The 143,804-nt window shown below is 44.4% G+C and overlaps 2 protein-coding genes and 1 long non-coding RNA gene across 11 annotated transcripts in view; 2 read left to right on the top strand and 1 right to left on the bottom strand.

Moving 5' to 3' along the window:
• Window positions 1-31,964: 31,964 nt before the first annotated feature.
• LKAAEAR1 (LKAAEAR motif containing 1) lies at window positions 31,965-50,824 on the top strand. Of its 6 annotated transcripts, XM_039348332.1 has the most exons (6): window positions 32,783-33,039; window positions 35,782-35,908; window positions 40,068-40,388; window positions 43,496-43,618; window positions 45,366-45,402; window positions 50,002-50,824. In XM_039348332.1, exons 3-6 carry the CDS (start codon window positions 40,101-40,103, stop codon window positions 50,013-50,015), a joined length of 462 nt encoding a protein of 153 aa, XP_039204266.1. In that variant the 5' UTR covers window positions 32,783-33,039; window positions 35,782-35,908; window positions 40,068-40,100; the 3' UTR covers window positions 50,016-50,824. The 6 variants fall into 6 exon arrangements, with proteins under 6 accessions (XP_039203928.1, XP_039204266.1, XP_039204011.1 ...); XM_039347994.1 differs by lacking the exons at window positions 32,783-33,039; window positions 50,002-50,824 and adding an exon at window positions 31,965-32,330 and having other exon boundaries at window positions 45,366-45,628; XM_039348077.1 differs by lacking the exon at window positions 50,002-50,824 and having other exon boundaries at window positions 40,071-40,388; window positions 45,366-45,628.
• An 18,873-nt stretch (window positions 50,825-69,697) lies between these two features.
• RGS19 (regulator of G protein signaling 19) lies at window positions 69,698-133,471 on the top strand. Of its 4 annotated transcripts, none has more exons than XM_039347685.1 (6): window positions 69,698-69,795; window positions 118,482-118,630; window positions 120,718-120,857; window positions 128,381-128,455; window positions 130,857-131,091; window positions 132,755-133,471. In XM_039347685.1, exons 2-6 carry the CDS (start codon window positions 118,601-118,603, stop codon window positions 132,941-132,943), a joined length of 669 nt encoding a protein of 222 aa, XP_039203619.1. In that variant the 5' UTR covers window positions 69,698-69,795; window positions 118,482-118,600; the 3' UTR covers window positions 132,944-133,471. The 4 variants fall into 4 exon arrangements, with proteins under 4 accessions (XP_039203619.1, XP_039203531.1, XP_039203705.1 ...); XM_039347597.1 differs by lacking the exon at window positions 69,698-69,795 and adding an exon at window positions 69,887-70,019; XM_039347771.1 differs by lacking the exon at window positions 69,698-69,795 and adding an exon at window positions 82,257-82,279.
• Window positions 133,472-142,740: 9,269 nt separating this feature from the next.
• The window catches only part of LOC120309805, a 2,835-nt gene continuing 1,771 nt past the window's right edge, over window positions 142,741-143,804 (bottom strand). The window contains exon 2 of the long non-coding RNA XR_005557197.1: window positions 142,741-143,087. This is a non-coding gene — a long non-coding RNA (uncharacterized LOC120309805). The remainder of the gene's footprint in view (window positions 143,088-143,804) is intronic.

Genomic DNA, 143,804 nt, shown 5'->3' with positions numbered 1-143,804 from the left:
CAACAACTTTCAAATTACTAACTGGTGTGGTAGCTGATGCAGTACAACAGCATCTAGTTGAAAACAATCTCTTTCCACCTGAGCAGAAAGGAAACCGCCCCAATAGCAGAGGAACAAAAGATCAACTCCTAATAGACAAAATGATCTTGGAAAACTGCAAGAGAAGGAAGACCAACCTGAATGTGGCATGGATTGACTACAAAAAGGCATTTGACTCTCTGCCACATGATTGGATAATCAAGTGCCTAGAAATAACAGGAGTAAGTAGAAACATCAGAAAATTTGTGCAAAGATCGATGGCACAATGGAAGACACAGTTGCAGATCAATGGTGAGAAGCTGGGAGAGGTTAATATCAAGAGAGGAATATTTCAAGGAGATTCATTATCACCATTACTATTTGTTATTGCACTGTTTCCTCTGTCAACAATACTGAATAACTCAGGACATGGCTATCAAACATCAAAAACATCTGCCAGACTATCCCACCTCCTTTACATGGATGATCTGAAGCTGTATGGAAAAACATCATCTGAAATAGAATCGCTGCTCAACACTGTCCGTATATATAGCCAAGATATTGTAATGGAGTTTGGCTTGGACAAATGTGCCACACTTACTATCAAACAAGGAAAAATAGTGAAAACTGAAGGAATCAAGATGCCCCACGAAAATAACATTAAGAGTCTGGATGAGGAAGAGTACTACAAATACTTGGGTATCCTTCAAGCTGACAACATCAAGCACACTGAAGTCAAGAAAAAGATTAGAGGTGAATACATCAAGAGAGTGAAGAAGATCTTAAAATCCAAACTCAATGGAGGAAATACCATAAAGGCAATCAACACCTGGGCAATCCCAGTCATTAGGTACACAGCTGGAATAGTGGACTGGACTCAAGCAGAACTAAAAGCAATGGATAGGCAGACCAGAAAAATAATGACAATGAATCATGCCCTTCATCCACGCAGTGACATTGATAGACTTTATCTACCAAGGCAAATAGGTGGGCGTGGAATGCTACAAGTACATCAGATGGTTGAAGAAGAAAAAATGGCTTTGGAAGAATATCTGAAGAACAATGATGAAGATGCACTGAAATTAGTATATCAGGAAGGCTTACTAACTACTGGAGAGACCAAACTGGCCTACAAGAAAGACCAAATGAAGAACAGAATAGAGGCATGGGAAGACAAAGCACTACATGGCCAATACATTAAAAAAATAGCTGGGAAAGCAGATAATAATAAAACCTGGCAATGGCTAAGAGCAGGAAAATTGAAGAAAGAGACCGAGGGATTAATTCTGGCTGCACAAGACCAAGCCTTAAGGACAAATGCATACAAAGTCAAAATTGAGAAGACAGCAACAGACAGTAAGTGCCGCCTATGCAAAGAAGCTGAAGAAACAGTGGACCACTTGGTAAGCTGTTGCAAGAAGATTGCACAGACTGATTACAAGCAGCGGCATGACAAAGTAGCAACAATGGTGCATTGGAAGATCTGCAAAAAATATCATTTGCCTGTAAGCAAAAACTGGTGGGATCATAAAATAGAGAAAGTCATAGAAAATGATAAAATTAAACTGCTCTGGGACTTCAGAATTCAAACAGACAAGCACCTGCAACATAACACCCCAGACTTAACAATTGTCGATAAGAAAGACAAAAAAGTCTGGATAGTGGACGTGGCAGTGCCTGGAGACAGCAGAATAGAAGAGAAAGAACTGGAGAAGATAACAAAATACAAAGACCTACAAATAGAAATAGAAAGACTGTGGCAAAAGCAAGCAAGGGTAGTACCAATAGTCATAGGCTCCTTGGGTGCAATCCCAAAACAACTGGAGCACCACTTGAACACCATTGGCATTGACAAATTGCTATTAGTCAATTGCAAAAGGCGGCCTTATTAGGAACTGCTTCCATCCTGCGACGATACCTATAATACCATCAAACATCTACTTCTGCCTATCCCAGGTCCTGGGTAAGGACTCGATAGGTAGACAAAATGCCAAATCCAGTCTGAACATCTGGCTGACTGTGCGATGATTGATATAATAATAATAATAACACAACAACAACAACAACCCCCAGTGAGGCACTACCTTGACGTGGTTGTGGGGCTTGTGTATTCTCAGGAAGATGAGAGCTATGCCAGAGGTTCAACCATACTGGACAGGTCTCATCAGAGGAGTCAGACAAAGAGTGTCTCTCCCATAAAAAATATGGTGAGACGTAAATTTCAGAATGCCATACCGGCTCGGATGTCACCCGGGTTAACAAGGTCCACGCTAGATATCGGAGTTCCTGGATATCTGGTGAAAAATGGGTTACAGGACTCAGGACTGTTGGCTGAGCAACCAGGGCCAGCAGCTGCAGAACTACTGGAAGAAAAGGTGTCTACCCGTTGCAGATACACAGTGATTGTCTTCTCTCCCCCCCTTTCTGCCTACTACGTCCTTCGTTAGGGGGGTGCCGTTCTCTCCTAATCTCACCATACGCCTCATCCTTACTGCGATCGGATCTCTTCACCCTTTGTGATCATAACTGGGGTACTCTGCCCCCTTCCCTACAGTCCGCACTCCCATCTTCCTCCACGGGTACCACCCCCATCTGATTGACATCCAACTCAACAGCCCTAACGAAGGACGTAGTAGGCAGAAAGAGGGGGGGGGGGAGAAGACAATTACCTTCTGAAGCAAAAAGAACCCCACTTAGCCCCAGGGTCAACGAGGAAAATACTTACAGTAGAGTAGGGAAAAGGGATGGGAAAGAACCACACATTGACGTAAATGGTGTATCTAAGATACGGCACGATCCGCTGTGCCCGATGACACGTTCTAGAAGCCGGATGCAGGCAGCTAACACCTTATATAAGGCTTCTCCCCGGTGACTACTTTTAAACCCTGACGATGTCGGGTGTCCCCGACGAAAGCTTGGTTCATTAAACTTTTTTTGCTATTTATTCTCTTGGTAATCAGTATTTATTGTATCTTACCATATTATATTTATATATATATATATGTTTTCTGAGGTTTTCGCGGGTATTTGTATGTAGGTCTTTGGTTGTTCGGGTTTTCTCCCGCGTAAAATTGGAAGTGTCTTGGCAACGTTTCGACGAAGTCTCATTCGTCATCTTCAGGCTGGTGTTTTCAGCTTCGTGCTTTGAGCAGCAATGTGTGGTCTTAGCTGTTTCTTCCTTTTAACTGCCAGTGGGGGTATGAACTGATTGGGTGGGAGCTTGGCTGTGTTCTGATTGGGTGGAGGTGTGTTCTGAATGGTTAGGGGCTTGGCTGTGCTCTGATTGGCTGGGGGAGTGTTCTGTTTGGTTGTGCTCAGGTTAGTCTGAGTTGCAGAAGGGTTTAAGATTTTGGGCTGCCTTGCTATTTTTTGGCTTCGCGTTCGTGGTCGTGCCTCATCTTCATGGAGGGTGTCAGTTTGCTTCATGTATGGATTGGAGGGGTTTAAAGTGGCTAATGATGCAGCTGTGGTCTGGCTTCTGGTTTGTGGTCGTGCCTCATCATCGGTGTGGCTTTGGGTTTGTTTTTTGCGTGGATGTGTGGTGGTGACATCCTGTGTGGTTTTTGTGAGTGTGGGTCTGGTATCATTTTTTGTGTTAGGGAGTCGTTTGTCAATAAGGGCGGGTTTCCAAATGGCTGGTAGGCGGGAGGTTCATGTTCACGCGAAGCAAAAAAATAGCAAGGCAGCCCAAAATCTCAAACCCCTCTGCAACTCAGACTAACCTGAGCACAACCAAACAGAACACTCCCCCAGCCAATCAGAGCACAGCCAAGCCCCTAACCATTCAGAACACACCTCCACCCAATCAGAACACAGCCAAGCTCCCACCCAATCAGTTCATACCCCCACTGGCAGTTAAAAGGAAGAAACAGCTAAGACCCACACATTGCTGCTCAAAGCACGAAGCTGAAAACACCAGCCTGAAGATGAACCCGAACAACAAAGACCTACATATATATATATATTATATATATATATATATATATATATATATATATATTATATATATATATGTAGTCTTTGGTTGTTCGGGTTTTCTCCCGCGTAAAATTGGAAGTGTCTTGGCGACGTTTCGACGAAGTCCCATTCGTCATCTTCAGGCTGGTGTTTTCAGCTTCGTGCTTCGAGCTGCTCGAAGCACGAAGCTGAAAACACCAGCCTGAAGATGACGAATGGGACTTCGTCGAAACGTCGCCAAGACACTTCCAATTTTACGCGGGAGAAAACCCGAACACCCAAAGACCTACATACAAATACCCGCGAAAACCTCAGAAAACATATATATATATATATATATATATATATATATATATATATATATATATATGTGTGTGTGTGTGTGTGTGTGTGTGTGTGTGTGTGTGTGTGTGTGTATGTATATATGTATTTATATATTTACAGCAAATTAGCTAGACAGGTCCATCATACATCATGAGGTAAATTGTCAGGTAAATCACAGAACAGCATACAGAGCACACAGAAGGAAAAAAAAGGCGGGAAAAAGGGAAACGCCCCCTCCACACCCACAGCAACCAATCACGGTGCAGATTGCCTCACGCAGGAGCCAGCCCTCTCCAATCAATCAACTACAACTGTGTGTTCTGGATCATTGTACAACCCCAATGTTCCAGCTACTAAATTTAAATATCTTAACACTTCGTAAGCAAAGAAATGGGAAGACAATGCAACAATTGCTCCGGACTGGACATTCGAAGAAGATTTGTATATTTTTGCCAGACAAAATTATTCTAGGGTCCTGCTTATCATCTCATGAAGAAGGACCATGGAGTTCTAGTGGATGATCACTTAAATATAAGCCAGCAGTGTGCAGCAGCAGGCAAAAAAAGCTAATATAATCCTTGGTTATATAACAAGAGGCAAAGAATCAAAATCCTGTGAAGTATTAATACTGCTTTATAAATCCTTAGTAAGGCCACACCTGGAATAATGTATCCACTTTTGGTCACCACATGACAAAAAAGATGTTGAGATGTTAGGAAAAGTGCAAAGAAGAGCAACTAAGATGATTAAAGGCCGGGAGACAAAAATATATGATGAATGGTTGCAGGAATTGGGTGTTGTTGTTAATTGCGAAGTCGTGTCCGACCCGTCGTGACCCCATGGACAATGTTCCTCCAGGTCTTCCTGTCCTCTACCATCTTCTGGAGTCCATTTAAATTCACACCTACTGCTTCAGTGACTCCATCCAGCCATCTCATTCTCTGTCGTCCCCTTCTTCTATTGCCCTCAATCTTTCCCAACAGTAGGCTCTTCTCCAGTGAATCCTTCCTTCTCATTAGGTGGCCAAAGTACTTGAGTTTCAACTTCAGGATCTGGCCTTCTAAAGAGCAGTCGGGGTTGATCTCTTCTAGGACTGACCAGTTTGAACTCCTTGCAGTCCAAGGGACTCGCAGGAGTCTTCTCCAGCACCATAGTTCAAAGGCCTCAATTCTTTTGCGCTCAGCCTTTCTTATGGTCCAACTTTCACAGCCATACATTGCAACTGGGAAAACCATGGCCTGGACTATACGCACTTTTGTTGGCAGGGTGATGTCTCTGCTTTTTAGAATGCTGTTTAGATTTGCCATAGCTTTCCTCCCCAGGAGCAAGCGTCTTTTAATTTCTTGACTGCAGTCCCCATCTGAGGTGATCTTGGAGCCCAGAAAAATAAAATCTGTCACTACCTCCCATTTCTTCCCCATCTATTTGCCAGGAATTGAGAGGGCCGGATGCCATGATTTTGGTTTTCTTAATGTTGAGTTTCAAGCCAACTTTTGCACTCTCCTTCTTCACCCTCATCAAGAGGCTCTTTAGTTCCTCTTCACTTTCTGCCATTAGAGTGGTATCATCTGCATATCTTAGGTTGTTGATATTTCTCCCGGCAATCTTAATTCCAACTTTTGATTCATCTAGCCCTGCCTTTCTCATGATGTGCTCTGCATATAAGTTAAATAGGCAGGGCGACAGTATACAGCCTTGCCGGACTCCTTTCCAATTTTGAACCAATCAGTGGTTCCGTGTCGGTTCTCACTGTTGCTTCTTGACCTGCATATAGGTTTCTCAAGAGACAAATAAGATGGTCTGGTACTCCCATCTCTTTAAGAACTTGCCACAATTTGTTGTGATCCACACAATCAAAGGCTTTTGCATAGTCAATGAAGCAGAAGTAGATGTTTTTCTGGAACTCCCTAGCTTTCTCCATGATCCAGCGTATGTTGGCAATTTGATCTCTAGTTCCTCTGCCTCTTCGAAATCCTGCCTGTACTTCTGGTAGTTCTCGATCCACATACTGCTGGAGTCTAGCTTGTAGGATTTTAAGCATAACTTTACTAGCATGTGAAATGAGTGCAATGGTGCGATAGTTTGAACATTCTTTGGCATTGCCTTTCTTTGGAATTGGAATGTAAACTGACCTTTTCCAATCCTGTGGCCACTGTTGAGTTTTCCAAATTTGCTGGCAAATTGAGTGTAGCACTTTTACTGCATCGTCTTTTAAGATTTTGAATAGCTCAGCTGGAATACTGTCACCTCCACTAGCTTTGTTGTTGCTCAGATTTTCTAAGGCCCATTTCACTTCACATTCTAGGATGTCTGGTTCGAGGTCAGTGACCATCTCATTGTGGTTATCTGGGATGTTAAGCTCATTCTTGTATAGTTCTTCTGTGTAGTTTTGCCATCTCTTCTTAATCTCTTCTGCCTCTGTTAGGTCTCTGCCATTTTGGTCCTTTATCATGCCCATCTTTGCATGAAACGTTCCCTTCATATCTCCAATTTTCTTGAAGAGATCTCTGGTCCTCCCTATTCTGTTGTTTTCTTCTATTTCTTTGCACTGTTCATTTAAGAAGGTATTCTTATCTCTTCTAGCTATTCTCTGGAATTCTGCATTCAATTGGGTGTATCTTTCTCTTTCTCCTTTGCCTTTCGCTTCCCTTCTTTCCTCAGCTATTTGCAAAGCTTCCTCAGACAGCCATTTTGCTTTCTTGCATTTCTTTTTCTTTGGGATGGTTTTAGTTGCTACCTCTTGTACAATGTTGCGAACTTCCATCCATAGTTCTTCAGGCACTCTGTCTATCAGATCCAGTTCCTTAAATCTATTTGTCACCTCTACTGTATATTCATCAGGAATATGATTTAGTTCATACCTGAGTGGCCTAGTGCTTTTCCCTACTTTTTTCAATTTAAGCCTAAATTTTGCAACGAGAAGCTCATGATCTGAGCCACAGTCAGCTCCTGGTCTTGTTTTTACTGACTGTATAGAGCTTCTCCATCTTTGGCTGCAGAGCACATAGTCAATCTGATTTCTATGTTGACCGTCTGGTGATGTCCATGTGTAGAGCCGTCTCTTGGGTTGTTGGAAAAGAGTGTTTGTTATGACCATCGTATTCTCTTGACAAAATTCTATTAGCCTGTGCCCTGCTTCATTTTGTACTCCAAGGCCAAACTTGCCTGTTATTCCGGTTATCTTTTGGCTTCCTACCTTAGCATTCCAATCCCCCATGATGATAAGGACATCATTTTTTGGTGTTAATTCTATAAGGTGCTGTAGGGCTTCATAGAACCGGTCAATTTCATCCTCTTCAGCACCAGTGGTTGGGGCATAGATTTGGACTACTGTGATATTGAATGGTTTGCCTTGGATTCGAATTGAGATCATTCTGTCATTAGGAATTGGGTATGGCAAGTCTAAAGAAAAGAAGGACTAGGGGTGACGTGATAGCAATTTTTTTTTTTGAGGGGCTGCTCCAAAGTGGAGAGGTCAACATATTTTCCAAAGCACCAAAAGCAAGATAAGAAACAATGGATGGAAACCAGTCAAGGAGAGAAGCAACCAGGAATTAAGGAGAAACAGCGAGGACAATTAACCAGTGGAACAACTTGCCTCCAGAAGTTGTGGGTGTTTCATCACAAGAGGTTTTCAAAAAGAGACCAGACAGCCACCTGCTAGAGAAGGGGGTTGGACTAGAAGACCTCCAAGGCCCCTTCCAGCTCTATTCTGATTGAACTTCCTTTTTCCTATGCATATTGCATTGATGCTTGACCCTGGGGTTTTATCTTTACTGAAGGCTACACTAGGTCATCTATGAAGCCTAGTTTAATTAATTTCACCTGCTGTTTTTCTGCCATCCTCCTAACTGCATTAATCCTCCTGTCAATTGATGTATTAACGGAATTTTAAAAAAAATGGATGAAAAGAAAATTGAAATATTTTATACACATTGTCCTCAACTTATGACCACCAGCCCTAAACTTCTGTTGCTAAGCAAAACATTTAACTGCATTTCGCTGCCTTTTATGACCCTTCTTGCCACTGTTGTTAAGTCAATCACTGCAGCTGTAAAGTTAGTAACAACGGTTGTTAAGCGAATCTGGCTTCTCCACATTGGCTTTGCTTGTCAGAAGGTCGTAAAAAGGGATCACGTGACTGCTGGACACTGCAATCGCCATAAACATGAGTCAGTTGCCAAGGGTCCGAATTTTGATCACATGACTGCTGTGTGAAAAATGGTCCCTTTTTTCAGTGCCATTGTAACTTTGAACGGTCACTAAACAGAACTGTTGTAAGTCAAGGACTACCTGTACAAGTGACATTGGCCATTACATTGACTTTGCTTTTCAGAAGGTCGCAAAAAGGAATCACGTAACTCCGGGACACTGCAATTGTCAGAAATATGAATCAGTTGCCAAGCATCCAAATTTTATTCACCTGACCATGGGGAGGCTGCAGTGGTCATAAGTGTGAAAAACAGTCATAAGCAGTGGTGGGATTCAAGCAGTTCGCACCGGTTAGGCAGAACCGGTAGCTAAATTTTGCTGAGTTCGGAGAACCGGCTGAATGCACACTGCTTCCGGAAGTCCAGTCTAGGCCTTGGAGGTCTGGAGAAGGCCTCCCAGGCCTAGAACGGCCCACCAGAAGCACATGGATGCCACTTCCGGAAGTCCGTTCTAGACCTCGGAGGCCCAAGCCTGCATCCAATAGGGGAACTGGTCATTCAGGTATTTGAATTCCACCACTGGTCATAAGCCACTGTTTTCAGTGCCATTGTAACTTTGAAAACGGTCACTAAATGAACTGTTGTAAGTTGAGGACTACCTATAACTACAACCTGCTGCAGAACATCAAAAAAAGATAATACAACAGTTGTTGGATTAGTCGATAACTCCTTTAAATCAAGCCTATCCAAAAATGATACAAGAATTCTAAATTTGTGGTATTCTCTGAGCTTGGTGGTGTTCAAGGATGCTGCAGCGCATTTGTGCTTGTCTGAAATATGTTCTTACACAATTCCTTCTGTAGGTAGTTGGGTTGTTACTTTGATAGGGGAGCACTTGGTTGGCATTGATTGTTTTTTGGTAGACTTGCATTCCTAATTTGCCGTCATTTCCTCTGAGGAGCTCCTGAATTTAAGTTTTACATGAAGCCAAATGAGACATTTTGAGATTGCTATTTTCCTAAGTGTGTTACACAGCTTGACATAATCAACACAATCAAAGGCCTTTATATAATCAGCGAAGCACATAATAATTTCCTTTGGTATTTGTTCCCTGGCTTTCTCTAGTGTCGATCATCTAACACTCTCTGCAGTTCCTACAGTTCATTTAGGAACTGTTTTAAGTTATAACAGCACTGGAAAAAGTGACTTACGACCATTTTTCACACTTATGACCTTGGTAGCATCCCTACGTTCATGAGATCAGAATTCAGATGCTTGGCAACTGGTTCATACTTATGACCGTTGCTGGGTCCCAGGATCACGTGATCCCCTTTTGCAACCTTTTGACTAGCAAAATCAATGGGGAAGTCAGATTCACTTAACAACCGGATTACTAATATAGCAACTTTTCAGGGCTGTTTGTAAGTTCAGACGGTCACTAAACGAATGAGAGTAAGTCAAAAGTTGTTGGCCAATGTCGCTTGTACAGATAGTTCTTAACCTATAACAGTTCATTTAGTGACCATTCAAAGTTACAATGGCACTGAAAAAAGTTACTTATAACCATTTTTCACACAGCAGCCCCACAGTCACATGATCAAAATTCGGACACTTGGCAACTGACTCACGTTTATGATGGTGGCAGTGTCCTGGGGTCAGATTCACTTAACAACAATATTACCAACTGAACAATTGCAAATATTCACTTAACAACTGTGGCAAGAAAGGTCATAAAATGGAGCCAAACTCACCAAACAAATGTCTTACTTAATAACAGAAATTTGGAGCTCAGTTGTGCTCCTACGTTGAGGACTGCCTGTACATATGCTCGGAAACACACCCTGTAACTGAGCATATGCTGCTAAATTTCAGTTGCAAACTGTCAGCATCATATCGCTTCCTTTACACACACACATGCACAATTAAGATTTGAAACAGGAGAATATGTTGAAATGTTCATCTCTCACATACAAACACCAATATACTTCTGGTCTTCACGAATAAAAAATTTGGATGAGCAGGAAAATTGTTATAATATATAAAATTAATTCCGTACATTAGTTGGGAAGGCTGAAGAAAGTCTAGGCCAGGGATAGGCAACCTTGGCCCTTTCATGACTTGTGGACTTCAACTCCCAGAATTCCTCAGCCAGCCATGCTGAGGGGAAAGGGAGAGATTTCCAAGCTGAGCCATGCTGGCTCAAGAATTCTGGGAGTTGAAGTCCACGAGTCATGAGGGGGCCATAGTTCCCCCATGCTGGCTCAGGAATTCTGGGAGTTGAAGTCCACGAATCATGAGGGGGCCATAGTTCCCCCATGCTGGCTCAGGAATTCTGGGAGTTGAAGTCCACGAGTCATAAAAGAGCCAAGGTTGCCTACCCGTGGTCTAGGCCTTAACATGGGATCATTGCCAACAAAATACAGGTAGTCTTCCACTTACAACAACAATAGCCCAACATTTCTGTTGCTAAGCGAGACAGTGGTTAAGTGAAGTTTTCCCCATCTTATGACCTTTCTTGCCACAGTTCTTAAGCAAATTATTGCATTCGTTCAGTTAGTAACACACGGTTGTTAAGTGAATCTGGCTTCCCCATTGATTTTGCTTGTTAGAAGTTCTCAAAAGGGGATCACATGACCCCGGGACACAGCAACTGTTGTAAGTACATGACAGTTGCCAAGCGCCCGAATTTCGATCATGTGACCATGGGGATGCTGCAATGGTTATAAGTGCAAAAACGGTCATAAGTCACTTTTTTCAGTGCCTTTGTATCTCTGAACGGTCACTAAACCAACTGTTGTAAGTGGTAGACTCCCTCTAAAACAGGGGTGTCGAACTTGCAATGTCACGTGACGTGTCGCAACATATCGTGACTTTTTTTACATTGCCGGCAATGGGGTGGGCACAGTTTTGGCATGACGGGCATTCGGCCAGCGGGCCGGCATTTTGACACCCCTGCTCTAAAATAATTTGTGCTGTATAAAAAAAAAAAAAATGATAAAAATCACAAACTACATTTCACCAACAGGGGGCAGAGCGTGTACAATGAAGGATTCTTTTATACCAGCAAAGATAGGAAACAACTCTCAAAACCATTTTTCGAGAGAAAATAAAAATGTATAATTAAAAATAATAATAATAACTGAAAGTGGGAAATAAACGAGGCAAATAATCTGTGTGCTGTTTCTAAGAGAACAACAAAAAAATAACGTGAGGAGAATGTCCAACATACTTTCTTAATATTCTAATCCGTAACAAAGGACATATGACTATCCGTCTGCATACAAGTGGTCCTCTACTTACCACAATTCATTCAGCAACTGTTCAGAGTTACGACGGCGCTAAAATAAATAAATAAATAAATAAATAATTTAAGACCCGGTCCTTGCACTTATGAGCTTTGCAGCATCACAAGGGTCCACAGGATCAAAATTCAGTTGCTTGGCAACCAGCATGTATCAAGGATGGTTCCAGCATCCTGGGGTCAGGTGATCCCCATTGGCGACCTTCTGACTAGCAAAGTTGACAGTGGAAGCTGGATTTGCTTAACGACCCCATGATTCACTTAACAGCAGTGATTCGCTTAACATTTATGGCCAAAAAAAAAAAGCTTATAAAATTGGTCCAATTATTGTCATGAGTCAAGAAATACCTGTTTAGGACTTTCAAACAGCTTCAGGAGAAAAGCCTGAAATAATGATACTGATAGATTCTAAGCTTCTAGAAATCAGTGATCACTTGATTCTACTTTAATTATGTGCCCATTTCTGACTTTTAGCAAACATATAGATAGGGAACTGAGTCCATCCACCCAGCTGTTGGTCACCTTTTTGTTTACTTTCCTTCCACCATGCCCAGCATTAATGTCCTCCCCAGAGATCTGTGTCTTCCAATAATGTATCCGAAGTCTAATAATTTGATCCTCAGTGCCTCAACTGTGAACTCTGGCTGTTTAATGATCCATTGGTTTGTATGTAAAGAAGGACTAGGGATAAGATGATAACAGTCTTCCAGTATCCATCCCAAAGAAGAGGGAGTCAAGTTATCCTCCAAAGCACCTGAAGGCAGGACAAGGAATAATGGATGGAAACTAATCAAGGAGAGAAGCAACATAGAACTAAAGAAAAACAGTGAGAACAATCAATCAGTGGAACGGTTTCCCTTCAGAAGTTGTGGGTGGTTTATAAGAAGAGACTGGACAGCCACTTGTCTGCAATGTTACAGGGTTTCCTGATTGAACAGGGGGTGGACTAGAGGACCTCCAAGGTCCCTTCCAGCCCTATGATTCTATCTTCTAACCAGATGGAAGATCATTAAAAAAGAGAGATCCTAGAATTAAGGAGGAATTTCCTGACACTGAGAACAATCAATCAGTGGAACGGCTTGCCTCCAAAAGTCGTGGATGCTCCATCACTGAAGGCTTTTAAGATGAGATTGGATGAGCATTGGTCTGAAATGACACAGGGCTTCTTGCTTGAGCAGGGTGTTGGACTAGAAGACCTCCAAGGTCCCCCTTCCAACTCTGTTATTCCGTCATTCCGTATTCTTTGTTGTCCGTGGTGTTCCCAGGTCCAAAACATCAAGAGTCTTTTCTGCTTCTTCAAGACTCACTTTCATAGAGCATCACAAGGAATACAATGGCTTGCAGAGTTCTGATCTGTATAGCTATAGACATAACACAAGATCTGAACATCTTTTTTCAAGACCTTGTTTAGGAAAAAATGACCACTAACAGCGAGAGGTTGCCCATCTATTGTCCACTGGTATTTTGCAATTGCCAGCAGAAAATAAACCATCTGTGCTGGCGGGCTGGACTGTTTTTTGCCATCAAGCAAGAATGAAGCAGTCCTTTTGTAACTTCGACTGGAGGCTAAAACATACAAGGAATGGTTGCTGGAATTGGGTAAGTCTAGTTTAACAAAGAGAAGGACTAGGGGAGACATGATAGCAGTCTTCCAATATCTCAGGGGCTGCCCCAAAGAAGAGGGAGTCAAGCTATTCTCCAAAGCACCTGAAGGGAGGACAAGAAGCAATGGATGGAAATTAATCAAGGAGAGAGGCAACCTAGAACTAAGGAGAAATTTCCTGACAGTTAGAATAATTAACCAGTGGAACAACCTGCCTCCAGAAGCTCTGAATGCTCCAACACTGGAAGTTTTTAAGAAGAGACTGGACAGCCATTTGTCTGAAATGGTATAGGATTTCCTGCCTGAGTAGAGGATTGGACTAGATGACCTCCAAGGTCCCTTCCAACTTTATTATTATTATTATCGATCATCGCACAGTCAGCCAGATGTTCAGACTGGATTTGGCATTTTGTCTACCTATCGAGTCCTTACCCAGGACCTGGGATAGGCAGATGTGGATGTTTGATGGTATTACAGATATCGTCGCAGGGTGGAAGCAGTTCCTAATAAGGCCGCCTTTTGCAATTGACTAATAGCAAATTTGTCAATTCCAATGGTGTTCAAGTGGTGCTCCAGTTGTTTTGGGATTGCGCCCAAGGAGCCTATGACTATTGGTACTACCCTTGCTTGCTTTTGCCACAGTCTTTCTATTTCTATTTGTAGGTCTTTGTATTTTGTTATCTTCTCCAGTTCTTTCTCTTCTATTTGCTATCTCCAGGCACTGCCACATCCACTATCCAGACTTTTTTGTCTTTCTTATCGACAATTGTTAAGTCTGGGGTGTTATGTTGCAGGTGCTTGTCTGTTTGAATTCTGAAGTCCCAGAGCAGTTTAATTTTATCATTTTCTATGACTTTCTCTATTTTATGATCCCACCAGTTTTTGCTTACAGGCAAATGATATTTTTTGCAGATCTTCCAATGCACCATTGTTGCTACTTTGTCATGCCGCTGCTTGTAATCAGTTTGTGCAATCTTCTTGCAACAGCTTACCAAGTGGTCCACTGTTTCTTCAGCTTCTTTGCATAGGCGGCACTTACTGTCTGTTGCTGTCTTCTCAATTTTGACTTTGTATGCATTTGTCCTTAAGGCTTGGTCTTGTGCAGCCAGAATTAGTCCCTCGGTCTCTTTCTTCAATTTTCCTGCTCTTAGCCATTGCCAGGTTTTATTATTATCTGCTTTCCCAGCTATTTTTTTCATGTATTGGCCATGTAGTGCTTTGTCTTCCCATGCCTCTATTCTGTTCTTCATTTGGTCTTTCTTGAAGGCCAGTTTGGTCTCTCCAGTAGTTAGTAAGCCTTCCTGATATACTAATTTCAGTGCATCTTCATCATTCTTCTTCAGATATTCTTCCAAAGCCATTTTTTCTTCTTCAACCATCTGATGTACTTGTAGCATTCCACGCCCACCTATTTGCCTTGGTAGATAAAGTCTATCAATGTCACTGCGTGGATGAAGGGCGTGATTCATTGTCATTATTTTTCTGGTCTGCCTATCCATTGCTTTTAGTTCTGCTTGAGTCCAGTCCACTATTCCAGCTGTGTACCTAATGACTGGGATTGCCCAGGTGTTGATTGCCTTTATGGTATTTCCTCCATTGAGTTTGGATTTTAAGATCTTCTTCACTCTCTTGATGTATTCACCTCTAATCTTTTTCTTGACTTCAGTGTGCTTGATGTTGTCAGCTTGAAGGATACCCAAGTATTTGTAGTACTCTTCCTCATCCAGACTCTTAATGTTATTTTCGTGGGGCATCTTGATTCCTTCAGTTTTCACTATTTTTCCTTGTTTGATAGTAAGTGTGGCACATTTGTCCAAGCCAAACTCCATTACAATATCTTGGCTATATATACGGACAGTGTTGAGCAGCGATTCTATTTCAGATGATGTTTTTCCATACAGCTTCAGATCATCCATATAAAGGAGGTGGGATAGTCTGGCAGATGTTTTTGATGTTTGATAGCCATGTCCTGAGTTATTCAGTATTGTTGACAGAGGAAACAGTGCAATAACAAATAGTAATGGTGATAATGAATCTCCTTGAAATATTCCTCTCTTGATATTAACCTCTCCCAGTCTCTCACCATTGATCTGCAACTGTGTCTTCCATTGTGCCATCGATCTTTGCACAAATTTTCTGATGTTTCTACTGACTCCTGTTATTTCTAGGCACTTTATTATCCAATCATGTGGCAGAGAGTCAAATGCCTTTTTGTAGTCAATCCATGCCACATTCAGGTTGGTCTTCCTTCTCTTGCAGTTTTCCAAGATCATTTTGTCTATTAGGAGTTGATCTTTTGTTCCTCTGCTGTTGGGGCGGTTTCCTTTCTGCTCAGGTGGAAAGAGATTGTTTTCAACTAGACACTGCATCAGCTACTACACCAGTTAGTAATTTGAAAGTTGTTGGTAAGCAGGTAATTGGCCTGTAGTTACCTGGTGTTGCCCCTTTTGCTGGATTTTTCATTATTAGGTAGGTTTTCCCAGTTGTTAGCCACTTTTCAATTTCTCCTCCTTGTAGTATATTGTTGAACTGCTTGGCAATGAGTGGGTGTATAACAGTTAGATGTTTCAACCAAAACCCATGCAGTTCATCTTCACCTGGTGCTGACCAATTTTTGATTTTCTTTGCTCTTTTTTCTACCATTTTTGTTGTTATTACTAGTTCTTTCATTTCAACTTCTGTTTTATTTGCATCCACCTCTTTTAACCAAGCCGCATCCTTGTTGTATTTCTTTGGGTTATCCCATATCTGCTTCCAGAACTGCACTGTTTCTTCCTTGTCAGGTACTGACTGATTCTTTGCAGTTTCTCCATTGATGGATTGGTAGAAACGTTTCTGATTGGATTGAAATTGGAGGTTCTGCCTATAGTTTGCAATTCGAGCTTCATAGCTACTGATTTTCCTGGCTATAGCTGTTATTTGTTGCTTTATTATTTCCAGTGCTTCCTTGATTTCCTTGTTTCTAAGTGGTATTTCTTGATTAGGTATTCTTTGGTCTTCTTGTTCTTCAGCTTCTTTTCTTTCATCTGTTCTAGCTTGCTTGCATGTGATCTTAACTTGCTGATCTTATTTTCTAGTCTAACCTTCCATTTTTCTGGTGCACTGTTTGTTTGTTTTTCTTCTTTGTTGATTTTGCATCCCAGGTATTCTGTTATAACTGCAGCTGTGCTGTACATTAGTTGGTTTGTTTCTTGCAATGAATTGGTGCTTATACTTGATATTGCAATATTTGCATCTTTTAATGCTTGTGCTAGCTGTTTCTTTGGAACAAGCTTCAATGCAGGTAGCCTTATTCTGTTGTTTTTGTGCTGTTCTAGATGCTCAGTTATTCTTTGTTTCAATTCTTTTATTTCTTTAGTTAGAGGGTTTTGTTCTTCCTGAGGTAGAGGTGCCTGGTTTCCAAATGAGAACAGTTGTATATCTCTGCTAGATTCCTTCACTGCCAACTCCCCCTGGTTTGCCTCTACATTCTGAATTACTTTGGTAAGGCTTTGATTTCTTTGCCCTGGGTAAACCTTTGCAGTTCGTCCAATTCTGTTTCTGTGAAATACTTTATTTCGTGTTATAAATCGGCGTTGATCTGCTAGTCTCTGTTCTGTTATTTCTGATTCTGGATGTTGTTCTTTCCAGAACTGGTGCATTCGTTTTAGATATCCTCTTCTTGTTGGACTTGATCTGTAGTAACAGATCATTATTTCTTTGTTTTCCATCACTGTGTATCTGCGACGGGTAAACACCTTTTCTTCCAGTAGTTCTGCAGCTGCTGGCCCTGGTTGCTCAGCCAACAGTCCTGAGTCCTGTAACCCATTTTTCACCAGATATCCAGGAACTCCAATATCTAGTGCGGACCTTGTTAACCCGGGCGGCCCCGGGCCGGTATGGCATTCTGAAATTTACGTCTCACCATATTTTTTATGGGAGAGACACTCTTTGTCTGACTCCTCTGATGAGACCTGTCCAGTATGGTTGAACCTCTGGCATAGCTCTCATCTTCCTCAGAGTACACAAGCCCCACAACCACGTCAAGGTAATGTCTCACTGGGGGTGGTTATTATTATTATTATTATTATTATTATTATTATTATTATTATTATTGATCATCACACAGTCAGCCAAATGTTCAGACTGGATTTGGCATTTTCTCTACCTATCAAGTCCTTACTCAGGACCTGGGATAGGCAGATGTGGATGTTTGATGGTATTACAGATATCATCGCAGGATGGAAGCAGTTCCTAGTAAGGCCACCATTTGCAATTGACTAATAGCGAATTTGTCAATGCCAATGGTGTTCAAGTGGTGCTCCAGTTGTTTTGGGATTGCACCCAAGGAGCCTATTACTACTTGGTTGCTTGCTTTTGCCACAGTCTTTCTATTTCTATTTGTAGGTCTTTGTATTTTGTTATCTTCTCCAGTTCTTTCTCGTCTATTCTGCTGTCTCCAGGCACTGCCACGTCCACTATCCAGACTTTTTTGTCTTTCTTATCGACAATTGTTAAGTCTGGGGTGTTATGTTGCAGGTGCTTGTCTGTTTGAATTCTGAAGTCCCAGAGCAGTTTAATTTTATCATTTTCTGTGACTTTCTCTGTTTTATGATCCCACCAGTTTTTGCTTACAGGCAAATGATATTGTTTGCAGATCTTCCAATGCACCATTGTTGCTACTTTGTCATGCCGCTGCTTGTAGTCAGTCTGTGCAATCTTCTTCCAACAGCTTACCAGGTGGTCCACTGTTTCTTCAGCTTCTTTGCATAGGCGGCACTTACTGTCTGTTGCTATCTTCTCAATTTTGACTTTATATGCATTTGTCCTTAAGGCTTGGTCTTGTGCAGCCAGAATTATTATTACTACTATTATTATTATTACTATTATTATTATTAAATATTATTATTATTATTACTATTATTACTATTATTATTACTTCTGAGGATGCACAGTCAGGATGTCAGTTCAAAAACTTTGCCCTGCAGTTGTGTAACAGAAGGGCCCACCAGGACTTCAGTCCGAGATGGGACTTGCCATATCCTACCTTGCTTCACTGATGCCTGCATGTACATGCTATCATTCCTCTAAACTCTGTTCTAGGAACGTCCATAAGTCAAGCAGCAGAAAGAGCTTTTTTTCAGTCAAGTACATATGTCTGATCCAGAGAAATGATAACATGCATTTAAAATGAGAGCCAGTTTAGTCTAGTGCAGTGGTTCTCAACTTTTTTAATGCCGTGACCCCCAACCGGTCGTAAGTCGAGGACTACTCAACCGGTCATAAGTCGAGGACTACTCAACTGGTGCAGCACCGTTTGCAGAATGGGACTTTTGGCGGGCTCAGCAGGGCAGAGACAGCCTGGACAATTCCTATTGGCTTTTGCAAGCCAATAGAATTAGATTCTATTCAAGAGAGTCTATTCTATTGGCTTTCAAAAGCCAATAGAATAAAAGGGAGTAGCACAGCTAAGGAAAAGGGGGAAAAATGGCAGACTGCATTGTTTGGCAACCCCCGTGAAATGGTCGTTCGACCCCAAATGGGGTCCCAACCCACAGGTTGAGAACCACTGGTCTAGTGGTTAAGGCACCAGGCTAAAAACCAGGAGACCATGAGTTCCAGTCCCGCCTCAGGCATGAAAAACTGACTGATGATTTTGGGCCAATCACCAGGAGACAGTGAGTTCTAGTCCCGCCTTAGGTATGAAAGACGGCTGTGTGATTTAGGGCCAATCACTAGGAGACTGGGAGTTCTACTCCCGCCTTAGGCATGAAAAACAGCTGGGTGACTTAGGCCAGTCCCTCTTTCTCTCAGCCCAACCCACCTCACCGGGTTGTTGTTGTGAGGAAAATAGGAAGAATTCACTGCCTTGAGTTATATGTCAAAATAATAAAGGCGAGGTACAAATAAATAAATCACCCCAAAAGGCTCCCCACAGGATTGTTTGCAAAAAAAATTGCTATTGGTCCGGCAGCAATTCTCTAAAATTGTTCAAAAGTTTGACTCTTTGCAGACGTTTTTGCCCCAGTCTCAAAGCACACATTAAAACATAGGGCTGTGTGTGTGTGTGTGTGTGTGTGTGTGTGTGTGTGTGTGTGTGTGTTTGCCTCTTTGGAACTGTTGACTCAAAAGTGTGCAGCAAAGCCTTCAATTGCTTCTAATTGGAGGGTCTATCCTCACTAAATTGCAGCTTTGGTGCCAGCCATAGGCAGAGTTGATAGTTGCTGAATTGCATTTCAGTTCCTCCAGGCTCAGTTCTTTCTATTTTATTTTACTTCATTTTGCCTTCTTCTTTTCCCCTTTATTTGACGTTCTTATAGCCCACCCGTATTCCAAGGGGCTCAAACAGTATCAAACAGAGAAAAAGAAAACAAAGCAAAATCCAGAATAATCAATAGCTAAACCCAGAACAATGTCAAAAAACAAAAAATAACCACAGAAAGCAAAGATAAAATCCAATATGAATTTCAGAATGCTCCGTCATCTGGGACCCAAAGCAATAAATAAAATATTTTTAAAAAGAATTATCTTTCCAGAAGTGTGACAAGATATGGATGACAGGTAACAGAGTCACAGAGTTGAAAGGGAGGAGGTAGTGGTAATAATAATAATAATAATAATAATAATAATAATAATAATAATAATAATAATAACAACAACCATGATAATAATGATAATAATGATAATAAAGTTGGAAGGGATCTTGGAGGTCGTCTAGTCCAGCCCCCTGCTCAAACAAGAGACTCTGTACATTTCCGACAAATGACTGTCCAGTCTCTTCTTGAAAACCTCCGTTGATGGAGCACTCACAACTTCCGGAGGCAATTCATTCCATTGATTAATTGTTCTGTCAGGAAATTTCTCCTTAGTTCTAGGTTGCTTCTCTCCTCAATTAATTTCCATCCATGTCTTCTTGTTTTGGCTTCTGGTGCTTTGGAGAACTGAATAACTAAATAACCAAATAACTGAATAGCAGAATAAACAGATCAGAAGGGATCTTGAAGGTTTTCTAGTCCAACCCGCTGCTCAAGCCGGAAACCCTATACCATTTCCGTCAGATGGTTGTTCAATCTCTTATTAAAAGCCTCCAATGATGGAACACCCACAACTTCTGGAGGCCAGCTGGTCCACTGGTTAATTGTTCTAACTGTCAGGAAGTTTCTCCTTAGTTCTAGGTTGCTTCTCTCCTTGACTACTTTCCATCCGTTGCTTCTTGCCCTGTCTTCAGGTGCTTTGGTAGTTAATGTCCAGGTTCTTCTAATGGTGCAGTTCACACAACATAGTTAACAACATCTTGGGAAGGTCCTAAGGTCTTGGGAACAGCCTAATCCAGAAATTAAGCAGATATTTATCTCAGAACGATTAGAATTAGCCCACAACAATGTTGGCTGTTGCTAAACAGAGTTCTTGGGCATCCAAAAACTTATAAAGGAATTAGCTGCCTTTTTCAGAGGTCCCCAGAAATGAAATATTTCTAAGGATGTCCAAAAGATTCTCAAATAAAGACTATACAGATAATCCTCGACTTACTGCTGTTTATTCAGTGACTGTTCAAAGATACAACAGCACTGAAAAAAGTGACTGATAACCATGTTTTGCAGTTACGACCATTGCAGCATCCCCACTGTGAGCCTGTGATCAAAATTTGGACCCTGGGGCAACTGATTACGATCACAACATTTCTGTTGCTAAGCGAGCCATTTGCTAATTGAATTTTGCCCCGTTTTACGATCTTTCTGGCCACAGTTATTAAGTGAATCACTGCAGTTGTTAAGTTAGGAATACGGTTGTGAAGTGAATCCGGCTTCCCCATTGACTTTGCTTGTCGGAAGGTCACAAAAGTGAATCTCGTGACCCCGGGGACAGTGCAACCGTCATAAATATGAGTCAGGCATCTGGAGTTTGATCATGTGACCAATGCAGCAACAGTTGTGTGAAAAATGGTCATAAGTCACTTTTTAATAATAATAATAATAAAGTTGGAAGGGACCTTGGAGGTCATCTAGTCTAACCCCCTGCTCAGGCAGGTAACTCTATACCATTTTGGACAAATGGCTGTCCAGTCTCTTCTTTAAAACTTCCAGTGTTGAAAAACTTCCAGTTTTTCCATGTTGTAACTTCCTATGGTCACTAAATGAACTGTTATAAGTTGAGGACTACCTGTATTTATGACGGTCTCAATGTCCCGGGCTCGTGTGATCCCCTTTTGTGACCTTCTAATGAGTAAAGTCAGTGGGGACGCCAGATTCACTTAACAACCCTGTTACTGAGTTAACAACTGCAGTGATTCACTTAGCCACAGTGGCAAACAAGGTCATAAAATGGGGCAACACCCACTTAACAACTCTCTCGCTTAGCAACAGAGACGATGGGTTCAACTGTGGTCGTAAGTCAAGGACTGCTCACTTTTTTCCTGCAAGATGTCGTTCCGTGGTGCAAAAACTAAGATCTGCAGTTGGGGAGCTTCCTCAACTGTCTGAAGGATAAAATCTATTTGCTTCAGACACTGGTGAATCCCATCCCTAAAGCACGTCTTCAAAGCTCATCTGTAGCAAAGTGGGTTAAAACAGGGAAAGGCCTGGAACACACTCTTGTGTGAGCCCCTCTCTTGTGGGTCTCCATTATGAAGCTGTGGGACAAGGCGGCTTTGCATAGGGAAATCACCGCACATGTTCGGATGCTGAAAAAGCACATTTTGCCCCTTGCTTGTCGGTAATGGTTGATTGCTGGCTAAGCAAAGACTAGCTGCAGCCGGGTGTTTCGTCAGCAAGGCGTAACTAAGTTATCTGTCTTTCCAGGTCTGTCTGTGTGTCTGTCTGCTGCCTTCTGCTTGGATTTGGACAATTGGTTGGGGTTTCATTTTGTTTAAACATTTTATTTTTAATAAAATAAATACAATTTTAAATAAAATAAAATAAATTTCTTGGAGCCAGTTTGGACTCATGATGAAGGTACCAGGCTAGAAACTAAGAGACAGTGAGTTCTAGACCTGCTTTAGGCATGAAAGCCAGCTGGGTGACTTTGGGCCAATCAGCTGGAGACAGTGAATTCTAGTCCTGCCTTAGACATGAAAGCCAGCTGGGTGACTTTGGGGCAATCCCTAGGAGACTGTGAGTTCTAGTCCTGCCTTAGACATGAAAGCCAGCTGGGTGACTTTGGGGCAATCACCTGGAGACAGTGAGTTCTAGTCCTGCCTTAAACATGAAAGCTAGCTGGGTGACTTTGGTCCAATCACCTGGAGACAGTGAGTTCTAGTCCCGCCTTAGACATGAAAACCGGCTGGGTGACTTAGAGCCAATCACCTGGAGACAGTGAGTTCTAGTCCCGCCTTAGACATAAAAACCGGCTAAGTTGACTTAGAACCAGTCATTCTCTCTCAGCCCAACCCACCTCACATAATTAAAGGCTGTAAAAAAAAAAAAAGTTAGGACAACTGATCCGCTGACTTTCTTAGAGGCGCTCTGCATAAGCCCCTAATTCACTCTGGTGCCTCTTTATTAACAATGCCAGCGATGGAAAAATGGAATTTGAAACTCCAGTTTAATTTGGTGCGAAGGATGGTGCGAAGGTTGTGCTAATGGCTTCATTAAAGCTAACGGTGTGTGAAACCATGAATGCAGAGAGAGCAGCGATGATTCATCCAATGTAAAACCTCAAGTTTCACGTCTGTCTGTATAGTCTGCACAGTCCCCCATATTTAGACATTCCTCCGAGAATTGCTAATCAGCGCAATCATCTGTCTTGAATTCTACCGCTGCTAAAAACAGTTAATTAACCAAGCCCATCAGTGTCAATATTTGGGATAAATCATCTTGACTTGTTTTGCTGACTTTCACGGCTAAATAACAAAGCCCTGTGCAGAAATCCGAAAGGAACACTGTATAAAGCAGTGGTTCTCCACCTGTGGGTCGGGACCCCATTTGGGGTCGAACGACATTTCACGGGGGTCGCCAAACAACGCAGTCTGCCATTTTTTCCCCTTTTCCTTAGCTGTGCTCCTCCCTTTTACTCTATTGGCTTTTGAAAGCCAATAGAATAGACTCTCTTGAATAGAGTCTAATTCTATTGGCTTTCAAAAGCCAATAGGAATTGTCCAGGCTGTCTCTGCCCTGCTGAGCCCGCCAAAAGTCCCATTCTGCAAACGGTGCTGCACCAGTTGAGTAGTCCTTGACTTACGACCGGTTGGGGGTCGCAGCATTAAAAAGGTTGAGAACCACTGGTATAAAGGGACATCGTATAAGAGGCATAGAATCAAAATCGCTTGAAGGGTTAGTACCGTTTTACAAAATCTTATAAATTCAGTTTTGGTCACAAGTAAGTAGAAAGATGGAGGAGAGAGGGAGGAGAGGAGGAGAGTGAGGAAGAAGAAGGAAGGGGGAAGTGAAGAGATGAGAGGGGGATGCGGTCTGGGGGGAAATGGGTGAGCAATGTCGGAATCTGTGTGTTGTATTTTAACTTCTTATGTATCTGAATTTTTTTTCTTGTGATTGTAATGAAAATAAAATAATAAAAATTGAAAAAAAAAAAAGAAAGAAAGATGTTGAGGTTTTGGGAAAAGTGCAAAGAGCAACTAAGATGATGAAAGGCCTGGAGACAAAAACACATGAAGAACAGTTGCAGGATTTGGGTTTGGCTAGTCTAGAGAAAAGAAAGACTAAGAGTGACATGATAGCAGTATTCCAGTATTTGAAGGGCTGCCGCAAAGAAGAGAGGGGGGTCAACTTATTTTCCAAAGCACCAGAAAGCAAGACAAGAAATAATGGATGGAAACTAATCAAGGAGAGAGGCAATCTGGAATTAAGGAGGAATTTCCTGAGAACAATTAGCCAATGGAACAGCTTGCCTCCAGAAGTTGTGGGTGCATCATCATTGGAGGTTTTCAAGAAGAGACTGGACCACCACCTGTCTGAAACCATATAGAGTCTCCTGCTTGAACAGAAGGTTGGTCTAGAAGACCTCCAAGGTCCCTTCTAGTTCTATTTTGACTGGTTGAGTAGGCTTAATTCATCATATTGAACTCATGACAGTAAATCTCAGCTTCCAAAAGTTTTAACTACACTGGGATGAATTATTTTTTTAAAAAAAAAAATCCCCTGGTATGAATTAAAAAAAAATTTAAATCCCTTTTGAAGATCAAAGAAAAACAGTTCCACCAATTGCTCACCTGATGCTTCTGTCTTCTGAAAATCAACAAACAGGGCAACCTTCGAAGTTATGATCTCCTATTCTATGAATTGCACTATTTAAACGTACGACCACAAGCGAGCCCAAATTTCCATTGCTAAGCGAGATCGGTTGTTAGGTGAGTTTTGCCCACTTTTTCCACCTTGCTTGCCACAATTGTTAAGTGAATCACTTCGGTTGTTAAGTTAGTAACACAGTTGTTAAGTGGATCTGGCTTCCCCATTGACTTTGCTTGTCAGAAGATCGTAAAAGGAGATCACGTGACCCCGGGGGACACTGCAACCGTCATAAATACCTGCCAGTTGCCAGACACCCAAATTTTGATCATGTGACCATAGAGATGCTGCGGCGGTCATAAGTGTGAAAACAGTCATACGCCACTTTTTTCAGTGCTATTGTAACTTTGAATAGTCACTAAACAAATGGCTGTAATTTGAGAACTCCTTCTAATGTCAACAATGATGTCATAATTCTCTCACGCATAGCAGAATGCTTAGCAAACGCTAATCTTCCCATTCAGAATGTTTTCCTTGCAGACATAGAATAGAATAGAATAGAACAGAACAGAACAGAACAGAACAGAACAGAACAGAACAGAATAGAATAGAATAGAATAGAATAGAATAGAAAGATTGTAGAATAGGAGTAGAATAGAATAGAATAGAATAGAATAGAATAGAATAGAATAGAATAGAGTAGAGTAGAGTAGAGTAGAGTAGAGTAGAGTAGAGTAGAGTAGAGTAGAGTAGAGTAGAATAGAATACAATACAATACAATACAATACAATACAATACAATACAATACAATACAGCTGGAAGGGACCTTGGAGGTCTTCTAGTCCAGCCCATTGGCTTTGCTACAGATGCACTCTGGGAAATCACTGTATATAGAACAGAACAGAACAGAATAGTTGGACGGGACCTTGGAGGTCATTTAGTCCAACCCCCTGCTTGGGCAGGAAACCGTATATAACATTTCAGACAAATGGCTATCCAGTCTCTTCTTTAAAACTTCCAGTGTTGGAGCATTCACAGTTTCTGGAGGCAGGTTGTTCCACTGGTTAATTGTTCTAACTGTCAGGAAATTCCTCCTTAGTATGTTGGTATGTTGGGCTATAGTTTCTTTTTGTGTGAAGATTGATGAGAAGTATGAGTTAAGCAGTTCTGCTTTCTCCCTGTTGCCTGTTATTTCCTTGCCATCTTCTCTCTTTAGTAGACCTACAGTTTTCTTTACTTTTTTCTTGTTGTTAATGTGTTGGAAGAAACTTTTTATTTTATTATCCTTGATTTCTTGCAAGTCTTTGTTCGTTCTGAGCATTTGTTTTCCTGACTTCTTTGCGTGTTCTGGCTGTCTGCTGATAATCAGCTTTAGTTATGTGCCTCTCTTTCCATTTTTTGTATTTGTCCTTTTTATCTTTCAGTTTGTCAGAGAGATCTTTGTGCAGCCATGCTGGTTTCTTCCTGAATTTCTTGTTTTTCTTTTTAGTGGTATTTTACTGGTCTGGATTTTTATGATTACATTTTTCAGAGTTTCCCACCCTTCTTGGGTTGTTTTCCCCTTTAGGATTTTCATCCATGGGATCTTTCCTAGGTTCTCTCTGAGTTTGTTAAGTTTAAGACACTGGTGGGATTGTTTTCTATTACTAGTTTTTGCATTATATTAAATTCCAATATGACATGGTCACTTTCACCCAAGATTCCGGCAATTTCAATCCCCTCTATTACTTTTTCTCTATTAATAAGAATTAAGTCCAGTATAGTTTTATGTCTAGTTCCCTCTTCCACCTTTTGGGTGACAAAGTGGTCAGGTTGGTTAAGAATCTGTCTGATCTCCCACTCACTGCAGAGTTTGTCTCCCAGTTGATATCTGGATAGTTGAAGTCTCCCATTACTATTGTGGTATGCTTCCTACATACATTTGTTAACTGGTTGGCAAAGAGTTCATCTATTTCTTCTGATTGGTTGGGTGGCCTGTAATATACACCTATGGCAATGTCACTTTTTTCTCTTTTATATTGACCCATACGCATTCTGGAGAGATGTTATTTTTATCATGTGCATTTCTGTAGATATGTAGTGTTCTCTTACATATTGTGCAACTCCCCTTCCTCTTTTTGTAGACCTGTTTCTTTTAAACAATTTGTATCCACCCATCAGTCCATTCCATTCATGGATTTCGTCCCACCAGGTTTCTGTAATGCCAACTATGTAATAATAATAATAATAATAATAATAATAACAATAACAACAACAAAAACAACAACAACAACAACAATGTTGGAAGGGACCTTGGAGGTTATCTAGTCCAACCCCCTGCTCAGCCAGGAAACTTTATACCATTTCAAACAAATGGCTGTCCAGTCTCTTCTTAAAAATTTCCAGTGTTGGAGCAGTCGCCATTTCTGGAGGCAGGTTGTTCCACTGATTAATTCTTTTTATTATTATTATTAAAAGTGTTTACAATTTTACAATAAAATCCCCCTCCCACTACCTCCCTACCCTCCCAAAAACCCTCCCCCCTTCTTCCCAGAGCTGAATACAGGGTTAACTAGAACTAAGAATACAAAACATTTAAACTTAAATAAACCTCAAACAAAAGTTACATAAAAAAAATCCAATATATATATATAATAAAAAAGTCCAATATATATATACAATAAAAATACTTATTATCTTAAACTTTAAACTTTAAACATAAATTATTCAAAAGCTAAATAGTATCTTTTAATATCATACTTATACTGTATAAAGTTTATCCATCTTTTCCACACCAAGAGATATTTCTCTTGCGATTGATCTTTCAAATAAGCCAAAATTTTTGCCATTTCAGATAAATAAGAAACTTTAAAAAACCATTCCTCCAAAGTAGGCAAAAATTCCTTCTTCCAATATTGTCCTATCAACAACCTTGCCGCTGTAATTAAATTTAACATTAAAATAATTTCTTTATCATCACAATCAACAATAATACCTAACAAAAACAATTGTGGAGTGAATTTTATCCTTCTCTTAAAAATTTTTTGAATATTCCACCATATCTTTATCCAAAAAGCTTTTATGCTTTTACATGACCACCAAATATGATAATACGTTGCATCCAAACAACCACATCTCCAACATTTAGGTTGCAAATTTGAATACATACAAGACATCTTTTGTGGATCAAGGTGCCATCTATAAAACATTTTATAAAAATTTTCCCATAAATTTTGAGCTTGCGTGAATTTAACATTCCTCACCCAAATTATCTCCCATGTTTCTAATAAAACCGGCTCATCAAAATTTTGAGCCCATTCAACCATGCAATCATTAACTAATTCTGTTTCTGAATCCAATTCCACTAATACATCATAAATTCTTTTTATGTGAGATCGACTTTGATCTTTAATTTGTTTCAACAAATTTTCATCCTCTCTAATCAAACCCACTTTATAATCTATCTTCCACCTTTCCAATAATTGTCTATACTGAAACCACGAATAAATAATATTTTCTTGTGCTAATTCATCTATATGTTTTAATTGCCAATTCTTCCCATCCCAATTAAGTAATTGTTTATAAGAAATACTGTCCATCTTCACTCCTTTCCTTATTCCTTCTATTGCATGCCCCGGAATGGCCCATAATGGAATTCTTGAATCTATCCTGTAATATTTCTTCCAAATTCGAAGTAAAGAAATTCTTAAAATATGCTCAGGCAGGAAACCCTATTTCATTTCAGACAAATGGCTGTCCAGTCTCTTCTTAAACTTCCAGTGTTGGAGCATTCACAACTTCTGGAGGCAGGTTGTTCCACTGGTTAATTCTTCTCACTGTCAGGAAGTTTCTCCTTAGTTTTAGGTTGCTTCTCTCCTTGATTAGTTTCCATCTGCTGCTTCTTGTCCTGCCTTCAGGCACTTTTGAGAATAGCTTGACTCCCTCTTCTTCATGGCAGCCCCTGAGATATTGGAAGACTGCTATCATGTCCCCCCTCATCCTTCTCTTCATTAAACTAGACATACCCAATTCCAGCAACCGTTCCTTATATGCTTTAGCCTGCAGTCCCCTAATCATCTTTGTTGCTCTTCTCTGTACTCTTTCTAGAGTCTCAACATCTTTTTTACGTCGTAGTGACCAAAACTGGATGCAGTATTCCAAGTGTGGCCTTACCAAGGCCTTGTAAAGTGGTATTAACACTTCACATGATCTTGATTCTATCCCTCTGTTAATGCACCCTAGCACTATGTTGGCCTTTTTGGCAGCTGCAGCACACAGCTGGCTCATATTTAAGTTACTACTATTGAGCAAGATACTCCCTATACTATACCTATACCGTCGTGCACTATTGCTTCTAATTCGCCCTGTTTGTTTCCCAAGCTTTGAGCATTCGTGTATAACCATTTAAGACTTGCATGCCTGTCCGTGTGTATGTTTCCTGCATGTCCTGATCGTTGTTTGAGTTTTTCTTTTTTTTCTCATCACTGCCTACCTCATTGTTTGATTTGTTTTCTTGGCATTTGTGATTGGTTTTGGGTTCTAGAGATTCTAGAGATTGGTCACCCTTCCCCCTTGATTTTAGTTTAAAGCCTTCCTGATGAGTTGGGCCAGTCTTTTTCCCAGTACATTTTCCCCTGTTTTCAGGAAGTTCAGTCCATTCCTTGCCAAGAGTCTTTCGCGTAGGAAATGCATAATCCAAAATCCAGGAAACCAAAGTTTTCTTGGGGACACCAACTCTTTAGCCAAAGGTTTATTTCTAAAATTCTTTTTTCCCCTCAGTGGGTGTTAGCCTTTCGTTGGGAGTACTGATGAGAACACTACTTGTGCTCCTAGCTTCTTGACTTTATTGCCTAGTTGTTTGTAATCTCCCACTATTGTACTCAGGTTCTTTGTTGTGCCGTCGGTCCCAATGTGGAGGAGGAGGACGGGGTAGTAATCTGTGGGCCTAATTATTTTGGTTAGGTTCTCCGCCACATCTTTGATTTTTGCTCCAGGGAGACAACATACCTCCCTGGATTGTATATCCAGGTCTGCAGATGGATGATTCTGTTCCTTTGAGGATAGACCAGTGGTTCTCAATCTTTTTAATGCCGCAACCCTCAACCGGTCGTAAGTCAAGGACTACTCAACTGGTCGTAAGTCAAGGACTACTCAACTGGTGCAGCACCGTTTGCAGAATGGGACTTTTGGCGGGCTCAGCAGGGCAGAGACAGCCTGGACAATTCCTATTGGCTTTTGAAAGCCAATAGAATTAGACTCTATTCAAGAGAGTCTTTTATTCTATTGGCTTTTGAAAGCCAATAGAATTAGACTCTATTCAAGAGAGTCTATTCTATTGGCTTTCAAAAGCCAATAGAATAAAAAGGAGTAGCACAGCTAAGGAAAAGGGGAAAAAATGGCAGACTGTGTTGTTTGGCGACCCCCGTGAAATGGTCATTCGACCCCAAATGGGGTCCCGACCCACAGGTTGAGAGCCACTGGGATAGAGTCTCTTATTACCAACGCTCTCTTTTCTTTTGGGGGGCCTGCAGTCTGGGGTGCTTTTCTGTTTTATCTCAGGTGTGTTTATTGATGTGGCATTTTTAGGCATATTTGAATTGACATTTTTAGGGATATCTGAAGCTGTCTTTTTGCTAAGTGTCTGCATGTCTTCTTTGAGGGGGAGTTGTGGGTCTGTGTGTTTCTGTCTAAGGGGAGAAATCGATTGGTCAGTTGGGTAGGATTGGGCAGAAGGGATTGGTTGTTGTATGCTGTTTCTTTCTTTGGGTATCTTCTATGTGTGGCATTCCTCCATTTGTCTTCCTCCAACGGTTCATCAGTAGGGACAAGTCATCTGGGAGTTATTTGTTCGTTGTTTGGTTCAGTTTGGGTGGAGCTTCCTTTTGTATGTTGGCGTTTGGCTAGAGTTGCTTCTAAGTTCCTAACCTTTTCCTGTAATAGTTCACATAAGTTGCATCTGCTTCTGGTTGTGTTGGACTGGGCAGAAGGGGTTTGTTAGTTGCATACTGCTTATTTCTCTGAGTATTGTGTTTGAGTGCATGACCATAATTCAGTTTTGATTTTTTTAAATGTTTCTAACTCTGCATTGTTTTTATTACATATTCTGCACTGGTATTAGTTTTCACTTCTATTATTTGCTTTTAACATTCAAACATTTACAACTGTCCTCCCAGTGTTAATGCTTTGATTTGATGTCGTTCCATAGTTCAATTCCATCTGAGTATTCTATTTTTTTTTTCATTTTTTATTGAGAGTTCAGTACTTTTATTCAATTCCAATTCCATCCTGATGGCATCACTAAAAATTCAAACCTGATGCTTGATTGAATTTCTCTAGAAAACTTTGCATATAATTTCAAGCCAACCACCCATCCATCCATCCAATCACGGAAATGTGAGACTTTAATCCCTTGCTTGTCTAATTCGTAGCCTGATGATGTTTTCCTTAAAATTGGCACCGATGGAATCGGTACCAAATAAAAAGCAAGTTTTGTTATTCTACCTTATTATTATAAAGAGCATTCCTCAAATCCCTGCTACAGTAAGCGTTTTTCTTGACCTGGTCTAACTCAAAGGGCTGGCCTGAGTTGTCAAAGCCTCTACACATATTCCTGCTTCATTTCGCAATCTTTTTCCTTCCTCTTCTGCAAATGGTTTTCTTGGGGGGGGGGGGTTGCCTTTACATGTTTTTTACTGAAAGGCAAATTAAGGGAAGGAAGGAAGGAAGGGAGGGAGGGAGGGAGGGAGGAAGGAAGGAAGGAAGGAAGGAAGGAAGGAAGGAAGGAAGGAAGGAAGGCAGGAAGGAGAGAGAGGAAGGAAGAAGGAAGGAAGGAAGGAAGGAAGGAAGGAAAGAAAGAAAGATGGAAGGAAGGAAAAAAGGAAGGAAATGAGGGAGGAAATGAAGAAAGGAAGGAGAAGGAAGGGAGGGAGGGAGGGAGGAAGGAAGGAAATGAGGGAGGGAGAAAATAAAGAAGGAAGGAGAGGGAGGAAAGAAAGGAAGGGAAGGAAGGGAGGGAGGAAATGAGGGAGGAAATGAGGGAGGAAAGAAGAGAAGGAAGAGAGAGGAGAAGGAAGGGAGGAAATGAGGGAGGGAGGAGAGGAATGGAAAAGGAAGGAAAGGAGCAAGGGAGGGAGGGAAGAAAGAAAAAGAAAGGAAGGAAGGAAGAAGGAAGAAAGGAAGGAAGGAGGGAAAAAAGGAAGGAAATGAGGGAGGGAGGAAATAAAGAAGAAAGGAAGGAGAGAAGGAAGGGAGGGACGGAGGGAGGGAGGAAATGAGGGAGGGAAGAAATAAAGAAGGAAGGAAGGAGCAAAGGGAGGGAGGCACGGAGGGAGGGAGGGAGGAAATGAGGGAGGAAAGAAGAGAAGGAGAGAAAGGAAGAGAGAGGAGAAGGGAGGAAATGAGGGAGGGGAGGAATGGAAAAAGAAGAAAAGGAGCAAGGGAGGGAGGGAAGGAGAGGGAGAGAGGGAGGGAGGAAGGAGTCAGTTTCCTATCTCCTTTGCATCAAATAGAAGCGCAGTTACACAATCGTCTCTCGTGGCAAGTGGCTTTTTGCACAGAATTACACACAGGCTGTTTTGCCAACAGGCTCTGGCTTGCCCCGGCCTTCTGCTTCTCCCTGCCTCGATTTCCTCCCCCGCAATCCATCCAGGCAGCCTCTCCTGAAATGTCATCCTGGCTGTGTGTGCAAGCAACAGGAGACAATAATGCCTGCAAACAGTTCCAAGCCGCAGAACCCCATGGAAACAGTTGCTGGCACATTTTGAAAAGCCAGCTCGGGAAGCCAATTGTTTTATCCCGGCCTCTCCACCATGGGCTTTTCATTGCAGCTGAAGGGAAGGGTGAGTTTTGTTTCAATGCGGCGCGTGAAACCTGAATTATAATGTTCAGGGACTTGGGGCGATCGTCCCCTTGGAAGGCTGAAGGACATTCAGCTAGTAAAGACGTATCAAATTGGGGGTGCTGGCCTCTCCGTTTCCCTAAAGCAGTGGTGGGAACCTATGGCACGGGTGCCAGAGGCGGCACTCAGAGCCCTCTCTGTGGGCACGCGCGCCATCGCCCGAGTCCTAGGCCTTCAGCTGGGTTTTATAAAAGCTTTTCGCTTTAGGCCTCTGCCGCCGTGTGCAAAAGAAAAAAGAAAAAGGTTCAATCAGTCAGTTTCAACTTCTCGTGGGAAAAAAAAAGATCTTGCAAAGTTGGAATGGATTGATTGAACTTTTTAGTCCCGCCCAGTCTGCCGTTACCACTGCAGCCACACCCACCCAATGGGCCACACCCACCCAGCACTCGACGATGCATAAGTGGGTTTTGGGTTGCAGTTTGGGCACTCGGTCTCTAAAAGGTTCGCCATCACTGCCCTAAAGGCTGCCAGCTCAGCGGTCAGTGGGTGGGCTGGCAGCTGAGGAAAGAGGGGAGGGCTATTTCCCCATTGTCTGGGTTGCTTGGCAACTGCGTTCCCATGGAGATATTTGTACACTCAAAACCTGGGGACCAAGGGACAGGAGAGCTGACCCTTCAGAAGAGCAGAAAGGGATGTTGGGCTGGAAACAGGTGAGACTCAGCCCCGGGATGGGAGGGACACGAGTGGGGAGGTGGGTGGAAAGAATGGGGGGGGGAGCCGAGGCTCTCGCTCTGGCCCAGGAAAAACACCTGGAGCCTTCCAGATGTTGCAGAACTGCAGTTCCCAGAATTCCCCGGCCTGTGTGGGGCTGCTGGAAACTGTATTTCACAATATCAGATATTGATTTGGGATCCAAGCCGTCTCACGCAACTGATCTTTGCCCCAATGATCTCTTTGGACCATCTTTCCCCAAACCATGGGTGAAAAAAAATTCTAAATGGTAAAATGTTCTACTTGATAAATGGGGGAGAGCTAGCTTGGTCTCCGCTCCCCTTTGTACCCTCCCTATCCTTCCTCCCTTCCTCCCTTCCTTCCTTCCTTCCTTCCTTCCTTCCTTCCTTCCTTCCTTCTATTCTTCCTCCTCCTCCTCCCTCTTTCCCCCTACTTCCTTATCTATCTAACTTTTTCTCCCACCATCTCTCCCTTCCTTCCTTCTTCCCTCCCACCCTTCTACCTCATCTTCTTCCTCCTCCTCTTCCTCCTGTTTCCCTCCTTCACTTCCTTATCTACCTAACTTTTCCTCCCTCTCTCCCTCCTTTCCTTCCTTCCTTTCTTTCTTGTTTCCTTCCTTCCTCCCTCCCTTTTTATCCTTCCTTCCTCTTTCCCTTTTTTATTCTTCCTTCCCTTCTTCCTTCCCTCCCTTTTTATCCTTCCTTCTTCTTTCCTTCCTCCTTCCCTCCATCCCTTTTTATTCCTCCTTCCTTCCTCTTTCCCTCCCTTCCTTTTATCACCCCTTCTTACCTTTCTTCTTCCCTCCCATTCTTTCTTTCTTTTCTTTCTTTCTTTCTTTTTCTTTCTTTTTCTCATCATTGCTGGCTGTCAGACTGCATCTTGATAAAATTGACACAGACATTGCATTTTACCTGGTTACTGAGTCTCCCCCCCCCCAGGGGAAGGACTCGTATGTAAACTATAAACTAATCAAAACATCTGGTTCATCCCACAAGCTGAGGCACCTACAAAATTATCTCTACTAGCCAAAGGTTAATATTAACCAAGCTTAATGTTTTGCATGATTACCACATCTTATAATAATTTGCTTAAGCATGCTGGGTGAACATATTCATAAACTGAACTATGTTTTCTGGGCTGTAAGTACAGCACAATCTAGAAGGGCATAAACTTCTGAAATTTAGTGAAATATGTTGATTGAGCAATTCTACAAATGGCAGTTGATTTAAAAAAGAATAAACCCCATGAATGAAGCCATAAGGTGGCAGCCTCCGCAATTCCTTTAGTTATACTTGAGGAAAATTAGTTTTTAAAAAAAAATTGGGGGGAAATTTTTAAGGGGTAAGTGCTTGTTAAGGCTTTGCTTCCTGTTTCTTAATTCATTCTTCCCAAAGGATTTCAATTTTAAAAAAAGTTAATTGTGTGGTTGGTTGGTTTGTCAGTCAGATGGATAGATGGATGATGGATGGATGGATGGATGGATGGGGAGATGGATAGATGGATGATGGATGGAGAGAGAGAGAGAGAGAGAGAGAGAGAGAGAGAGGTGGATGGATAGACACACAGACATGGTTGTTTGGTCAGTCAATTAGCTAAATGGATGGATGGATGGATGATGGATGGATGGATGGATGGATGGATGGAGAGATGGAGAGATGGATGATGGATTGAGGGATGGATTGATGGAGAGATGATAGATAGATGGATGATGGATGGATAGAGATAGAGATAGAGAGAGGTGAGAGAGAGAGGGAGGGAGGGAGAGAGAGAGAGATATGAGAGAGAGAGGTGGATGGACGGACACACAGACATGGTTGTTTTGTCAGTCATTAGATAAATGAATGGATGATGGATGGATAGATGGATGGATGGATGGATGGATGGATGGAGAGATGGATGATGGATTGAGAGATGGATTGATGGAGAGATGATAGATAGATGGATGATAGATGGAGAGAGATGAGAGAGAGAGACAGGTGGATGGACGGACACACAGACATGATTGTTTGGTCAGTCAATTAGATAAATGGATGGATGGATAGAGAAATAGATAGATGGATGATGGATTGAGAGATGGATTGATGGAGAGATGATAGATAGATGGATGATAGATGGAGAGAGATGAGAGAGAGAGGTGGATGGACGGACACACAGACATGATTGTTTGGTCAGTCAATTAGATAAATGGATGGATGGATGGATGGATAGAGAAATAGATAGATAGATGGATGATGGATTGAGAGATGGATTGATGGAGAGATGATAGATAGATGGATGATGGATGGATTGAGATAGAGAGATGGGTGGAGAGGGGGGGGGGTTGCTTGGTCGGTTGATTGACTTTTGAGCTACCTAGACCAGGGCATAAGCACATAAACAATGACCACCATTTCCCACCTGTCAATCCAACTAATCCAACTGGCTCAAACTGAGCAAGTCACAAAAGGATTAGCATCTTAGAATCAGAATGGAGCAGAAGAGAAGGAATGTTTACTCTGCTCAAACATGGCTTGGCCGCCACAATTCACCCATGTCCACCAACACAAACATTACAGTCTCCTAGAAAATAAAAGAAAAGGGCTTCTAGCCCAACCATTGTGAATAATAACACAGCACTGTGCACTGAGCATTCTGTGTTAGGTATTCATTGTTGCATATGTAATGAATGAATTCAGGTTTGAGATGCCGCAAAATTCTTGTATTATCTTTGCCTCCCAAAGTTGATTGACAGCTTGTGCCTTTCTGACAACGTGATACTTATGAACTTTCCTTGGATTCCAACAAGCAGCTAAAGGAGACTGAGGCTTTCGTAGACAGCAGCAAAAACGTCACTGGATTTCCCCAAAGGTAGCGGCTGTTTCAAAAATATACGAGCATTTATAATGGCAAAAGCTTTGAATATGTCCATTTGTTCATCCCTGGATTTCACAGAGTCTAGCAAGCGTCATCTAGCTTTGACCTGGTGACCTTATATGATTTTTTTTTCTGCTGAAAGAAGGGGGGGAAACCCCAAATGGACAATTTCAGGATTTGGGGATTAAAAAGAGATGAAGAGGTTGAGGAAAGGTTTAAGAGGATAATTACTCAATAGATAGAAGGTCAGGAGGCACAACTGTATGCCTTTTTGCCTTTTTTCTTTAATTCCTTTCCAGTTTCTCTATCTTAATACATTGAAAAAAAATCACACACAGAGATGCATATGTAAGATAGATAGATAGATAGATAGATAGATAGATAGATAGATAGATAGATAGATAGATAGAGACGGGGTGAAAGAGACAGAGAGAGGGATGAATGGAGAGAGAGGGATGTGTTTGTGTGTGTGAAAGAGAGAGAGAGATAGGGGTGAATGGATAGATAGATAGATAGATAGATAGATAGATAGATAGATGTATGTGTGTGTGAAAGAGAGATAGGGATGAATGGATAGAGAGAGAGAGATGTGTGTGTATGTGTGTGTGAGATAGGGATGAATGGATAGAGAGATAGATAGATAGATAGATAGATAGATAGATAGATAGATAGATAGATAGATGATAATTTGTGTGTGTGTGAGAGAGAGAGAGAGAGAGAGAGAAAGAGAGAGAGAGATAGGGATGGATGGATGGATAGATGGATAGATAGAAATAGAGATAGATAGATTGATAGATGAGAGAGAGAGAAAGAAAGAGAAAGAGAGAGATGCAGATAGTCCTTGACTTACAAGCACAACTGAGCCCCACATTTCTGTTGCTAAGTAAGACATTTAGGTGAATTTTGCCCCATTTTATGACCTTATGAGACTGCAACCATCATAAATATGAGCCAGTTGCCAGGCATTTGAATTTTGATCACGTGACCATAGGGGGATGCTGTAACAGCCGGAAGTGCGAAAAATGGTCATAAGGCCCTTTTTTCAGTGCCATTGTAACTTCAAACGGTCACTAAAGGAACAGTTGTAAGTTGAGGACCACCTGTACATTGCACACGCTGATGTTGGAGCCGGTTGGAGGAGATTTTCCGCCAGTCGCTTCGACCAGTCAAGCATCTCTGCAAGAATTTAACACACTTCCAGGTACACTTCTGTAGAACTGTATCAATAGCTCCTGGGGTAGCCAGAAGTTCCTAAGTTGAAAACAATTCTTTGTTGTGCCTTTTTAAGGACGGTTCTAATGTTAAGTGTCCATTTCAAGTTAGTTTCAGGAAAGCGTATTTATTTCTGTGCTGTAATTCTATTAGCCTGATCAACAGCTTTGTCTGGACGACTCAGAAACAAACCCCCCAAAACACTGGAATGCAATTAAAATAGAGTATAAAGATGCAATTACAGGGCCATTATCACACTTGCCATTAAACCACTTGCCATCTCAGTGATTTCCTGCAGAGCAAAAAAATAAAAAATAAAACCAACGACCAAATGATTTCACAATAATTAAGCAGTTTGCAGAGAATCCCTTTGAACTAAATGATGGGAGAATTTCAGTCTTTTTCATTTTTAACCCATTGTGAAATGTTAGGAGAAGTCATGAAAACAGCAGCTCGCTTTCCTCTGTTGCATTTGGGTTTACATGCCCGCTTAAACATTCCTAGTCAAAGGAGCAGATTGTCGGGGGCAACAATATCTGGGTTGCAGAAATCTGGCCTCCCAGTTAATGGCTTCAGTGTATTGATTTTTGCAGTCCAGTTTTAGGATCAGAAGAGTTAAAAATTGTCATTTTATTGGGTTAGGGCAGGGGTGTCAAACTCAATTTCATTGAGGGCCGCATCAGCATTGTGGTTGCCCTCAGGGGGGCGGGTGGGTGCGGCCTACTGGGTGGGTGTGAATGGAGTGGGTGTGGCCTACTGGGTGGGTGTGGCCAGCTCTACACCATTTGCGTCAAGGGTACCTGTGGGGGCCTGGGCAGGAGTGGGATAGATCTGAGGGTCTCTGGCAGAAGGGGGTGAGACCAGGACAAATGCCAAGGCATGGTCCACTGGAGGAGCCTCACTGTTCCTCTCAGGCCAAGCGGGGGGGGGGGGAGAGCTTATGGAGCTAAGACTGAATGCGTTTCAGCATAGATGGCCACCACAAAATTGTACATTGGCTCCCGGCCATCCTGGGTCAGGGCCAAGGCAGCGGGGGCCATTCCCTCACTGTTTCCAGGATGGCTTCGCGGGCCACATGAAACCACTTCGCGGGCCGCATCCGGGCCCCGGGCCTTGTGTTTGACATGTCTGGAACAGATTGTCGGGGCAACAATATCTGGGTTGCAGAAATCTGGTCTCCCAGTTAATAGCTTCATTGTTTTGATTTTTGCAGTCCAGATTTAGGATCAGAAGAGTTGAAAATTGTCATTTTATTGGGTTAGGGATATATTTTTTTATGATTTTAATGTTTTGGTGATGTAATAGTAATAGTAGTAAAGTTGAAAGGGACCTTGGAGGTCATCTAGTCCAACCCCCTGTAAGCCACCCACAGTCATTTTGAAATGAGATGGGCAGCAAATACATTTAAGAGAGAGAGAGAGAGAGAGAAAGAGGGAGGGAGGGAGGGAGGGAGGGAGAGGGAGGGAGGGAGGGAGAGAGAGAGAGAGAAATGGATGGATGGATGGATGGATGGATGGATGGATGGATGAAGTTGAGTTTTTCCTTGGTCGAGTAGAAATACAAGCAATCCTCGGCTTATGACCACAATTGAGCCCACAATTTCTGTCCTTCAGTGAGACATTTGTTAAGTGAGCTTTGTCTCATTTTACAACATTTCTTGTCTCAGCGGTTAAGTGAATCACTGCAGTTGATAAGTTAGTAACTTGCTTGCTAAGTGGCTTCCCCCATTGACTTTAATAATAATAATTATAGTAAAGTTGGAAGGGACCTTGGAGGTCATATAGTTCAACCCCCTGCTCAGGCAGGAAACCCTACACCATTTCGGACAAATGGCTGTCCAGTCTCTTCTTAAACACCTCCAGTGGTGGAGCATTCACCACTTCTGGAGGCAGGTTGTTCCACTGGTTAATTAATTGTTAATTGTTCTAACTGTCAGGAAGTTTCTCCTTAGTTCTAGGTTGCTTCTCTCCTTGCTTAGTTTCCATCCGTTGCTTCTTGTCCTGCCTTCAGGCGTCTTGGAAAATAGCTTGACTCCTTCTTCTTTGTGGCAGCCCCTGAGATATTGGAACTTTGCTTGTCAGACGGTTATAAAAGGTGATCACATGATCTTAGGACACAGCAACGGTCATAACTATGAATGGGTTGACAAGCATCTGAATTTTGGTCACACGATGATGGGGATGCTGCAAAGATTGTCACTGTGACAAATGGTCAAAAGTCCCTTTTTTCGGTGCCGTTGTAACTTTGAATGGTCATGGGGAAAGTCAGCCCCCCAGAGAAGAAAATATTAAAAGGGCAAAATATTATATTTCCTCAAAGGATCTTAAAGAGGCAGAAAAGCATGCCCAGTTTTTCTTAATGATCCCAAGTCTCCCTCCCCCAAGCAGAAACCAGCTCTGTAGAAATGCAGATGTAAATAATCCATTCAGGAAGGTTGGAGGCCCCCAGCTAGAAGATTAGGAAGACAAAAACACCTAGAATCTACATACCCCACCCAAACTCTTAAGACAGGACATAATAGGATTAACCTACAGATGCCAAAAGGCGCACTCAGACACAGGTCAAAGTTTATGCCACAGGAACAACTCCAAACAAAAGGCTCCAGAGGATATAAAAACCCACTCCCTACATGTGCTTGGTCTCTCTTTTCTTCCAGAGCCATCTGTCTGTCTGGCTCTCCTTTTCAATAAACTGCAACGTTCTTTCTAAAGCAGTCGCCGTGTTGTTTATTCCCAGCTTGGACTGAACCATGATGAAGACTTTTCCTTCAACAGTTACTGTTGTTGTAGTCGAGGACTACCTGTATCCATAAGCTGAAGCCCCCAGAACGTCAGGGCACCCTCACAGTTTTCTCATGCATGGGATTTCCAGTGATAATGACTCACAGATCCCAAAGGTTTCCACTCCATGGCTTAAACCCCCTTGAATGTTTTTCCCTCAGCAGCTTCCAAACCTGGCTGAGAAGTGAGCCAACATGGCCGACGCTAAAACTCTTCTGAGGAACAAGCCTGCCCCACGATTTCGGAAATCTTCCTGTGATGCGAGCAAGATGACGCCCGAGCAAAAAGCACGCTATTTGGCCTTTGCCGATCCAACCAAGCCGGATGTGAAAACGATGCTGGCCGCAGCTCTTATGAAAGAGAGGAAAGCCCTGGACAATCGGCAAAAGGAACTGGAAGATAAAAACCTGATTGGGGTCCTCAAGGCTTCTGAAGCACGGAACCGCCTTCGAAACACAAGGCTCCAGTACCAGAATTTGCGAGTGAGTGGGCTTGGCTTTTCGGCTTAGAGCAGGGGTCTTCAAACCTGGCCCTTTTATAACTTGTGGACCTCAACTCCCAGAATTCCTCAGCCACCGTGGCATGCTGGCTGAGGAATTCTGGGAGTTGAAGTCCACAAGTCATAAAAGGGCCAGGTTTGAAGACCCCCAGCTTAGAATAACAGAACAAGAGAATTGGAAGGGACCTTGGAGGTCTTCTAGTCTTCGAGTCCAGAGGTCCCACTACTGAGTCATGAGCCGTTCAGAACCGGGCTGCGGAAGTGACAGGCATGTGCATCCCCACTTGCGTGAGCAGTGAACCAGCAAGTGTGCATGCCTGCCGCTCGCGCAAATGGAGCATTTGCTGGCCACTTGTGCGAAACCATCCCCTCTCCCCCCCACCCCCGCAGGTCCACAAAGCTGGAAAAGTTGGGGAACTCTGTTCTAGTCCAACCCCTGCCCAATCTGGACATCCTATACAATTTCAGACAAATGGCTATCCAAACTGACTAATGACACCTAGAACAATTAATCAGTGGAACAACTTGCCTCCAGAAGTTAGGAATGCTCTAACACTGGACGTTTTTAAGTAGAGGCTGGGCAAGCATTTGTCTGAAATGGTATAGGGTTTCCTGCCTGAGCAGGGGGTTGGACTAGATGACCTCCAAGGTCCCTTCCAACTATTCTATTCTATTCTATTTTATTCTATTCTATTCTGTATTCTGTATTATATTCTATTCATTCCATTCTGTATTCTATTCTATTCTATTCTATTTCTATTTCTAAAATCTCTTCATTGGTTGCCGGTCTGCTTGGCCCGTACCATTCCTGCCGGCATTTTCAAACTTTAGATTAAGACTTTCTTTCAGTTATGAATATCACACCAATAAAAATCCATCCTAATTCCAACTGACTCATTAGGTTTAAGTCCCTCCTTCCAGCTTTTCCTCATGGAATAAAATATTTTTCTTGTCTGGACTGTTTGTCAAATAGTTATAAGCTTCTCTTTTTCTCATGGATTTTTCAACCTTATTAATGTCCAGGAAGAAAAAAGTCCCAAACCTGTCCTTTTAAAAGTTGCAGATTTTCCTGGAGCTCTTATTTCAATTATGTTGGCAGGTTTCTATTTAAACCATCATAATAAAGATTGGTATCAGGTTTATATTCCTAAATTACACTTAACTCCTCTGCATTGTCAGCTACTTGTAAAAATGCCTCAGTGGTTTGGTAACTCTCTACACATATTTGCAGTAGTTTGAGAAGTTGTAAGGGTGAGGATTACTTGTAAATCACATTTCAGGGCTGTTTGTAAGTTCAAGCAGTCACTAAACGAATGGGAATAAGTCAAGAGTTGCTGTAATGGCCAGTGTCACTTCTACAGGTAGTCCTCGACTTACAACAGTTCGTTTAGTGACCGTTCAGTGGCACTGAAAAAAGTGACTTATGACCCTTTTCACACAGCTGCCTCACGGTCACATGATCAACATTTGGATGCTTGGCAACTGACTCACGTTTATTTTATTTTTATTTTTTTAAACAAATTTTATTTTCCAATTTTACAAAGCTCCACGTATTAAGGAAGAAACATGGTGGTTGGGTAATCCATAGTCCAATAACAAGCTCTTTCATACATATGTCAGGTTACATCATCAAAAATCTCCTCTCTGTTTCTCTTGGTTATTATATCACATTCAAATTAATACATTGCTAGTTATAACTCAATCAATTGAAACATCTATCAATATCTTTTGACTTATACGCCTCCATATCCTGTTTTTAACTTTTATCTGATTTCAGTTACAGTATTCCAGTTGGCTTAATGTCCATAGTATTTAGATTTCGGATAGCCCACAGTTCCCTTAGTTCATTATGAAATAGTTCTTCTTCTTCTTCTTGTGCCATATCTGTTATCGGACATTGGCCATCATGTTGGCGATCCTGTTTTTATCAGCAGCCGCACGAAAAAGTGCTGCTGAGTTTTGTCCAAACCAGTGCCTTAGATTTTGAAGCCACGATGTTCTTCTTCTGCCTGGACCTCGTTTGCCTTCAGTCTTTCCCTGGAGGATTAAATGGAGTATGCCGTATTTTTCTGGGTGTCGCATCACATGTCCGAAATATTCTAACTTTCGTTTTTTAATTGTTTTGATGATTTCCCTTGGCTTTCCCAGGCGGCTTATCACCTCCTCATTTCTGATCTTGTCAACCGAGCTTATACATAACAGTCGCCTGAAAATCCACATTTCAAATGCTTCTAGTCTCTTCAGGTGGCCTTCTGTCAGAGCAGGATAGAGAAAATGTAGCATCTGACAAGCCTGATTTTCAGTCTTAGGCTTATGTCGTGACTGCAGAAGACCTTTTTCATTTTGAAGAATGCTGTTCGAGCTTTCTCTATCTTTGTCTTTACTTCAGTGGTCATGTCACAGCTTTCATGTAAACAGTTATATCTAAAATACACTTATTATTTATTCAGATAAATTCTTACTTTATTTCACAAGCATTTTCTACTTCTCATCCTAATATCATCACTTACTAATAATATAACCTTTCTCATCTGAATCCATCTTCTATAATATAATTCAAAACTATTATTCTAGTAACTCATTTTTATTTCCCTTATGAGTCTAAATCCTAAATATTTGATCAATTAATGTCTTTTAAACTTTCCTTAGCCCATTAAGTGAAATTTTAGGCTCTTCCATTAAAGGTCGCATAAAAAAACAACCTTTTAAGTCTAACTCTGGCCTTCCTTTTGTGCCAAACAGGCTTCCATAGCAGAGCTTTTAAATCCTCAGGTGACTCACATTGATGACGGTGGGGTCCTGGTGTCACATGATCACCTTTTTCCCAACTTCTGACAAGCAAAGTCACTGGGGGGGAAGCCAGATTCACTTAACAACCAGATTACCACCTGAACAACTGCAATGATTCACTTAAGAACTGTGGCAAGCCAGGTTGTAAAAGGGAGCAAAACTCAGTTAACAATTGTCTCACTTAGCAACAAAAAAAAATGGGGCTCAGTTGTGGTCGTGAGTCGAGGACCACCTGTAGTGTGCCAAGTCACGTGTATGAAGTTTCTCACCCCAAGTTTATCTTTGTTTCTTTGGCTCCAGGCGCAAGAGATCAACTTCCTGATCTCCTTCCAGAGAAACGCAAAAGGTGCGGTGAGGCTGGAAGTCTTCCTCCCCCCCAGGAGAAACATTGCAAAATTGTCTGACTGCATGAACACCCTTCAGGTAAATGTTAGCAATAGAGCAGGGGTGTCAAACTCAATTTCATTGAGGGCCGCATCAGCATTGCGGTTGCCCTCGGGGGGGGGGTGTGGCCAGGGTGGGTTTGGCCTACTGGGTGGGCGTGGATGGAGTGGGTGTGGCCTACTGGGTGGGTGTGGCCAGCTCTACATCATTCGCATCAAGGGTGCCTGTGGGGACCTGGGCAGGAGTGGGACAGATCTGAGGGTCTCTGGCAGAAGGGGGTGGGACCAGGGCAGAGCCCATCAAGCCGGATCTGTGAAGTAGGCGAAGGCCATTTGCTGGCCACTTCCAGGTGATGGTGCATTTCTTCATTCCTCACAAAGGGTGACCCCTCCCCAGCATGCATCCAGGGGGCGGGGCGGACGTGGCAGGGGCTGGTTCCTCGCTGTTTCCAGACGGCCTTGTGGAGCTGAATGCGTTTCAGCATTGATGGCCACCACAAAATTGTACATTGGCTCCCGGCCGGTCTGGGCCAGGGCCAAGGCAGTGGGGGCCGTTCCCTCACTGTTTCCAGGATGGCTTCGCAGGCCACATGAAACCACTTCATGGGCTGCATCCAGCCCCCGGGCCTTGTGTTTGACATGTCTGCAATAGAGACTTCCCCCATACAGATGGCTAATAGCATGCCTGACACTCTAAATAATAATAATAATAATAATAATAATAATAATAATAATGATGATGATGATGATGATGATGATGGAAGGGACCTCACAGGTATCAAACTCGATGGCGTCATGTGACATATTCTGATGTATCGCAAATTTTTTTTGCCTGTGTGGAACCTGGGGTGAGTGTGGCCTGAGCATGACGTATCCGGCCCATGGGCTGCTGCTATGATCCCCCTGCTCTAAATAACAACAATAAAGCTCCTTTAATCAGAATAGAGCTGGAAGGGACCTTGGAGGTCTTCTAGTCCAGCCCCCTGCTCAAGCAGGAGGACCTATACCAGTGATGGCAAACCTTTTAGAGACCGAGTGCCCAAACTGCAACCCAAAACCCACCTATATATAGTCAGTTGCCGGGTGGGCGTGGCCCATTAGTGGGGTGTGGCCCATTGGGGTGTGGCCCATTGGGGTGTGGCCCATTGGGAGGGCATGGCCCATTGGGTGGGCGTGGCTGCGGTGGTAACGGCAGACTGGGTGGGACTAAAAAGTTCAATCAATAAATTCCAACTTTGCGAGACCTTTTTTTTTCCGCAAGAAGCTGAAATTGATTGATTAATTGAGCCTTTTTTTTCCACACGGCGGCGGAGGCCTAAAGCAAAAAAGTTTTATAAAACCCAGCTGAAGGCCTAGGACTGGGGCGACAGTGCACGTGCCCACACAGAGGGCTCTGCGTGCCACCTGTGGCACCCGTGCCATAGGTTCGCCACCACGGACTTATACCATTTCAGACAAGTGGCTGTCCAGTCTCTTCTTAAAAACCTCCAGTGATGGAGCACCCACAACTTCTGGAGGCAAGCAGTTCCACTGGTTCATTGTTCTCACTGCCAGGAAATTTCACCTTAATCCCAAGTTGCTTCTCTCCTTGATTAGTTTCCATCCATTGCTCCTTGTCTTGCCTTCAGGTGCTTTGGAGAATAAGTTGACTCCCTTTTCCTTGTGGCAACCCCTCAAATATTGGAACACTGCTATCATGTCCCCCCTCGTCTTCCTTTTCGTTAAACAGTCTTTTCCTTTTTTTTGAACTTCTCTTCTCCCCCCCCCCCTTTCTCTTTGTTTTTCAGCGGAGCCGGATTGAGGAGATCCTGGAAGACGAAAGCGGTGAGATCTATATCCGGAGGCCTTGAGACCTCCTATAGAACAAGAAATTATAAGGGAAATTGAACCCAGAAGGGAACATTTACTCTGAAGGTCTTCAACGGAGCAAAGAACGGCTCTTAAATAAACTGTGTGGATTACCAGAGGTTACAAACCCAAGTTAGGGAATGTACAGATGAATCTATTGTTAGTCCACATCCTAACAGAATAGCAGAGTCACTGATGCTGGCTGGGGGAATTCTGGGAGTTGAAGTCCATGCATCTTAAAAGTAATAGAGGTTGAGATACACTGGTCTAGAATCAGTGTTTCTCAACCTTGGCAACTTTAAGATACATGGACTTCAACTCCCAGAATTCCCCAGCCAGCATGGGTAACTGGGGGATTCTGGGAGTTGAAGTCCATGCATCTTAAAATTGCCAAGGTTGAGAAACACTGATCTGAAGATTTTTTACTCCAGAGTCGATCATCCTTTGCCTAAAGATGCCGAAGATCTGCCATTCCAGTTTAACAGTCATTCCAGTGTAGCTAAAACTTTTGGAAGTTGAGATTTACTGCCATGAGTTCAATATGATGAATTAAGCCTACTCAACCAATCAGTCAAAATAGAGTTGGAAGGGACCTTGGAGGTCTTCTAGTCCAACCCCCTGCTCAGGCAGGAGTCCCTACACATTTTCAGACAAATGGCTGTTCAAACTCTTCTTAAAAACCTCCATTATGAAAGCAAGCTGTTCCAATGGTTGATTGTTCTCACTGTTCAGAGATTTCTCCTTAGTTCCAGGTTGGTTCTCTCCTTGATTAGTTTCTATCCATTGCTTCTTATCCTGCCCTCTGGTGCTTTGGAGAACAGATAACAGGATTGGAAGGGACCTTGGAGGTCCTCTAGTCCAACCCCCTGCTGAAGCTGGAAACCCTATACCATTTCAGACAAATGGTCTCTTTTTAAAAACCTCCAGTAATGAAGCACCCACAACTTCCGGAGGGAAGACATTCCTCTTATAAATTGGCCTCAACTGTCAGGAAATTCCTCCTTAGTTCAAGGTTGCTTCTCTCCTTGATTACTTTCCATCCATTGCTTCTTGTCCTGCCTTCAAGTGGTTTGGAGAATAGACTGGCCCCCTCTTTATTGTGGCAGCCCCTCAAATATTAGAAGAGGGCTATCATAACATCCTTCTTTTCACTAGAACAGACATACTCAATTCCTGCAACCGTTGGCTTGGGGCGCACCTAAAAATCTATTCTTCTTTTCTGCACTGATTCACTTGGGGATTTAAATTACATATTTAAATTCAATCAGCTGCTCAGAATTTAAATATAGATCCAAACCGATAACCAATCACACTGGCACACATTTATAAGCTAAGGAAAATGATGTTGTCTATTGTGGTAACGAAACGTTCAGAAACTAAATTGAAACAAGCTTGGAGAGCAAACCACTGCCAGAATCTAAATCCCGAGCTACAAGTATTTTCTATTATTTCATAGAATAACAGAGCTGGAAGGGACCTTGGAGGTCTTCTAGTCCAACCCCCTGCTCAGGCAGGAGACCCTATACCATTTCAGACAAATGGCTGTCCAGTCTCTTTTTGGAAGTCTCCAGTGATGGAGCACCCACAACTTCTGGACAAAGCTGATCCACTGGTTGATTGTTTGATTGTCTTGCAAAGCATGCATTTTAAAAAATGAAAATGGAGGGTTTTTTTAAAAAAAAAAAAGCTGAAAAGTATAGCAGACTATCCTGAAAGTATGAAAATGGGGGAACAAGTTCCAATCGGCACACGATTCTGGTAAAGAAGTGGATTTTTGACATCACAGCTGTCCCTCTCAAAAAAAAAAAAAAAGTAGAGTTACAGTAGCTGCCAAAATTGTGGAAACCTTTTGGGAAAAGTGTATTTTTGAGGTTTGATGGCTAATAACAGCGCTTTTCTTTGGAGTAGTACCATAAAATTATATATCAATGGAAAGATCATTTAATCAAGAATGTAATGCAACATAGTTTGTTCAATTATCTGTACTGTGTTCTATGAAAAGTTATAGCCAAATAACCAGAAAAAGGAAGCACAACTTGCTTAGGTTGATATCAGGTAGCTTTCCTTCATCCGATTGTAGCCAATGAGCATGAGTGTTTAGAGAGTCAATCGGGTGACATCTTGTTTTGGCAATGAGCCAATCAGATCACAGTAGGATCCAGTGATTGACGTCCTGTATTGAAGTTGAGAGGAGGACATTTGTCAGTGTGTTATGTGATGGCTATCAAGTTGGTTGGTTTTTTTTTGCATTCTTTCATTTAGTGAGCTTGCAAAAAGTAATGGGTGCAAAGAATTGACTGGTCACCCGAAAGCAATGTAAAATAGTATTATTAAATTCACATAATAGTATTATTAAGTGAACAAGGCTACAGTGATAAAGAAATTAAAAGAAAAATGGGTGGAAACTTAACCAAAGCTGGCATTTCTACTGTACCCTTTTCCCAAAAGATTTCCACAATTTTGGCCACTACTGTAGTTCTCAGTTTATAACAATTCCTTTAGAGACCCTCTGAAGTTACAAAGGGACCGAAAGAAGTGAGTTACAACTGGTCCTCGTACGTATGACCGTCGCAGTATGCCCATGGTCACAGGATCAAAATTCAGCATGCATTTACAACGGTTGCAGCATCCTGGGATCAAGTGATCCCCATTTGCCATCTTCCCAGGTGACATTTGACAAGCAAAGTCAATGGGGAAAGGTGGATTTGCTTAATGACCTCATGAGTCACTTAAGAACTCAGTGACTCGCTTAATAACCATGGACAAAAATATCGTAAAAACAGGCATGGCTCACTTAATAACCGCCTTGCTTAGCAAGGAAAATTCTCGTCGCCGTTGGGGTTGTAACTCGAGAACTCCCTGTGTGACATAGTTAAAGAAAAGATTTGTGTCGCATTTGAGAGAATGTTTAATTTGGGCGGAATCACAATCTTGGATGAGATTGGCACTTTTCAATGCTGCTTCTTTAGTTCAGGCTTGGAAATCTTATTTTCCGTTGAAGACTTCAAACTCTACAGATCTGACCGTATAAGCCAGGGGTAGGCAGCCTTGGCTCTTTTATGACTCGTGGACTTCAACTCCCAGAATTCCTGAGCCAGCCACACTGAGGGGAAAGGGAGAGGTTTCCAAGCTGAGCCATGCTGGCTCAGGAATTCTGGGAGTTGAAGTCCACGAGTCATGAGGGGGCCATAGTTTCCCCATGCTGGCTCAGGAATTCTGGGAGTTGAAGTCCACGAGTCATAAAAGGGCCAAGTTTGAAGAGCCCTATACTATCTAGTTCAGGGGTAGGCAAGCTTGGCTCTTTTATGACTCGTGGAGTTCAACTCCCAGAATTCCTGAGCCAACATGGCTCAGCTTGGAAACCTCTCCCTTTTCCCTCAGCATGGCTGGCTCAGGAATTCTGGGAGTTGAAGTCCACCAGTCATAAAAGAGCCAAGGTTGCCAACCCCTGGCATAAGCTCAGGAAAATAACTCTCAAAATTCATCAGGATGTTAAACATCAGGGATATCTTACAGCTGGGAAGGGAGGGGAAAAGCTCTCCGAAAAATCAAGATGGCGGATGTAGTTGCACCATAAAAGCCCCACCCCTTCTATGCAACACCTGTAAAGGGGGCAGGGCCTTAGGTTCCGCAGCCACCATCTTGACTTTTTGGACCCATACAAACACAGAATCCCCTGGTAAAGATGCAACTCTTGTTTGTTTGAAATCTGCTAATTTAGCAGCCAATCCATGTGCTTTAGAATAGAATAACAGTGTTGGAAGGGACCTTGGAGGTCTTCTAGTCCAACCCCATTCAGGCAGGAAACTCTATACCATTTCAGACAAATGGCTGTCCAGTCTCTTCTTAAAAACTTCCAGTGTTGGAGCATTCACCACTTCTGGAGGCAGGCTGGTTAATCGTTCTCACTGTCAGGAAATTTCTCCTTAGTTCTAGGTTGCTTCTCTCCTTGATTAATTTCCATTAACGACCACAGCATTCTCCCCAAGATCACCAGAAAAAAATGGCTGCCTCTCTTTGCTCAAGCAGAATGTAAGAATATATTCAGGATAAAAGGACATAAAATCGTCTGACGATCCGTTTTCCAAATCGTCACAACTTACGACCCTAATTGCCTGGGCTCAATTACAGGCAGTCCTCAACTTGCAACCACAACTGAGCCCAATGTTTCTAAGTGAAACATTTTTTAAGTGACTTTTGTCCCTCTCACCTTTCTTGTCACAGTTGTTAAGTTAGCAACCTCCAGTGTTGTTAAGGGAAGCTGGCTCCCCCATTGACTTTGCTTGTCAGATCACAAAAGGGGATCACAGGATCCCGGGACATTACAACGGCCGTAAATAGGCATCTGAATTTTGGTCACGTGACCTTGGGGATGTTGCAACGGTCGTGTGAAAAACGGTCATAACTGTTGTGAGTCGAGGACTAGCTGTACTGTTGTAACTTGAGAACTAGCTGTGATATACTTGCGTGAGCATGGAGGGAGATCAATTCACTTTTCCCCCAAAGTGTTGACATTTTATTGACCGGAGCCTGGTCCTTCATTCAGTTCAATCATGTCTTGTGTTTTTATTTTAGGCTTTGGATGTTAAAAGCAAACGTAACCTTGACATTTGAGAACAGCATTGAAAGAGTTTCCCCAAATATCTGAACAACATCTCAATCCGGGGAGATAAAATCCCCCACTTTTGACCCTGATCTGGTTTCTCCAAAAAATAAAACTTTGGGCTGTTAGCATTCCCCCCGCCCCCCACCTAATCGTTGCTATATTTCAGGAGAAAGTGGAAGAAGAAACCAACAAAAGGAATATTTTTGAAGTTCAAAGGAGTTTCTTCATTGTGGTTGCATTCTTAGCCCAATAAACAGGGGAACAATTATGTGCCAACCCTCTTATGAGTTTATTTTTACACTCATGTCAGGAATGTTGAGAAAAATGTTGAGGAAAAAAAACTTGATTGATTTAACCCAGTGTACATTTTGCTGTAAACATATGTGCACAAATAAATTAAGACTATTTCAAGTAAATGAGTTTTCTTGCTAACCTCTGGCTTGCCAGTTACGCTTGGAAATCATTGCTAGTCTACGCAATTTGAGATGCAAGGATTGTATACAAAACAATAGTGTAAATCAATTTGTTATGTGTTAGTTTCCGGGTTTTGCCGAGTTCTATTTCCGTTCAATGTTTCGTAGACAGCAGTTTCATCCAGACACCAAAGATCCATATAACCCAGATAACCAATTAGATTAACAATTGCATTAATAACCAGATAGAGAATTCTAGATTATTTTGACTTGTACTGTGTTTCATTTGTTCTACTATGTTTCATTTGTTCTACTGTGGGTTGCTTTGAGCATTGTATCTGCTAAGGAAGCATGTAAATAAAATGATTTAGCCATGCCACCGGATTCTGCTGTCTTTATTTGTCCTTCTTAAACACAGAGAGTGGCTGTTCAAAACTCTGTGCAGTTTGCGCCTGATTTCCATATCCGCCTCTCGGCGTGACCCAATTCAGCTCTTCAAATTTTTCAAAACACAAGGCTGCACGTTTTGACACAAATCGCCAGCAGATGCCCCTGCTGTAGGTCTGCCATTACAATTACCATATTTCTGAACAAACAGAGGGGGTCTCGGACTGCCATCACGTGGCCCTGGTCAATTCGCCATGGGAACAACTCGTCACAAGCCTGGTGCTTCCACTCTTGTTTCTTATGTCTTTTTTCAACTCAGAATAGACCTGGAAGGGACCTTGGAGGTCTTCTAGCAGGAGTCCCTCCACCATACCATTCCAGACAAATGGTTGTCCAGTCTCTTTTTGGAAGCGGTCACTAAATGAACTGTTGTAAGTCGAAGACTACCTGTATTTAAGGAGCAGGAGGTGAATACCATCTCTATTGTGCTCTGCGTGCAGTTTCAGAAAAACCTGTGGTGAGTTTCTCTTTTGTAGGGGTAGGGAAACAATAATAATACCATTGGCATTGACAAATTCGCTATTAGTCAATTGCAAAAGGCGGCCTTACTAGGAACTGCTTCCATCCTGCGACGATATCTGTAATACCATCAAACATCCACATCTGCCTATCCCAGGTCCTGGGTAAGGACTCGATAGGTAGACAAAATGCCAAATCCAGTCTGAACATCTGGCTGACTGTGCGATGATCCATAATAATAATAACCATTAGTCAATTGCAAAAGGCGGCCTTACTAGGAACTGCTTCCATCTTGTGACAATACCTGTAATACCATCAAACATCCACATCTGCCTATCCCAGGTCCTTGGGAAGGACTCAGTAGGTAGACAAAATGCCAAATCCAGCCTGAACATCTGGCTGACTGTGCGATGATCCATAATAATAATAATATAATGAGGAGGAGGAGGAGAATGACAATGACGATGACGATGACAATGGAAGAGACCTTGGAGGTCATCTAGTCCAACCCCCTGCTCAGGCAGGAAATCCTATAACATTTCAGACAAATGGTTGTCCAGTTTCTTCTTAAAAACCTCCTGTGTTGGAACATCCACAACTTCTGGAGGGAAGCCGTTCCACTGATTCATCGTTTTGACTGTCAGGAAATTCCTCCTTAGTTCTAGGTTGCTTCTCTTCTTCATTAGTTTCCATCCGTTGCTTCTTGTCCTGCCTGTCCTCTTATGGAAGACCGGAAGCCCAGCATCTGGAAAGTCAATGGCAAATTCACAACAACTACGAGTAAAAGGGTGCATTTTCAAGAGTGTGCAGCTGCTGTGTTCTAAAGGACCCTTGTTTGAAAAGCCAGTGGAAGAGATGGGAGGGCTGGATTCAGTGTGTTTTTTTCCTTGTGTTGAGCGGCACCTACTGGATCACCAGAGATCACAGCTCCCCAGAAAAATTTTGCTTTCCTTTGGAACTAAATGAATGTGGGCTGAGCAGCAATGCTTCCCATAGTTAGATAGAAGAATATCCCTGCTGGGTTTGATTTAAAAAATAATAATAAATCTGTTTTAGTGCCCTGGCTAAAATTCATCCAGGGATTTTAAGCCATTTTCCATATATAGGTAAAGAAGAAGAAGAAGAAGAAGAAGAAGAAGAAGAAGAAGAAGAAGAAGAAGAAGAAGAAGAAGAAGAAGAAGAAGAAGAAGAAGAAGAAGAAGAAGGAAGAAGAAGAAGAAGAAGAAGAAGAAGAAGAAGAAGAAGAAGAAGAAGAAGAAGAAGTTGGAAGGGACCTTGGAGGTCATCTAGTCCAACCCCCTGCTCAGGCAGGAAACCCTATACCATTTCAGACAAATGGCTGTCCAGTCTCTTCTTAAAAACTTCCAGTGTTGGAGCATTCACAGCTTCTGGAGGCAGGTTGTTCCACTGATTAATTGTTCTGTCAGGAAGTTTCTCCTTAGTTCTAGGTTGCTTCTCTCCTTGATCAGTTTCCATCTGTTGCTTCTCATCCTGCCTTCAGGCACTTTGGAGAATAGCTTGACTCCCTCTTTGGGGCGGCCCCTGAGATATTGGAAGACTGCTATCATGTCCCCCCTCACCCTTCTCTTCATTAGACTAGACATATACCCAATTCCAGCAACCGTTCCTTATATGTTTTAGCCTCCATTCCCCTGATCTTCTTTGTTGCTCTTCTCTGCACTCTTTCTAGAGTCTCAATATCTTTTTTACATCGTGGTGACCAAAACTGGATGCAGTATTCCAGGTGTGGCCTTACCAAGGCATTATAAAATGGTATTAATACTTCACGTGATCTTGATTCTATCCCTCTGTTAATGCAGCCTAGCACTGTGTTGGCCTTTTTGGAAGCTGCAGCACATGGCTGGCTCATATTTAAGTGATTGTCGTCTAGGACTCCAAGATCCTCTCACAGTTACTACTATTGCTCGACTTACTATCACAATTGGCCCCCCAATTTCTCTTGCTCAATGAGAGAGTGGTGAGGTGAGTTTTGGCTCCATTTTACGAACTTTCTTGCCACCCGTTAAGTGAATCGCTGCAGATGTTAAGTTAGTAAGGCGGTTGTTAAATAAATCTAGCTTCCCCTATTGACTTTGTGTCAGAATCCAATTATATTTCATCTTTAATTATCAAACATAGAAACTCCCAATTCTGCCTTCTCTGGATTCTGCCATAAGAGGGAGAAAAGGGGGAGGGCAAAGGGGCTTTATGGCCCTCACTTCCTTCAGCACACTTCAAAGGACTGAATGTGTGTTTATTGTGGCCTCTAAGCTTTAACATATCAAAGAAGAGTAATTGCCTTTCATGTAGTTATCTGAAGTCTCCATCCAGACGGAAGAAGAAAGGGGATGGAATTGTGATACTTGAAACTATCACTGGAAGGGGGGTTGATTGGGTTGGACTACTGGGGAACCCCTTAAAACCTTGAATGGGAGAGCTTGAACCCCAAGTCCTGTCTAGCATGCCTGCAACCATTTTCTCTTAATAAAGGATTCCTGTTGGAAGAGCTATTCCAAGAGTTCTGTCTTCTTAAGAGGCAAAGTGGGGTGGGTCCTTACATTAGACAGGACTTGCAAAATTAATCCACCTGGAAGGTAGACCCTTGCCGGGGGATTTTGCAAAAATTTACCATGTCAGACAACGAAGCAAGAGAGGGAGAAAAGAGAGAGCCGCTGACCCAGTTGGAACCTTGCCAGATGTTGGGATCCGAGAGGCCAGATTTCTCAGAAGAAGAAGTGGTGGCGACACAGGACCACAAGCCTCGCTGGTCGATGGGCGTTGGAAAGAAAAGCGAGTGGGGAAAGGAATCAAGAAAAGTGACCCTGAGACGGGGAACCAAGCAACCATAATGGAAGCAGGAGATGGAGAAATCCCTGCACGCAAGTGAAGAGGGAGGAAGCTGTATGCCGTACTCAGACTGGATCCTAGAGAGAGCTATTGACCTGATGAAGAGAACTCTCAGCTCCCTATGAGAGGAGATTCCTGAGCCCTACGCCCGCCCCAGTTCCTGGAGCCACAAAGGGAGAGACACCGAGGGGGACGTGGAACCTGCAACCCCAGGGACATTTACTGATCCAGGAGCTCCCCCCCCCTACCGGACCACAGATGGAAATCTGGACGGAAGACACTACCACCCACAATGGAGGCACCGATCCATTCCAAGACGTCCACCGTTGGAGGTGAAATTCAAAGGGGAGCCAACACGCTTGGGGTTTTTCATAACCCAAGTCCTCAGCTACATGGAGGAATATGGGCAGGACATCCCCAGCGACAAAGCCCGCATCCGGATCGTGCAATCTGCCCTGGATGGACCAGCTGCAGATTGGGTGGTGAACCTGCATTACTCCAATGCCCCAGAACTCAGTAACTTCAACCGTTTCATGTCCTCGTTGAGAAGACGGTTTGAAGACCCCCTGGCTGATCGCAAAGCCCGGGAAAGAATAACAACGATGAGGCAGGGCAAACGCCCAGTGGCTGAGTATACACAAGAATTCCGAGCCATTGCCAGCAAACTGAATTGGCCAGAAGACATCCTCCTTGGCCGTTTCAAAGATGGACTAAACTATGATCTATATGATGCTTGCCTGCCCCGAGGAGACCCACATCGACTTGAGGAATGGTACGTCTTGGCAGAGGAAGCAGAGATCGACATATTGAAGAGGCATCGCCGATGAAAACAATGGAGCCGCCCCCCGCCTGAGCTGACACACCAACCGGTGAAATCATCGGATACAGCCAAGAAGCAGATGGGGTGTTTCAAGTGCGGAAGAGAAGGGCATCGAGCTGTAGAATGCCGCTCAAAGGCCCCCCAGCACAACCCAGACAGATCCCCAATCAACAAACCCAGAGGGTAGTCAGCTAAGCCAAAAGAAACAGCCATGAAAATGATGGAAATTGCAGAAAACCCCACCTCTGCTCACCAAGGGGAAAGAACTCCAGCCTACACCACAGGGCCGGTGGATGCCTCAGATGACAGCTCGGAGGGCGAACCCCTGGTAAGTGGATGCATCACACCCATCTTCAAAACAGTGACTATATTAATCCCCCCCCATGCCCGAAGCTGTGAAGGTGAAAGCCTTAATAGACTCTGGCTGTACCCGCTGCCTCATTAGCCCAACCCTAGTGGGGAATCTGGGCATCCCATCCAGGAGACTGGAACAACCCATCTCATTTGGCCAGCTAGATGGATCCATAGCAGGGGGGGTGCCAGCTACCCTAGCCACTTTGCCAATACATCTCTCCCTGGGCAACCATGAAGAGGACTTAACGTTTGTGGTGACCCCAGGTATGGAATGCCCAATGATTCTAGGGATGGAATGGTTGACAAAATGGAACCCCTGGGTAAATTGGAGGACGACAGAAATCAAATTCCCGAAGGGGGACCCTATGGACTTAAAACCCCACGAGAGGCTACCAGAATCAAGAATAGAAACAGCATCCATAGGAGAGGAAAAAAGATTAACAGAAATACCAGAGGAATATAGGGACCTTGCTGAAGTCTTCAGTGAGGAGAGGGCGAATGAGCTTCCCCCCCACCGACCCACAGACTGTACCATTGAATTCAAGCCTGGGGCCAAACTCCCGAAGCCCAGATTATACTCCATGAGCCCAAAGGAGAAGGAGGAAATGGAAAGATTTATAAAAAAAAACCTGGAGAGAGGGTTCATTGAGCCAGCCAAGCCTAAAGTGGCTGCCCCGGTCCTTTTTAGAGAGAAGAAGGATGGCTCTTTACGTTTATGCGTGGATTATAGGGCCCTGAATACAATCAGTGAAAGCAACCTATACCGCTGCCCCTCATGAAAGACATGCTGTCACACCTATCGAAAGGGAAAATTTTTTCTAAACTAGACCTAAGGGAAGCTTACTATCGCGTGAGAATCAAGGAAGGGGACGAATGGAAGACTGCATTTAACTGCCCCATGGGGTGCTATCAATTCAAAGTCTTGCCATTTGGATTACAAGGGGCCCTGCAGTCTTTATGCAATTAATCAATGACGTTCTAAGGGAGCACCTGTTTAAGGGGTCCTTGTTTACTTGGACGACATTCTTATCTTTACTGAAACAAAAGAAGAACACGTCAAACTTGTCAGAGCGGTTTTAAAGAAGCTGCGAGCCGCTCACCTATATGCCAAACTCTCAAAATGCGAATTCCACCAGGAAAGGATAGTCTACCTAGGCTATCGCATATCCCCACAGGGCATTGAAATGGACCCAGAGAAGGTCAGAGCAGTATTAGAATGGGCACCACCCCGCACAAGAAAGCAACTACCAAGTTTCCTGGGCTTTGCAAATTTTTACCGCCAATTCATCCCCTCATTTGCACAGATAGCCTTGCCCCTCACCAACTTACTAAAAACGAAGGGACCATCCTCAGTAAAACCTAGCCAGCCACTAACATGGACAATGGAGTGCCAAGCAGCGTTTGAGAAACTAAAGAGACTTTTTTCTGCCGAACCAGTACTAAGGCACCCAGACATGGATAAGCCCTTCGTAATACAGGCAGATGCAAGTGATGTGGCAGTGGGGGCTGTTCTATTACAAGAAAACGATGATGGAGTATTGCAACCCTGTGCATATACATCCAAGAAACTCACGGAAACAGAACAGCGCTGGCCCGTATGGGAGAAAGAGGCTTATGGGATACGTTGGGCATTACTCACGTGGCGACAGTTCCTGGAAGGCAACAAAATCCCCTTCCAGGTATGGACTGATCACAAAAATTTAGAAGCCCTGAAAACTTCCAGGAAACTCAATCCCAAACAAGCCCGCTGGTCCCAGCATTTTCACCAATTCCAATTTAAGCTCAAACATTTACCAGGAAGAAAGAACTTCCTGGCAGATGCACTATCTCGCATGCCCCAATATAACAGCGCACGAACCACAGACTCTAGACCAATAATGGCAGAATCACAACTGGCAGCGCCAGTAACCACAAGAACCCAAGCCAAAATAAAACCACAACTGGACAGCCAAACTGGGATTGAATTCAGAAAAAGTTTGGAAACAGATGATTGGTTCCAGAAAAACAAACATGTGTGCACAATGAGAGACGGATTGCCTTGGGTAGGGGAAAAGTTATATATACCAACAACTCAAAGACTAACTTTCATGCAACTTTGCCATGACACAAAATCAGCAGGGCATTTTGGATTTGTAAAAACTTTACACTTAATTAAACGGCAATTTTGGTGGCCATCAATAAAAAAGGACATAGAAAGTTATGTTGCCAGCTGCCCAACCTGTGCATCAGCAAAGAGGTTGCAAGGGAAATCGCCAGGGCTGTTACAACCAGTGGCAAGTCCCTCAGCCCCCTGGAGGGAAATAGCCATGGATTTTATAGTGGAATTGCCTGAAAGCAATGGGAATACTGTTATCTGGACAGTCACGGACCTATTTTCCAAACAGGTGCACTTTATCCCTTGCCAAAAAATTCCCACTGCAAAGGCCTTAGCAAAACTTTTTATCCAGCACATTTACAGATTGCACGGGGCACCCCAACGCATCATCTCTGATAGGGGAGTGCAATTTACGTCTACATTTTGGAAGGAATTTTTATCCCTCTTAGGGACCACTCAGGGACTGACATCTAGCCATCACCCTCAGACAGATGGACAAGCGGAACGCTGCCAGTCGGTACTTGAGCAATATTTGAGATGTTTTTTAAATTTCCAACAGAGTGATTGGACGGACTTACTTCCTTTTGCAGAAGTTGCCTACAATAATGCAGTCCACTCCAGCACAGGCTACACTCCTTTTCAAATAGCCAACGGCCAAAGTTTCAACCCTATGCCAGAGTTAACCCCAAAAGAACCAACGATCCCTTCACTGAAAGAATGGATGGAAAGCCTACAAAACACCTGGCCAATAGTCAGAAAATCACTAGATGAAGCTAGGCGGGCATACAAAGCACAAGCCGATAAAAAAAGGGTTGAGCCTACACCATTCATTATAGGAGAAATGGTGTACTTATCTACAAAATACCTAAAGTCCCTACAGCCCTGTAAAAAACTTGGACCAAAATATATAGGACCTTTTCCAATTAAAAGGATCATAAATCCAGTAACAGTAGAATTAGAATTACCCAAAAACCTCAGGCAAATACACCCAATTTTTCATTGCAGCTTGCTGAAAAGAGAGCATCAGTCACCTCTACGGCCAAAAATCCCCCCCCCACCACCTCCAATCATGGTGGAGGGGGAACAACACTTCGAAATAAAAGAGATCCTTGACTCTAGGAGATATCGTGGAACAACTCAGTACCTAGTTGCCTGGAAACACCTCCCTGCCTCACAAAATGAGTGGGTCCATAAACGTCACGTCAGAGCCCCGAAGCTATTGAAGAAGTTTCACACAGAGTATCCTAACAAGCCTAACTAAATTTTTTTACTTGTGTTTTCTTTCAGGTGGATCTCTCTTATTGTTAAGAGGGGCCGGATGTCAGAATCCAATTATATTTCATCTTTAATTATCAAACATAGAAACTCCCAATTCTGCCTTCTCTGGATTCTGCCATAAGAGGGAGAAAAGGGGGAGAGCAAAGGGGCTTTATGGCCCTCACTTCCTTCAGCACACTTCAAAGGACTGAATGTGTGTTTATTGTGGCCTCTAAGCTTTAACATATCAAAGAAGAGTAATTGCCTTTCATGTAGTTATCTGAAGTCTCCATCCAGACGGAAGAAGAAAGGGGATGGAATTGTGATACTTGAAACTATCACTGGAAGGGGGGGTTGATTGGGTGGGACTACTGGGGAACCCCTTAAAACCTTGAATGGGAGAGCTTGAACCCCAAGTCCTGTCTAGCATGCCTGCAACCATTTTCTCTTAATAAAGGATTCCTGTTGGAAGAGCTATTCCAAGAGTTCTGTCTTCTTAAGATGCAAAGTGGGGTGGGTCCTTACACTTTGCATATCTGAATGTCCCAAAAAGAGACCTCTGGAGTCTACAGCAGTCATAAACATGAGTCAGTTGCCAAGTTTTGGAATTTTTGATCACGTGACCGTGGAGACAGTGCAAAAAAACAATCACGTTGCTTTTTTTCGATGCCATTGTAATCTTAAACGGTCGCTAAATGAACCGTCGTTAAGTCAAGGACTTCCTGTAATTGGATGAAAGGAGAACGACCATTGAAATGTCTCTGAAACAAGAAAAGGATTTTGGAGAAATGGGATTTAGGAATGGAGAGTGATTTCTTTCACGGATTGAGTTTTGTCCTGGCACACATCCTTCTAGTGGTTTTGTTGTCATCGTTCTTTGCAAGCTTTCTGTCCTTCCTTGAAATTCTAAGGCAGGGGTCTTCCAACTTGATCACCTTAAGACTTGTGGACTTCAACTCCCAGAATTCCTCAGCCAGCCTTGAGGGCTGGCTGAGGAATTCTGGGAATTGAAGTTCACAAGTCTTAAGACAGTGGTTCTCAACCTGTGGGTCGGGACCCCATTTGGGGTCGAATGACCATTTCACGGGGGTCGCCAAACCACGCTGTCCGCCATTTTTTTCCCTTTTCCCTAGCTGTCGTACTCCCTCTTATTGGTGGCCACAAGCACCTGGGGGTCACCACAACATAGGGAACTGTATTATGGGGTCACAGCATTAGAAAGGTTGAGAACCACTGTCTTAAGATGACCAAGTTGGAAGACCTTTGTTCTAAGGGATGAAAGCAGAAATTCCGTTTTTTGCAAAATCTGGTGCAGAGGTTTCAGAGCAATAGAAAGAGGCAGTTAGTCCTCAACTTACAACCATTCATTTAGCAACTGTTTGAAGTTACGACGACACTGAAAAAGGCAGCTTACCCCCCCCCCTGGCTTTGCACTTACAACCCATGCAATATCTCCGTACTCACACGATCAAAATGTTGGCAACCAACATTTATGATAGTTGTAGCATCATGGGGGGGGGGGGTATCCCACAATCTCACTTTGTGACCTTCCCAAGCAAAGTCAGTTTTGCTTAAAGTGGTCATTAAGTGAATCTGGCTTCCCCCATTGGCTTTGCTTGTCGGAAGTCAGCTGGGAAGTTCCTAAATCGCAATCACATGACCCCAGGATGCTCCAACCATCATATGCCCATCGATAAGTGCCCGAATTTTACTCACCAGGGGATTGTGCAATAATCCTAAGAGTGAGGGTGGCCGTCAATCGCTTTTTTCAAAGCTGTTGTTAACTCTGAAGGGTTGTAAATCAGAGATTATCTGTATTTTTTTTTCCTCTTACAATTTCTGCCTCCAACGAGGGGGAAAATTGTGTGATCTCTTTGCAACTTTTTTCACCACCACTGGACTGGAAGTAGACTTTAGTCATGCTTATAGCAGTAGGCAGATCCTCATCAAGATTGATTTCCATTAACTTCAGTTCAATAGATTTCAATGGGGATGCACTGATGATGTTCCCTAGTTGGTTAATGAAAGGTCTGCAAGAAAAGCACCAAGCTCAGAGAGCATCAAGGACCTCACAGTTGTCCTCCTCCTCCTCCTCCTCCTCCTCCTCCTCTCTCCACATTCTGTTTTAGCACTGATGATGTTACCTAGTCAGGTAATGAAATAACAGCAAGAAAACCACCAAGCTTAGAGAGCATCAAGGACCCCACAGTTGTCCTCCTCCTCCTCTTCTTCCTACACCTCCTCCTCCTCTTCCTCCTCCTCCTCCTCCCAACAGACACCCGTCCTTTCTAGCACTGATGATGTTACCTAGTTGGGTAATGAAACGTCTGCAAGAAAACAACCAAACTCAAAGAGCACCAAGGACCCCACAGGTTAACCCTGAGCTACATCTATTCTCTTCTATCAGATTTCAGTGGCTCAGCTCTAAGAACGATTAAATGAAGGAGTCACATAATCCCAGAGTCTGAAAGAAGCCATTAGACCAGGGTTTCCAATCTTGGCAACTTTTAAGACACATAGACTTCAACTCTCAGAATTGCCCAGCCAACACAGCTGGCTGGGGACTTCTGGCAGTTGAAGTCCTCACGTCTCAGATTTGCCAAGGTTGGCAAACTCTGCATTACACCATCAAATCCAACTTCCTGCTTGCTACTGGACTCCAGATCAAAAAAAACCCTTAATAATCTTTGCTTTTAAGCATCCAGGGAAGGAGACCATACAATCTGTAACTCATCGGTGGCAGCACCAAACATCTGACACCGTTAGGAAGTTTTGTCTAACATTTCTCCTTTCTTATAACTTCAACCCAGTATTTTATGGCCTGCAATCTGGAGAAATGTAGACCACTTCACGACCTGCTTCTTGGTGACGTCCTTCCAAGAATTTGAAGGATGTGACCCTCCTTCCCGGTGGCCCTTTTCTCGCCATGGTCTAGCTTCTCTGCATCCTTCTGAAAATGGGGTATCCGGACCAGGATCCAAGCAGGATCTAAACCAAACCAGGATAAAGTGAAAGAATTGCGTCCTCTAATTTGCAAAGCATTATTACTGTTCACGAAGTCTAAAACTGCATTCATCTTTGTTTGTTTGTTTGTTTATAGCTGTGACTCCTACGTAGGTAACTGGTTGTGTGTTTTGGGACAATTTGAGAGGAACACACCAAAGCAAAAAAAATCGGACACTATTGATGCCAGCTTCTAAAGCTGTGGGCAACTACGGTATGGGCCCTTTATGACTTGTGGACTTCAACTCCCAGAATTCCATGTTGGCTCAGGAATTCTGGGAACTGAAGTCCACGGGTCGTAAGGAGACATAGTTGCCCACCTCTGTTCTAAAGGGCCTCTTTTTGCAAAACTTAAATTTTAAATTAGTCCATGTTTTTCTCTATTCTCTTCTTAGATGTGGATCGAGGAACCCAGGGAGTCCATAGATCATAATTAAAAAAAGGAAAAAAAGCAGTTCAGTAAGATATTCCATTTTGGGGGGAACGTGGAAAGGATTTTTAAAAAATATGTTCTTTCTACTTTAAAACCAAAACAAAATTCTGCAAATGATCCTGTTTCCATTTCTCGGCTCCACCATTTGAATATGTTTATCTGTCACTAGTAAAAAAAAAATTTAAAAAATGATAGAGCAACTACTTTACTGATGTGCTGACAAAAATATTTTCGTGTTAGAACTTTGAAAAGTGCTTACCTCAATCTGATCACAGACCTATCTAAATTAGCATGCTCCAGTACAGATGTGGGGAATGATGGGTCCTTTATGAATTGTAAATTTCAGTTCCCAGAATTCCTGAGCCTACATGGCTGGCCTAGGAATTCTGGGAGTTGAAGTCCACAAATCATAAAAGGGCCATCTTTAGGCAAGAAAAACCTAATGCACAGGTACAGTATAGGTGGTACCTTGCTCAATAGTAGCAACTGTGGGAGGGATCTCAGAGTCCTAGTGGACAATCACTCAAATATGAGCCAGCCATGTGCTGCAGCTGCCAAAAAGGCCAACACAGTGCTGGGCTGCATTAACAGAGGGATAGAATCAAGATCATGTGAAGTGTTAATACCACTTTACAAGGCCTTGGTAAGGCCACACGTGGAATACTGCATCCAGTTTTGGTCACCGCGATGTAAAAAAGATGTTGAGACTCTAGAAAGAGTGCAAAGAGCAACAAAGATGTTCAGGGGACTGGAGACTAAAACATATAAAGAACATTTGCTGGAATTGGGTTATGTCCAGTTTCATGAGGAGAAGGACTAGGGGTGACATGATAGCAGTCTTCCAATATCTTAGGGCAGTGATGGTGAACCTATGGCACGCGTGCCAGAGGTGGCACTCAGAGCCCTCTCTGTGGGCATGCCCGCCGCTGCCGCCAGCATCTCGCACAGCTTGAGCAGAGTGGTAGAGCATGCCCCCATGCGCTGGCTGGCCTCTATGTGCGGGGGCCGATGGTGTCAGGCAGCAGCCACCCCTGCCTCGCTTTGCCTTGCCCTGCAGCAATGGCACCCCCACCCTATCCCCTGCCTCACCCTGCAGGAAAAGCCACCTGCCCACCAGAGACCCCCTGGATCACCTCCAATCCTGACCAGCCCCACAGGCACCCCCCACGGCCAACATCAAGGTGGCCACGCCCACCCCAGCCATGCCCACCCAGTCTACCATGACTACCACAGCCACACCCACCCAGTGAGCCATGCCCCCCCCCGCTGTCCCCCCCCCAGGGCACCACAATGCTAATGCGGCCCTGACACTTTGCGATAAATAAGTAGGTTTTGGGTTGCAGTTTGGGCACTCGGTCTCTAAAAGGTTCGCCATCACTGTCTTAGGGGTTGCTACAAAGAAGACGGAGTCAAGTTATTCTCCAAAGTACCTGAGGGCAAAAACAACAGATGGAAGCTAATCAAGGGGAGAAGCAACCTGGAACTACGCAGAAATTTCCTGATAGTTAGAACAATTAACCAGTGGAACCACCTGCCTCCAGAAGCAGTGAATGTTCCAACACTGGAAGTGTTTAAGAAGAGACCGAACAGCCATTTGTCTGAAATGGTATAGGGTTTCCTGCCTGAGCAGGGGGTTGGACTAGATGACCTCCAAGGTGTCTTCCATCATCATTGTCGTCATCATCATCATCATTATTATTATTATTATTCCCCCCACCCCTACAAAAGAGAAACTCACCACGTTTTTCTGAAACTGCAAGCAGAGCATGACAGAGATGGTATTCACCTCCTGCTCCTTAAACACAGGTAGTCCTTGACTTACAACAGTTCATTTAGTGACCGTTCAAAGGTACGTCCTCGAAAAAAATGCCTCATGACCGTTTTTCTCACTTACGACGGTTGCAGCATTCCCCCATGGTCACGTGATCAAAATTCAGACGTTTGGCCACGGAGTCACATTTATGATGGTGGCAGTGTGTCCTGTGATCTCCTTTTGCGACCTTCTGACAAGCAAAATCAATGGGGGAAAGCCGGATTCACGTAACAACCGGGTTACTAACTTAACAACTGCTGTGATTCACTTAACCACCGTGGCAGGAAAAGGTCGTCAAATGGGGCAAAAACTGGCTTAATGAATGTCTCACTTAGAGATGGAAATTTTGAGCTCAGCTGTGGTTGTAAGTCGAGGACCACCTGTAGGGTAGAGATAGTTACCCCGGTGTTCGCCTCCTGTTCCTAAATATAGAGGTTCCTTCAACTGTAAGATCACCACGTATGAATCATTAGAGGGAGTCCTTGATTTGTACACCTGTTCGTTTAGCGAACATTCAGAGTTACCACAGCACCGAAGAAATGGCTGATCCTTACGCTTAACGATCATTGCAGCCTCCCCACCGTCACGGGATTCGGAATTTGGGTGCTTGGCAACCGACATGTATTTACAATACTTGTAATATCCCAGGGTCACCTGATCACCATTGGCGACTTTCCCATCTGCCTTACAACCAACAAAGTCAATGGAGGAAGCTGAGTTTGCTTAGCGACTGCACGGTTCATTTAACAATGGCAGCCATTCACTTAAAAACCATGGCCAAAATAAGGTTATTAAAATTGGGCACGGCTCACTTAATAACCGCCTTACTTAGCCACAGAAATGTTTCCTGCAATAAGCTGAGGATTACCCAGAGTGAGAATAGAATAGGATAGGATAGGATAGGATAGGATAGGATAGAATAGAATAGAATAGAATAGAATAGAATAGAATAGAATAGAATAGAATAGAATAGAAGCTGGAAGGGACCTTGGAGGTCTTCTAGTCCAGCCCCCTGCTCAAGCAGGAGATCCTATACCAGGGGTAGGCAATCTTGGCTCTTTTATGACTCGTGGACTTCAATTCCCAGAATTCCTGAGCCAGCATGGCTCAGCTTGGAAACCTCTCCCTTTCCCCTCAGAATGGCTGGCTCAGGAATTCTGGGAGTTGAAGTCCACAAGTCATAAAAGAGCCAAGGTTGCCTATGCCTGACCTATACTGTCTCAGACGGATGATTATCCAGTCTCTTCTTAAAAATGTCCAGTGATGGAGCGCCCATGATTTCTGGAGGCAATCTGGTCCACTGGTTAATTGTCCTCACTGTCAGGAAGTTTCTTCTTAATTCCAGGTTGCTTCTCTCAGTTTCCAACCATTGATTCTCGTCCTTCCCTCTGGTGAACAACCTAGCCCGCTCTGCCTTGTTGCAGTCTCTCAGATACTGGAATACTGCTGTCATGTCATCCCTATTTCTTCTTTTCTTTAGACTGGCCAACCCCAAGTCCTGCAGCCGTTCTTTGTATGTTTTAATCTCCAGGCCTTTGATCGTCTTAGTTGTCCTTCTCTGAACTTTTTCAACAACTTCTTTGTGGTCTGGTGACCAAAATTGGCTGCAGTATTCCAGGGGTGGCCTCACTAGGGTTTTATAAAGCGGTACTAATACTTCGCGTGATCCTGATTCTATGCCTCTGTTTATACAACCCAGGACTGTATTGGCTTTTGGGTAGTGAATGCAGATGTTTGCTTTTGGGCTGGTTTGGGAGAAAAAGAAAGTGGATTGCGCTATTAATGTTTTTTTTTTCAAAATTAATAATGCCGTCTACTTCGCTAATTTCTGTAAGCAAAATAACTTCCCGATGCAGGTAGTTCTTGACTTGCAACCACAGATGAGCCCAAAATTATTGTTGCTAAGACAGGTAAGTGAGTTTCCCCCCCCCCATTTTATGACCTTTCTGACCACAGTTATTAAATAAAGCACTGCGGTGGTTAAGTTAGTAACAGTTGTTAAGTGAATCTGCCTTCCCCACTGTCTCTTCTTGTCAAAAGGTCACAAAAGTGGATCACATGACCCCGGGACTCTACAACCGTCTTAAGAGCCGAGGTGGCGCAGCAGTTAGTGCAGTACTGCAGGCCACTTTAGCTGACTGTGTTCAGCAGGTCAGCGGTTCAAATCTCACCGGCTCAAGGTTGACTCAGCCTTCCATCCTTCCGGGGTAGGTAAAATGAGGACCCAGATTGTTGGGGGCAATGTAAATATAGATATATATATATATATATACATTGCTTACTGGTGTACACCGCTTAGAGAGAGCTTGCACTTAAAGCGGTATACAAGTCTCATAAATAAATAAATAAATAAATAAGTGCATGGCAGTTGCCAAGCGTCTCAATTTTGATCACCTGACCATAGGGATGGTACAATACTCATAAGTCTGAAAAATGGTAAAAAATTTGTAATTTTCAAATCACCAAATGAACAGTTTTAAGTCAAGGACTACCTGGACTACAATTCCAGTCCACCATGGCTGTTGGCTCTATCAGTTTGTGGATGACTTGGAATCCTGCATCCAGTTTTGGTCACCATGATGTGAAAAAGATGTTGAGCCTCTAGAAAGAGTACAGAGAAGAGCAACAAAGATGATCAGGGGACTGGAGGCTAAAACATATGAGGAACGGTTGCTGGAATTGGGCATGTCTAGTTTAATGAAGAGAAGGACAAGGGGGGAAACGATAGCAGCCTTCCAATATCTCAGGGGCTGCCCCAAACAAGAGGGAGTCAAGCTATTCTCCAAAGCGCCTGAAGGCAGGACAAAAAGCAACGGATGGAAACTCATCAAAGAGAGAAGCAACCTAGAACTAAGGAGAAACTTCCTGACAGTTAGAACAATTAACCAGTGGAACAAACTGCCTCCAGAAGTGGTGAATGCTCCAACATTGGAAGTTTTTAAGAAGAGACTGGACAGCCATTTGTCTGAAATGGAATAGGGTTTCCTGCCTGAGCAGGGGGTTGGACTAGATGACCTCCAAAGTCCCTTCCAACTTTATTATTATTCATTAGACGTGAACCTCAGTCAACTGAACATTCAAATCGACTGGCGCTGATGGTTGACACGGGTTGCTGCCAGCATCCTAGGTATTATTATTATTGTTATTGCTGTTGTTGTTGTTGTTATTATATTTCCTACAGAAGAAGTTGGATTTAAAGGAATGCAGGTGTTCTTTAAAGAAAGGAATGATGTTGGTTAGGCAGGAATTCAAACAGAGCAAGAGTGATCAGAAGCGATCCATTTTTAAAAACGGAGGCCAAAATTCTTCCTTCTCTAAGGAAGGCAAAATATTCTGTCTTTTCTCTCTATATAATTTGTTAGATCAAAAGCTGTAAAATAGCAGGCCAGTTTCAGACAAATATTAGTCTTCCAAAAACAGACTGACCCAGAAATCCATTTTCAGCACACGCACACACACGCACACGCACACACACACAAAAGATCACAAGCATGTCATTAGCATTCAAGACATAATTACATTTCCTATCTGCTCCATACCGCCTTTGAAGATTTGGGATCCGTCTAATTGATCTGACAGTGAAAGATAGACTTATATGAATCTGTATAACCCCCATTTCATGCCTTCTAAGCCAGCAGCGATCAACACATCTGTTGGCAGTGAATTCCACAAGCTGATTTTATAAAATTCTTCTCTGTCCAATTTCTGTTACTCATGAAATGCCCTTGATGTGCCAGATGTAATTTTAATTTAATAGGGAAACCAAAGATCATTTAATAATGAACTCGTCCTTTTGTTTAAAACCTTCCTTCCAGCTATCCTTTCTTTTTTTCATTCTCAACTTCCTTCCTTCCTTCCTTCCTTCCTTCCTTTCCTTCCTTCCTTCCTTTCTTCCTTCTTTCCTTCCGTTGTATTTCACAACATCAGGTTTCTGATCCAAACTATTTTGTGCAAGTGTTCCTTTCTTAAGGAATCTCTTTGGGCCATCTTTTCTCAAACCATGGGTGAAAAGAAATTCCAAATGGCAAAATATTCTATTTGATAAATAAGGGAGACCTTGTTTGATCTGGGCTAAAGGGAATTTTCCTTCCTTTCTTCCTTCTTCTTCCTCCCTTCTCCTCTTCCATCTATTCTTCTTCCTTCCTCCCCTTCCTCCCCTCATCTTCCTTCCATCCATTCTTTTTCCCTTCCTTCCTTCCCTGCCTCTCTCTTTCTTCCTCCCTCCCCTCTTTCCTGCTTGCCTGCCCTCCTTCCCATCTATTAAGTTTCTTAGTTGACCCAAAGGTGCTTTTTTCCAAAATTCAACAGACCTTTCTTGGGGATTTTTTTTTTCTTTTTCTTTTCCTTTGAAAACATTTTGCTTCTCATCCAAGGAGCTTTTTCAGTTCAGTTTTATTCAAAGGCCAAAAAAAAAAAAAAAAAACCCCACCAAGAAAGGCCAGTTGCCTTTTGGGAAAAAACACCTTTGGATTCCCTTTCCTTTCTTCTCGTCTTCTCTTCTCCCTCCCTCTTTCTTTTCTCTGCTGAGTGCAGTATTGGTTTGTATGTTGCTGTTTTGTCAGATGGGCAAGTCATATGAATGTGATCAATGGACGGCACAAACTCTCCTGTTTGATTGAATGCTCCAACACTGGAAGTTTTTAAGTAGAGGCTGGACAGCCATTTGTCCGAAATGGTGTAGGGTTTCCTGCCTGAGCAGGGGGTTGGACTAGATGACCTCCAAGGTACCTTCCAACTTTATCATCATTATTATTATTTCCTCATTCAGTGTATTCTGCGAACTCAAACGAAAAGCTTTACATAGGTCAGATGTACATCCTTCTTGTTCTCCCTGCTCCTCTTGTTCTTCATAACAACAGCCCTGCGAGGTAGGTTGGGAGGGAGAGGGGCAACCCTCTCCTAGCCACTCTTTGCCTCCACCTTCCGGGTCACGTTCCCGAGAGACCCACGCTCTTGCCGGCCATTTCCCAAAGCATTTTCCCCTCCCCAATCCAACGGGAAGGAAAAGAGACCACGCAGAATGCCTCTCCCAGCGCCAAACTTCATTGATGGACAGGGCTGCGGGGAAAGGGGGGGGGACTTCACCCCAATTCAACCCTCCTCGAATCTCCACTGGTGGGCCAGCGGGAGCGCACGCACAAACCCATCCTGCCAAGAAAGACACGTGTCCGGTCACCCTCTCCCCCTCGCAAGCCTTTCATCCGGACCCGCGCCAGCCAGCAAACTGGGGGGGGGGGAAAGGTCGGCATCGCGAGCTCCAACTTTCTCCAAGCTGGAGACTGTATGGGGGGGGGGGGGAGAAATTAGAGGCAGGGGAGACCGGGTGTGTGTGGGGGGGGGCGCGCGTGCGTGTCTTTCTCTTCTCCCCCTCGGCGGAGGGTTCGAAGCTGACCTTCCCCCCCCCTCGCTTTGCAAGTTTTGCCGGCGGGGAGGGGGTGGGATTTTTGCAATGAAGAGGGGAAGGGGATGCAATGCAGAGGGGAAAGGGATTCCTTTGCAACGCCGTCCCCTTCTCCTTCCAAGCTCCCTCCTGCAGCTTCTGGTTGGCAGGCAGGCATGCGGGGGAGGAGGGAGGAAGAGGGGGGGGGAAGAGAACCGCGGAGGCAAGCCCCGGTGGGCTCTTCCACCCACCCACCCCTCCCCTCCTCTCCTCCGGCTCCCCGATCTTGCAAAAAAAAAAAAAAAAGAGAGAGGGCCGAGAAAGGGGGAGGGGGGGCCGGCGGGCTCCCTTGACGCGGAGAAGCGCAGCACGGCCGTTGCTTTTAGGAAGTCAATCGCTGGGGCCGGGGGACGCGTGCGCAGTGGAGACCCTGCCAGCAAAGGTTTCTCTCTTTTTTTTTTCCTTCCTTCCTTTTTTTTTTTTTTTAAAGCTTGCTTTCCAACGCTTCCCCCCCTCCCCCCCCGCTTCGCTCCTCTTTGCTCCAAGGGGTGTCGAATCTGGAGCATTTTTTTTTTAAAAAAAGAAAAAGCGAGGAGGGGGATCAGGCACGGATGCGCCGAGCTTCAGCCAGCGCGGAGGCTTGCGGGGGCCTCGGATGCAGGGGACGTGAGTAGGGGGTCCAGCTCTTTTTTTTTTTTTTTTTAAGGGGGGCGGCTTTTGCCAAACTAGCGATCGATCCGGAGGGAAAGCTAGCAACTCTGGCTCTCGGGGAGAGGGGGGGGGAAGAAGGGATGTTCCCTGGTGGTGGGGGGGGGGAAGCGGAGCACCGGACTGAAAGGAGAGCCTGCCTTTAATCAAACCCCGCACCCCCCCACCCCTCGCCCCGGTCCTCTTCCTGTACCGCTGCTTTGCTGCACCGGAGGATTCGGTTGGTGTCTTGAATCAGCCCCGGGGCGGGAGGGGAGAGCAAGGGGGAGGCGACCAAGTCACACACACAAACACACATACACAAACACACACATTTCCCGGCGAATGCAGCAAGTGTGCCCGTTGCAACGGAGAGGCGAGCAGCTCCGTTCTCGGTTGCAGGCTGCTTGCAAGCCCTGGGGAGGAAGGAAGGAGAGGTGGCAGGAGAATCAACCGGGCAGGGGAGCGGGGGTGCCCTGCATTGCAATCCCGCCGGGCTGGGAAGCCGCGCAGCCTCCTAATCAAAGCCATGTGCGCTGCGTTGCAAGCAATGCGCGGCTGAGAGAGAGAGAGAGAGAGGGAGGGAGAGGCAGAGACAGAAAGCGGGGGTGGGTGGGGGAGAGAGAGGGTGGCAGAAAGCCGGGCAGTCGCGAGGGCGTCCCCGGGCGCCAGGTTGCAAGAGCCTGTTCCGATCCGTGCTTGAAGGTGGCCGCGCGGGCGCCCTCCCCTCCTCCTTGGCCGGGGGTTGCCGCTTGACCCGCCGCGGCCGGGCGTGTCGCGTGGCTGGCAGCTTTGCACGGCGCGGCCGGGGCGGCGGCGGCGGCGGGCGGGCAGGCAAGGAGGGGTGGGGGGGTTCCTCCCTCCGGGCGGGAGGGGGGTGGTGGAAGACGCGTTCTCCAACCGGCTCTTCCTTCCCCTTCTCCGGGGTGGGCTGCAATCTCGCCCGCTGCTTCTGCGCCTTCCTCCTTCCCACCCCCTTGCAGAAGAAGAAGAAAAAGAAGACGGCGCGGGGGGGGGGTTTCCCCATCCCGGATACTCCGAGAAGGGGGTTCCCTTCCTTGCCCGCCGCCGCCCCACCCCGGATCGCTGGCATCCTCCGCCGGAGAAATCCCTGTACGTACACACACACACACACACACACACACACACACACACACACACACACACACACACACACCCCTACACACACACACACACCCCTTCCCTGCACACACACACACACCTTCCCTGGCTTGCCTCGCAGCTGGGGTTTCCTTCCTCGCGGGGAGACCCGGCTTAAATGCAAGGTCTGGAGGCTTCCCCTCGCCCTAAGCTGCCTGCCTGTCATGATGGCTGCTTTTTTGAGCAACTGTGGGAATCGCCCCGTGGAGTCCTCGGCGTTAGGATCCCGGCGGAGGGATTGCCTTAAAGGGATCTGTTGCTTTGGAAGAGGGATCTGATATTAGGCTGTAATTCGGTGGGTCGCCAATCCGAAGAACCTCGGATATTGTTTCACACCCTTTGGGGGGAAAAAAATAGCTGAATCGGCTTGCATGCTTTTTACAGGGCTGTTGCAGCATCGATTATTCTGACAGGGCATAGATTTGAGGGTTGATCCTGTGAGGTGGGGGCCTTGCTCACGCAGCACATTAAATGTGTGGTGGATTTGAGGTTCAAGGGCCTTAGCTGCCTGTCCAGTGAGGTTCTGCTTTTTGGGCCTAAACAAATGCAAAGTCTCTTTCATTTTCACGCAATACAATCAGAACAGAGCTGGACAGGGCCTTGGAGGTCATCTAGCCCAACCACCCTGCTCAAGCAGGATAACCTATACCATTTCAGACAGGTAGCTGTCCAGTCTCTTCTTAAAAACCTCCAGTCATGAAGCACCCACAACTTCTGGAGGCAAGTTGTTCCACTGATTAATTGTTCTCATTGTCAGGAAGTTTCTCATTAATTCCAGGCTGATTTTCTCCTTGAATAGTTTCCACCATTGTTTCCTGTCCTGTATAAACAGAGGCATAGAATCATGATCAGGCGAAGTATTAGTACTGCTTTATAAAACCCTAGTGTAAATATATATATACATTGCTTACTGGTGTACACCGCTTAGAGAGTGCTTGCACTTAAAGCGGTAATAAGTCTCATAAATAAATAAATAAAATAAATAAATACTGCAACCAATTTTGGTCGCCATACTACAAAAAAGATGTTGAGATTTTGGGGAAAAAAAATTCAGAGAAGAGCAACCAAGATGATCCAAGCCTGGAGACCAAAACATACGAAGAACAGCTGCAGGACCTGGGTTTGGCTAGTCTAAAGAAAATAAGAGATAGGGAGACATGATAGCAATATTCCAGTATTTGAGGGGCTGCCAAAAAGAAGAGAGGGTCCAATTATTCTCCAAAGCACCAGAGGGCAGGAGAAGAAACAACCGTTGGAAACTGAACAAAGAGAGAAGCAACCAGGAATTAAGGAGAAACTTCCTAACAGTGAGGACAATTAACCAGGGGAACAGCTTGCATTCAGACATGGGTGCTTCATCACTGGAGGTTTTTAAGAAGAGACTGGACAGCCACTTGTCTGAAATGGTAGGTTCTCCTACTTGAGCATGGGGCTGGACTAGAAGACCTCCAAGCTCCCTTCCAAATTCTGTTCTATTTAATCTATTCTATTCCACTCCATTCTTTGTGGCAGCCCCACAAATACTGGAATACTGCTATCATGTCTCCTCTATTTCTTCTTTTCTCTAGACTAGCCAAAACCAAATTCTGCAGCTGTTCTTCCTATGTTTTAGTCTCCAGGCCTTTAATCATCTTAACTGCTCTTCCCTGCACTTTTTCTAAGCTCTCAACACCTTTTTTTTTTTTTTTTTTTTTTCATGTGACCAAAACTGGATGCAGTATTTCAGGTGTGGCCTTAGTAATGAGCTGTTCAGCGCGACAGGAAGGCATCAGTTGTGGAAAAATGGGCCCACGCTTAACATCTTGGCCCCCTGAGTATTAATTGTGGCTTGTCTCATTTGCCACTCTTTTTGACAACATCGCAATTCCAGATGCAGCCCGGTTTTAGCCAGGAGTGGCCAGTGGCTAGACGGGGAGGCAATTAACGGACAGAAGTGCTTTGGTGCATATGTGTTTGTATGTGTGATGGCAGTGGTGGTGCAGCCGATTAAAATTGGAAGCGATAAATGTCAAAGCGTATGAGTGTCACTGAAAAGGCCATTGGTCAGCTGCAGGGTTAGAAATGTCCCTATTCAGTGTTTGGGTGTCACTGGTTCCATTTTGATGTCTGGGACAAAGAATTGCAGTGTTTCTCAATCTTGATGTATGGACATCAACTCCCAGAATTCTGGGAGTTGAAGTCCACAAGTCTTAGAGTGCTAAGGTTGGAGACCCCTACAGTATAGGCCAGGGGTAGGCAACCTTGGCTCTTTTATGACTGGTGGACTTCAACTCCCAGAATTCCTGAGTCAGCCATGCTGAGGGAAAAGGGAGAGGTTTCCAAGCTGAGCCATGCTGGCTCAGGAATTCTGGGAGTTGAAGTCCACGAGTCATAAGAGAGCCAAGGTTGCCTGGCCCTGCCCAAATGCCTGAATTTTGATCATGTGACCGTGAGGAAAAAATATTTAAATATTTAAACTAGGGGTCTTCAAATTTGGCTCTTTTATGACTTGTGGACTTCAACTCCCAGAATTCCTGAACCAGCCATGCTGAGGGGAAATCTTGCACAATAGGCTAAACAGTTTTCATATCAGCACCATAATAACAAGAAGGGGAATCTTTCCATCCGCATTGACACAGGGCAGAGGTAATTCTTTGAGGATCGCGCCTAATTTTATTCAGTTTCAACCAAAGAAAAGCAGACCAAAAGCAGATGGTTTAGTAGAGGGATCACTAATGGTCAAGCCACAAGAAAGTAACTTGGATCAGTCCTGTCTTCAGGCATTCTCTGGGTTAAACTGGCTAGGCCAGGGCTAGGCAACCTTGGCTCTTTTATGACTCGTGGACTTCAACTCCCAGAATTCCTGAGCCAGCCTGGCTCAGCTTGGAAACCTCTCCCTTTCCCCTCAGCGTGGCTGGCTCAAGAATTCTGGGAGTTGAAGTCCATGAGTCATAAAAGAGCCAAGGTTGCCTAGCCCTGGGCTAGGTGTTAAGTGAATACATCCGTGACTGTTCGAAGCTACCATGGCACTGTAAAAACTGACTTAACGACTGTTTTTCACAGTTATGACCGTTGCAGCATCCCCACGGCCACATGATTTACATGCAGATGCTTGACAACGACTCACATTTATGATGGTTGCCGTGTCCCAGTGCGACCTTTCCACAAGCAAAGTCAGTGGGGGAAGCCAGATAACACACTTAACAGCCGTTGTGTTACTAACTTAACAACTGCTGTGATTCACTTAACAAGTGTGGCAAGGAAGGTCATGAAATGGGACAAAATCCAAGTAACGAATGTCTCTCGCTTAACAAGAGAAATTTTGGGCTCAGTTGAGGTTAGAAATTGAGGGCTACCTATAGTTGCAAAATCAATTAAAAATAAGACATTAGAAGGATTATAAATTCAGATAATTTCTGCATGGATGTCTGTATGGAATACAGGCGGTCCTCTACATTACAGCGGTTTATATAATGACCGAAGTCACAACGCCACTGAAAAAGAGTGGCTTATGCCCCATTTTTCACATTTAACCATTGCAGCGGGCCCATGGTCCCACCATCAAAATTCAGATGTTTGGCCACTGGCTCGTATTTATGACGGTGTCCTGGGGTCAGGGGATCCCCTTTTGTGACCTGAAAAGCGAAGTCAGTGGGCAAGCCAGATTCACTTAACAACCTGCAGTGATTTGCTTAATAACAGTGACAAGAAATGTCTCCCTTAGCAAACAGAAATTTAGGGAATTGTGATCCTAAGTTGACTATTAGTGTTTCTCAACCTTGGCAGCTTTAAGATGAGTGGACTTCAACTCCCAGAATTCCCCAGCCAGCAACGCTTTAAGATGAGCGGACTTCAACTCCCAGAATTCCCCAGCCAGCAATGCTGGCTGGGGAATTCTGGGAGTTGAAGTCCGCTCATCTTAAAGCAGCCAAGGTTGAGAAACATTGCTTTAGAACAGCTCACTTGACCCACTCTGGATGTATTTGGACTATACCAGTGATGGCGAACCTTTTAGAGGCCGAGTGCCCAAATCGCAAACCAAAACCCACTTATTTATCTCCGGGTGCCAGGTGGCCATGGCCCACTGGGTGGGCGTGGCTGTGGTCATGGCAGATTGGGTGTGGCCAAGGTGGCATGGTCACCTCGGTGTTGCTAGTGGGGAGGGAGACCTGTGGGGGCCGGGCAGGGTTGGGGGAGATCCAGGGGGTCTCTGGCAGGCGGGGCAGTGGGCAGGAGGCTCGTCCTGCGGGGTGAGGCAAGGCGAGGTAGGGTGGGTGTGCCATTGTCGCAGGGTAAGCCAGGGCCGGGGCAACTGCTGCCTGACACCATCAGCCCCCACACACAGAGGCCGGTGAGCGTATGGGGGCCGATGGTGTCCGTCAGCAGCCACAGCCCCACTCTGGGGCTCCATAGCCTGCCACCAGCAGTTCAGAGAAGCTGCCTCTGTAGTTGGATGGCCGGCCGACAGCTGAGGAGGCGATGCAATGGGTCATGCCCAGAAAAAGGAGAGCATGCAAGGCCAGGAGGGATGGGACGGAGGGGGGAGGGAAACCAGCCATGCTGGGATGCATCCAGGCACGCGGGACCTCGGCGAGTTAGCAGGCAGCTGGTTGAAGAGGGATGGTTGCCATCTCTGAGACATGGTGCGTGTGCCCACAGAGAGGGCTCTGAGTGCCACCTCTGGCACGCTTGCCATAGGTTCGCCACCACTGGACTATACCTCCCATCACCCACTCCCAGACTGTTTGCTGGGAGTCCTGGCTGTTGTAGTTCCGGAGAGAAAAATGAATTTTGCAGCTTGTCAGAAGGCAATATTTTGCAAGACACGAAAGCTGCCTGCAAATGGTTGGAAGAAATTGGGTGACATTTATCCCATTCTTGCCTGGAGAAAAAAAAAAATTCAAATCTTATTATCCGAGCTGAATATACCATACCAGCTTTCTTGAATTCCATCATGCGTTTTTTTTTTCTCTTGGAAATTTCAATGATGCAGGGTCTTTATGACACGGCGGTGAAGACTAACGCTTGCAGAAGCGACAAAATGAAGGATACCTCTCTTTTTTAACACCGTTGAACGCCTTTTAGCTTTTGTGAAGTGTCATATTCACCTTTCAAGTCGTAACCTTTTAAACAAAAGTGATCCTCCGGCTAGGTTTCCATTTGGACCTTCCCAAAAATAGAGATGGATCTTCCTTGAAAGTAGCTCAGGTGGAACTGCATAGCACACAGTCGAAACATTTATTTCCTATTATGTCATCAAATGCTTTGGGATAATTCTATGTCCTGCAGTTCGGATGCCTTTTGTAAGTTTATCCAGTTTGTAAGTTTGCAGTACCATCGTTGCAAGGGTTTTGCCCTATGATGCACCGTTTCACCCACTTAAAGTTTACAGACGCAAGATTTTTAGTAATATATACAATTCAGTGTGTTGAGCAAAGCTATGATGATCCTCCCAAGAAATTCGGCAATTGTACAGCAGAGTTTGCACACAACTAACCAACTTAGTCTTCCCAGTTGCAATGTATGGCTGTGAGAGTTGGACCATAAGAAAGGCTGAGCGGCAAAGAATTGAGGCCTTTGAACTCTGGTGCTGGAGAAGACTCCTGCGAGTCCCCTGGACTGCAAGGCGATCCAACCGGTCAGTCCTAGAGGAGATCAACCCCGACTGCTCTTTAGAAGGCCAGATCCTGAAGTTGAAACTCAAGTACTTTGGCCACCTAATGAGAAGGAAGGACTCACTGGAGAAGAGCCTGATGCTGGGAAAGATGGAGGGCAATAGAAGAATGGGACGGCAGAGAATGAGATGGCTGGATGGAGTCACTGAAGCAGTAGGTGTGAGCTTAAATGGACTCCAGAAGATGGTAGAGGACAGGAAGACCTGGAGGAACGTTGTCCATGGGGTCACGATGGGTCGGACACGACTTCGCAACTAACAACAACAAGCCAACTTTCTACAACTATTTATGTCGGTGTAATTTAAACTGCGGTGTTTATAGGATGACGTCATTCAGCAAATGACATCACTCTGACAGTTTAATTGGCAGGTGGGAATAAGGGGCGCTCAGCCGCATAATTGGTCACTTAAATCAAGATTTCCTTCGCAATTCAGTAATGAGTTTGAAGTGGGTTGTGAAGAGGCAACGCGTTACTCCTCGTGTACACTACACAAAATTGGGTGCAGGTAGCCGCTAATAGTATAGTGGATTTTATTAGTGTCTGACCATTATTAAGGGCTTATATTGCTCATGATTCTAAGCCGCCTTTTTATGTTTAGTTTTTCAAAAGACTTCAATGCTGGAAGCATATCAGCAAAAATAATAATCTTTTAATACAGAGACTTAATGTATGGTCTAGGATTATCGTATAAGTGCAGCTGCTCTGTTGAAATTGTAACCTCTTTGGCCTTTGGGTAATGAGCTGTTTCAATAATAACACAGTAATTATAGTCGGCAATAATTGTAGAGGCCAAAGCCATTTTCCCCAACGCCCATCTGAATGACAGAATTGAAGAAAGTTCAAGTACAGGCAGTCTTTGACTTACGACCACAACTGAGCCCAAAATTCCTGTTGCTATGCAAGACGGTTGTTAAGTGAGTTTTGCCCCGTTTTATGACAGTCGCAAGTAGCCCCGGGGTTGCGCGATCCCCTTTGGTGACCTTCGGACAGGCAAAGCCAATGGGGACTCCAGATTCACTTAACAACCGTGTCGCTAACTGAACACCTGCAGTGATTCACTTGACAAACAGCCAGACAGGTCGTAAAACGGGACAAAACTCGCTTAACGACGAAACGTTGGGCTCAGTTGTGGCCGTAAGTTGCAGACTGCCTGTATAATACTGCAGCTCTGAAGAGTTTGTGGACAGGGTGAGAAATTTGGGAGTCAGACTGACCTATTATTCTCCGACCACTGCTGTGATTGGTTTGCTGCCAACAAACAAAACAAGGAACGGTGGTTTAGCAGCCTGGCAGCTCCCTCTAATAATAAATCGCTTTGCTTTTTGCATGCAGCCAAAATGGAGGGTGCCCAGAAAAGCAGGGATGCAGGGAACAATAATTAGGTGAGGACTGAGGTTTAATTCAGAATTGGTTGACTCTTGGAGTAGGGCAATCTGGGAGTCCTGTTGTCGGTACTCTGTTGTTGTTGTTTTTGCTCGGTTGCAGGGCTAAACACTGTTTGATGTTCTCAGCATTTACGGCTTTATAGAAATTAAGCCAACTTTTGACATGTTGATCAGTCTTCGGAGGATCCTGACGATAAGGAAAGAAGATGGTTATATAATACAGTGGTTCTCAACCTGTGGGTCGGGACCCCATTTGGGGTCAAACGACCATTTCACGGGGGTCGCCAAACAAGCCTGTCCGCCATTTTTTCCCCCTTTTCTTTGGCCACGCCCCTGGCACCCGGTGATGTATAAGTGGTTGGGGGTCACCACAACATGGGGAACTGTATTATGGGGTCATGGCATTAGAAAGGTTGAGAACCACTGATATAATACAAGGTCAAAGGCAACACCAGATATGTGTGAAAAATAACAAGAACGCGCTCTGAGAGGGTGATGTTATCCATTCAGTCATGTCCGACTCTTGGCGATTCTGTGGGGCAGGTAATAATAGTAATAAAGTTGGAAGGGGAGGTCCTCTAGTCCAGTGGTTCTCAACCTTTCTAATGCCACGACCCCATAATATAGTTGCCCATGTTGTGGTGACCCCCAGCCACTTATACATCACCGGGTGCCAGGGGCGTGGCCAAAGAAAAGGGGGAAAAAATGGCGGACAGCCTTGTTTGGCGACCCCCGTGAAATGGTCGTTCGACCCCAAATGGGGTCCCGACCCACAGTTGAGAACCACTGCTCTAGTCCAACCCCCTACTCAGGCAGGAGACCTTATACCATTTCAGACAAATGGCTGTCCAGTCTCTTCTTAAAAACTTCCAGTGTTGGAGCATTCACAAATTCTGGAGGCAGGTTGTTCCACTGGTTAATTGTTCTCACTGTCAGGAAGTTTCTCCTTAGTTCTAGGTTGCTTCTCTCCTTGATGAATTTCCATCTGTTGCTTTTTGTCCTGCCTTCAGGCGCTTTGGAGAATAGCTTGACTCCCTCTCCCCTTTACAGCAGCACTGAAAAATGAGACTTACAATCGTTTTTTCACAGTTACGACCTTTGCAGCCTCCGCGTGATCATGTGAACAAAATTCAGGTGCTTGGCAACTGGTTCCTATTTATGACGGTCGCAGTGTCCCAAGGTCACGTGATCCCCTTTTGCAACCATCCGACAAGCACAGTCAATGGGGGAAACCAGATTCACTTAACAACCGGGAGACCGACTTCTCAACTGCAGTGATTCACATAACAACCGAGGCAAGAAAGGTGGTTAAAATGGGGCAAAGCGTGCTTAACCAATGTCTCACTTTACAACAGAAACGTTGGGCTCGATTGTCGTAAGTCGAGGACTACCTGTACCAAACAACAAGACTCCCAAGTGTTGACGCTATCCAAAAAAGCCTCCGGAATAGGAAGAACAATAATATTTGGGAGTAGATATTTTTTTCCCCCGAAGACCGATGTGGTGTGTTATTCTTCTGTTCCTTGTAGCCTCTGGCTACAGTGACTTCTCTGCTCATAGAGATTAAAGCAGGTCATGGAGTCCAAGATTAGACCACATGTGTGGTCTCCACAAGATCTCAGATCTCGGCCCTTAGCTGCCCCAGAGAATTCTCAGCAGCTGTCAGCTGTCCCAAGTAAACCAGACAGGAAACAGGATTAGATGAGCTAATTCTACTTTATTCCAAGGCTTCATTTAACAGAACCTTATGAGTCTGGAGGCGTAAATGTCCCACTGCCACTGAAGTGTTGGATCCATTAGGATGATGGGTCTTTCTGTGCTTCTTTTTCTCAGCTCTTTTAGCCACGGGGGGGGGGGGGGCTTCTGCCTCTTTGGTCTCAAGGTTTTCTAGGCAGCATCTCTGCCCTTCCTCCCCCAAGGACATTTGCACATTCCATTATGGCAACCTCTGCCTCCTGCTCTTCCACTTCTTGGCAGAAGATCCAGCTAGGATGTCCTAACTGACGGGGCAAAGACCTGTGAGAAAGTGGAGTCAAGGAGGGCCAGAAGGGTGTTGCGGGTGGGTGGATGGAGGGATAGGAGGGAAGTGGATGGATGAATATATGGAGAGAGGGAGATGGATGGATGGATGGATGGATAGATATAGAGAGGGAGCTGGATGGATGGATATAGAGGGGGGGAAGTGGATGGAAGGATGTATATATGGGGGAGGGAGGTGGATGGATGGATGGATATATGGAAGGAGGGAGGTGGATGGATAGATAGATATATGGAGGGAGGGAGCTGGATGGATGGATGGATGATAGGTGACGGATGGATGGATATGAGGGAAGGAGGAAAATGGATGGATGGATGATAGGTGACATGATAGAGATGGATGGATGATAGATGACATAGTGATGGATGAATGGAAAGGAGGGAAGTGGATGGGTAGATAGATATGGAGGGAGGGAGGTGGATGGAGGGATGATAGGTGACATGGAGATGGATGGATGGATGATAGGTGACAGATGATACATATGGATGATAGATAGATAGATAGATAGATAGATAGATAGATAGATAGATAGATAGATAGATATAGTAAATGATGGAGATAGACAGAAAATTAATATAGACGATCACCCAATTCATAGTGGCTCTGGACAGCTTACAGAGCTGTCCCAATAAACTGCCGCCACACCCCACTGGCGACAGTGATCAAATCAATCCCTTGATGGGCTCCGTATCACCTTGGAATCCCCAGGCCAGCTGGCAAATCATGTATTCAAGGCCTTTTGAAAGATTGTAAAGGTGGGGTCTAATCTTATTTCCTCAGAGATGATGTTCCACTGGCAGGGAGCCACCACAGAGAAGACCCTTTTTCTTGATCCCACCAGATAGCAATAGCCCTTATATACCACTTCACAGTGTTTTACAGCCCTTTCTAAGCAATTTGCAGAGTCAGCCTATGGCCCCCAACAATCTGGGTCCTCATTTTACTGACCTCAGAAGGATGGAATGCTGAGTCAACCTTGAGCCGGTCAGGATCGAACTGATGGCAGTCGGCAGAGTTAGCCTGCAATACTGCATTCTAATAGATAGATTGGAATACATAGATAGATAGACAGACAGACAGCAATAACGCTTAGATTTATATACCGCTTCACAGAGCTTTACAGCCCTCTCTAAGCGGTTTACAGAGTCAGCATGTTGCCCCCAACAATCTGGTCTTCATTTTTACCGACCTCAGAAGGATGAAAGGCTGAGTCAACCTTGAGCCGGTCAAGATCGAACTGCTGGCGGTTGGCAGAGTTAGCCTGCAATACTGCCTTCTAACCGCTGCGCCACCACGGCTCGTGATGAAGGTCACCCAGCAGGCTTTCGTGTCTAATGGCAGGACTAAAACTCACACTCTCCTGCTATTGACTCTTAAGTCACCCAACCTCCTCTAATGCCTAAGGTGGGACTAGAATTCACCATCTCCTGATTGGTCCAAAGTCACCCAGCCAGCTTTCATGCCTAAGGCGGAACTAGAACTCAGTCTTCTGGTGATTGGCCCAAACTCACCTAGCTGGCTTTCATGCCTAAACCAGGACTAGAACTCACAGGATTCTACCCTGGTGTCTTAACCCATAGACCTTAACCCATAGACCGGAGTAGGCAACCTTGGCTCTTTTATGACTCGTGGACTTCAACTCCCAGAATTCCTGAGCCAGCATGGCTCATCTTGGAAACCTCCCTTTCCCCTTAGCATAGCTGGCTCAGGAATTCTGGGAGTTGAAGTCCACGAGTCATAAAAGAGCCAAGGTTGCCTACCTCTGCCCTAGACCAAATTTATAATTGCTTTTCATTTTATTTTAGTATCGTTTGTATTCAGCAGTCACTTTTTGAAATGGGGAGGATGGAAATTAATTTTATGACGGACACTATTCCTATATTGTTTTTAGAACTGTTGGTCGTCCTTTACATAAATCTCCGTTCATAAAAGCATGGCTGAACCAATTTTTCTTCGCACAGAAAAAAGAAAGAAGCCACCGACGGAGGCTTTGATCCGTGGTGAGTTTTACACAAATAACAAACTCAGTGCTTGAATGAAGTGGCGGATGGTTTAAAATGTCAGATGTGATGCTCATTGTGTTATCCAAAGGTTGATAAGGCAGCCTGGTTCCATTTATACATTCCTTTCTTATTAAGAAGTGGAATCATCCCCCTGTATGTCAGGAGACAGTTAGAAAAAAGATCAAGAGGACCATAGAGGGAAATTGGGAGGGGGAGGGGGTAATGAAGACATACAGGTAATCCTCGACTTACGACTACAGTCGAGTCCAAAATTTATGTTGCCAAGTGAGACAGTTGCTAAGTGAGATTTACCCCATTTTATAAGCTTTCTTGTCCCAGTTGTTAAGTGAATCCTTGTACAGGTAGTCCTCAGCTTACGACCACAAGTGAGCCTAACACTTCTGTTGCTAAGTGAGACCGTTGTGAACTGAGTTTCGCCCCATTTTACGACTTTTCTCGCCACACTTGTTAAGTGAATCACTTACAGTTCATAAATTAGTTAAATGGTTGTTAAGTGGATCTGGCTTCCCCACTGACATTCCTTGTGAAACGGACGTAAAAGGGGATTAAATGACCCCGGGACACTGCCACAGTCATAAATGTGAGTCAGTTGCCAAGTGTCTGAATTTTGATCATGAGATTGTGGGGAGGTCGCAACAGTCCTAAGTGTGAAAACGGTTGTAAGTCACTTCGGTGTTGTAACTTGAATGGTCACTAAATGAACTGTTGTAAGTCGAGGGCTAATTGTAGTTGTTAAGTTAGTAACATGGTCATTAAATGAATCTTGTTCCCCCGTTGACTTTGCTTGTCAAAAGGTCAGTGTCCCGGGATCACATGACCCTGGGACACTGCGACCCTCATAAATGTGAGTCAGTTGCCAAGCAGCCAAATTTTTTATTATTATTAAGTATTTTATTAGGTTTTTTTATCATTACAATTCATTTGTGTTAATGAACAACATGTTGTCTGGGTTGGTTTTTGCCTAGTCATAAAGGTTAAGTTCCTACTGGCTGCCCCGCTTTCCCAACCGTTGATAAAATAAGTTCCCTGCTTGAAAGTATTCTGTATCTTCTTTTCCTTCGATTCTCGACGGGAGTCTGTCCATTTCCGCACCATCCAATATTTTCTTAATTATCGCTTCCTCCGATGGGGTTATCTCGTTTTTCCAGTGCTGTGCACTGGGACCTTGGAGGTCATCTAGTCCAACCCCCTGCTCAGGCAGGAAACCCTATATACCATTTCAGACCAATGGCTGTCCGGTCTCTTCTTAAAAACTTCCAGTGTTGGAGCATTCACCACTTCTGGAGGCAGGTTGTTCCACTGGTTAATTGTTCTGACTGTCAAATACACATTTTGTTTATGAAATTTTTCTGGCAATTATGCCTAGTTAAAAAAAAAGTTCAGATTTAAAATCTACCTATTTTCCTAACATCTTTTCTAACCAAGTATGTATTTCAGTCCAAATTTTTTTTTTTTTTTTGCTTTGACATGTCCACCACAAGTGATAATATGTAGCAGGATTTTGATTAAATTTCTAACGTTTGGCTGAATTTTGATCACATGACCATGAGGACGCTGTGGTGGTCGTAAACGTGGGAAATGGTCACTCTTCCTCCTCCTACTACTACTACTACTACTATTATTATTATTATTATTATTATTATTATTATTATTATTATTATTATTATTATTGATCATCGCACAGTCAGCCAGATGTTCAGACTGGATTTGGCATTTTGTCTACCTATCGAGTCCTTACCCAGGACCTGGGATAGGCAGATGTGGATGTTTGATGGTATTACAGGTATCGTCGCAGGATGGAAGCAGTTCCTAATAAGGCCGCCTTTTGCAATTGTCTAATAGCAAATTTGTCAATGCCAATTGTTTTCAAGTGGTGCTCCAGTTGTTTTGGGATTGCACCCAAGGAGCCTATGACTATTGGTACTACCCTTGCTTGCTTTTGCCACAGTCTTTCTATTTCTATTTGTAGGTCTTTGTATTTTGTTATCTTCTCTAGTTCTTTCTCATCTATTCTGTCTCCAGGCACTGCCATGTCCACTATCCAGACTTTTTTGTCTTTCTTATCAACAATTGTTAAGTCTGGGGTGTTATGTTGCAGGTGCTTGTCTGTTTGAATTCTGAAGTCCCAGAGCAGTTTTTTATTATTATTATTATTATTATTATTATTATTATTATTATTATTATTATTATTATTATTATTATTATTAAGTTAGAAGGGACCTTGGAGGTCATCTAGTCCAACCCCCTGCTCAGGCAGGAAACCCTATATCATTTCGAAAACCCTATACAATTTCGGGACCATCATAACTTCCAATAGTCACTAAATGAATGGTTATTCACTGTCTGAATTCAGTGTCCAAAATTCTGTAATCGTTTTTGTTTTCCTAATTCTGATTAATGAGACTGAGAATCTTGTGTGTGTGTGTTTGTGTATGTGCACAATTGTTAGCGGCAGGCTCGATCGTACAGGATGGACAATCACACTCTTCTTTTTGCGGATTTCTTTTCTTTTTTTTTAATTTTTAAAAAAGGCTGATGGTTTTATCCACTATAAATCTTTGGTTATTAATATTTTTTTTCAAAAGCTTTCTGTATTTAAGACGGATACAACAAGGTTGCCCTAATCTCTCTCTGCTTTGTATGTTGTTTTTTTTAAGCTCAGTGCTTTACTGTAATTCATTTGCTATTTTTATTTCCTAAGATGGGATTCAAGTGGCATTTATAAATGGAAACAGCGTGCGTAGGTTGCATCTATAACGGTGGACTGTTCCTGATTCCTAAGGAACAATCCTCCCTTTTCCTGAACGGAAGAATCTTTTAGGTGATCCATTTGGATGGGGGGGGGGGGAAGCATGCTTTAAATTGAAAACAAAATCACATTTGGGGGATCTTGAACCCCCAAGTTAGCGGAAGAGGAATCTAAGCTATAAGAATGCTTCACTATGCAGCAGATAAGAATCCCCCATTCTCCTGACAGCCTAGAGATGTGTTGGATTACAATACCCATCTTTCCCAGCTCTGGTGAATGGGGACGGTTGCAGCCTGCATGTTTTGGGGCACCAAAATCAACCTAGCTTAATTTTCTGACCCATTTCCTGCCTCTTGAATCTGCCTTTTTTTTAAGGCGAACGAAACCATCAAGCTATTATGGAATATAGAATAACTGGGTTGGAAGAGACCTTGGAAGTCAGGTCAATGAGAATAGAGCTGGAAGGGAACTTGGGAGGTCGTCTAGTCTAACCCTGCGCCGAAGCAGGAAACCTTACACCGTTTCAGACAAGTGGCTGTCCAGTCTCTTCTTTGAAATCTCTAATGATGGGCACAATTTCTGAAGGCAACCAGTTCCAGAGGTTAATTGTTCTCACCGTTAGGAAGTTTTTCCTTAATTCCAGGTTGCTTCTATCCTTCATTCGTTTCCATCCCTTGTTTCTTGTCTTGCCTTCTGGTGCTTTGGAGGATAGCTTGACTCCCTCTTCTTTGTGGTAGGCCCTGAAGAAGAAGAAGGAGGAGGAGGAGAATAATAATAATAATAATAATAATGATGATGATGATGATGGACGTGGCAGTGCCTGGAGACAGCAGAATAGACGAGAAAGAACTGGAGAAGATAACAAAATACAAAGACCTACAAATAGAAATAGAAAGACTGTGGCAAAAGCAAGCAAGGGTAGTACCAATAGTAATAGGCTCCTTGGGTGCAGTCCCAAAACAACTGGAGCACCACTTGAACACCATTGGCATTGACAAATTCGCCGTTAGTCAATTGCAAAAGGCGGCCTTACTAGGAACTGCTTCCATCCTGCGACGATACCTGTAATAGCATCAAACATCCACATCTGCCTATCCCAGGTCCTGGGTAAGGACTCGATAGGTAGACAAAATGCCAAATCCAGTCTGAACATCTGGCTGACTCTACGATGATCAATAATAATAATAATGATCATAGAGTTGGAAGGGACCTTGAAAGTCTCCTAGTCCAATCCCCTGCTCAGGCAGGAAACACTATACCATTTCAGACAAATGGCTGTCCAGTCTCTTCTTAAAAGCCTCCAATGATGGAGCACCCATAACTTTTGGAGGGAAGCTGTTCCACCGATTAATTGTTCTCACCATTAGGAAATTTCTCCTGACTTCCAGGTTGCTTCTCTCCTTGATTCGTTTCCATCCGTTGCTTCTTGTCCTGCCTCAGGCGCTTTGGAAAATAGGTTGACCCCCTCTTCTTTGTGGCAGCCCCTCAAATATTGGAAGACTGCTATCATCTTTCCCCTAGGCCAGGGGTAGGCAACCTTGGCTCTTTTATGACTCGTGGACTTCAACTCCCAGAATTCCTGAGCCAACCATGCTGAGGGGAAAGGCAGAGGTTTCCAAGCTGAGCCATGCTGGCTCAGGAATTCTGGGAGTTGAAGTCCACAAGTCATAAAAGAGCCAAGGTTGCTTACCCCTGCCCTAGGCCTTCTTTCTCTAGGCTAGACGTGCCCAATTCCTGCAGGCGTCCTTCATAAGTTATAGCCCCACGCCCCCTAACCTAGAACTAAGGAGAAACTTCCTGACAGTGAGAACAATTAACCAGTGGAACAACCTGCCTCCAGAAGCGGTGAATGCTTCAATGCTGGAAGTTTTTAAGAAGAAACTGGACAGCCATTTGTTCGAAATGGTATAGGGTTTCCTGCCTGAGCAGGGGGGTGGACTAGATGACCTCCAAGGTCCCTTCCAACTTTATCCATTATTATTATACTCATCCTTTCCAGTGTGTTCCAACCTCATAAAGAATCTTTCCTCCTTCTTTAAATGGAATGGAGAAAAGGCATTAAAACTTCCTGTGCATATAGTTCGAGCCTTCCTTTTGGCATGAGGCTCGTTCATCCCTGTAAACAAACAGTTGCCAAGTGAAAATTACTCCCCGCGTTCATTGATAAAAGCTCCTCAAATGTGTAATTCATAAAAAAAAAAGCCTCTGCTGATGGTGTCGAGAAGGGGGGGGGGATTAAAAACACCACCGGTGTTAGGCGGCGCATGTATGACAAATAGAGAGTTGGTGAGTTGGCGTATTTTTGCAGGATAATTGCTTTTACGGTCTTTTATTTGCAAAGCTGCTTTTGCTAACAGGAAGAATGACTCGTAATGAGAGGCTTCCAGATGCACCGCAATTAATGCTGGTAGCAAAAACAAGCCAATATGGTTTTTTAAAAAAATGAGATTACAAAGAAATGTTTCTTGGCTCTTGAGAATGGACCCATCAGTGGAATAGCCGCTGGAGTAACTCCCCTGCTAGATTCGCATCTGGTTTCTTGGGAACTAGCTTAGCAGATTGTGATTAAAACGGGGTTTGTTTTAACCTGTCTTTGATTGGGCTAGAAGATCAGGGGTCTTCAAGCCGGGCCCTTTTATGACTTGTGGACTTCAACTCCCAGAATTCCTCAGCCAGGCATGCGTGCCTGGCTGAGGAATTCTGGGAGTTGAAGTCCACCAGTCATAAAAGTTTGAAGATTCCTGTCTTAAATCTAACAAACAAAATGGAGGCTGGCTGTGGAATTCTGGGAGTTGAAGTCCACAAGTCATAAAAGGGCCAAATTTCAAGACCTCTGTCTTAAATCTAACAAACAAAATGGAGGCTGGCTGAGGAATTCTGGGAGTTGAAGTCCACAAGTCATAAAGGGGCCAAGTTTCAAGACCCCTGTCTTAAATCTAACAAACAAAATGGAGGCTGGCTGAGAAATTCTGGGAGTTGAAGTCCACAAGTCATAAAAGGGCCAAGTTTCAAGACCCCTGTCTTAAATCTAACAAACAAAATGGAGGCTGGCTGAGGAATTCTGGGAGTTGAAGTCCACAAGTCATAAAAGGGCCAAGTTTGAAGACCCCTGTGTTAAATCTAACAAACAAAATGGAGGCTGGCTGAGGAATTCTGGGAGTTGAAGTCCACAAGTCGTAAAAGGGCCAAGTTTGAAGGCCCATGTCTTAAATCTAACAAACAAAATGGAGGCTGGCTGAGGAATTCTGGGAGTTGAAGTCCACAAGTCATAAAAGGGCCAAGTTTGAAGACCCCTGGCTTAAATCTAACAAACAAAATGGAGGCTGGCTGAGGAATTCTGGGAGTTGAAGTCCACAAGTCATAAAAGGGCCAAGTTTGAAGACCCCTGTCTTAAATCTAACAAACAAAATGGAGGCTGGCTGAGGAATTCTGGGAGTTGAAGTCCACAAATCATCAAAGGGCCAAGTTTCAAGACCCCTGTCTTAAATCTAACAAACAAAATGGAGGCTGGCTGAGGAATTCTGGGAGTTGAAGTCCACAAGTCATAAAAGGGCCAAGTTTGAAGACCCCTGGTTGTTGGAAGCCGGTTGGGAAGATCACAGACAGTGGTCACGTGATCCAGGGATGCTGAAACTGTCAGAAATATAGGCTGGTTACCAAGCACCTGAATTTTGATCACGTCACCGTGGGGAATGCTGCAACAGTTATAAGTGTGAGGACTGGTTATAAATCACTTTTTTCATTGACGTTGCTATCGTTGGAGGGTCACTCACTAAATGAAGGGTTGTAAGTCGATACCATCTTTATAGCTCAATACTATGCAACAATATTTGGGGTAGACTAGCCTTTGGAATAACGGAAGGGACCTTGGAGGTCTTCTAGTCCAACCCCCTGCTCAAGCTGGAAACCCCATACCTTTTTAGACAAATGGCTGTGCAGTCTCTTCTTAGAAACTTCCAGGGTTGGAACACCCACAACTTCTGGAGGTAAGCAGTTCCACTGATTAATTGTTCTCACTGTCAGGAAATTCCTGCTTAGTTCTAGGTTACTTCTCTCCTTGGCTAGTTTCCATCCTTTGCTTCTTGTCCTGCCTTCGGATACCCTGGAGGATAGCTTGACTCCCTCTTCTTTGGGGCAGCCCCTGAGATATTGGAAGACTGCTATCATGTCCCCCCTCGTTCTTCTCTTCATTAAACTAGACCAGGGGTAGGCAACCTTGGCTCTTTTATGACTCGTGGACTTCAACTCCCAGAATTCTTGAGGGGAAAAGGGAGAGGTTCCAAGCTGAGCCAGGCTGGCTCAGGAATTCTGGGAGTTGAAGTCCACGAGTCATAAAAGCCAAGGTTGCCTGCCCCTGAACTAGACATACCCAATTCCAGCAACTGTTCCTTATATGTTTTAGCCTCCAGTCCCCTGATGATCTTTGTTGCTCCTCTCTGCACTCTTTCTAGTGTCTCCACATCTTTTTTTAGATCGTGGTGACCAAAACTGGATGCCGTATTCCAAGTGTGGCCAACACATTATAAATTCACGTGATCTTGATTCTATCCGTCTGTTAATGCAGCCTAGGACTGGGTTCGCTTTTTTGGCAGCTGCAGCACACGGCTGCTCGTATTTAAGTGGTTGACCACTAAGACTCCTAGCTCCCTCTCAGATCTTCCGAGGCCATGCCAATTCTCCAGGCACAGCAGTGGGGATTTGACAATTAATCTGACAGGAGAATTGGCTGGCCTGGGATGTCCCATAGAAAGGAGGTGGAGATAGTTTGATGAAGAGAAGGACGAGGGGGGACATGAAAGCAGTACTCCAATATCTCAGGGGCTGCCACAAAGAAGGGGGAGTCAAGCTATTCTCCAAAGCGCCTGAAGGCAGGACAAGAAGCAACGGGTGGAAACTAATCAAGGAGAGAAGCAACCTAGAACTAAGGAGAAACTTCCGGACAGTTAGAACAATTAACCAGCAGAACAACCTGCCTCCAGAAGCGGTGAATGCTCCAACAATGGAAGAGACTGGACAGCCATTTGTCTGAAATGGTATATGGTAGTGGTTCTCAAACTTTTTAATGCCGCGACCCCCCCAACCGATCGTAAGTCGAGGACTACTCAACTGATGCAGCACCGTTTGCAGAATGGGACTTTTGGCGGGCTCAGCAGGGCAGAGACAGCCTGGACAATTTCTATTGGCGTTTGAAAGCCAATAGAATTAGACTCTATTCAAGAGAGTCTATTCTATTGGCTTTCAAAAGCCAATAGAATAAAAGGGAGTAGCACAGCTAAGGAAAAAGGGGAAAAAATGGCGGACTGCGTTGTTGGCGACCCCGTGAAATGGTCGTTCGACCCCAAATGGTGTCCTGACCCACAGGTTGAGAACCACTGGTATAGGGTTTCCTGCGGTGAATGCTCCAACACTGGAGGTTTTTAAGAAGAGACTGGACAGCTATTTGTCTGAAATGGTATAGGGTTTCCTGACTGAGCAGGGGGTTGGACTAGATGACCTCCAAGGTACCTTCCAACTTTATTATTATTATTATTATTATTATTATTATTATTATTATTATTATTATTAGTATTAGTCAAGAAGAAGGACAGGGAGGGTCTCCCTGATTATAAGACTTCAGGCAGGAGAAGACCAACAGAATACAGGCAGCGTTGAAGAAAAGCTGCCAGACAGCCAGCCCAAATGAAACAGCTGGGGTTTTTTGTTTTTGTTTTTTTGCTGTTGGTTTGGCAGCGTTTTGATTTAATAATTGCATGTTTCGAGAAATAAAATGGGTAGTCTTCGTGTTTGGTTCGCTAGAGATATTTGCATCTCTGTGTGAGAAGACTTCAGTGTTGTGGCTCTAGAGCAGGGGTCTTCAAACTTGGCCCCCTTTTTTTTCAAAAATTTATTTATAATACAATTAAAAAAAACATTGGATATAATGTGACATTCAAGTATATACATTCCTATCAAATTATTCCACACTTTACAATTGATTCTTCATCTCTGAATATACATCTAAAGTTTATTGTTGTTGTTAATTGTGAAGTCGTGTCCGACCCATCGCGACCCCATGGACAACGTTCCTCCAGGTCTTCCTGTCCTCTACCGTCTTCTGGAGTCCATTTAAGTTCACACCTACTGCTTCAGTGACTCCATCCAGCCATCTCATTCTCTGTCGTCCCATTCTTCTATTGCCCTCAATCTTTCCCAGCATTAGGCTCTTCTCTAGTGACTCCTTCCTTCTCATTAGGTGGCCAAAGTATTTGAGTTTCCACTTCAGGATCTGACCTTCTAAAGAGCAGTCACAATGGATCTCTTCTAGGACTGACCGGTTTGAACGCCTTGCAGTCCAAAGGACTCGCAGGAGTCTTCTCCAGCACCAGAGTTCAAAGGCCTCAATTCTTTGGTGCTCAGCCTTTCTTATGGTCCCACTTTCACAGCCATACATATATTTCTATCTTAACGCTAGCCTATAATCCCAACCATCCTCCTCAAATCCCTCCAGCGGTAAAATTTATCCCAGGTTTCGAAATAAACTGATCTACATTTGTCTTTCAATACCATTGTGAGCCTGTCCATTTCCACAGATGATAATATTTTATACAGTGTCTCTTCCTCTGTGGGAATTTCTTTGCTCTTCCGTTTTTGCGCCAACGCAAGCCTAGCTGCCATCAAGATATGTAACAGCAAATAGATTGTTCCCTTCTTGTATTTCTCCGTCGTTATTCCCAACAGGAAAAGTTCAGGTTTTAACTCTAAGTCCAACATTAATATATCCTTCAGTCATCTTTGTATCCTATTCCAACTTGGCCCTTTTTATGACTGGTGGACTTCACCTCCCAGAATTCCTCAGCCAGCGTGCCTGAGTTGAAGTCCACCAGTCATAAAAGGGCCAAGTTTGAAGACTCCTGCTCTAGAGCTAAGGAGCTAGTCCTCGTGAGCTCCTCCCCCATCACTTGCGTTGTTCTATCCTGGCCCCTTTTTTTTTTCGCAACGATTGCCCTCTCCTTCCCCATTGCACAATGCAGCCAGTACGCAACAGTTGTTTCTCAACTTGAAGAAGGCTGGTACTTCAACTCCCAGAGTTCCCCAGCCAGTATGACCAGCTGAGGAATTCTGGGAGTTGAAGTCCACCCTTCTTTAAAAATGGCAACAGTTGAGAAACACAGTGCTAGCTGAAGGGGAGGACCAAGGGAAGAGGATGTGAGACATACGCGCGCACGCACACACACACACGTCTTATGCAAAAGGAGCTTATTTGCAGTGCCTCAGATCATCATCTTGACTGCGTCAAATGGATTTCCGAAGAAAGCAAAGGGGAACTGAAAAGGGTTGAGCACGCCTCCCTCCCTCTCTCCCTCTTAATAGAAAGCTAATTTGGGCAGAAGAATGTTATGGAAACGTCACCCGTTGCGCCCAAGCAGGCTTTTATCGCTGGAATTTTCAAGAAGATACTGGACTGCCATCTGTCAGATATGGTGTAGAACAGGGGTCTTCAAACTTGGTCACTTTTAAGACTTGTGGACTTCAACTCCCAGAATTCCTCAGCCAGCCCTGAGGGAATATTTGGAATAATAATAATGAAGTTGGAAAGGACCTTGGAGGTCATCTAGTCCAACCCCCTGCTCAGGCAGGAAACCCTATATCATTTCAGACAAATGGCTGTCCAGTCTTTTCTTAAAAACTTCCAGTGTTGGAGCATTCACCGCTTCTGGAGGCAGGTTGTTCCACTGGTTAATAGTTCTAACTGTCAGGAAGTTTCTCCTTAGTTCCAGGTTGCTTCTCTCCTTGGTTAGTTTCCATCCCTTGCTTCTTGTCCTGCCTTCAGGCACTTTGGAGAATAGCTTGACTCCCTCTTCTTTGAGGCAGCCCCTGAGATATTGGAAGACTGCTATCATGTCCCCCCTCGTCCTTCTCTTCATTAAACTAGACATACCCAGTTCCAGCAACCGTTCCTTATATGTTTTAGCCTCAAGTCCCCTAATCATCTTTGTTGCTCTTCTCTGCACTCTTTCTAGAATCTCAACATTTTTTTTTACATCGTGGTGACCAAAACTGGATAGTTCAACTGTGGGGTCCTTGGTGCTCTCTCAGCTTGGTGGTGTTCTTAAGTATAAGAGTATACAGGTAGTCCTCAACTTACAATAGTTCGCTTAGTGACTGTTCAGAGTTACAACAGCACTGAAAAAAGCAACTTAGGACTGTGTTTCACACTTATGACCATTACAGCATCCCCACGGCCATGTGATCAAAATTCAGACACTTGCTAACTGACTCATATTTATGACGGTTGCACAGTCCGGGCTCAAGGGATCCCCCTTTGCGACCTTCTGAAAAGCAAAGTCAGTGGGGGAAGCCGGTTTCACTTAACGACCCTGTTCCTAATTTTACAAGTGCCGCCATTCGCTTCACAACCAGGGCAGGAAAGGTGGTAAATCGGGGCCCCACTCGTTTAGCAACTGTCTTGCTCAGCGACAGAAATTTTGAGGTGGACGGTGGTCGTGGGGAGAAGCCGATCAGCCAGGGATCCGTCCTGAAGACCTTCGTCTCCTCTGGAACTGGGCTTCTATGTTTGGGAGACCAGCGGTAGGACGGGAAATTGAAGAAGGAAGCTCAGATATCTCCACCAAACCTTCCAGCCAATGAAAAGGGCTGGTGGGGTTTAGCAGGAAGAAGAACGCCACCACTCACTGTGGGCCAAAAAAGGTAGGATTTGCAGATTCCCCCTCCTGCCTCTTTTCCACCTTGTCCCTCAAAAGCATCCCAAAATGGTCCGTCAGATCTTCCCAGAGGCAGGAGAAGCCTCCTGAAAGCAGCTGCGTCGTGGAGTTTCAACATGTCGGCCGAAAGCCTTAATGAGTAACAATAAGACGGGGACTCTCTCGGGCCCCACCCTTCACTTCTGCACATTGCCAGGCTTCTCAACCACTTCCTCAGTGTGGTCACAGCCTTGTGTCTAGGAACGCTTCTCGAGAGCTCTCCAGCGGCGTCTGCAGCTTTCCCCAAAAAGGCCTTGGGTCTTGCATTGGTTACGCCATTTCCGCCATCACGCCCTTTCCTGTTAAGTAAGTTCTTTTTTTGCTTCCCTCTCCTTCTCTAGTTTTCTACCACATTGGGCCCCTTCTCCTCCTCCTTCTCCTCCTCTTCTTCTTTTTCTTCTTCTTCTTCCAAACGTATTATGCTCAGCTTGGGAAGAGAGCTCCAGAAGTCTTGGAGAAGCCTTCAGGATGGCTAGATGGCATGGTCTGGGCCACGGTGCAGGTATGGTGTGGTGCTCCCAACTCTTTAATTCTTCTCCTTGGTCTGAAGGTGCCAGGTCTACACTGGGTTTGCTACCAAGATGGGGATGGTTGGAGAAGGGGGTAGGAGCAAAAGAAAACCAACCTATGTCCAAGTGGAATGGCTTGCCTTCAGAAATATCCATCCTTGGATATTTGGTATAGAGTTTGCTGCTTGGGCAGGGGGCTGGATTAGAAGACCTCCCAAGGTCCCTTCCAGTCCTATGATTTTATGTTGTAATCGGGTGGAAGATCGTTAAAGGGAGATCTAACCTCGAATTAAGGAGAAATTTTCAGACAGAACCATCCGTGGAACCGCTTTGCCTCCTGAAGTTGTGGGCGCTCTATCACTGGAGGTTTTCAAGAAAAGATTGGACAGCCACTTGTCTGAAATGGTATAGGGTCTCCTGCTTGGGCTGGGGGCTGGACTAGAAGACCTCCACGGTCCCCTTCCCACGGTCAAGTTCTGCATTTTGTATTCTCAGTGTAATTCTCCCTCTTTTATAATCGATGTTGGGGAACAGGTTGAGTGAAATCTAACATAGTTTTGCAAAGTTCTGCCTTTCCATAGCTGTATTTAATTCCTATTTATGGTTTATGCTGGAGGGCGAATGAAAATTGATAATAGCTTTGCGCATGCACCAAATGTTAATAGTGCACCAGCAGGCCGGATCTATGTCTCTTGTTCACGTTTCCATGCCTCGGTGGCCCCACCACAGGTTGAAAAAGGAAAATAACAAAAGATGTGACAGAGGAGTTTTTAGTAGGTCACAAACTCCTGTTTCGTCCGTTTTAAGATTTCACTTTAATTGTGCGAATTCAGGCACTAGTTTGTCGGCCGAGGCTCAGGGTTTAGTGTGAAGTGTAAAGCTTTCACCTCATCCCTTGTTTGACAGTGTCTCTCTATACCAGGGGTAGGCAACCTTGGCTCTTTTATGACTCCTGGACTTCAACTCCCAGAATTCCTGAGCCACCCTGGCTCAGCTTGGAAACCTCTCCCTTTCTCCTCAGCGTGGCTGGCTCAGGAATTCTGGGAGTTGAAGTCCACGAGTCATAAAAGAGCCAAGGTTGCCTACCTCTGGCCTAGGCCGCTTTATGACTCGTGGACAACTCCCAGAATTCCTGAGCCAGCATGGGAGAACTATGGCCCCCTCATGACTCATGGACTTCAACTCCCAGAATTCCTGAGCCAGCATGGGGGAATTATGGCCCCCTCATGACTCGTGGACTTCAATTCCCAGAATTCCTGAGCCAGCCTGGCTCAGCTTGGGAACCTCTCCCTTTCCCCTCAGCGCGGCTGGCTCAGGAATTCTGGGAGTTGAAGTCCACAAGTCATAAAAGAGCCAAGGTTGCCTACCTCTGCTCTATAAATATTGGATTCTTGCTTTATACAGATAGCCCTCGACTTATAAGAGTTTATTACTGACCATTTGAAGTTACAACGGCACTGAAAAAAGTGACTTATGACCATTTTTCACACTTAACAACCATTGCAGCATCTCCATGGTCACGTGATCAAAGTTCAGATGCTTGGCAACTGGCATGTACTTACGATGGTTGCAGGTTCCCCGAGTCACGTGATCCCCTTTTGCGACCTTCTGACAAACAAAGTCAATGGGGGAAGCCAGATTCACATAACAACCATGTTACTATCTTAACAGCTGAAATGATTCACTTAACAATTGTGGCAAGAAAGGTCGTAACATGGGGCAAAATTCACTTAACAACTGTCGCACTTAGCAACATAAATGTTGGCTCAACAGTCGTCGTAAGTCGAGGACTACTTCTGTATTTGGGGTTCAGATATGAGCAGGTCTTAAGGCTGCAGTGACATGACATAGGCCCTAATCTTAATTGCAACAATGCCGTGAGTTTAGTTCCTGTCTCCCCGCCCCCACCCTGGGGTCGCCATCATTATTGAGATGGTTTATCTCAGATTGTCCAGGAGATAAATCAGATTTTAAAGTCTTTGCACGCGTGTTTGGATTGCAGAACATAGAATGGGGAAATTGCTTTGATGTGCAGTGTACATCAAGATATCAGGAAATCTCTTTTTTTTTTTTATTCTGGGGAACTTGATAGGCATGGCTGAAGAGTCATCTTAAACTATAATCTCCAATTAGACATCCTGGCTTGTGATGTTTTTCATAGCGGAGATGGTCTTTAGAGATTTTAAATCCTTGTGCCTTATAGCGAAGCAGCATCTAAAGGCTTGAGATTAATAAAGCATGCATCTCTTTGAAAGTTTTATCTTTTGAACTTGGGTTCCTTATTGCTTTTTCACCAAAGATCTTTTTACCCCCGGAAGCTTTTGGATACGCTAAATTCTTCGCAACCGGGAGAGTAGAATAGGGTGAGATAAACACGCCATTAAAATTTTCAAAAAGTCATTAAAATCAGTTTTTGTATTCCAGTAAAAGAAGAATCCGGATTCTTTGATTTCTTTGTATAATAATAATAATAATAATAATAATAATAATAATAATAATAATAATAATAATAATAATAATACGAGAAAGAACGAGAAGATAACAAAATACAAAGACCTAGAAATAGAAAGACTGTGGCAAAAGCAAGCAAGGGTAGTACCAATAGTAATAGGCGCCTTGGGTGCAATCCCAAAACAACTGGAGCACCATTTGAACACCCATCATCGGCATTGACAAATTCGCTATTAGTCAATTGCAAAAGGCGGCCTTACTAGGAACTGCTTCCATCCTGCTACGATATCTGTAATACCATCAAACATCCATATCTGCCTATCCCAGGTCCTGGGTAAGGACTCGATAGGTAGACAAAATGCCAAATCCAGTCTAAACATCTGGCTGACTGTGCGATGATCCATAATAATAATAGTAAAGTTGAAAGGGACCTTGGAGGTCATCTAGTCCAACTCCCTGCTGAGTCAGGAAACCCTATACCATTTCAGACAAATGGCTGTTCAGTCTCTTCTTAAAAACTTCCAGTGTTGGAGCATTCACCGCTTCTGGAGGCAGGTTATTCCACTGGTTAATTGTTCTAACTGTCAGGAAGTTTCTCCTTAGTTCTAGGTTGCTTCTCTCCTTGATTCGTTTCCATCCGTTGCTTCTTGTCCTGCCTTCAGGCGCTTTGGAGAATAGCTTGACTCCCTCTTTGGGGCAGCCCCTGAGATATTGGAATACTGCTATCATGTCCCCCCTCGTCCTTCTCTTCATTAAACTAGACATACCCAATTCCAGCAGCCATTCCTTATATGTTTTAGCCTCCAGTCCCCTGATCATCTTGCACTTCTCTCTCTCTCTTGCAAAGCAGGGGCATCTGTTTTAATTTCTCTACTTGTGCTGCCACTGCTTTTAGCAAAATTCCCTGGCCACTTTGGCTTTGGTGAGCTAGGAAATCCTAGGGTTGTTACAAGTATTAAGAAGATCTCAAACTGAATAAAGCTTTTCATTCATTAAGGGAGCCTGCTGTTCCTCAAACATTGACTGTGTTCACACAACGCCTTTAACCGGACCAGTTAAAACCCTGATGGCTCTAGTCACAAAACCTGCATTGAATTCTGGTTTGGGGTTTTTTTTGGGGGGGGGGGGAATGCAGGCCTTCTGGCACCGTGCCGTGGGAAGTCCTATGCAAAGGCAAAAGAGAGTTTAACTCAGGCTAGGTTACCTTCTGTGTGAATGCAGTTCAGGTTAGGTGAGCATGCTGTGTGAACGCAGTCCTTGTGATACACTAGAAAGGAAGATATGCAGCTTTTTTTTTTCCTTCTTGGCAGTTGTGAGATGTGGTGAGGGTTTCCCCTTTTTACCCAGCAGTCTGTTCTCCAAGGTTTGTCGAAGACACCATAGTTATGTTCCTCAAACATAATATACAATACTGGCTCAGCTTGCAGCCAGTGGGGGCGCATTTTTAACTCTGGTTGTTCGCACCCTTGCACAACTGCTGTGTAGTGTTGCAAACAGGTGCTGCCTTCGTGTTTCTGTATCCTCTTGAGTTCAAAATCCAACACATCTCCGTTGGGAAAGTTCATTTGGCGCCCGCAAATCTCCAGCTTTCAGCTGTGAATCCATTTTCCCATAATGGAAGAAAAGGACGAGGGGGGACATGATAGCAGGGTTCCAATATCTCAGGGGCTGCCCCAAAGAAGAGGGAGTCAAGCTCTTCTCCAAGGCACCTGAAGGCAGGAGAAGAAGCAACGGATAGAAACTAATCAAGGAAAGAAGCAACTGAGAACTAAGGAGAAACTTCCTGACAGCGAGAAAAATTAATCAGTGGAACCACCTGCCTCCAGAAGCTGTGGATGCTCCAACACTGGAGGTTTTTAAGAAGAAACTGGACAGCCATTTATCTGGAATAGTCTCCTGCTTGAGTGGGGAGGGGGGTTGGACTGGATGACCTCCAAGGTCTCTTCCAACTTTATTATTATTATTATTAAGTTTGGAATATTAGATCTTTCCTTCTGCAAGATGCACAGTTAGTCCCAAAGGTGCTTTTTCAAAAGGCAAGTGGGCTTCGTTTTTCCTTGAAGACTTTTCCTTGAAAACTTAGTTTCTCTCTGAAGAACCGAAGAAGCTTCTTAGACGAGAAGTGAAAGGTCTTCAAGGAAAAACAAAGTCCAGGGGCCTTTTGAAAAAAAACACCTTTGGGACAGCTGTGACCTGGATGACTGACTGTCTCTATGGTCATCAGGGAAATTTAGTCTTGATAAAGAGACTTCGAGATACATTAAGACAGTTTCCCCATCCCCAAAACACTCCAGATAAGCTGCACTCCAGCTCTGATCATTATCAGCCAGCATTGTCTTTAACCTCCATGACCAAATCCTAAACATCTGGCATCCAGTTGTGGAAGGCTGGACTAACTGCTTTGCTCACGGGATGGAGGCTGGGGGCTTTTGCTCAGCCCTCAAAGATGTACATTTTGTGCAGTTCACACATGCACAAACCTACCTAGCTGTGTGGATTCAGACCAGACGGGTAGGCAACTGTGGCTCTTTTATGACTCGTGGACTTCAACTCCCAGAATTCCTGAGCCAGCCACGCTGAGGGGACAGGCAGAGGTTTCCAAGCTGAGCCAGGCTGGCTCAGGAATTCTGGGAGTTGAAGTCCACGAGTCATAAAAGAGCCAAGGTTGCCTGCCCCTGCACCAGACAAACGACTCGTGAAATAGCAAAGTAGACTTTCAAGCCATGAGTTCAGTACAGGCTAGTCCTCGAGTTACAACAGTTCATTTAGTGACTGGTCCAAAGTTTCTGCATCACTGAAAAAAGTGACTGTGACCATTTTTCAGACTTACGACCATTGCAGCATCCTCGTGGTCACTTGACCAAAATTCAGGCATTTGGTAACTGGTTCATATTTACAACCATTGCAGTGTCCCAGGGTCACGTGATCTCCTTTTGCGACCTGACAAGCAAACTCAATGGGAAGGACAGATTCACTTAACAAGTGGGTTACTCACTTAACAGTGATTCACTTTACAGCTGTGGCAGGAAAGGTCGTAAGATGGGGCAAAACGTACTTAATAAATGTCTCACTTAACAACAGAAATTTGGGACTCCATTGTGGTCGTAAGTTGAGGACTACCTGTATACTTTCTCACCACTCAGATTAGGCCGGGGGTCTTCAAACCTGCCCCTTTTATGACTTGTGGACTTCAAGTCCCAGAATTCCTCAGCCAGTGTGCCTAGCTGAGGAATTCTGAGACTTGAAGTCCACAAGTCACAAAAGGGCCAAGTTTGAAGACCCCTGGATTAGACACCATGTGTGACTGTTGTTGAATAATGCTCCTAAGATAGTCCTCGACTTAAATGACTACAATTCAGCCCAAAATCTTCAGGCAGTTGTTAAGTGAGTTCTGCCCCACTTTATGACCATTTTTGCCACAATGTGCTAACAAATAACTGCAGTTGTTAAGTGAATTGTGCAATTACGCAAATCTGCCTTCCCCGGTTGACTTTGCTTGTCGGAAGCCGGCTGGAAAGATTTACAGATGGTGGTCACATGACACACACACACACCCCGAGACAGCACAACCATCATAAATACATGCCAGTTGCCAAGCACCTGAATTCTGATCACGTGACCATGGGGATGTTGCAATGATCGTGTGGCACTTTCCTTCAGCATGTCATTGTAACTTCAAACGGTCACTAAACCAATGGTTGTAAGTTGAGGACTTACTGTTTTTGAGTTTACACAGGAGTATCCTCAATTTATAATTAAAAAAAAAAATCAAGATGGCGGCTACAGTCGTTCTGCCGGACCTTCTCTGTTTCAGGTGGAACTTTGACCTCATGTCGTGGCGGCCATTTTGATATTTTTGGGGGACACCTCTGGGTTCATAACGCACATTTTCCAATCTTGAGAGCCAGCGATACAGATGGACTTAAATTCATCTTGCTTCAGTGGGCTGGGCTCCAGAAAGCAGATGTGATCAAGGCCTAAAGCTAAATTAATCCTTTCGACGTGCATCTCCTTTCATTTCTGTTATGGTTGGGGCAGCCTACCCCCTCCGTGGAATTTAATCTGTTCCTCCAGCATGTTCAAAGTTAATTTTGGAATTTCTGCAGGACACATTCAAAAGGATATTTACGTAGGCTGCGGAGTGATTCGTCTGGCCCTCTCTTATCTCGAATTCGGTTGTGACCCCCATAACTATCTGGGGGTTGCATTCAGACAGGATACTGTCCTCCAATCAAGGCTTAGTGGCTGCAGTTGTAAATGCAGTGGCTGCAAAACTCTAACCAACCACAAGGGGGAAAGAAACTGTTAACCTGTTGCTGCCCCCTTGTGTTCGTCTGAAAGTTTGCACTTCGGGTCCAGGCATTAAATTTGGTTCATCTGCATTTTAATTTTATGGGGCTGAGCCTGTTGCACAAACAGCCGTCTGCTTTGGTTAGCTAAGGGTTCAGTATCTAATGCAAACCCAGAACATGGTTTAATTCAATAATCAGGTTAAGTACCATCTTGGAATTTGGGAAGGGGTGACTATCTGTGGGAGGATTGTTGAAAATCCATTGGTTTTATCCGAACTCTGCCATTAGGAATATAGGTAGAGAGCTCTTCAAAATTTAGATTGCTTTAACATATAGTTTGTTGTTTGTTTTAGCCAGTGATGGGATTCAGCCGGTTCGCACCGATTTGGCAGAACTGGTAGCTAAATTTTGTTGAGTTCGGAGAACTGGCTGAATACACCCGTGAAGAAGGCCTCGCAGGCCTAGAACAGCCTTCCGGAAGTGCAGGGATGCCACTTCTGGAAGTCTGTTCTAGGCCTGAGAGGCCTGGGCAAGGCCTCCCAGGCCTAGAACGGCCCGCCGGAAGTGTGGGAATGCCACTTCCAGAAATCTGTTCTAGGCCTCGGAGGCCCAGGCAGAGAACCAGTTGTTCAGGGATTTGAATCCCACCACTGGTTTTAACCACTGTTTCTTTTGCAAACTGCTTCAGTATGCTTTGGCACAGTGTTTCTGGAGCATGGCATCTTTAAGATGGGTGGACTCCAACTCCCAGAATTCCCCAGCCAGATATGCTGACTGGGGAATTCTGGGAGTTGAAGTCCACCCATCTTAAAGTGGCTAAGGTTGAAAAACGGAGGAATATGAATACATTGGGTGCATTGAGATAGGAGAGAAAAGAATTTGTATTTTACCAATACTTCGACTTAGGTTTTTCCTGAGACATTTTTTTAAATGTACAAAAAATGTATGCAGGTAGTCCTCAACTTACAACAGTTTGTTTACTGACTGTTCAAAGTTACTTACAGCCGTTGCAGCATCCCCACGGTCTTGTAATCAAAATTCAGATGCTTAGCAACTGACTCGTATTTATGACGGTTGCAGGGTCCCCCGGGGTCACGTGATCCCCTTTGGCGACTTTCTGACGAGCAAAGTCAATGGGGGAAGCCAGATTCACTAAACAGCCGTGTGACTAACAACCGCAGTGATTTATTTAACAAATTGTGACAAGAAAGATCGTACTTAACCAATGTCCGCTTAACAACAGAAATTTTGGGCTCAGTTCTGGTCGTAAGTCGGATTCACTTAACAACCGGGTTACCAGCTTAACACCTGCAGTGATTCACTTTAACAATGTGCAGGAAAGGTCGTAAAATGGGGCAAAACCCACTTAACAAGTATCTCGCTTACCAACAGAAATTTTGGCCTTAACTGTGGTCGTAAGTCGAGGACTACTTGCATTTGGAGAGGAAAGACTCTTTAAGTGCATTTAGAAGTGAAAATTCCCTGCCAAAGTATCATATGTCAGGAAAAGTTATATGAAAGGTAGATTTGGTTGAAAGCTTGAAGGAAAAAAAAAGGAAGGGGAAGCTATCTAAAATTACACGCACATGCTTAAACTCTTAAAATCACTTGCACAGTGGCAAGACAAACATGGAGAAATAGTTTCCAGTGGCAAATAGAAATAAAGAGAATTTCTCCACCGGTCTGTGACAGAGGGATAGCTTCTGATGTAATAGTGAAGACATCAGACTAGAAATATGGAGACTATAATTCTAGTCCTGCTTAAGGTATGAAAGCTGGCTGGGTGACTTCGGGCCAATCACCAGGAGATGGTGAGTTCTAATCCTGGTTTAGGCTTGGGTGACTTTAGGCCAGACATGTCAAACTTGCGACGTCACGAGACGTATCGGGACAGTTTTGCCATTGCCGGCAATGGGGTGGGCGCGGCTTCCGGATGGCACAGGTGGCCTGTGGGCCGGCAGTTTGACACCCCTACTTTAGGCTAATCACCTGGCTGAGGAATTCTGGGAGTTGAAGTCCACAAGTCATAAAAGGGCCTAGTTTGAAGACCCCTGTTCTAGAAAGAGGGAAGAGAAGAGCAACAAAGATGATTAGGGGACTGGAGGCTAAAGCATATAAGGAAAGGCTGCTGGAATTGGGTATGTCTAGTTTAATGAAGAGAAGGACGAGGGGGGACATCATAGCAGCCTTCCAATCTCTCAGGGGCTGCCCCAAAGAAGAGGGAGTCAAGCTTATTTTCCAAAGTGCCTGAAGGCAGGACAGGAAGCAACAGGTGGAAGCTAATCAAGGAGAGAAGCAACCTAGAACTAAGGAGAAACTTCCTGACAGTTAGAACAATTAATCAGTGGAATAACCTGCCTCCAGAAGCGGTGAATGCTCCAACACTGGAAGTTTTTAAGAAGAGACTGGACAGCCATTTGTCCGAAATGGTAGAGGGTTTCCTGCCTGAGCAGGGGGTTGGATTAGATGACCTCCAACGTCCCTTCCAAGTCTGTTATTCAGATGAAAAACCTATGTCAATGGAAGATAAATCTTTAACAACCTAAGTACTACTGCCAAGAAAGTAGTTGGAGACTTTGAACAGAGACAGCCTAATAGCCTATTGCATGATGTTTTGCATGATGTCCAACAGATGATGGACATAATGTGCAATTACTCTCTTTTCAGTGACATTGTAGAAATCCAGACCCAGGTTTGTGACTTTGGAGGTAACAAACAGCCATCGAAAAGGAGTCACCGGTAGCTTGCCCACCATGATGTTGTCCAGTCCTCTTTTAAAGTCCTCCTTACGTCAATGATTTGCACCACACCTCCCAACTGTGATTTCTTCTGTTGAGTAGGCCCACGCAACTTTTGCAATCAGACCCACAAAAACCAGCTAAATGAGGAACCAGCCATTTGGGTTTGATAGTCTCCCCCAGATAACTTTCCCCACCTCAAGTCGGCCACCGGCGCCCATGCCAGGCAGGAGGCTGTTCAGAGAGAGGGTGGGCAGCAAGCCCAGGATTATGGGTCCCAAGGTTTTTCAAAGACTGGGCTGCAGAGAGAATTGCCTCAGCAAACACCCCCCCCCCCCAAAAAAAAAGAAAAACAGAAGTTCATTTTGGGTAGCGACATGCCAGCAGTTGTCTGAAACACCCATTAAAAGAGGAAGAAGGAAGAATGTGCTAACTCCGAAGAGGAACAAAACGATGAAAAGCCGGATATTTCCCAAGAAGAGAAAATAGGATCTTCTTTTTTTTAAAAAAAAAGCATTTTAAAGGGTTTTGTTCTGGGAAGTTAACAGTTGCATAGAGCAGGAGACTCAGCACTCAGCAGCGGTGTTACCAAATAGAGCTGTGTTTCTCAACTTTGGCCCCCTGAAGATGTGTAGACTTCAACTCCCAGAATTCCACAGCCAGCCATGCTGCGGAATTCCTCATGCTGGCTGTGGGATGCTGGGAGTTGAAGTCCACAAGTCTTAAAGTTGCCAAGGCTGAGAAACAAACACCAAGTGGAAAGTTGGAGCTTGGACAGTGAGATAGCTTGTAGTTGAGGAAAGAAAGAATAATCAGTAGTTTAGCCTGGATCTGCTTGCCCCAATGAAAGAACCAGGGGAGTCCAAAGCAACCTTAGCTTGTTGGAGAAGCTTTGATCCTAGTTAATCCTTGGATGGGATGGGATCTCTTGCTTGAGTGGGGGATTGGACAAGATCACCAAGGTCCCTTCCAACAGTGCTGTTATGTTATTCTGTTAAGTCTAAAGATGATATCCCAAGCCTTACGGCAGGGGTAGGCAACCTTGGCTCTTCTATAACTCGTGGACTTCAACTCCCAGAATTCCTGAGCCAGCCATGCTGAGGGAAAAGGGAGAGGTTTCCAAGCTGAGCCAGGCTGGCTGAGGAATTCTGGGAGTTGAAGTCCACGAGTCATAAAAGAGCCAAGGTTGCCTATCCCTGGCCTAGCCCACTGTTTCTCAGCCTTGGGTACTTTAAGAGGTGTGGACTTCAACTCCCAGAATTCCTGAGCCAGCCATGCTGAGGGAAAAGGGAGAGGTTTCCAAGCTGAGCCATGCTGGCTCAGGAATTCTGGGAGTTGAAGTTCACGAGTCATAAAAGAGCCAAGGTTGCCTACCCCTGCCTTAGGGCAAACTGGAAAGTCTACATCCTGGAAGAATAAGAGCCAAACATCATTGTATGGTTAGAGTTGGTCTGACACTACACTATAGCTAGTCCTCGACCACAATTGAGGCCCAAATTTCTGCTGCTAAACAAGGCAGTTGTTAACTGAGTCCTGCCTTGTTTTACAATTTTTCTTGCCATAGTTATTAAGTGAATCCCTGCAGTTCTTAAATTAGTAGCATGGGTTGTTAAATGAATCTGGCTTCCTCGTTGACTTTGCTTGCCCTCCTCCTCCTCGCAAACCCTATGCCCTTCTTGAACTGATGATGTTACCTAGTTTGGTAATGAAACGTCTGCAAGAAAACAACCCAACTCAGCACCAAGGACCCCACAGTTTTCTTCTCCTCCTCCTCCTTCTTCTTCTTCTTCTTCCTCTTCCTCCTCCCATTCTGATTTCTTCACTCTGAAAATCTCACTCCCTTCCAGCACTGATGATATAATCTAGTTGGGTAATGAAACGTCTGCAAGAAAACAAGCGCTCAGAGACCATCAAGGACCCCCTCAGTTCAACCCTGATTGAGTAGAAATAATTCTCTTCTCTCAAATCCACATTTTTGTCAAGAAAAGAAGGTGTCGGTAAACGCCTGGGGCTGAAAGCAAGAGCCAATTCTGAACACCTTCAGTGTGAAATCACACACACAGAGTGTTCGACTGCATTGGAGTGATGCATTTAACGGCTAGCTGGGGATTAAGGAAGTTAAAATTCTGCATTAGCTGGCTGGAAAATTAAAGGAGGAAGGAGGGGACAAAAGAGAGAACAGGTTATTAGTATTTTAGGGGTTTAGACAAGGTCAGGAACACACCCATCTGTTTTTTTTTTTCCCAAGACTGAGATAAGAAGAGATGGCTGTGACTTAGCAACGGGATTAGGTGTAACGGGCAATTTCGTATTACTCAGAGTTTTTCCTTTCCTTTTGCCTGCTTTGCCCTCTCCCCAATGCATAATAAGCCTTATTTTTCTAAAGCCGTCTGCGTGTGTGAAAAAGAAGAGGTCAGAAAGCTTTACAGCAAAAGGGCCATGTAGCATCTTCCGCAACAGCAATAGCCCTTAGACTTATATGCCGCTTCACAGCACCTTATAGCCCTCTCTAAGCGGTTTACAGAGTCATCCTGCCCCCAACAGTCCAGGTCCTCATTTTACCGGCCTCGGAAAGATGGAAGACTGAGGATCGAACTCCAGACTGTGGGCAGAGTCAGCCTGCAATACTGCATTCTAAGCACTGCACCACCATGGCAGAGATAGACAGACAGACAGACAGACAGAGACCTCTCTAAGCAGTTTAGAGAGTCAGCATATTTGCCCCCAACAATCCGGGTCCTCATTTTACTGACCTCAGAAGGATGGAAGGCTGAGTCAACCCTGAGCCGATCAGGATCGAACTCCAGACTGTGGGCAGAGTCAGCCTGCAATGCTGCATTCTGACTACTGCACCGTCATGGCAAATATAGACAGACAGACGACCTCTCTGAGCGGTTTACTGAGTCAACCTATTTGCCCCCAACAATCTAGGTCCTCATTTTACCGACCTCAGAAGGATGGAAGGCTGAGTCAACCTTGAGCCGGTCATAGTCAAAAGATGTAAGCATGGTCATCTGAAGAGATGGGGGGTCAAGGGTCTTCACCCGACCCATGACATCACTGTGCAAAGGCTATGCAATCGCATACAGGTGGTCCTCGGCTTAATGAACACAATTGAGCCCCAAATTTCTGTTGCTAAGTGAGACAGTTGTCCGGCAAGTTTTGCCCCATTTTACGATCTTTCTTGCCCGTTGTTAAGGGAATCACTGCAGTCATTAAGTTGGTCACACGGTTGTTAAGTGAATCTTGCTTCCCAATGGATTTTACTTGTCAGGAGGTTAGAAAATGTGGTCACATGAGCCCGGGACACTGCAACCGTCATAAATACGAGTCAGTTGCCAAAGAGTCAGAATTTTGATCGCAGGCCCCATGAGGATGGTGCAGTGCTCATAAGTGTGAAAAAACTCCCTTTTTTGTAGTGCTGTAATTTTGTCACTAAATGAACTGTTGTAACTTGAGGACTATCTGTAACTGTTGACATTTTTGTAAGGATGTTGCTTGTGTCCTGGGGAAGGCGGTGTGTAGACCAGGGGTAGGCAACCTTGGCTCTTTTATGACTCGTAGACTTCAACTCCCAGAATTCCTGAGCCAGCCACGCTGAGGGAAAAGGGAGAGATTTCCAAGCTGAGCCATGCTGGCTCAGGAATTCTGGGTGTTGAAGTCCACGATTCATAAAAGAGCCAAGGTTGCCTAGCCCTGGTCTAGATGGTGGAAAGGACAGTGCTCCATCCCATGGAAGTGGGGATGTCTTGGTTTGATGAGAAAGTTCTAGATCAGTGGTTCTCAACCTTTTTAATGCTGCGACCCTCAACCGGTCGTAAGTCGAGGACTTTCCCTGCCCGGGAGCGCCGCGCATGCGTGGTGCCATCCCCTGCACCAGCCAAGGCGTAGCTGGCAAGCGGCAGAGACGGAGCAGGCCGACCACCAGCTGGGCCACCAGCTGGCCCAGCCCAAGGGAGGTAAGGCACTCGTCGGGCCCCACGCGCGCCAGCAACCCTCCCTGCACCCGCCAGCCTCCCACCTCCCACCCCTGGCCCTCTTTTACTTACATGTTTAGTAGTTGCTCAGCAGGGAAGGGTGGAAACTTCCAGACAGCTCGCCTTCGCTGCAGACAACTTGCAGCACCCACCGTTTGCAGAATGAGACTTTTGGCGGGCTCAGCAGGGCAGAGACAGCCTGGACAATTCCTATTGGCTTTTGAAAGCCAATAGAATTAGACTCTATTCAAGAGAGTCTATTCTATTGGCTTTCAAAAGCCAATAGAATAAAAGGGAGTAGCACAGCTAAGGAAAAGGGGGAAAAAATGGCGGACTGCGTTGTTTGGCGACCCCCGTGAAATGTTCGTTCGACCCCAAATGGGGTCCCGACCCACAGGTTGAGAACCGTTCTAGATAGATCTCATTGTGATAAGTGCTAATTAATGAATTTCAAAAGCAACGTGACTTTTTGACTTTTAAGGTGCTTCAAAACGTGGCAGTTCACGGTTTCTCAACCTGGGCGAGTTTAAGATGGGAGGACTTCAATTCCCAAAATTGCCCAATTGAAGTCCACCCATCTTAAACGTGCCCAAGTTAAGAAACACTACAGTAGAAAAATAATACCATGTGTTATTATAAATGTTTTGGGAAACAATGCTGGTTAGTTGGACCTTCAATCTCATCCAGCAGGTCACTTTCTGTAGGTGTGGGAGGCTCTTATTTCTCCTTAGTTCCATGTTGGAGCACCCACAAGTTCTGGAGGCAAGCTGTTCCACTGGTTAATTGTTCTAACTGTCAGGAAGTTTCTCCTTAGTTCCAGGTTGTTTCTCTCCTTGATTAGTTTCCATCCGTTGCTTCTCGTCCTGCCTTCAGGTGCTTTGGAGAATAGCTTGACTCCCTCTTCTTTGGGGCAGCCCCTGAGATATTGGAAGACTGCTATGATGTCTCCCCTCGTCCTTCTCTTCGTTAAACTAGACATATCCAATTCTAGCACCCCCTCGTCCTTCTCTTCGTTAAACTAGACATATCCAATTCTAGCAACCGTTCTTTATTATCTTTTAGCCTCCAGTCCCCTAATCATCTTTGTTGCTCTTCTCTGCACTCTTTCTAGAGTCTCAACATCTTTTTTATATCGTGATGACCAAAATAGGATGCAGGATTCCAAGTATGGTCTTACTAAGGCAGAGGTCACCAATCTCTTGGACACCAGGGACCGATTCTGTGGAGAGAGGTTTTTCCACGGACCGGAGGGTGCGTGGTTTTGTGTGCTGCCTGCATCCCGCGGATGGGCCTTGTTTGTGCGGACCGGTTGCTGGCATGCCATGGCCCAGTGCCGGTTCACGGACCGGGGATTGGGGACGCTTGTACTAAGGCATTGTAAAACGGTGCTAACACTTCACATGAAGTTTAGAGGTCTCTCAAATTTTCATGACCTGTTTTAAATAATGACGGGTTGCAGACACAAATGGGGATCATTCATGTGGACAAGGTCACTTGTGGGTGTGATATTGCTGACTTTGGGTTTACAGAATGCTCTGTGCGATTTCTTTGATGTAGATGGGATGGTTTGCCTAAAATTAAAGCTTGGGAATTGCTACTCAAGGGACAGACTGCTCTGTTTGCCTATCCTGAGAGTTTGCTCTTTGTTTATACCAGGGGTAGGCAACCTCGGCTCTTTTATGACTCGTGGACTTCAACTCCCAGAATTCCTGAGTCAGCTATGCTGATTTATATGGTGGGACAGTCAAGAAAATAGAGACCCAGACATGAAGACCATTCCCACTAGCCCTAACAAGGCAAGCCACTAGTACAATGGTTCTCAACCTTTTTAATGCCGCGACCCCCAACCGGTCGTAAGTCGAGGACTACTCAACCGGTCGTAAGTCGAGGACTACTCAACTGGTGCAGCACCGTTTGCAGAATGGGACTTTTGGCGGGCTCAGCAGGGCAGAGACAGCCTGGACAATTCCTATTGGCTTTTGAAAGTCAATAGAATTAAACTCTATTCAAGAGAGTCTATTCTATTGGCTTTCAAAAGCCAATAGAATAAAAGGGAGTAGCACAGCTAAAGAAAAGGGGGGGGGAAATGGCGGACTGCATTGTTTGGCGACCCCCGTGAAATGGTCGTTCGACCCCAAATGGGGTCCCGACCCACAGGTTGAGAACCACTGCACTAGTAGATAAACAGAAAGCAGACTCCACTCTCCTAGCCCTGATGATGTTACCTGGTTGGGTAAAGAAACGTCTCTTCTATTGGCAAAAATCATTCTGTGTGTAACTATCAGAAAAACCCCGCAGTTGTTCCTGGCCCCAAAGCTTCTGCGTGATGGTCTCTATGCACGGGATAGTCATCTTGGAAAGATCACACAATGTTCACCAAGGCATCCGAGGCAGAGCGGAGGTCCTCTTATTTTGCGTTGTCCAGTTGTTTTAGGCATATTATTGCCGACTTTTATTACAGACATTCCTTCCGCGGCTGTTTCTTCATTGCTGTCAACTGTTTCTTTGTGGGTGGGCCCGGAGACTTTTCCCACTTCACACATTCTTCCTCTTCTGTGTCTGTGGAGGGTCTCTAAGACATCCTGTGCAGTCGGCTCCTGATCAGAACGAGGATCTGGCTATGATATTAACACAGCCACTGGGGGAAACAGCAGGGCCTTGGCAGACAACTAGCTGGATTGGCTAAAAGGATTCCAAGCGTTGTTTATTATTATTATTGTTGTTGTTGTTATTCAACAGTTGAAAATATCAAAATACAAACAGCTTTTTTTTTTACTCAAGCATTTGAAGAAATGGGATATTTGTTCTCCCCGTTGCGATTTTTTTTCCACCCCGCCGCTTTTCCAGAATGGGTGGTAGACACCAGCACCAGGTGTAAATAGAGCTATGAGTGGAGATTTAAATCTTGACTGTGCCTGCGCCTGCAATATAAGTAGTCCTTGACCTTATGACCATAATGGAGCCTGCCCATTACAGTTGTAAGTTATAATTGTGAAGCGGGTCACCCACATAATAATAATAATAATAATAATAATAATAATAATAATAATAATAATAATATGCATATAAAGTCAAAATTGAGAAGACAGTAAGTGCCGCCTATGCAAAGAAGCTGAAGAAACAGTGGCCCACCTGGTAAGCTGTTGCAAGAAGATTGCACAGACTGACTACAAGCAGCGGCATGACAAAGTAGCAACAATGGTGCATTGGAAGATCTGCAAAAAATATCATTTGCCTGTAATGAAAAACTGGTGGGATCATAAAATAGAGAAAGTCATAGAAAATGATAAAATTAAACTGCTCTGGGACTTCAAAATTCAAACAGACAAGCACCTGCAACATAACACCCCAGACTTAACAATTGTCGATAAGAAAGACAAAAAAGTCTGGATAGTGGACGTGGCAGTGCCTGGAGACAGCAGAATAGACGAGAAGGAACTGGAGAAGATAACAAAATACAAAGACCTACAAATAGAAATAGAAAGACTGTGGCAAAAGCAAGCAAGGGTAGTACCAATAGTAATAGGCTCCTTGGGTGCAATCCCAAAACAACTGGAGCACCACTTGAACACCATTGGCAGTGACAAATTCGCTATTAGTCAATTGCAAAAGGCGGCCTTACTAGGAACTGCTTCCATCCTGCGACGATACCTGTAATACCATCAAACATCCACATCTGCCTATCCCAGGTCCTGGGCAAGGACCCGATAGGTAGACAAAATGCCAAATCCAGTCTAAACATCTGGCTGACTGTGCGATGATCCATAATAATAATATAACAACAACAATCATAGTAGTAGTAATAGCAATAGTGGTAGTAATAGTGATGATGATGATGATAATAATAATAATAATAATAATAATAATAGTAATAGAGTTGGAAGGGACCTTGGAAGTCTTCTAATCCAACTCCCTGCTTACACAGGAAACCCTATACCAGGGGTAGGCAACCTTGGCTCTTTTATGACTCGTGGACCAACTCCCAGAATTCCTGAGCCAGCATGGAGGAAACTATGGCCCCCTCATAACTCGTGGACTTCAACTCCCAGAATTCTTGAGCTGGCATGGCTCAGCTTGGAAACCTCTCCCTTTTCCCTCAGCATGGCTGGCTCAGGAATTCTGGGAGTTGAAGTCCACGAGTCATAAAAGAGCCAAGGTGGCCTACCCATTTAGCATGATGCCTCACTAGACCAGAGGTCACCAACCTTTGTCAGTTGGTGGACCAGAGGAAAAGGGAGTGGGAGGCATTTTACATGTGTGCATGCGTGCGCCCAGGGCCGCGAGCACATGCGTGCCGCAAATCAGGCGGGGCTAGCACCCGCGTGTTACTAGCCCTGCCCCGTTCTTGCATGGAGCAATGCTTTGTTTCCATGCAACATGGTGGCATCCATTTTAGCACCTTGCAGTGCAGCGGCGGCCCATTTTTGTGCACTGCGCTGTGGCGGCAGCCCATTTTTGCACACTGCAGCATTGCAGCGGCCCATTTTTGCATCCCACAGTACGGCAATAGCCTGTTTTTGCGCCCCATGGCACAGCGTCCTGTTTTTGCTCCATGTAGCCACGGCACTAGCGCAAGTGGGGTGTGCGCACACCCTGGCCAGCCTTTCCTGTGGCCCAGTGGCCAGCAGACCACGGCCCACTACCGGGCTGCAGCCCACAGGTTGGGGACCCCTGCACTAGACCATGGGGAGTTTTTGCCAAAAAAAAAAAAAAAAGCGGAAGTAAATGCTGGCTTTCGGCAGAACTGCTGTAAATTGCGGTGACATAACCATGGGAGGCTGCAAACAGCCATAAATGCAGGCAGGTTGCCAAGCATCTGAAAAGCAATCATGTGACCTGGGGGAGGGACAAATGTCAAAGCTTCAGATAGTAAGTACCTTTGGGGGGGGGGTGTTTGTCATAACTACAAACGATCCAATAATTGAGGCAGAAGGGAAATAGGGGGTTGAATTGTAACTGAAGGTTGGGGTTAAGCTTAGTTTTGGGGGCTAGGATGAACAATGAAATAAGGGGACCTGCAGGGACCTTGGAGGTCTTCTAGTCTGACCCCCTTGCTGGAGCAGGAAACCTTATACCGGAGTTCTCCATCTTTTCCGGGTTGACAGTCCAGAGCGGGGGGCGAGTGGGGAAAGAGGGGATGATTTGGTGGTGGGGCAGGAGCATGTACGCGCCTGCTATGTTCATAATGACACTCGCATGAGTAGGGGCTGCAAGCCCCCGCGATGAGACTTGCACGAGTGGGGCCGTGAGCACCCGCAACAAGGTTGGCACAAATGGGACCCTGCACACACGTGGCCCAGTAGCAATTACACTACGGCCCGTTAGTGCTCTGTGGCCCACAGGTTGGGGACCCCGGCCTTGTACCATTCCAGAAAAATAGTTGTCCAATTCCAGATAAAACGTTTGTCCGGTGGAAAGGATAAGAGACAGAATAGCCCACAGCTGCATAAAGGACGGAGAAAGAGGCTCAGAAGGACCCTCCCTAATTTCTCAGACTGCAAAAGAGACAGCGGGAGATTTGTGCTTTCAAACTTGCAAGATTTGGTTAATGTAGCCCAGGGGTAGGCAACCTTGGCTCTTTTATGACTCGTGGACTTCCACTCCCAGAATTCCTCAGCGAGCCACGCTGAGGGGAAAGGGAGAGGTTTCCAAGCTGAGCCATGCTGGCTCAGGAATTCTGGGAGTGGAAGTCCACAAGTCATGAGGGGGCCATAGTTCTCTATGCTGGCTCAGGAATTCTGGGAGTTGAAGTTCACCAGTCATGAGGGGACCATAGTTCCCCCATGCTGGCTCAGGACTTCTGGGAGTTGAAGTCCACGAGTCATGAAGGGGCCATAGTTCCCCATGCTGCTCAGGAATTCTGGAGTTGAAGTCCACGAGTCATGAAGGGGCCATAGTTCCCCCATGCTGGCTCAGGAATTCTGGGAGTTGAAGTCCACGAGTCATAAAAGAGCCAAGGTTGCCTACCCCTGGCCTAGGATGGCACTGAAGGACCCAATGTTGGGTTTAGACCAGGGGTAGGCAACCTTGGCTCTTTTAGGACTCGTGGACTTCGATTCCCAGAATCCCTGAGCCAGCCACGCTGAGGGGAAAGGGAGAGGTTTCCAAGCTGAGCCATGCTGGCTCAGGAATTCTGGGAGTTGAAGTCCACGAGTCATAAAAGAGCCAAGGTTGCCTCCCCCTGATGTAGCCTTACAATAAAATAGAATTCATTCCTCTGGCTGTGTTTCCTAGTCTGGACCACTTGGGTAGGCTGAGAGCTGTGGAGTTTTGGAACACTAAACAGGAAGGGACCCAGTTGTATATATATATAGTTGTATGGAATCTGCTCTTGAGATGTTAAAGAAACTTTCTTATTATTGTTGCGCTCGTATTCATTGTTTCGAAAAGCCAAAAAAGATTCTAAGCAAACTGTGTGGAGCAGAGAGCTGCACTGACCTCTTACTTGGCTAGCTAGACTTACCTCGAGATCTGGGAACCGTTCCCAGAATAGCTGAATGGAACCCGTTGGATAAAATAGAGCCATGAAATAAGACAAGCTGATGCAGAAATCCATCTGTTTTCTTCCCGGCTGTAGGGGAATCATATCATTCAGCTTTGTGTTATATTTATTATATTTTAAACAGGCAAAAGAAGTAGAACGAGCCCTTGAGTTGGGTCCACAATTCAGCCCCAGATTTCTGTGACTTGAGTCAGATAGTTGTGGAGTGAGTTTTGCCCAATTTTACGACCGTTTTTTGCCACCGTTGTTAAGCAAATCGCTGCGGTGAATCCAGCGGTCGTTAAGCTTCTTCCATTGACTTTGCTTGTTAGAAACCGGCTGGGAAAGTTGCAAATGAAGATCACGTGACCGCAGGGTGCCGCAACCATGATCACGTCACCACTGTCGTAAATGGTCGTAAATGTGAGGACCGGTTGTAAGTGACTTTTTCAGTGGTGGGGTAACTTGCAACCGATGCCAAAAAATTTATTGTAAGTCAAGGACTACCTATAGACTAAACCTGGGGTCTGCAATCTTGACAACTTTAAGACTTGTGGACTTCAGCTCCCAGAATTCCTCCGAGCAATTCTGGGAGCTGAAGTACACAAGTCTTAAAGTTATCAAGGTTGCAGACCCCTGGACTAAACTGTCTCGATCAGGGGTAGGCAACCTTGGCTCTTTTATGACTCGTGGCCTTCAACTCCCAGAATTCCTGATTCATCTAAGCTATGCTGACTCAGGAATTCTGGGAGTTGAAGTCCATGAGTCATAAAAGAGCCAAGGTTGCCTACCCCTGGTCTATCTAGATCAATGTTTGTCAACCTTGGCAACTTTAAGATGGATGGACGGACTTCACCTCCCAGAATTCCTCAGCCTTCCATGCTGGTGGGAGAATTCTGGGAGTTGAAGTCCGTGCATCTTAAAGTAACAGAGGTTGAGAAACACTGGTCTAGATCAGTGTTTCTCAACCTTGGCAACTTTAAATGCATGGACTTCAATTCCCAGAATTCCTGAAGATTTTCTACTCCAAAATCAACCATCCTTTGCCTAAAGATGCCGAAGATCTGCCCTTCCAATTTCACAGAGTTGGAAGGGACCTTGGAGGTCTTCTAGTCCAACCCCTGCTCAGGCAGAAGACCCTATACCATTTTACACAAAGGGTTGTCCAATCTCTTCTTTTTTAAAAAAAAAACCTATAATATTGGAGCAGTCACAACTTCTGGAGGCAGGTTGTTCCACTGAGTGATTGTTCTAACTGTCAGGAAGTTTCTCCTTAGTTCTAGGTTGCTTCTCTCCTTGATTAGTTTCCATCCGTTGCTTCTTGTCCTGCCTTCAGGTGCTTTGGAGAATAGCTTGACTCCCTCTTCTCTGTGGCTGTTTCCTCAGCATCACTTTCTTTCTTTTCTTCTTCGCTCAACTTCTAATTTACAATCAGATTTCTAATCTTTGAGCGAACCTTTCCTAGTCATGGCGGTCTCAGAAGACGACATGCTAATCGGACGTCTGCTCTTTGCATGACTTCCTCTTTGCTCGACAAAGGAACGGGAAGGAGAGCAGCCTGGGATCCTTCAGTGTCACCCATGAAATACGTTGTGTCTTGACACGGTATTTGAATCTTGCAGGAAAGGGAAAGCACAGAACGCAGCGTGCATAAAGCATAAACAAGTACCAGGACATAAAAGTTTGACCTTCAAAGCTGCATTTGGCAGCTGAAGGTACATCCAGTGACAAAATTGGGAAGGTGGTTGGTAGCTGAATGAACTGCGTCAGTGCTGTAATAATGCTTTAATTAGGGGCCCTTGGTGCTCTCTGAGTGGGGTTGTTTTCTTGCAGACGTTCCATGACCCAACTAGGTAACATCATCGCTAGAGGGGAGTGGGGTTTGTGGAGAGGAAGAGGAGGAGACAATGGGATTTTTGGTGCTCTCTCAGCTTGGTGGTTTTCTTACAGACATTCTATGACCTAACTAGGTAACATCATCAGTGCTAGAAGGAAGTGGGGTTTGCGAGGAGGAGGAGGAGGAATAGGACTGTGGCGTCCTTGGTGCTCTCTGAGCTTGGTTGTTTTCTTGCAGACATTTCATTACCAAACTAGGGAACACCATCAGTGGGAAGAGGAGAAAGAGGAATAGGACTGTGGCGTCCTTAGTGCTCTCTGAGTTGGGTTGTTTTCTTGCAGACGTTTCACGACCCAACTAGATAACATCATCAGTGCTTAAATTTTCAGGGAGACATGTTTTGGCGGTTTCTGGAGATCTCATTGAACTGTTGGGAGATAAGAGTACGTGAAATCTTGGTAGATCCTTTGTGGATGCTCAGATCTGAACCTTGCAGCTTGGGTGGTGGGAAAGGGGTGGTCTCCACTGGTCTAAACGTTGCCAAGGACGTCAGAAAGCGTTGAGTGAAAAGAGTGAAGAAGATTGGAAAATATTGTTCTGCTGCTTTAATCTCTGTGGGGTCCTTAGTGCAGGGGTCTGCAACCTTGACCACTTTAAGATTTGTGGACTAGCTGGCCAGAAGAATTCTGGGAGCTGAAGTCCACAAATCTTAAAGTGGTCAAGGTTGCAGACCCCTGCTTCAGTGCACTCTGAGTTTGGTTGGGGGTTTTTTTGGCAGACGTTTCATGACCCAACTAGGTAACGTCATCAGTGCTAGACAGGAGTGGGGTGTGCTCTCTGATTATATATGACTGGCTTTCCCTAATCAAGGAACTACAAAGAAGAACTCTGACGGGGCCAGCCACTTTATATAACCCAGCAGCTCTGAAGGCATGTATACTCCGCAGCATATTTATTTGATTAACTCTTAATTTTATTATTGATATTCCATTATTTTTACAAGTGATTCAAAGCCACGAACACATCCAACAAACTTTCGTCCTCCTGTTTCCCCCCCCCAACAACAACAACAATCCTGCAAGGTGGGATGGGCTGAGAGAGAGTGACTGACTCAAGGTCGTCCACCTGCCTTTCATGACCAGGATGAGACTAGAAGTCACAAGTCTCCTGGTGCCTGGTGCAAAGTCACCCAGCCGGCTTCCATTTCTAGGCAGAACTAGAACTCAAAATCTCCTGGTGGTTGATCCAAAGTCACCCAGCTGGCTTTCATGCCTAAGGCGGGATTAGAACTCAGTCTCCTGGTGATTGGCCCAAAGTCACCCAGCCAGCTTTCATGCCTAGGCAGAACTAGAACTCACAACCTCGTGATTGACCCAAAGTCACCCAACCGGCTTTCATGCCTAGACGGGACTAGCACTCACAATCTCCTGGTGATTGCCCAAAGTCACCCAGCCAGCTTTCATGCCTAGGCAGAACTAGAATTCACAATCTCGTGATTGACCCAAAGTCACCTAGCTGGCTTTCATGCCTAAGGCTGAACTACAACTCACAATCTCCTGGTGATTGATGTAAAATCACCCAGCTGGTTTTTACGCCTAGAACTTACAGTCTCTTGGTTTACTAGCCTGGTGCTTTAACCACTAGACCAAATTGTTTGATTATGATCGGTTCCTTTACTCTCTCTCTGTGTGTGTGTGTGTGTGAGAGAGAGGGGGGGGGAGGGGGAGGGAGAAGTTTTCTTGGCTGGATGTCAAACGAGCTTTGCCCTTGCCATCTTCTTCCTAACACAACGGTTCTCAACCTTTGTGTGACGGCGACCCCCGTCACACGGACGCGCCGTGCATGCGCGGCGGCGCCCCCTGAGGGGGAAAAATGGCGGATCGCGTTGTTTGGCGACCCCCGTAAAATGGTCGTTCGACCCCAAATGGGGTCGCGACCCATAGGTTGAGAACCGCTGTCCTAACACTAAGAGAGGGTGACTATCCCAAGGTCACCCAATCGTCTTTGTGCCTAAAGCGGGACTAAAATTCACCATTTCCCACTTTTCTAGCCTGGCGCCTTCACCCCCAGACCAAACTGCCCCTCTCATCACCTCAATATCTTTGAAGAAGCTGCGCTCCCCAAAAATTAGAACCGTGAAACAGGAGGACTTGATTTCCTGGGGTGGGAGAGAGTGTGAAGTGAGATTTTGGGGGGATTTTTTGATATATTTTGTTTTTAAACACACAATTTGGCCGCTTTTTGTCGGCTTCTCCTTCAGAATCTCTGCATTGCCCTCACGAAGAAGGATGCTTGAATCTGCAGTGAATTAATGCGAGGCTTATTGTTGATTGTGTAGAGGCTTTGGAAGACCAGCACAGGGGAACGTCCTTGTAACCACGGCAATGTTGTTGCTTTCTACAGGGGCTGTTCCCTAAGCTGCAATTGCCCTAGGCCGGGCGGTGGCCACAGGGACGTCTGGCCGGCCCTTGGACACCGAGTAAGCACCCGGCGTGGGCCAGAAGGGCTGAAGAGGACTGCCCATGCCGACTGTTTGCGAAGTGGGGAAGCAGGTAAGCGGCTGATCCTAACTCCGGTCATTCACAAAAACCAGGATAGCATTTTCAAACTGTTGCTTGTAAGGCAGCGGTCTCCAACCTTGCTGGCTCCACGGACTGGTGACAACGGGGGCGGCAGGAGGGGGTGCAATAGTTTCGCGCACACGACCTATAGTAGCGGCCAAAATTGTGGAAACTTTTTGGGAAAAGTGTACAGGAGAAATGCCACCTTTGGTTAAGTTTCCACCCATTTTTCTTCTAATTTCTTTACAACTGTAGCCTTGTTCACTTATTAATACTATTTTACATCGCTTTCTGGGTGACCAGTCAACTCTTTGCACCATGACTTTAATTTTATTACGTTTTACAAGCTCACTCAATGAAAGAACACAAAAAACCCCAACCGACTTGATAGCCATCACACAACACACTGACCAATGTCCTCCTCTCAGCTTCAATACAGGACATCAATCACTGGATCCTACTGTGATCTGATTGGCTCATTGCCCAAACAAGATGACACCCGATTGGCTCTCTAAACCAGTGGTTCTCAACCTGTGGGTCGGGACCCCATTTGGGGTCAAACGACCATTTCACGGGGGTCGCCAAACAACGCAGTCTGCCATTTTTTTTCCCCTTTTCCTTAGCTGTGCTACTCCCTTTTATTCTATTGGCTTTTGAAAGCCAATAGAATAGACTCTCTTGAATAGAGTCTAATTCTATTGGCTTTCAAAAGCCAATAGGAATTGTCCAGGCTGTCTCTGCCCTGCTGAGCCCACCAAAAGTCTCATTCTCCAAACGGTGCTGCACCAGTTGAATAGTCCTCGACTTACGACCGGTTGAGTAGTCCTCGACTTACAACCGGTTGGGGGTCGCGGCATTAAAAAGGTTGAGAACCACTGCTCTAAACACTCAGCTCATTGGCTACAATCCGATGAAGGAAAGCTACCTGAGATCCACCTAAGCCAGTTGTGCTTCCTTTTTCTTGTTATTTGGCTATAACCTTTCATAGAATACAGTACAGATAATTGAACAAACTTTGTTGCATTGCATTCTTGATTAAATGATCTTTCCATTGATATATAATTTTATGGTACTACTCCCCCCCCCAAAAAAATGGTGTTATTAGCCATCAAACCTCAAAAATACACTTTTCCCAAAAGGTTTCTACAATTTTGGCCACTGCTGTAGATCCCGTAGATGCATGACCTGGTTCCAACAGGCTGTGGACCGGTAAGGGTTTGCAGCCCGGGGGTTAGTGACCTTGTAGGCCATCAACTCACATTGACCCAAGAAAAGACTCTAGTTGCAGTAGTCCTTGACTTAACGGCCACCATTGAGCCCAAACCTTCTGTTGCCAAGTTAAGGGAGTTTTGCCCCGTTTTTCAGATAATGTTTGTCACGGTTGTTAAGCAAATCACTGAAGTTCTTAAGTGAATCAGGCAGCCGCTAAACAAAGCTGCCTTCCACTCCCCCATTGATTTGGCTTGTCGGAAGCCGGCTGGGATGGTGATCACATGACCCCGGGACAATGCAACCGTCATAAATACAGGTCAGTTGCCAAGCCCCCCCCCCCAAGTTTTGATCTCGTGACCCATGGGGATGATTGAATGAGAATATCATCAGCGCTTAGATTTATATGCTGCCCCATAATGCTCTACAGCCCTCTCTAAGCGTTTTACAGAGTCAGCATTATTGCCCCCAACAATCCGGGCCCTCCTTTTGCCGACCTCGGAAAGGATGGAAGGCTGAGCCAACCTTGAGCCGGTCAGGATCGAACTGCTGGCAGTGGGCAGATTGTAGCCTGCAATATTGCATTCTAACCACTGCGCCACCACGGCTCAATATCTGTTGATGGATTGATTGAATGAATGAATGAATGAATCGGTCAGTGAACGAGAGAATAAATTGGTGAGTGAATGAAAGGATGAATGGATGAATGGAAAAGAAGGAAGGAAGGAAGGAAGGAAGGAAGGAAGGAAGGAAGGAAGGAAGGAAGGAAGGAAGGAAGGAAGGTTGGTTCTCTGAAGGGCCTCCCGCCGAGTCAGCTGGCCGAGATGGCTTGTTCCTCACCCTCTCTCTTTGGCTCCTCCCCTTTCCAGTACCCAGACCCACCGTACCAGGACAGACCACTTCCAATGTCCCAGCATGAGACGTCTGCGGCTGCACTGCGGAGGGCCAGCAACCACCGACGGGCCAATCCCTGCTGCCTGTGCTGGTGCTGCTGTTGCAGCTGCTCTTGGTAGGTGTGGGGGGGGGACCTTGGCTCTTTCCTGGCATCCAGTCTGCTTCTTCTATACACAGGCACAGGTGCACACATTCACGGCTTCACACCTCTGCCAGGACTCTGCGTTCTTTGCAAGTAGTCCTAGACTTATGACGATGGCTTACTGAATGCTTAACGTTATGATGGAGGTCTCCGGGGTTACTTATGATGTGATTCTGACAGCCAGAATCCATCCCATCCTTCCCTTCCTTCCCACTTTTTCTCCTTTTCTTTCCTTTCACTTTTCTTCCTTCCCTTCCTTCCCTTCCTTCCCTTCCTTTCCTCCCATTTCCCTTCCTTTCCCCTCCCTCCCACTTTTCTTCATTTCTTTTCTTTCCACTTTCCTTTCTTTCTTTCCTCCCTTCCTTCCTTTTTCTTTCTCTTTCTCTCTTTCTTTCACACATAGTTGCATGACTGAATGTCAGGCACTCAGCATCCAGCCCATATTTATGTCTTGTTTCCAGGGTCCCACAGCCACGTGGCAACGTTTTACAACAGTTTTGCCAAAAAACCACCCTTTGCTTCCATTTTCCGCCAAACTGGCCCATGGCGAACCGTTCGTTCGCTTAACAGCTGCAGTGTTTGCGTAACCACCACCGCAAAAAGAAGTCGGTCAAGGTCGGTCAGGTCGGTCAAGCAGGTGACCCGTTTTACAACCCTCACAACTTAATGACCGTGACGGGCAAGCCCCACTACAATCATAAGTTCCACTCTGATTTATTTATTTATTTATTTATTTATTTATTTATTTATGAGACTTATATACCGCTTTAAGTGCAAGCACTCTCTAAGCCAGTGGTTCTCAACCTGTGGGTCGGGACCCCATTTGGGGTCGAACGACCATTTCACGGGGGTCGCCAAACAAGGCTGTCTGCCATTTTTCCCCCTTTTCTTTGGCCACGCCCCTGGCACCCGGTGATGTATAAGTGGTTGGGGGTCACCACAACATGGGGAACTGTATTATGGGGTCGCGGCATTAGAAAGGTTGAGAACCACTGCTCTAAGCGGTGTACACCAGTAAGCAATGTATATATATATATATTTTTTACATTGCCCTCAACAATCTGGGTCCTCATTTTACCTACCCCGGAAGGATGGAAGGCTGAGTCAACCTTGAGCCGGTGAGATTTGAACCGCTGACCTGCTGAACACAGTCAGCTAAAGTGGCCTGCAGTACTGCACTCTAACTGCTGCACCACCTCGGCTCTTTGATCCTATTAAAGCAGCCGGATCTTTTGCAGATGCTCAGTTGAGCTTGGGGGGGGGGGGAAGATGCTGCTGCTTTAATGAGCCGTCCCTTTAAACTTAGCGTAGTTCTTGAAAATGGCAATGCCTTCTCTCGTTCCACCACCCCAGGCTGTCCAGAGTAGCTGGCAGGGAAGTGTTGCATTCGCAAGAGGCACGAAACTCGCCTTCCAGATGATTTGCAAAATACGCTCTGCTTTAAGGCGCAAGGGCTAGTGAGCGTTTAACGAGCATTCCCATGTGCTGCCAAACCCAGGAAGGCAGGCATCTTTCACAAATATTCCTTGATAAGCAGCAGAGTCCAACGAAGGTATACTTCCAAAGTGTTCTTTGGTAGAAGTGTTTTTTTAAAAAAATGAAATATTTGATCACTGTGCTAAGCCGATAGGACTGGACTATGAAACTACAGGGAGTCCTTGACTTAGGACTGCAGTCAAGCCCAAAATTCCCGTTGCTAAGCAGGGCAGTGGTTAAGTGAGTTTTGCCCCCATTTTACGACCGTTCTTGCCACAGTTGTTAAGTGAATCACGGCAGTTGTTAAAGTAGTAGCCCGGTTGTTAAGTGAACCGGGCTTCCCCCATTGCTTGTCAGGAGATCACGTAACCTGGGACAATGCGACTGTCATAAATAGGGGTCAGTTGCTAAGTGCCTGAATTTTGATCACGTGACCCTGGGAGAGGCTGCAACGGTCGTAAGTGTGAAAAGTCCCTTTCCTCAATGCCGTTGTAATTTTGAAAGGTCACTCAACAAATTTTGTGGCAAGTTGAGGACTCTGCTTGTTCGCATTCAGGAGGCCTTATAAGTAGTCCTCACTTAACAACCAGTCACTTAGTAACGGTTCACAGTTATTACAGTTCGTCCCCCCAAAGCTACTTAGAGCAGGTTCTCAAGTTGCAAAAGCTACACACACACACACACACACACTGATGTGAACGCATTTGGGGGGGCTTCACAACGGACTCACCTTTAAGGCGGTTGCAGCATTCCACAGACACGTGACCACACTTATAAAGGGTTTTGCCAGTTTCCAGCCCTCTGGAAAAAATATCCTGATAGGAATAAAAGGGCTCACTTAATGACCACAACATTCACTTAACCACTGCAAAAAAAAGTCATAAGATCAGCTCCAATCACACGGATGCCTCAACTTATGGCCATGACTTACAATGGAAATTCTAGGCTCCACTGCAGTAGTAAGTCACGGACCAACTGTATATATTTTTTCTAACTCTCCCCAGCTCCTGAGCAAGGAGAAGAGGGCCAGTGGGTAGGATAGGATAGGATAGGATAGGATAGGATAGGATAGAATAGAATAGAATAGAATAGAATAGAATAGAATAGAATAGAATATAGAGTAGAGTAGAGTAGAGTAGAGTAGAATTAGAATAGAATAGAATAGAATAGAATAGAATAGAGAAAGAATAAAATAGAATAGAACAGAAAATAGAGTAGAATAGAATAAATAGAATAGAATAGAGAAAGAATAGAATAGAAAGAATAGAATAGAATAGACCATAAAGTAGAGTAGAATAGAATAGAAAATAGAATAGAATAGGAGAAAGAATAGAATAGAATAAAGAATGGAATAGAGAAAGAATAGAATAGAATAGAAAATAGAGTAGAGTAGAATAGAATAGAATAGAATAGGAGAAAGAATAGAATAGAATAAAACAGAAAATAGAGTAGAATAGAATAAATAGAATAGAATAGAGAAAGAATAGAAAGAATAGAATAGAATAGACCATAGAGTAGAATAGAATAGAAAATAGAATAGAATAGGGGAAAGAATAGAATAGAATAAAGAATGGAATAGAGAAAGAATAGAATAGAATAGAAAATAGAGTAGAATAGAATAGAATAGAATAGATAGAGAAAGAACAGAATAGAAAGACTAGAATAGAATATGTGGAATAGAACAGAATAGAGAACAGAAAAGAATAGAAAATATGGAATGGAATGGAATAGATTTTTGTCACTTTAAATATACACTAATCAACATACATTAAAATGAAACTTCGTTGCATTCAGCTCTCAAAAAAAAAAAAAAATACCATTATGCATTATGCAAAATACCAGTTGCTTTCCGGAAATGGTAAAAAGCGCAGACAGTGTGCCCCCACCCCAGAACCAAACCCTTTACAACTCTCACTAGCAAATCGGAAGACCACAGTTACAGGGTGAGACCACAATAGTCATCGCGCACAGCGCAAAACTAGAAGCTGCAAGGAACAGCTCTTAGTTTTTAGCCTCTGCCCAGGGCTGGATAGAAATAGAGAGCCAGTTCTGTTCTTCTATTCTAACCATCTATCCTGGGCTTTAAGTGGTGTTTATTTGTGGAGGCTGTCTGGAGTATTTAACCAAGTGAGTCTAAACACCATCGTGTACAGATGGCGTCTCCTGTTTGTGCTTTGCAAACTGCGTCCCATATTCTGCGTGCACCCGGGTCTGACTGACTAATTTGTTTGTGGGCTTTGCTAAGAAATGCCATCATTTCCTAGCTCAGCGTGCATTTCATCCCGTCTCCTGTCCTTGGCTTCTAAGTCTGAATCCTCATAAATAGCATTTTTCCGTAGCACAGGAATGCTAGATCGGATGGTGTTGTATATGTTGTTGACGGCAGCAAGATTACTTGACGTACAAAAAAATGGGAAGATGCTTTGATTCCCACTGTGGATGAATGGCTGCAAAAGCTGATGGGGTTAGCAGATAGGGCTACAGCAGAGGTCTTCCGACTTGGCCCTTTGATGACTTGTGGACTTCAACTCCCAGAATTCCTCAACCAGAGTGCCTGGCTGAGGAATTTTGGGAGCTGAAGTCCATAAATCTTAAAAGTTGCAGACCCCTGCCTTAAAGTTTTTAGAAATCTTTAAAACAGGGGTCTTCAAACTTGGCCCTTTGATGACTTGTGGACTTCAACTCCCAGAATTCCTCAACCAGAGTGCCTGGCTGAGGAATTCTGGGAGCTGAAGTCCATAAATCTTAAAAGTTGCAGACCCCTGCCTTAAAGTTTTTAGAAATCTTTAAAACAGGGGTCTTCAAACTTGGCCCTTTGATGACTTGTGGACTTCAACTCCCAGAATTCCTCAGCCAGTGTCTGACTGAGGAATTCTGGGAGTTGAAGTCCACAAGTCATCAAAGGGCCAGGTTTGAAGACCCCTGGACTAGACCATTTCAGAGAAATGGTTGTCCAATCTCTTCTTAAAAGCCTTCAGTGATGGAGCCCCCACAACTTCTGGAGGCAAGTCCTTCCAGTGATTAATTGTTCTCGCTGAGAAGAAGTTTCTCTTTAATTCCAAGTTGCTTCTCCCCTTGATTACTTTCCATCCATCGTTTCTTGTCTTATCTTCTGGTTTTGTCTTGCCTTCTTGGAAAATAAGTTGACCCCCTCTTCTTTGTGGCAGCCCTCAAATATTGGAAGGTTGCTATCGTGTCACCCTTAGTCTTCTTTTCATTAAACTAGCCATGCCCAGTTCTTGCAGCCATTCTTGGTATATTTTAGCCTCCCCTAATCATCTTAGTTGCTCTTCTCTGCACTCTTTCCAGAGTCTACATCTTTGTTATAATGTGGTGACCAAAACTGGTTGCAGTATTCCAGATATGGTCCCAGTAAGGCAGTGGTTCTCAACCTGTGGGTCAGGACCCCATTTGGGGTCAAATGACCATTTCACGGGGGTCGCCAAACAACGCAGTCCGCCATTTTTTTCCCCCTTTTCCTTAGCTGTGCTACTCCCTTTTATTCTATTGGCTTTTGAAAGCCAATAGGAATTGTCCAGGCTGTCTCTGCCCTGCTGAGCCCGCCAAAAGTCCCCTTCTGCAAACGGTGCTGCACCAGTTTGAGTAGTCCTCGACTTACGACCAGCTGAGTAGTCCTCGACTTACGACCGGTTGGGGGTCGCGGCATTAAAAAGGTTGAGAACCACTGCAGTAAGGCTTTATAAAGCAGTACTAGTAACTTCTCACTAAACTACTGTTATAAATTGATGACTAACAACTAACTTTATTTGAGAACGCGAGTGGAAATGTTCTCCTGTCTCTAGATCAGGGGGTCTTCAAACTTGGCCCCTTTTATGACTTGTGGACTTCAACTCCCAGAATTCCTCAGCCAGGCATGCGTGCCTGGCTGAGGAATTCTGGGAGTTGAAGTCCACAAGTCATAAAAGGGGCCAAGTTTGAAGACCCCTGGTCTAGAATTTCAACTTCTGTTTAGTCTTCTGGCTCATTAAACACTGAGGGAGTCCTGACATCTACTGGCCAAATCAAACCAGACCAAAATTCAAAACTCAGGCACAAAAAAAAAACCACTGGCAGCCACATCACCCTCTTAATTCTGATTCCATTTGCAGACAATTAATTAGTGTTTTTTTTTTCACAATTAGCCGTCTGGGGAATCTGGGTATAAATAATACTTTGCCTGCCTGTTTGATTTTCCCTTTGCTAATTCAGCAACATCCTCTGGTCTCTGTTGAATTTGATTCTCTCATTTTCAACGGTTTTTGCAACTTCCCTGGATTGCTTTGTGGTTGATCTCGTTATTAATCATCCCAAGAAAACCGAAGTGCCCGGTGACAACATGGTCTTCCCTTGCTTGCGGTCTGCTAATTGCTTGCGTTGTTCAAACATGGCGGCCTTGAAATTGTGTGGACTTCAACTCCCAGAATTCCCCAGCTTTAAAGCAGGACTAAAACTCACAATCTCCTGGTTTCTTGCTGTGAGGCCGTAACCACTACACCAAACGGCCTCACTTGACCGCTTTAAAATATAGTCGTACAATTACAGGAGTGGCCAAAATTGTGGAAACCTTTTGGGAAAAGTGTACAGTAGAAATGCCACCTTCGGTTACGTTTCCACCCATTTTTCTTCTAATTTCTTTAGAACACTAGCCTTGTCCACTTAATAATACTATTTTACATCGTTTTCTGGGCGACCAGTCAACTCTTTACACCATGACTTCAATTTTATTACGTTTTACAAGCTCACTCAATGAAAGAAACGCAAAAAAACCCCCAACCAACTTGATAGCAATCACATAACCCATAACTGACACATGTCCTCCTCTCAGCTTCAATACATGACACCAGTCACTGAATCCTACTGTGATCTGATTGGCTCATGGCCAAAACAAGGTGACACCTGATTGGCTCTCTAAACACTCATGCTCATTGGCTACAATCAGATGAAGGAAAGCTACCTGAGATCAACCTAAGCAAGTTGTGCTTCCTTTTTCTGGTTATTTGGCTATAACTTTTCATAGAACACAGTTCAGATAATTGCACAAACTTTGTTGCATTACGTTCTTGATTAAATTATCTTTCCACTGATATATAATTTTATGGTACTACTCCCCCCCAAAACGGGGTGTTATTAGCCATCAAAGCTCAAAAATACACTTTTCCCAAAAGGTTTCCACAATTTTGGCCACTACTGTAGTGCTCAACTTAGGGGGACAATTGTGCAAAAATTTCAGTCGCTAAACGAGACACTCCTCGCGTGAATTTTGCCCCCTTTTACTTCCTTGCCGCAAGTTGCAAAGTGGATCACTACAGTTATAAAGTTAGGAATCCGGTTGTTAAGTAAATCTGCCTTCCCCCGTCAGAAGGTCGCAAAAAGGGGATCACTCGATCCCGGGACGATTGCAGCCGTCATAAATAGGAGCCGGTTGCCGAGCGTCCAAATTTTGATCCCATGCGAGGGCTGCCGTGGTTTTAAGTGTGGAAAAAAAAAAGGTCATTTTTTTTTTCCCCCAGTGCCGTTGTAACTTCAAACAGTCACTAAATCAGTGGTTCTCAACTCTATAAGGTTTCCTGCCTGAGCACAGGGTTGGACTAGATCAGTGGTTCTCAACCTTTTTAATGCCGTGACCCCCCAACCGGTCGTAAGTCGAGGACTACTCAACCGGTCGTAAGTCGAGGACTACTCAACTGGTGCAGCACCGTTTGCAGAATGGGACTTTTGGCGGGCTCAGCAGGGCTGAGACAGCCTGGACAATTCCTATTGGCTTTCAAAAGCCAATAGAATAAAAGGGAGGAGCACAGCTAAGGAAAAGGGGAAAAAAAATGTCGGACTGCATTGTTTGGCGACCCCCGTGAAATGGCCGTTCGACCCCAAATGGGGTCCCGACCCACAGGTTGAGAACCACTGCACTAAATGAAAAGTTGCACGTCGAAGGACTGTCTGTAATTTATAAAGCTGTGGTTTTTGATTCAGAACTTTGGAAAATTCTCATTTTCTCCCCCTTTTTTTCCCCCCGCCGTTAGGAATGAAGACCGGGAAAGGGCCTGGAGAGCGTCTCGCGAAACCAAATTGGAGACCATTCCCAACTGTGAATCCTGGTGAGTTTTACCTTTCCCCCCCCCCAACACTTGCAGTTAGTACAGCTAATCCTCGAACCCAGAACTTGGGTTGCTAAGTGAGAAATTCATTTCAGCGAGTTTTTGCCCCGTTTTACGACGTTTCTTGCAGGGTCATTCCAGGGGTCTCGCCAACCTACAGGCAGTCGGTGTTCTGTCCCAGCCTACTTGAGTCCTTGTTAAACTCACAAGGAGAAACCCCTCTTCCAACAAGCAGGCTGGAACCGCAGGAAAACAAAACCCCTTTTATTATTTTACAGACCTGAGTAAAATGTCCAAAGGCAAAGGCAGACAAAACACAATTCACTGAAACTTGATCCTCAACACAAATAGATTGCCTTCGGCAACTAGCACTCCCACACTTCCCCTTTTATTATGCAGCCCAAGGCGTGGCTTCCTAATGCCTTCTCTTTTGCCTTTGGAGCCGCCCCATTGCATTCCTCTGTCCTACTCGCGTTGCCTGTCGGCGTTTGCAAGCATCTATGACAGTGTGGGTTTGTGTGTGCGTGCCCGCTCGCCCACCAGCGGAGATCCGAGGAGGGTTGAATTGGGGTGATTGAACCTTTTTTTTTTTGATTGAACCTTTTTTTTTTTTTTGCACACAGCAGTGAAGGCCTAAAGCGAAAAGGTTTTATAAAGCCCAGCTGAAGGCCTAGGACTGGGGCGACAGCGCGCATGCCCACAGAGAGGGCTCTGAGTGCCGCCTCTGGCACCCATGCCATAGGGTCGCCACCACTGAACTAGACATACACAATTCCAGCAACCGTTCCTTATATGTTTAGCCCAGTGGTGGCGAACCTATGGCACGGGTGCCAGAGGCGGCACTCAGAGCCCTCTCTGTGGGCACGCGCACTGTCGCCCCAGTCCTAGGCCTTCAGCTGGGTTTTATAAAACCTTTTCGCTTTAGGCCTCCGCCGCCGTGTGCAAAAAAAAAAAATAGATTCAATCAATCAGTCAATTTCAACTTCTCACAGGAACAAAAAAGATCTTGCAAAGTTGGAATTGATTGATTGAACTTTTTAGTCCCAACCCAGTCTGCCGTTACCACCGTAGCCACGCCCAGCCATTATGCCACCACCCACCCAATTAGCCACACCCAGCCAATGGGCCCCACCCATCCGGTACCCGACGATGCATAAGTGGGTTTTGGGTTGCAGTTTGGGCACTCGGTCTCGAAAAGGTTCACCATCACTGGTATAGTGAGATGCCCAAGGTAGGTCAAAGCACTGCACGGACCTAATTTATTTCTCGACATCCAGTGCAAATTTAGATTTTGCTCCGATTTCCCTTTCATGAAAGATTACGAGAATACACACTGCTTCCCCCCCCCCCATCAGATTTGGAAGTCGTTGATTTTGCAACTCAGATTCCGGATGCGAAAGATCTCAGGTTTCTTCCTTTACAAAGGATTTTAGCAAGCAAGAAACTTTCCACCCTCCGTGAAAAGGCATTGAGTTAATGCCAGGCGACATTTGGTTATAAAACCTTGTTAAAAATCATTGTTAAGTGGATCACACAGTTTCTAAGCAAATTCAGCTGTCCCTATTGGCTTTGCTTGTCAGAAGTCAACTGGGGAAATCACAAATAGTGATCTTGATGCTGCAGTCATTGTGAATACATGCTGGTTGCAAAGCATTTGAATTTTGATCACATGACTTGGGGATATTGTGATGATCGTGTGAGTCACAGTCATGAGTCACTTTATAACTGGTCATTTAATGAACAGCTGTAAGTCGACGACTATCTGTAAGTTGTTTTTTAAGAGCCTTCTGCAAAGGAGCATGAAAGCTTTACAACAATGTCTTCTCAAACTTGTCAATTTTAAGACACATGGACTTCAACTGTTGAAGTTGACTTCATCTGTTGAGTTGACTTTGATTGGATTGAGTTGAGATGAGATGTGTGGACTTCAGTTGTTGAAGTTGACTTCAATTGTTCAGTTGAGTTGGTTGAGTTGAGTTGAGGCGAGTGGTCTTCAGCCGTTGAAATTGATGTCATCTGTTGAATTGGTTGAATTCAGATGTGTAGACTTCAACGCTTGAAGACAACTTCAACTGTTGAGTTGAATTGGTTGAATTGGGATGTGTGGACTTCAACTCTTGAAGTTGACCTCAACTGTTGAGTCGAATTGGTTGAGTTGAGATGTGTGGACTTCAACTCTTGAAGACGACTTCAACTGTTGCGTTGAATTGGTTGAGTTGAGATGTGTGGACTTCAACTCTTGAAGTTCACAGGACTTAAAGCTGCCAATACAAATATTGTGTTAGTATTACTGAGATGTTACTCCAATAACATATCTCTTCCTCCTCCTCTCCTCTTCTTTCCACTGTGACTCACTCTGCTTTGCTTTGTTTCTGCTGGATTGTGTCCCTGGTGGCTTCAGCACCAAACCGACCACCGAAGAAGTCAAGGGCTGGTCCCAGTCATTTGACAAGTTGATGAAAAATCCAGCTGGCAGGAACGTGTTTCGAGAATTCTTACGGACTGAATACAGCGAAGAAAACATGCTCTTTTGGTTAGCGTGCGAGGAACTCAAAAGTGAATGCAAAAAACGTGACATTGACGAGAAAGCACGGATGATCTATGAAGATTATATCTCCATCCTTTCTCCCAAGGAGGTATTTCATTTCGTATTTTATTCCAGCACTCTAAAATGTTTCGGGTACCAATTTCAGATACTGATTTTAATTCAGGAATGAAGGCGAATATACGTGTCCCATGATAATGTTGCAAGATCCAATCTGGATCGGTCACTGGGATCAGAGGTTTACTCTTTTGAGCTTTCAGACCCTAGCTGTACTGGGTCCAGTTCTAGTCACCATGATAACAGAATTGATGCCGAGATCCTAGAAAGAGTGCAGAGAAGAGCAGCAAGGATAGGATAGGATAGAAAAGACAGATTGTAGAATAGAATAGAATAGAATAGAATAGAATAGAATAGAATAGAATAGAATAGAATAGAATAGAATAGAATAGAATAGAATAGAATAGAATAGAAAACAGATTGTAGAATAGAATAGAATAGAATAGAATAAACCGATTGTAGAATAGAATAGAATAGAATAGACAGATTGTAGAATAGAATAGAATAGAATAGAATAGAATAGAATAGAATAGAATAGAATAGAATAGAATAGAATAGATTGTAGAATGGAATGGAATAGAATAGACAGATTGTAGAATAGAATAGACAGATTGTAGAATGGAATAGAATAGAATAGACAGATTGTAGAATGGAATAGAGCAGAGCAGAGCAGAACAGAACAGAACAGAATAGAATAGAATAGACAAATTATGGAATGAAGTGGAGTAGAGTAGAGTAGAATAATAACTTCATTGTCACTTTGAATATACACTAATCAGCATACATTAAAAAGAAGTTCCATTGCATTCAGCTCTCAAAGGGTCACCACCTCCAATATACATTGTATAAATATGAGAAAAATACATAAATAAATAAGGAATCTGGAGGTTAAATTGTATGATGAACGAGTGAGGAAACTGGGTATGTCTAGCCTAACAAAGAGAAGGATTAGGGATGACATGATAGCTGTCATACAATGTTTGAGTGGCTATCACAAAGAAGAGGGGATAGACTTATTCTCCAAAGCCTCTGAGAGCAGAACAAGAACTAACAGGTAGAAGATCATTAAACAGAGATCCAACCTAGAACCAAGGAGAAAATTCTTGACAAATGTCTCCTTCCTCCTATTTTCCCCACAACAACAACCCTGTGAGGTGGGTCGGGTTGAAAAAAGAGGGAATAGCCCAAAACCACCCAGCTGGCTTTCATGTCTAAAGCGGGACTAGAACTCCCAATCTCCTGGGGATTGATCCAAAGTCACCCAGCCAGCTTTCATGTCTAAGGCAGGACTAGAACTCCCAATCACCTGGGGATTGGTCCAAAGTCACCCAGCCAGCCAGCTTTCATATCTAAGGCAGGACTAGAACCCCCAATCTCCTGGGGGTTTGGTCCAAAGTCACCCAGCCAACTTTCATGTCTAAGGCAGGACTAGAACTCCCAATTGCCTGGGAATTGGTCCAAAGTCACCCAGCCGACTTTTATGTCTAAGGCAGGACTAGAATTCCCAATCTCCTGGGGGTTTGGTCCAAAGTCACCCAGCTGACTTTCATGCCTAAAGCAGGATTAGAATACTGGAACTAGAACTCACCATCTCCTGGCTTCTTAACTTTAACCACTAGTCCCATCTGACTCCCCCTTGATGGACAATCCACCAGAATAACCTTTCTCATTGTGTCCTGCCCACCCTCCTTGCTCAGGTCAGCTTGGATTCCCGCGTTCGCGAAGGCATCAACCGCAAGATGCAGGAGCCCTCCTTGCACACCTTCGACGATGCGCAGCTACAGATTTACACGCTGATGCACAGAGACTCCTACCCGCGTTTCCTGAACTCTGCCATATACAAAGCTCTGCTCCAGAATGTCTCTCGGTCATCTTCGGAGTCTTAAGCCCTTCCGTACCATTGATGGAGACGCCAAGTGAAGGGTTTCCTTTCCTTAGAGCAGGTGTTTTGTTCCCCCCACACACACACTCTCTTCTTTAAAAAAAAAAAAATCTCCCAAATGAGCTTACAGAACAAATAGACCCAGCTGAGTTCTGACCACAGACAATTGTCCAGTTGTTGGAAAGCTCAGTCCGCAACTTCCGTTTTTCCTTGTTCAGAAAAGGGCCCACGCCAGTCAACCACCAAGAACTTCAAACTCAGGCTTCTACTTCCACAACCGAACCGGCTTTGGTGACCGGTATCTGGCCGGTCACCCTAGAGATGGAGAACGCAGAAGGAAGCCACCAACCAGCAACAAATTGGGAGGTGGACCTCTGGGGCAACGGGGCAGAAGAAACCACAGGCCAAAAGCCCATTATTATCTCCGGAACGTTGATCTCTCTCGGATTTTTTTTTTTATTTTATTTTATTTTTAAATTCCTTCCATGTTCGTTAAGAATTCTTTCCATGGTGTTCTTGTAGACACAAAGATCTCAAAGACAGTTCGAGTGGAAACTGTGGTTAGGCTAATGCAGTGTTTCTCAACCTTGACAATTTTAAGGCATGTGGACTTCAACTCCCAGAATTCCACAGCCAGCAATGCTGGCTGTGAAATTCTGGGAGTTGAAGTCCACATGCCTTAAAATTGTGAAGGTTGAGAAACACTGGGCTAATGTAATGGGATTAAGCAACGTTCAGATGTTATATAAAAATACGTTCAGGTTTTCTGCATCCCGGATCCTTTTCAATTCACAGTTGATCCCAGGTAGGGTTCCCTCACCTCAGTTTGAGAAGAAGGGGAAGAGAAGATCAATGGTACTTGGCTCTGAGCAATGGTGGGATTCAAATACCGTAACAACCAGTTCTCATATTTGATGCAGGCCTGGGCCTCCGATGCCTAGAACAGGCTTCCAGAAGTGGCATCCGTGGACTTCCGGTGGGTTGTTCTTGACCTGGGAGGATTCCTCCAGGTCTCCAATGCCTAGAACGGACTTCCAGAAGTGACATCCATGCACTTCCGGAGGGCTGTTCTAGGCTGGGAGGACTCCTTCAGGCCTCTGATGCCTCCTCCAAGGCCTAGAATGGACTTCCGGAAGTGGTATCCATGCACTTCCAGTGAGCTGTTCTAGGCCTGAGAGGACTCCTCCAGGCCTCCAAGGCCTAGAACGGACTTCCAGAAGTGGTATCCATGCACTTATGGTGGCCTAGAGGCCTAGACTGGACATGTGGAAGCCAGCCGGTTCTCCAAATTCAGGGAAATTTAGCTACTGGTTCTCCAAAACCAGTGCGAACTGGCTGAATCCCACACTGGCTCTGAGCTGGAAGCTCTGTGAGAAAGCCAACGTGAATTCCGATCAGGTCTAAAGATCGGCCCATCGTCGTAGGTCACATTGTCGACATGCCTCTGGTGTAGACTGGTAGTCACTTTTTTCAGTGCTGTTGTAATTTTGAACGGTTAAGTCGAGGACTACCTGTACTTCATAATCTGTTGGTGGGATTCTTGGAAACATCTCTTTGGTCACTGTGGCCTAGGGCAGGGGTAAGCAACCTTGGCTCTTTTATGACTCGTGGACTTCAACTCCCAGAATTTTTGAGCCAGCATGGCTCATCTTGGAAGCCTCTCCATTTCCCCTCAGTGAGGCTGGCTCAGGAATTCTGGGAGTTGAAGTCCATGAGTCATAAAAGGGCCACGTTTGCCTACCTCTGGTTCTAGGTGGAACTTTGGTTTGACTAAGCAACCTTTTCCTTAAAATGAGCTTGCCAGAATGGAATGGAGTGGTCCAGAAGGCAGGACAAGGAGCAACGGGTGGAAACTAACCAAAGAGAGAAGCAACCTAGAACTAAGGAGAAACTTCCTGACAGTTAGAACAATTAACCAATGGAACAACCTGCCTCCAGAAGCGGTGAATGCTCCAACACTGGAAGTTTTTAAGAAGAAACTGGACAGCCATTTGTCCAAAATGGTATAGGGTTTCCTGCCTGAGCAGGGGGTTGGACTAGATGACCTCCAAGGTTCCTTCCAACTTTTTTATTATTGTTATAACCTCAAGCCATCTCAGCTCCCGCTCCCTCTTGCATTTTTCTAAAGAGGTATCTTTTGGGTTATAGAAAGCCATTTTCCAAAAACTGGTCACCCCCAACAGATTTTACTGGCCTGCCTAGTAAAACTTTTTTTTGTCTCTAGTCACAGCAGAAATTCGTGTTGTTTTGTGGCCAGTAAAATACAGGAATCTTTGTCTGGTGTCTTTTTAATTCACATAGGGGTGTACCTCGGTATTCATCGTCCATTGGTTCCAGGAAACTGCAGTGAGTACCAAGAACGATGAATACCAAGCAATTTTTTCCCCATAAGGAATAACGTAGTGAGTCACAAAGCAGCCGACACTGACAAATTGCAGCTTGTGCATTGTGTCCCAAACAAATGATGAGTACCGGGGCAACATTTTCATGTCAAAATGTGTTAAGTACCAAATTGGGTGAATTTCAGAGGGTTGAGTACCGAGGTACCGTTGTATTCCTACAGTTTGGAAAACAGCTTTGGAGTTAACATAACTCCATGGGGGGCAGGGTTTCCAGCTTTTTCACATCTTGAAATTCAGATCATCACGAATTGGACATGCATATCTACAGGGCTGAGTTCAAAAAAAAAACCATACTTTTTGTGACTTTGTGGGAACTCCCTGCCACTGGAAGAAATAAAGGGCCAATTGAGTAAATTCAAAAGCATTTTTTTACATCTACCAAGAAGATAGGAATATCAACAGGCATGGTGTAAAAATTGGAGGTTTTTTCCCCCCCAAGCAGGGTGTTCTGCAAACTCAGTAAGGATTTGACAGGGTTTCGAGGGAGTTAAGCTTTAACAAAAACAACACTGAATATACTCAGCCTTTAAGCTCCTGCCTTGAAGCTACAGGGATTTCCTTAGCATTTTTCCGTAAACCTGAGCGGAAAGGGCGGGGTTCATCAGCTGACATTTACGAGTCCCATCTCTCTTAATTTGGGGTTCTGGGAATTTTTATAATAAAACCGGCCCTTTAGCCTGGAAAAGTTCGAAAATTCATGCTCTAGAACTGTGTTTCTCACCTTGGAAACTTTCAAGGAGTGTAGATATCAACTCCCAAAATTCCACTGGGGGGGGGGAATTCTGGGAGTGGAAGTCCACAAATATATAAAAACATAAGGAATGGTTGCTGGAATTGGGTATGTGTAATTTAATGAGAAGGACGATAGCAGTGTTCCAATATCTCAGGGGCTGCCCCAAAGAGGAGGGAGTCAAGCTATTCTCCAAAGCGCCTGAAGGCAGGACAAGAAGCAATGGATGCAAACAAATCAAGCAGAGAAGCAACCTAGAACTAAGGAGAAACTTCCTGACAGTGAGAACAATTACCCAGTGGAACTACTCGCCTCCAGAAGTTGTGGATGCTCCAGCCCGGAAGTTTTTAAAAAGACTAGACAACCATTTGTCTGAAATGATACAGTGTTTCCTGCCTGAGCAGGGGGTTGGACTAGATGACCTCCAAGGTCCCTTCCAACTTTATTATTAATTTTAAGTCGCATCATAGACCATAGCACACCAGCCTACCCCCCCCACCCGTTTTCCAGAATGTGCCCATATTTACATTCTTTGCGTTAATGACATTATCTAACCATCTTTTTCTCTGCTGTCCCCCCCCCCACTACCTCCTTTTGTCTTCCATTTTCACCAACATCAGGGTCTTCTCCAAGGAGTCCTCTTCGCATTTGGTGGCCAAACTATTTGAGCTTTAGCTTCAAGATCTGTCCTTCCAAAAGACAGTCCGGGTTGATTCCCTTTAGGATTGACTGATTGGATCTCTTTGCAGTGCAAGAGTCTTTTCCAGCCCCACTATTTGAAAGCATCCATTTTTCAGCGCTCAGCCTTCCTTATGGTCCAAACTCTCACAGCCATATATATTACGACTGGGAAAACCAAAGTTAAAAAAAATCTTTAAAAGTTTAGCTCAAGTTGAGAAATACTTCTCTAGAATATTGACTGCCGCAGTCTGACTGGCTTCCTTAATGCTGGACAGAGATGGCGGGGAATACAGCAGCTTATGGATCACGGATATTAATTTTTACAATTCTGTCCTAAGCTATAGACCAGTGTTTCTCAACCTTGACAATTTTAAGGCATGTGGACTTCAACTCCCAGAATTCCAAGCCAGCATTGCTGGCTGTGGAATTCTGGGAGTTGAAGTCCACATGCCTTAAAATTGTCAAGGTTGAGAAACTGCTATAAGACTGTATTGGGTCTCCAAACTTGTCGACTTTGAAATGTGTGGACTTCAGCTCCCAAAATTCCCTAACCAGCGTGGCTAGCAGAGGAATTCTGGGAGTTGACGTCCAGAAGCCTTAAAGTTTCATGATCCCTGGGCTACATGGAAAACGTGGATTAAAGCTGACAAACCCATGAGCATCACATACTTTTACAAGCTGGATCTCATGGTTTCAGTCCTGTACAATAGAGCTTGGTTGGCATGCCCTGCCAAGCCATTCAAATGATTTACAAATGACTGGTTCACACACTTTTCTTAAGGCAAATGCAGACCATCATGGCTTAAGTGGAATTTTTCAAACAAAAATGGAAAGGTAAATAGATAACGAAGGAAGAAGAATGACTTTCCTCTGCAGGGTAACTATGGCTGATAAGCTAGAATGGGGAAAACACCTCATTTTAATTGCAAGTTAGTAGCACAGATGCAAATTGCTTTGATCGCCAGTGAGTTGACTACCAGGACGACTTCAATCTTATCTTCCACTTATATGTACAGATAATCCTTGACTTACGACTGTAATGGAAGCCAGTCCGTCATGTTTGTAAGTCTCGTGACCTTGATAATTCAGTCATGAGATCTTCCTGATGCTACAAGTAATCCTCGACTTAATGACTGCAATCAGGACCACAACTTCTATCGCTAAGTGAGGGAGCGGTTAATTGTGTCACAGCCGAAGCGAGTCACTGCAGTCGTTAAGCCAATCAGTCGTTAAGTGAATCTAGCTTCCCCCACAGACTTTGTTTGTCGCAAGCCAGCTGGAAAAGACATGTAAATGCCAGGACGTTGCTACCTCCGTAATTACAAGCTGGTTGCCAAATGCCCACATTTTGATCACGTGGCGGGATCGCGCAAGAGTTTTAAGTACAAGGGTTAGTTGCAAGTCCCTTTTTTTCAGCGCCATTGTTAACTAAACAAACAGTTGTAAGTCGAGGACTACCTGTATTCTGGTATCTGCATTTTTTTTTTAAAGGCACAATCCTTTCAAAGCATAGATCTTAAACATAAAAAAGAGTATTTGAATTGAAATTATTAACTGGAAAAAGCTTGCTAATATCTGAAACGGAAAAGACTTTTTTGGTGCAAGATCGTAGTAGCAAAACCTTTGGGGATCCTTTTCAATTCCTATCCTGCAATCCCAGCTCCCATCTTTGAAGTAATGCTGAATAGCTGCGCTTAATCGTTAGCTGAAGGTATCAAATTACTTTCCCCACCTTGAGTACCTCCAGTAAAAATGAAAAAGCTTTGGGGTACGGTAAATATGTTTATTTTTTTGCAAAATATATCAACACTGAACTTGAGAGTGGATCTGCAGACTCACATGCTAGAGTTGCCAATATTTGGCATTTTCTCGAGTTGGCACAGAAACAAAATCGCTGCGGAAATCTGGCCACATACGCACCCCGAATAGTGGCTACAGTGGCCCCCGGTGATTTGTGAGTTGAGGTTGTGATGTCAAATCCTTTCCTCTCTACAGATTGGACCCATCTTTCCTCCTGCAAAATTTCAGCATTCTTTTTTTATTATTATTATTTAAGGGACTTTTCCACTCAAAACAAATGAAGCCTCCGTTGTAGCTTTGAGCTGAAAGTTATCTTGGAAACAGTAACAAAGAAAAGATATTTCTTTCTATATTTCCAATGGCTTTTCATTTTGCCACTGAGATGGGCAAAATGAAGGGAATGTTTGAATATATAGCCAAAGCTTGGTAAATTATTGGCTTAGTTTTGTCCGATCAGAGATTCTATCAAACCAATCCTATATTTCAAGCTTTGTTTCTGAGAGATAAAGCCCAATCTTGTTCGATTTCATGGCTTTATTTAAGACAGAATAATATCAAAGAGAGCCAAGCCAAAGCTTGGTTTGGCTAACAGTCAGAAAGTCTTTTATCTCATATACATATATATTTGGGGGGGAGGGAAACAGGGATAACCACACATATAAACCTGGATTTTGAAAACATCCTGTTCTCTTTATTCCTTTATTAGGCAAGAGGTGGCTTGTTCACGTAGGATAATAGCTAGATTGCAGGTAGTCCTCGACTTGCGACCAAAATTTGCACTGCTAAGCCAGACAATTCTTAGGTGACTTTGCCTCATTTTACCACCTTTCTTTTGCTATAGGTGTTAAATGAATCATTGCAGTTGCTAGTAACACAATGAAGGGAATCTGGCTCCTTCATTGACTTTGCTTGTCAGAAGGTCGCAAAAGGGGATCACATGACCCCGGGACGCTGCCATCGTCGCAAATATGAACCACTTGCCAAGTGCCTATATTTTGATCACGTGACCAGGGAGGTGCTACAAGGGTCCTAAGTGTGAAAAATTGTCACTTTTTTCAGTGCCATTGTAACAGCCACTAAACAAATGGTTGTAAGTCAAGGACTGCCTGTACTGAGTTAAATTATATTTTTGGGATCCCCATAATGCATTCACCCCTGACTAACCCAGGGGTCTTCAAACTTGGCCCTTTTATGACTTGTGGACTTCAATTCCCAGAATTCCTCAGCCAGCATAACTGGCTGAGGAATTCTGGGAGTTGAAGTCCACAAGTCATAAAAGGGCCTAGTTTGAAGACCCCTGGACTAACCAAACAGCCTTCACTGGAACAAGCCACTAAGACTCCCCAAAACCTAAGTAACCAAGCTTAACTTTACCCATATTAGGTTTTGGTGTGAATTACCAATCTTCATAGAACTGGATTAAATACATTGGGTGAATGTAGCCCTCAGTTTTCCTTTTTCCATGGCTGCTTTGATCTTCAACTTAAGTTAGCTCTCAAAGGAGAGATTTTGCAACTGCCAACTGGCACGGCAGCAGAGAGGAAAAAATTCTAGAAGAAAAGATACTCCGGGAAATATATATATTTAGCCCTCGTCATACATTCCTCACCCAGTCTGATGGCTTAAAATGATATTTTTCAGACTCGGCGACTTGAAGATGGGTGGACTTCAATTCCCAGAATTCCCTAGCCAACATGGCTGGCTGAGGAATTCTGGGAGTTGAAGTCCACCCATCTTCAAGTCACCGAGTCTGGAAAAAAAAAACATTGGCTTAAAATGAGGCAGCACACAACGGCCCAATTCGGGCCTTCTCCAATATGCCCCTCTTCGGTCATGGTTTCAGATCTTCCCATTTGAGACATGTCAAACCACGTTCAGCTGAGGTAACAAGTCACCTCAGAACTGCAGATTGTATTGTCTCAGGTTCAACTGAACACAAAGAAGTAGCATTTTCCAAATCTCGGTGGTTGCGGTCACACAACAAGTTCGGCCTGGTCACTGACTTAATCTATTATCAGTGTTTACGTCAGTGCAGCGAGCCATAAGCTTACTACAGCTTGATCTGGACTTACCGCCCAAAATTCAGCCCAAAGTTTCTGTTGCTAAATGAGACAGTCGGGTTTTGCCCCCATTTTGCGACCTTCCTTGCCACAGTTGTTAAGCGAGTCACTGCAGTGGTTCAGTTAACAACCCGGTTGTTAAGTGAATCTGGCCTCCCCATGGACTTTGCTTGTCAGAAGGTCGCAAAAGGGGATCACGTGACCCCCGTCGTAAATATGAGCCAGTTTGCCAGGTTTCCGAATTTTGATCACGTGACCCTGGGGAGGACGCAACGGTCATTAAGTGTGAAAAATGGTCATCAGTCCACTTTTTCCAGTGCCGTTGTAATTTTGAACGGTCACTAAATGAACGCTTGTTAAGTCGAGGACTAACACTACTATAAGGTAGATTGAGGCACACAAACCAAGACCGACCATGGTTAAAAACCACCAAGCTTAGGGAAAGCCTGCTGTACAATCTGGCAGGGTTTGAAATAAATGGTCATTTAGGCCAGGGGTATGCAACCTTGGCTCTTTTATGATTCGTGGACTTCAACTCCCAGAATTCCCGAGCCAGCCAGGCTGAGTGAAAAGAGAGGTTTCCAAGCTGAGCCATGCTGGCTCAGGAATTCTGGGAGTTGAAATCCACAAGTCATGAGGGGGCCATAGTTTTCTATGCTGGCTCAGGAATTCTGGGAGTTGAAGTCCACGAGTCATAAGAGCCAAGGTTGCCTACCCCTGATTTAGGCAAATAGCCTGATAAGAAGAGTGGACATCGACAGACAAAAGCTCTGGATTTTCCCCAATTTTAATTCCACCCCCCAAAAAAATAATTTGACCTTTTTTTCAACCAGCACGGAGGGTGCGCTGCATCAAAAGCAGATTGCCCTGTTCTTCGTGAAGGAATGTTTTTTTTATTATTATTATTTTGCATTTGCGACTGTACATGGAACACAGAAAATAAAATTTCAAATAAAACGAGTGGGCCCGATGAATGAGATGATGCAGCAAAAGTACCATCCAAGCTCCTTTGGGTTAAATCACGAATTGATTTCATTTGCCTGGTAAGCTTATCTACCTTGGCAGACTGGAGGGGAAGGTCTAAAACGGTGTTTCTCAAATTTGGCAAACTTTTCAGACAGGTGGACTTCAACTCCCAGAATTCCCCAGCCAGCCATGCTGGCTGGGGAATTCTGGGAGTTGAAGTCCACCTGTCTGAAAGTTTGAGACACGCTGGTTCAACTCTGTTTTTGTATTTCAACTCTTTTTCTGAGATCTCACACAGCAGTTCGATACCACTAGCCTAAGTAAATGTCTCCCTTTTCCTTCCCTCACACCCACCCCCCCAGGATTTTTCATTTAACAAACTCAAATATTTGTGCGTTAGTAACACTTGCACTTAAGAGGCTGTGGATAGGCTTGGGCACGTAGGCCAAATTACCCACTCCGTCAAGTATAAAATGGCTCTCTTTTCACGTGGATGTGTGTCTGTGAGGATTCACAAGGCAGCGGCTTGTCCTATGTGGAAAACGGAAACTGGTGTGTAGATGCAGTTAGCAGAGGGCAGTTGTACTCCTAACACACACAAAGAATGCATCTTAGGGATTTCACACACAACAGTCAATAGGGATGCAAGCCGAAGCGCCTCCATTTTACACAGCTTTTTTCTCCCATCCAATTGCAGAGAGTCGGCTGAAATTAAAGCTATTTTCCTAGAAACACTTCTGAATTTTGAATACTATTTTTTCCCCTCCTAGTTTTCTTTTGAAGCCCACACTTTTCATCTTGTTAACGACGGCAGCCAACTTTTGAGAGATGGTTTGTTTTACGACCCAGCCACGGGAAAATCCATATATATTTCAACCGATTTGTGGGGGGGGGGGAACAAAACCTTTTCGCTCTATTTCCTATTCTTTCCAGCTCCCAAAACAAAATGAAAGCAGGATGAGCAATACTTTTTTTTTTTTTTTTTCGGTAGAGGGGCTGGGAGCCCCGCAGCTTTCAAACTGGGCAGGTTTGTGCAACGGAAGCGAAAAAAAGTCATCCTGCAAAACAAGAAAGGAGCCTTGAACCCAGGATTAGGAAGTTGGGTTAATACTGGTTTGTAGCTTTTGAGAAGCCAAGGAGACTCACAAGAAGCTTTCTGTACACTTTGAGGCTCAAAGCCAGACGCCTGGCCGTTTTAAGAGAAACGAAACGAAACAAGAACAAAAATCGCTGTTCCACATTCTCAACAATAAGCTGGTTGGTCCCGGTTAAACTTTCCCATCCGGTGCCATCCCGGCGGCCTCCGTTCCCAGCCGCTGATAACTTCCTACAGGTGTGCAGGCAGCTGGGCCCTCCTCACCTGGATGATGTACAGAGCACAAAGCAAACTCGGTGACAAAACAGGACCAAAAAAAAAAAAAAACTGCTGGCCGTACTGCGGGAGTCCGTGGCAGAGCTTGGGCCCTGAATCAGCTGTGGCTGCTCCCCTCCGTGAGGTTTTCAGCAGAACTGTAAGAAGGGAAGGGGATTTAGAGACAGAAACAAGGGCACAAGAAAAGCCTCTTCTGGTGAAGGGGAATGGAGGACCCACTGAGGCTCCCAGAAGGTGTGATATATATATAGATATAGATATATATATATTCCTTGCAGAATGCTGGTTTTGTAGTTCAGTTGTGGTGGTGGAGGATTGGCAAGAAAAGGATGGAATTCAGGATGGAAGGGTGAAGTTAGCCAGGACTCTGAGATAATGATCGGATCCTTCCTTCCTTCCTTCCTTCCTTCCTTCCTTCCTTCCTTTCTTCCTTCCTTCCTTCCTTCCTTCCTTCCTTCTTTTCCTTCCTTCCTTCCTTCTTTTCCTTCATTCCTCTCTCTCTTCCTTGTTTCCTTCCTCACTCCCCTTCCTTCCTTCCCTCCCTTGTTCCGTCTCCTCCCTCCCTTCCTTCCTTCCTTCTGTCCTCCCTTCCTCCTTCTCTCCTTCCTTCTGTCTCCTTTATTCCTTCCTCCCCTTCCTGCCATCCTTTCCTCCCTCATTCTTTCCATCTCTCCCTTCCCTCCCTCCCTTCCTCCTTTCTGCCCTTCCTCCCTCCTTCCCTTCCTTCCTTCTTTCCTTCCTTCCTTCCTTTCTTCCTTCTTTCTTTCCTTCCTTCCTTCCTTCCTTCCTTCCTTCCTTCCTTCCTTCCTTCCTTCCTTTCCCCCCATACTTTCCCTCTCTCCCTGTCTTCCTCC

Source organism: Crotalus tigris, unplaced genomic scaffold (genome assembly GCF_016545835.1).
Source record: "Crotalus tigris isolate CLP2741 ecotype Arizona unplaced genomic scaffold, ASM1654583v1 scf7180000017536.10889498, whole genome shotgun sequence".
Lineage (NCBI taxonomy): Eukaryota > Metazoa > Chordata > Lepidosauria > Squamata > Viperidae > Crotalus > Crotalus tigris.
This window is presented reverse-complemented; position numbering and strand designations above follow the sequence as displayed.

What these genes read in the sequence shown, in the direction of transcription:
- LKAAEAR1 (XM_039347994.1), top strand. Translation starts at nt 40,101, where the DNA reads ATGGCCGACGCTAAAACTCTTCTGAGGAACAAGCCTGCCCCACGATTT. An exon ending in TCCAGTACCAGAATTTGCGA is followed by an intron (nt 40,389 to 43,495) that starts GTGAGTGGGCTT and finishes CTTTGGCTCCAG; the next exon opens with GCGCAAGAGATCAACTTCCT. An exon ending in ACTGCATGAACACCCTTCAG is followed by an intron (nt 43,619 to 45,365) that starts GTAAATGTTAGC and finishes TTTGTTTTTCAG; the next exon opens with CGGAGCCGGATTGAGGAGAT.
- RGS19 (XM_039347685.1), top strand. Translation starts at nt 118,601, where the DNA reads ATGCCGACTGTTTGCGAAGTGGGGAAGCAG. An exon ending in TGCTGTTGCAGCTGCTCTTG is followed by an intron (nt 120,858 to 128,380) that starts GTAGGTGTGGGG and finishes CCCCGCCGTTAG; the next exon opens with GAATGAAGACCGGGAAAGGG. An exon ending in ATTCCCAACTGTGAATCCTG is followed by an intron (nt 128,456 to 130,856) that starts GTGAGTTTTACC and finishes TGGTGGCTTCAG; the next exon opens with CACCAAACCGACCACCGAAG.